We start from the raw sequence: 126,619 nt of genomic DNA on the forward strand, positions 1-126,619 counted from the left end.
GCTGCACTGGGCGCGTGATTCCAGAGTAGAGAGCTGACACGGAAAGCAGAGACATTCTAAGGAAGTAAGTGTATTTGTGATCTACTTCTGCGCCTTTCAGCGAACATGAAATATATTAGTCACTGTGCAGCCGGCTAGCACAGATCTTGATCGCGAACGTACAGTACTCACGGATTGAAATAGGACATTCGGAGCGCGTGGCCGTCGCTTCATGGAGCGCCGCCCGTAGACGCTCATGGAACCAAGGTGGTGCATTGTGGTATGGCGTGAGAGGGAGAACATCTACAAAGCAGAATTGTTCCTTCCAGTAGCCAATCAGCCGGCCTGTGGTTTACCACATGCCTGCGTGGCACTGCAAGGCTAGCGCTCCGAATGTCCTATTTCAATCCGTGAGTACTGTACATCGGTAACCGTAAGCTTAGCTTTTGTGGGCTGTAAAGCGGGCGTCCATGGATTATGGCCACAACACGGAAAGTTCGAATGTCCCGCCCCTAGGCCTTTAGTCCTCTGTGCGGTGGTGACTGAAATCAGTCCATTAAGCTCATGTTCTACGGTTCAAAAAAAATATTTAGATCACTGGACTCTTCACTTGAACGCGACACAAAAATATATCGATTGAAACATGGATTGAAATCATAACTGAGCGTTGAGCTATCCTTAGTTATCCTGGCTGTTTAGGAGACTTCCGGCATAGCTACAGTGCTCTAGAATATGGGTAGTGGGTTCAGGAGTCGGCGCGCTCCATGCGATGCGGTGAGGCGGCGAGTGTCGACAGGTCCCGGATGTAAGCGGTGGCGTTGTTGTAGCGTGGGCTGTAGGCTCGGCGCGCCCGCGCGCGCGGCTAGCAGTCCCGCCAAGCTGCCTGCAGCTTTAGTTGCTTTTTGTGCGGTGCATTTTTCCTCTTTGTGAGTTCGCGGCGTTAAGACTACGGTCATGCCGAATCGTCGGCGTCAACGGCATTGTTTTGCTCCCGGGTGCAAAACGGGATACCAGTGGACGAAAGGCGATCAGCCGTCGCTCTTCGCTGTGCCAAAGGATGAGAACCGACGGAAGCAGTGGGAACGCAACCTTCATCGAAAAGATAAGGTTTTGGACGAAACCTGCTGTGTGTGTGGGCTACATTTCGAGCCATCATACATTGTGATGGACTTTATACACATCATTGACGGCAAAGAAGTCCGCATCCCGCGTGGAAAGCCGGAACTTTTACCCGATGCGGTGCCAACTTTGCTGCCGAACGCGCCGAGCTATCTGTCAAAGAAAACACCGCTACAGAGACCACCTAGAAAGAGGAAAAGCACAAGTACATATCCTAATGAAGCGAAAAGACCACAAAGTAATGCTTCCGACGTTAACAGGAATCGAGGTGTCCGGGCATTGACACTGAGAGTAGCGTGTTGGCGAACGACCAAGACCCTTGTGAAGTTGACGAAGCATCTGTGCCGGACGATTTTTCTAAGCTGGATGTTGCGTCAGAATACTGGAGCTGCCATCGCATACCTGATTACAGTGGTACTGTGTACTGCAAGCTAAGGATGGGCGAAAATCAATGCGTGGAGTCAGAGAGGGTGGTGATGCTTTCACGCGATGATGGGCCCGGCGCCGCATATAGTGCACTCCTTTGCAGCCACTTAGTAGAAACGGGGCGCATTGCCAGCCGTGAGGAAGGAAACAGACTGCTTCGGAGTGTCGACCTATACCGCCTATGTAAAGGAGCACTCTGCGTTAGCAGCATGCCGAAAAACAGCCTTACCAAAGGACTTCAAGCGCAGTTGACCCTACACGACGGCACATACTTCAGTAAACGATGCGCCGGAAAGGAGCCATCTGAAGGTGTGCAGATTTCTTTCAAATTAATTATTTCAATTTTGCTTCGAACTTCACAATGTACATTAATGCATGTACGATTAGAGCCGACGTTGTGGTCAGTTATTTTTCCTCTGTTTTGTTCTACTTCGCAGGACAGGCATGCGTATCCTGCCGCTACCTCAGAAAGGCCTTACTGACGCGGTGTTCAAGGGTAAAGCGGTCAATTAGAAAGACTGCGTTCAGTGCGACAAAAGAACCGGAGGCTATCATCACGAATGAGTGACCTGAAAGATGAGCTCTGCAAGATGCAAGAGAAAAATGCTTCTAAGCCTATGGAAGTGACCGAAGCAATCAATCAATGAGTCGCGAGAAGCTCGCAGGAAAAAGAAGCTTCATGGGCAAGTGCTCATAGTCGCGCGGCTAAATGTACTGTGCAAACAAGAAAACACGGCATTCCTTTGAGAAATTCAAGAATATGTCTCACACTGTGCATAGTTGGAGCGCTGCAATAAAGGAGTGCTTTGTTTTATAAAAGTTATTTTATCTTGTCTTGCATTCATCAGCGTTTATACATCGGCGGCTTGACCCTTCGTTTTGATGAAAAAAATGCATGCATCAAAACAACAATTAAAACAGGGGCATGAAATCTAAAGTTCGACGAAAACTCGTCCGGTCAGGTAGAAGATTCATGTAAAAAGGAAAGGAACGCCGACCAAAGGTTGTTAGAAAAAAAGACGTTTCGGCTTCACTACGGAAGCCTTGATCAGAGTTATCAAGGCTTCCATAGGGAAGCCAGAACGTCTTCTTTTTTAACAACAACCTTTGGTCGGCGTTTCTTTCCTTTTTACAAAACAGAGGCATGCATACCACACTTAAAATTATCGCATTCACATATAGTACGCTGTACACACAACGGTCTCTAAGTGAAGCGTTTTTTTTATTCCAATTTCTTGTTGCCCCGCCCCTCTACTAAAACACTTCCGATGGCTCAAGCTGGAGTACACTCGGCCACGTTTGCCGACAGCTTCGAGTTGGCCGCTGGATAACCCCGATGATCGATAGAATGTTTGCTCCTCTCCCTGTACTCAGCCTTTCCTATGGGCGGCGATAATACTAGTATGCACTAACGTTGAAATATGGGAGCCGTACCTGCAAAAGAGCACGATCAGCGTTGCGAAGCATTAACGGGGCCGCTCGTCCGCACCACCGCGCTATCGGCTGTTGGCTACTACTACATCTAATTTTCTTGATTCGCCGACAATATCTGTGTACAGCTTCACCTATTTGTAGGACCTGTTTTAAAAGACAGAGCCTTGCTTATTTCTCCGACGATTCTATGCACAGCGCGCATCCACGGCGCGGCGCGCCGCATTTCATACAGCCCATGCTCTGGTGGCGCCATCTGGTATCGTCGACACAAGTCGCCTCACCGCTGGCCGCTCCCTGAACCCACTACTCATATTCTAGAGCACTGTAGCATAGCTAAGAAGCCATTTCAAGTCACGTTTTGAGCCAAAACTGGCTTGTGTTTTCTGTGCGCTGAGAGCAAGTGCCCGTCATCGGCTCGCCCATCCACAACCTCGCAGCGTTGGAACAAGGCGCTGTAGCTCATTGACTACAGCTCCAAGGTGGAAGTGTTGTGCGGTGTGCACCCTTTGTTGAACTTTAAAGGAAGGCAAACGCTCCGGAGCTTCTCATCACCGAAGAAATGTCCTCGGCCATGGAAAGTATCCTCTCTATCGCAGGCTTACGTCATTCGTTTGCAATCCTTAGCTTTCGGATCTCGCGTCGCGATTTCTGCATCACGTCAGAAGCTGCGTTTACTACTTCGTAGTTGTTACTAACACTCTTGCTGAGCCGTCGCTGAAATAAAGCCGTGGTACGTTTCGCGTATTTCTCGTTACGGACGGTTTTAGGAATGCTTCCTTTCGCCGCTGTGTACCTTTTACGCATAAGCGATTACCTTATGGGGCGGATTATCGAGGTTCTGTCTGATTATACTAGTGTACACTGACCTCTGCTTCTTGCACGTTGTGAGCGTGCTGATAATTAGGCTGTCAGCTGTCAGTTTGCCAATGTTACTCATTTTGACACGCCTGCACTGAAACTATCCAGTCCGTGTTCACGTCGTTATCTTTGATAGTGATGCGGGCGATGTGAGTGCCGTACAAAAAAAAAATTAACGTGCATACATCTGTCCACAGCATAAGACTTGCCAGAGGAGAATTTTGTAATGGTCTTGGACTGGCGGATTACAGTGGTAGCACCGACACAGTAAATTGGCCCCGTGACGTCTGTCTCAATGACGATCACTATCGTGCTCCATCGCTCCGAGAAGGTTGGTATAAAAACAATTCGGTGAAGAGAATCAGGTAAATTAAATCGGACCAAGCTAATGCCGGTGACACTTTAAAGATGTTCGAGATAAGAAAAGGAAATTATGTGAGCAAACAAGCAGAGCCGGCTACTGCAACAATTAAATACAGAAAGTCACATAATGGAACACTTGGGAATGGTAATGTCCCCATACTGTTTAGAAGTCCTTTGAAGTTCCTTGTCAACAGAAACTTCTTGGAGCACCCTAGTATAGCAGTGTTTTTGTAGTTTTTTTTTATGCATGAATACCCTTTAACCCTTCTTCACAGTTTTAACGAGTATGCGTGCTCCTTGACACTAGCTCTGTATGCGAAGGTATGCGCTAAAAGCAGCACAAGAAGACAACACACACACGACACAAGCGCAAACTAACAACTGTTTATTCCTTACGGAAGATGCGTTTATATACGCAACGTCAGTTTTTGAAAATGCAACCTTCCCATCATCAAACACGTGACCGTCACCACGACACAGCATCTGAACTTATCATGTCAATTTCGGTTTTTGTAAGTGTAATAGAAGGAGTGCTTACACACGTTCCATTTTCCGCCTTTTTGTTTAAAAACGCTTCGACTGTCTCTCTTGCGTGGTGATGGCCACGTGTTTGATGATGGGAAGGTTGCATTTTCAAGAACTGACGTTGCGTATATAAACGCATCTTCCGTAAGGAATGAACAGTTGTTAGTTTGCACTTGTGTAGTGTGTGTGTGTGTGTGTGTGTGGTCTTCTTGTGCCGCTTTTAGCGCATTCCTTCGCATAATGATCAACCAACTGGCCCCGGTAATAGCTTTGCTTTACACTAGCTTTGCTCATATTACTGTGGTGCGTTGTGTGTGGCTATTTGGTTAAAAAGTTATGGCATGCATCTACTGCCCCGCCCCATGCGTGAGTGTGCATATCCTTGACGAGCTGAACCCCAGAGCACCTGTTCAACCTCAAGTTTGCGGCCAAGGAGCTGGAGAGGAATGCCAAAAAGTGTGAGAAGGAAGAGAAGGTGGAGAAATCCAAGCTGAAAAAGGCAAGTCAATAATGCCATTTTTTTTTCTTCCTGAACTTCTTGCTTGCTTGAACTTGACAGTTCTGGCGGAAGTGGTTATCGAATGGCATAAGTGCAGATATGCTCAGTTTTGCATCTTGGATCGAATGGAGACAATGCAAACTAAGGCTAAGGACATAAAAGTAATCTTTTTTTGCCTTTTTTTAGGGCATTCATTTCATTTAACGTGAGCATGAGGCCTTTCACGGACTGCACTGATGCACTGACTTAATCAAGCCTTGTCAGTGGCTGTGTACAACAGGCAATCAAATGGGTCACCAACAGCATTGTAAGCTGTAAATGACAATTTGTTGATAACCTCTTCCTTAACTGGATAAAAGTGTAAATTGTACCTGACATAGTAATTCACTGTTGTCTGGAATACAGCATTGAAATTTGTCTCCAGGACATAGCAAGCCCTTGGGAAGAGGACCGTCTACTTTTCATGCCCTGCTCAGGTATTATTGAGTGTTACCTTAATATCTTGCGTCTTCACGGCCAAGATGCCGTGGTAAGGCAGAGATAGGGCCCAATGCTTATCCTCTAGAAAAGAAGATGAAATGCAAGCACTGTGACAGTTTGTTGTGAAAAAATGTTTTTTAAATTTGGTGTCCTTTTCAAACCAGTAAAAAGCCCTTCTTCGGGTGGTTCACCTAAACAGTTGAAATGCAAATGTCATCAACCTGTGAAGTGCAGGGAGAGAGATGCAGTGAGACGAAGTGAAATTTTGACTCTCCCTTCTGAGCTTTCTAGAGTGGGACAACTTTGTCACCCAGTTTGCCACCATTTTGCTCTCTGCTTAGATCGAAGTCTTATTTCCCTTTAACTTTTCACAACACTTGGCGATAGCCAAGTTGTTGGACATTATCAAGTAAATAAAAGGATTAACAACAGCAACAAAATACCGCAAGTGCATTTTGCAAAGAACAGGCACCAGTCACTGACCGGCTGCTATGTGTTGGTAATACTCAAGTTGCCAAGCTTGAACATAAAATGGCACTTTTCATTGCCTTTGTTTGCTTTATGCTGGATTAGAGGTGTCTCTAACACGCATGACTAACTTTACCAAGTTTTCTGTGGTGTGTGATCCACCTGTAGGAAAGTCACGCTTTGCTCGAAGTTATGGTGTTGCCATAGTCTCAGTCGTTTTATGCCTCCGCAGGCGATCCAGAAGAACAACCTGGAGGGTGCACGGATCCATGCTGAAAACTCGATCCGGCAGAAGAACCAGGCGCTGAACTACCTCCGCATGGCGTCACGCGTGGATGCAGTAGCCAGCCGTGTCCAGACAGCCGTCACCACCAAGAAGGTCACGACCTCCATGGCCGGCGTGGTCAAGTCGATGGATGCCGCCATGAAGAGCATGAATCTCGAAAAGGTGGGGTGCAGCAACACTTGCTGTGTACATTGTGGAGCTGCAGTGCTGGGGCTTAGAGCTTTAGCTTTTAGTTTTAGAAGGCCTGCGTGCCATAGGTCAAAGCAGCAGAAATAAGGATGCTCAGGTGGCTGTGCAAGGTGACATGAAAGGACCGACTCCAGAACAACTGCACATGAGGGACAGTCTAAGTCACTGATGCTGAAATAAAAATTAAAGAAGCAGGCCTACGGCAGCCTGGTGGTGCAATGTGAAAGGATGATGAATACATTGGAAGTAAAGTGATGATGCTTGTGGGAAATTGGCGGGATGATGAACTTGGTGGGAAAGGGCCTAGAGGACAACTTGGGAAGAGGTGGCTAGACAATGTTGAGGATCATGTAAAAGTGAAGAAGCTCAAGAGGGAATCAGTTAACCATAGAGTGAAGTGGAGGGGGCTCATTAGAAACAACAATTCGTGGTAATAAATGGGACTAAGTTGCAAAAAAAGGAAAAGAAGTGTCCATGTTTCTGCACCTGCATTCCCTTGAGCACAGCCTGTCTTTTTCTAGCTAGGCACTTTTTCTGGCTGTGAGCAGGAGACACATGTGACTGAGGGAAAGGGAAGGAAAGAGCTTCCATTGTAAGGTGACTGTGCATAACTGGCAGACTAATGAAGCTGCTCATCGCTTGTTTAAAGTAATACTCTTGATGACACCAGTTCAGGCAGCAGAATTGGTATGCATAATGGAAAGGACATCAGCATCTTCAGCTTCTGTGCTTGAAACCCCCGACGCATTTCTTTCATAGGTAGACTACAGTCCTGATGAGCCACAAAACTCCCCTTGAGGGACATTCTCGTGCATCCACTGAGTTGTATACAAGGCAGGCTCATATTGCACTTCCCGCGCGGCGTAAAATCGCTGAACATAGCAGCTCATTGTTTTTATTACGCTTTAAGCAATAAATTTCATGACACGTCATCTGTTCATTAGTGGTCTCTTCGATTTGCCAAGCTCAGAACTGTCCCCGGGGAACTCGGGGCTCTGTCCGGACCGGAAGCAGAATCACGTGTGGCACACGCAGGCAGCTCCAGGCTGCCCAGGGGAGTCCCATATTCAACATGCTTGGTACAGGGTCGTCCACTTTTTGTTAAAATGTCGCTCCGTGCTGCCGGCGCTCCGCGGGGCACCATAGAAACTATTGCACAGGAGCAGTGAGAGCCACAGGCGGGGCTTCGCGCGTCGTCTGCTACAGTGTGCTCTGTATTGCAGTGAAGTGGGCTTCAATTTTGCACTGTGTCTGCATAACGCCGATCGGAGAAACGTTTCTGACTAAACAAAAGACTGCTAAGAAGTCTGTCAGCTGCTTTTATCCCGATGCAAAAGCAGTGCCAATGTCTTCCGCTTGCCTGTCAAATTTGAAACCTACAAATAAGGACACTAAGGAGAAAAACGTGCGCCACGTAATATTCAAAGCTTTGCTACTCTTGCTGCAACGAGATAAAAATGGCTGATAGGCTTTTCGGCAGTCTTTTGCTTAGTCTAAAACGCTTCTGCGCGTTATGCGTTATGCGGACAAAGTGCAAAATTGAAGCCCACTTCACCGCAATACAGAAGCACACTGTAGCAGACGACGTGCAATCCCCTGCCTACGGCTCTCACTGCTCCTGCGCAATAGTTTGTACGGCGCCCGCCAGAGGCGCCACGCGGAGCGCCGGCAGTATGAAGCGACATTGTTACTAAGAGTGGACGACCGTCTACATCGAGGAGGCACTCTCCAAATGATCATTGTATGTGCAGTAAAAATTGCCACTCACTAGGCTTTATGCAAACCCTTTGTGATACACAGGTATGCTCCTAGGTAGTAAACCTGCTTTCTCTTGTGAAGGACACGTGCCTCTTTGTCATCGATGGGCAGGAAACTCATTGCAGACCGTTCTTCACTCGACACTGCACCAAAGCATATGACAACCATTGAGCTCAAATCTAGCTAGGTACCTGCAGCGATGCCATGTGCACGAAAAGCAATGTTCAACAATGTAAATGTTTCTTTATTAAGTCTCCATTACAGTCAGTCCTTATTTGGAAAACAGTTTGAGCAACGAGGAGTATTTTTAGCATTTAAGCCATTACACTTTCAATATGGCCGCAGGCAGCGCACAACAAATCGTTGTCTGCTCCTTGTCTGATCCTGTCCAACAAAAAATGGGGGAAGCTGAGGAGAGTGCCCAGACTGCCCTGAAACTATCCTGTGGTCAAAAAGAATGTTTCAGAACAGTCGCACTAGTGGGCAGTGCTTTCCTAACAGGTTGAATGGGAGACAGGGGCTCCAGGCAGTTCCAAGCAGTCTGGGACGACAAATCAGAGACCATAGATGAATTGAAAAAGATTCAAGTTAGTACTGTATTTACTTGCGTAATGAACCCACTTTTCTTTCAGAAACATTTACATCAGTTTGGGGGGAAGGTACAACCTTTGCCCTGCCCTTTCTTCCCCTTCGAAGTGCAGTTGACCTCTACGGTCCCTTACCGTTAACTCCATCGGGCAACCATTGGATCATCACCACTATCAACCGCTTAACCAGATACGCTTAAACAGCCCCGCATTCCTTCCGGCGCTGCTTTAGAGATTGCCCATTTCTTCCTCAACGCCATACTTCTGCGCCATGGAGCCTCTCGTGTCCTTATTTTACGGAAATGTCCATAAAACCACTTCAGCCTATCACCCCCCCCCCCAGACCACTGTACTCACGGAATGCCTTCATCGCACCCTGTCAGATGTGCTGCCCACATACGTATATCCAACCCTACCACACCAACTGGGACACCATGCTCGCCTTCGTTACATTAGCTTACAATACTGCAGCGAAAAGAACAACCAGCTTCTCCTCATTTTTCCTTGCGTATGGCTGCCGACCTACCTTCGCTCTCGAAGCATCTTTGTTCTCTGACCCCACAACCTCTTCAGCACTCTCCCACGAAGAATTTAGGTCCTGTCTTGCCTACTGCCTTACCATTGCCCACCTGAATACTAATGCCTGCCAAAAAAGCGCCTCTGACTTCAGCTGTTGTGCAGTGTCTTTCTTCCCTGGCGATGATTTGTTGCTCTGGAATCTAGTGCGTAGCCCTGGCTTGTGCAAAAAAAATTCCTCAGCCGCTATATTTGTCGATCCTATGTACTCGAACAAACGTCCCCTGTGTACTATCGTGTAGCCCCTGCCCATTCTCTGAATGACCATTGTTTCTGTGTTGCAGAGATAGTCCATGTTTCACACTTAAAGCCCTTTGCCCATCACTCTGCTTCACTGTTACCTGCGCCCAGTCCGGTCGATTTTGTAAGGGGGGAAGAAAGTTTAAGCACGGTGTGCGACCTTCATCTTCGTGTGTAAATATTCATCATTGCTCATCTTCGGCTTCGGAGAAGTGGCCGCCATACTTATGAGTAGCAGTAAAGCTCGTCGCTTCGTCCTGAGTCTCACAATATTAATTCTTCATTGCCTTTATAGTTGACTTGTACAATATATCGCTTTTTGTGGCTTTGCACGTGTTTTAATCCCAAAGTTGCTAAAGGAAGCGTGCATTCAACTCACTGCATTTGTTGACTGCAGTACTGCCTTGGGTGGCTACAGTGCTAATGAGTGGTGTGAAGTGTTCTTCACAGTGCGTAGCAAGATGCAAAACCTATTGGCCAGCAAATGCTACTTCTCATTAAGTTGGTTTCACCAAAGAAGGGGAGTATAGATGTCTCATGTCTCATTCATTTTGGCAGGTAATTTACAACAGCCCGTCTTACACATAGCACTCCTATGTCGCACGGCTTACGGGAACAGAAGCACAGTTGTGTGTTTGGTGAACAGCCACACTTCAAGCCTGGCCTGTGTACATGCGAATGAAGAATAAGAAAGCTGTAAGCAAAATTGTCTCATGTCCAGTTCAGCCTCAGGCAGCGCCGCAATGAATTTAGTGTATACGTACATATACACATGCTGTAAGTATGAGTGATTCTCAATATAATTTGAACTCTCGCCAAAAATTAGTTTGAAAGAATTAATTTTGTTCTAATTGTGTACTGTTTGAATTAAGTGGACACTGTTTGAATTAAGGGGACCCTAGACATGATGTTGATGGAAGCAAAGCTTCAGTTTGAGTAAACTGGCAGCTTGAACAAAGTGAGTTTGAATTAACATGAGTTTAGTGTATTTAGCTCATTCAGCTGTAGCCATGCATGCCTGTTATGTCCAATTTTTCAGTGTGTCACGGATCTCTCCGGAGACCACTCAGACCGAAAGAATGGACTAGGCAACGGGTGTACCCACACAAACGCACATTTAATACACCCTACATGACGCACACACTAGAACACAAAACACAAAGACTATAAATACACACAACCCGGGTACACTGCTACCAGCGTCTATTACTAGCGTTCTACTATTCATGGTCGGCGTTCGTGCTCACAGTTGGTTCGGTGCGGCTGCGGCGTTGTATGGATCCAGTATCCGGCGTCGAGGCGGCGTTCGGCGTGCTTGGGCTGGCGTTGCTGGCGGCGTCGCTGGCTGCGTCATATAAACTCCCGGTCCAAGCGCCCGTGGAGGTGATGCCGGTGTTGTTGGCGTTGGGGGCACCACCCGGATGGGTGGCAACCGCGCTGAAAACACCCCTGGCCGTAGCAGGTGGTAGCGTCCTCCGCTGACTCCCCGGAACGGGCTCAGGCACGGCAGGAAGTCCACGATGCGGAGTCGTAGAACGCGAGCTCACCGGAGCAGTAGCCGGCATCGCTCTCTTCCAGCAGATGTGTCCCTGAACCGCCGGAGCCTCCGCTTGTCTGCTGTTCCCCCCCGGGCCTCGCTCTCACTCGCCCTTTTATAGCCTCGTGTTAGTCCATGTGGTCATCTTCTCTTCTCCACCAATCATCTCTCTCCACCTCGCCGAATGCTTCTCCACCAATCATCTCTCTCCACCTCACCGAATGCTTCTTCTTCTTCTTTATTCTTCGGTTAATCTGGTTAATCCACTTCGTCTTCTTCACACCTCTTTCCTTTAAAATTTAATTTAGGCTCCTTAATATATGTGACACAGTGCAACGTTAAAGACTTCTACAGTGGGTTTTATTGCAGGAAGTAGGTGCCCACAGAAAGGAGTATCACACATGCGTAGATGCTGTCACTCCTTTGTCTTTCTGTAGGCCAGCGCTGCCGGGTTCCTACCATTTGCACCCTCTCACCGATATGTTGCCCTTCGCTTGCATGTCCCTCCTGCAGATCTCCGGCTTGATGGACAAGTTTGAGAAGCAGTTTGAGGACCTGGACGTGCAGGCATCGTGCATGGAGGACACCATGAGTTCCACCACCACAGTGACGGCGCCCCAGCACGAGGTGGAGGGGCTCATGCAACAGGTGGCCGACGAAGCCGGGTAAGTGGCAGTGGCTGCGGTGGCAACCCCTTCTATCATTGTGTTTGCTTTCAACGGGCCTGTAAGTAGATATTGTCCTTCAAACAAAAAGGTATGGGGCTCGTGATCATCTCGACTAAGTTTTAGCTTTAGCACTGTGCATTGTTGAAGCATGGAAGCAGTCCCACAGATTCCCACAACAGGCCACATGAGCTCTCTGGCAACATTGCCAGCCTCTTTCCTCGCCACCAGGATTCCGGGTTTGCCATGACTTGGTAGGTACATGAGGGCACTGGTCACAAGAAACTCTGTGCCATTGCTGACAACAGACAGGCACTCCGCCAAATGTTCGCAGCTGCAAATAAATAGTTACAGCACTGCAAAACGAACAGCAAAAAGCAAGGCTGTCACTGTGGCTTAGAATTTTTCATGTAGGATGTCTGTGCATGTTTTGCACCTCGATATTAGCAAATGTTACTGATGACTTGGTGCTGCCATCCTTGCCAGTTAAAGCATGCCTTATTTACTCGCATAATTTGGTAACTTTTTTTCTTCAAATTCAGGCTTCAAAAAGGTTGTGCACAAATTATGTGGAGATTTTGCGAACACATCTTTAAAAAAAGTACAAAGGCCGCAACACGCAATATATACAATACATTGCTTGCCTATACGTGAACCCCAACTCGCACCTCTCGCTGGCCAGAAAGAAGTCGACTCCCATGCACCCACGTGCATGATGGTGGTCTAGCACAGCAGGGAGCGTAAAATGTGCAAGTAAAAGTTCTTAAAAAAAAAGTCCCGGGTAGTAAACTAGAGGTGCGCAAATAACACCAGGGCACAAATTACGCGAGTAAATACAGTACTTCACCATGAATGAGCTGCCCCCACCCCCTCTCATTGTAGCTTTAATCGTACAACGATCGTTCCTTGAATAGGCACTATGTCAGATGGAGCCACCAATATCACCTATGTGAAAGATGCTTGTTTTGATTGCTGATGCCGCAGACGACGCAGATTTCTAATGAATTATGATCGAGTCAGCCAATTATATCATCAAAACGTGGAACTGAAACAGAAAGACTGTCGTGTGCTGTCTCTTCATTAGATGTCAGCTTGAATAAGCGAGTGGTTTAACCGAGAAAAGCATTTTATGATGCGCATCTATGGTGTTGCAAGTCAGTTGACCGTACCGGAGGTTCACACAGTCACATCCCATGTAATGACTTTCTGGGGCAGAATATCAAACCAATGAAAATACTAGAGCACATTTGCAATGTGAAGGGGAGCACCTACTAGAGGAAATGGGCGACATGTGGCATTACCCTGATTCAAAAGCAACCAGTTCAAATGGTAAATGAATACATATGCAATCATTCACTGCAGAAGTAGAAATGAGAAAAGATACATGGGATCTGTGCAACATTAATTAAGTACTGTTGGTGGGACTTTCCTATCACCTATGCTTTGTTTTACGATAACGTTGTAATTTACAGATGGAACAAAAGTGCACCACACTGACAGTAGTACACTTGTAATGTCGAGATTATTGTACCTTCTTAGAGCTAGGCATGTCATTCTTGTGGTACTAAGTGCTATGAACAGTCAAACTCTCTTTTTAGCTGAAATATGCAACAAGACGTGGCTGTGGTAACACTCCTCGTTACCGACAGACTTGGTGGAACCCCGTGACGTTTGGAATGTGGTATTTTTATTTTGTAGCGATAGCTACATTACGGTAGCATTTTGAGCCTTCAGCGTGGTGCGGAGCAGCCGCCAAATGAAAAAAAGAAAAAGCAGCTCATTTGCCCATACGTGTCAGATGTGCATTCCACTGAGCTCTTCAGTAGGGTAGTTAGACGCATGCATTAGAACCGCTTCGTGTTCACAGGGTGGGGTTGGCCATTGCTCTGGCTGTTGTTCCCATTCCCTCCTTTGTTTTTGCATTTCTGTATGGGTAATGACGTCCCTGTGCTTTGCACTCTGCCTGTGCAGCCTGGAGCTGAACATGGAGCTGCCACAGGGTGTGAACAGCACCATCGGCCAGTCAGCGGGAGCCTCCACAGAACAGGTGGGTGAAAGCGTGGGAGGGGGTCCTGAAGCAGTTCTGGTGCTCCTTTATGTTGTCTTTCATTTGTCAGTACTGATGTAAATCAAGCCTCCAAATGTTGAATTGATAATTTAGTGATCAAGTGCGGCTGCATATATCATGGAACCATATTTATTTTCACATGCTTTCACATTGAACTTTGTTAAAGGATGGGTCTGTAAGCAATGGCACTAAAGGCATGGCTCATACCATATTTATTCGAATCTAGGCTGGCCTCGATCTAGGCCGACCCCTGAAATTCATAGTCGGAAAATAAAAAAAAGTTTGCTGGAATGTAAGCCGAATGAAAAAAGGCATTGACTAGGACTAAAACATGCATTTTATGAAGTTTGCGATACTCGTCGTGGCACGTCGAATGCTCACTCATCGTCTTTGTCAACATCGCTGTCCTTTTTGTCACTGGCTTCCTCCCACAGCACAGTGTCTTCGCTTCCATCCAGCACATTCGAGACGCTGCCCTTATGGAAGGCCCGCACAATCAGTTCGGAAGGAATTTCCTCCCATGCCGCGGCAACCCAGTTCATCACTTGGCTATGCGAAGCACGCTTGATGCGCCCGGCCGGTGTGGGCTGGTGGTCCTGAAGCATCAGCCAGTCGTAGTAGTGCTTCCGTAGTCTATCCTGAAAGGGCTTGTTGATTGCAACGTCAAGCAGTTGTAGCTGGCTCGTCATTCCTGTGGGTATCGCCGTAATGTCTGTACCTGCTTTTGAAAGCACTGACTTTACACCATCTGTCAACGGGCCACGGTAGGAGTCGAGAACTAGGAGTGACTGTTTGAACAACAAGGCCCCGGCACGACATTGCCAAACGGTCTTCACCCAATCTTCGACAAGGGCACCACTCATCCATCCATTCTCTTGTGCGCGCACAACAACGTTTTTAAAGAAAACCTCTCCGGATGGAAGCGTTTTCCGCTCAAAATTGAGGAAGGGCGGCAGTTTTTGCCCATCGGCCATGCAACATAACATCATGGTAAGACATTGCTTCTCATACCCAGCAGTTCTTACTTTCGCCTGTTTTGCGCCCTTCTTATTGACTGTGTATGCCACAGGCATGTCGAAATACACTGGGGTCTGATCGCCGTTACCGATTTGGCCCAGACTGTACTGCTTCTCCAACCGCTTCTTGATCACAAAGCCCTGAAATGCCACCACCTTCTCCTCAAAATTAGGTGGTTTTGGCATACGGAAGTCCGCCGTCGGAGGCTGAACCCGAAACGCTTCATGAAACATGTGACCCAGCCCCTGCTGGTGTTAAGTTGGGTCCGTGGGACGCTTCTAACGTTAGCGACCTCCCTCGCCTTTGCCTGTATTACCTCCGTCGTCACGGGCATTGCACCTTCCCTTTGCTTCCTGATAAAGTTGGCGACATCCTTCTCCACCCCGTGGTGTCTCCAGCTCTTGGGTCCAGTGAAAGCCATTCGCTTTGCAGCGCAGTTGAAGAGCTCGTCCCGCTGCTTCCGCCACTGGCGCATGTTCTTCTCGGCCACGCTGAAGTCATGCTGGGCTTCTAGGTTTGAAGTGCTTTCCGCTTAAAAGCCACGGTGTAATGGCATTGCTTGGTGGGCCTGAAGACACAAAAGAACAGCACACAACAAAACAGCATGCGTCAAAGCAGCACAGGGGAAAAAGCGGCGCAGCAACAAAACAGCACAGGGAAGAAACAGCATGGCGAGAAAACAGCATAGCGAAAATACAGCACGCGTCAAAACAGCACGCCGGACAAAATAGCACAGTGTCAAAACAGCACAACGACAGAAGAGTGCAGAGAAAAGCAATACGACGAAAAAACAGCATAGCAGAGTACGGTGCAGCGCTGCTGGTGGGGTGAACTATCACAGCCATAACCGCAAACGGTAAATCACAACAACTGCGGTAGCTACATTTAGAGTTAGCGAGTGCTCGTTTCACGGGTTCATTAAGAAACAGGTCTAGCTCATTGATTCAGGAACAGCGTTGCTTGATCGGTGCATACGGCAGAACTAGTGGTTATGTATAGTCATTGCTTGCTTGAAATTTTCTGCATTCATTCTACAACTGTGCTTCAGTTTACTCCCACCTGTGTTTGTTAGGTTAGGTGTTTCTTGTGGTTCCTGAGCAAAAGTGTCAGATTTGTCGAAAATTGATGTTTTAAAGGAATTGGCTTCTAAGCGAAAAATGTAGCTTTGGTCAAATGTCACGAAAATTGATGTTTTGAGATAGTGAAAAAAAACAGCTTCAATATAAAATTGCATTCAACAAATGCAGGCTGGTGCATGAATTTTCAGGTCAGTTGGGTAGCCCGTTTCGCAAAGTTCAATAACTGCCAGTCATCCTCAGACAACCACTGTGCAGCGTCATGGTTAAACCCCAAACAACCTGAAAATCTCGGATCGGGCAATTCTGCCATCGCTAAAAGTGAGCATCACATACTGGATATATTCAGTGTATGAAGGTCCTGTAGCTAGCTCCAAACAATATTGTTGAGCAGAGCATTCAAATGCCGACAGTGACAGTTTTGAAGAATAAGGACTTTTTGTACATCCAGAGCCCTAGATCGGGCGTATTTGTCCGAATTCAGCGTTATGATTGTAAACCCGCAGAATCGATGCTTCCAGAACAACTTCTTCAGCGTTATTCATTCCATTACCCGCCAGTGCCAGAAAAGTGCATATTTGAGATCACGAGTATTACCCTACCCTGTTTCTTACTTATTTTGTGAAACGAGCACTCGCTAACTTCAAAGGTCGCTGCCGTATGTGTTGGGATTTACCGTTCGCTATGGCTATGATTGTGCACCCCTCCAAAAGCGCTGCACCGCACTCCGGTGTGCCGTTTTTGTAGTCGTGCTGTTTTGTCCCTGTGCTCTTCTTTCGTTCTGCTGTTTTTTCACTGTGCTGTTCTGTCGCTGTGCTGTTTTGTCTAGCGTGCTGTTTTGACGCTTGCTCTTTTTTCCGTGTTGTTTTGTCGCTGTGTCATTTTTTTCCTGTGCTGTTTTGCCGCTCCGCTGTTTTTTGTGTGCTGTTTTGATGCATGCTGTTTTGTTGTGTGCTGTTCTTTCATGGCGCCGGTGGGCCCCATTGCGCCGCAAACATGGGTGTTTCTCGAAGTCACGTGGTGACGAACACAAGCAAGTATGAGACGACGAGACCTTTGTTCACAACGTTCGAACTAGCCAGCACCAGCAAGCAAAATGGAGCCTGCAAGCTGCAAGCTGTGGCTGCGAGATGGCATTACGTGTCTAGCAGTTGCGGGCAAACCGCATCTTCGAATCTAAGCCGACCCTCGACTTCTGTAAACGATTTTTAAGAAAAGTACCGGCCTAGATTCGAGTAAATGCGGTATTAGAAAGTTCACTGGTCATTACATACCCTGTGCTTTCAAGAGCACACTGACTGTGTTGTTGTAAGCACAAATAGGTGATAACACTGTCATGAAGTATGTCAGGTGCTAAAACAGGCACAACAAAGCATAACTTACTGCCACTAAAAAAGAAAAAGAAATCTTTTACACAGTTGTGCCTTGTTAATATGGATTTTGTTATTAAGGACAAACCAGTTCATGGACAATATTTACAAGGACCAAACTTATTCAACATAGGTAGGTATTTAGGTCTCATTGATATGAAAATTTGCTACCTAAGATACCAAAGCTAAGAGCTGTGTATATCTTCTTCACATTACTGTGGACTCCAATGTGGTGTGCAGGAATTTCATCTTCATAGCAGCACATGAGTAAAGAGTTCTTCTCCGTTTCCCCCTAAGCTTGCCTTAGGCTGAAGTGGTTTGTTTCAGAACTTGTATACCAGAGTTACCCCTGGCAAGGATGGATCTCTCTCTAGGCAAAGGGGTCTTGGAGGTGAACGAAAGTTGAACACAACTCAAAAAGCAAAAGGTCACAAGTCACTTGGTTGTCTTAACCAGCATTCCTCTCGCCCCATTCCCGTTCTTGGCTGTAACTTGTTCTGTAGCTTCTCGAAAAACAAAGGAGAAAATGAACACCTTATTGTCTGAAGCTGGCAGGAAACACCAGCTGTGCCTTCGCACTCTCTACCACACGCAGTCCTCAAAAAAAGTCCTCATGCAGTCCTCAAAGCTTTCAGTGACTTGTCAAGGAACGGTACTGCTTCTTTGCGTGTATAAGTGCCACTGCCCTGTGATCACTGCACAACAAAGGGATGTCAGGCAAGAATGCACGGGAGCGAGTATTCAAAGGTGGCAAGCTGTTATACATTGTTTGGAGCTGTTTCCTCACCATCAAAAGCAGCAAACAACGCATTCCGGAGGTGGGTGGACCCAGGCGGAAGATTTACTGGACACAACCATCCTGAGCTGATGGGCTCGGTTTGGTCTTCCGAGATGACCTGTGGCACATTTATGTCAGGGAGACGACGCGAATGTATGCGTGCAGATGCTTTCGCAGCTACGCAAACCCAGCATCTGCTGGTGTGCCCAGCCTCAGTCGTCTGGAGATTGGGTGCGGGAACGGGGGGGACACCAGAAACAAGTATGGTAAGAACGCTCCATCGGATGGACACATGCACCACTGAAGCGTTTAAACAACCTGTGGCACACCTCTGCACAACTGACACACTTCAGTGGAGGTAGTGCACAAGCCACCACTCTTTCCAAACTGCAGAGCACCTTACACTCAACCAAGCAGGCTGTTCATGAATGTGCAGAAAATCTTTTGCAAGCTGTCTAGTATTGTGACTGCAATATGCATTGGTATGAAGCTCCTTGACAGTCTTGAAATCATCAGCTTGAAGTGCAAAAGAATGCAATCAAATGCTGGTGTGAAGCACCAGATCTGCAAGTACAAGCGGCAGTGGCCATCTGAATCCATTTGAGCACTGTAAGGTTGGACTGGAAGTAATCCTGGCCTTGCCAAGTGAACTGTTGCGTTGATTCTAAAGGACTGAAAGAAATGGCTCAACATTGCCACTGCACAGTTTACACAGCCATATCTCGCACATGTTCAACAAAGATGGAAGCAGCCCTCATTCCGCAGTTTGAAAACACCTGCACGAAAAGAGTTGCCATTGGCGATTAGCTGCTACAGGTGGAAGCCCAGTGTCTTAGCAGCAGTTTAGGTGAGCCCTCTCCCTTCAGCTCTCTTCTTTTTGATATCTGATTACAATAATGGAGTATGGGTCTTGCATATTTGTGTTCATTTAATTATAGGTGTGACCAACTTCACTTACTCCCGAGGATGGCTCTTAAGGTGTAAATGTCGGCATGATGCTGCAAGTTACCCCACGGGAGAGGTGCGAGCGTTGATATCTCTGCCATAACCTCCTCTCAACGGCAGCCGACGCTGAAGGCTACACTCATCGTTGAAAAATGTTGCACAAGCTCGGCTGTTCTTCAGCGTTTGATTCTGGACCTGCTGCAGGAACAAAGCGTAGTAAACAGAGTTACCATGAGTTACCATTGGGTTCTTGTACAATGCAAGTGGGATCAACTAACAAAAGCAAGCCCATTGTAATAAGAAAGTCAGTGCGGCCTAGGAGCTTCAGGAAGACATTTAACCCAAACATTTATCACACTTGCAAAGAAAACAAGGAGGCTTGGATGACACCTAGGGTTTCTCATGAAATTCGAAGGCTCATTGAAAGCCAGTTGAAAGTCCGCCTAGTGGGCAGTGCTGGCTGCCCCTCTTTCTTGGTGGAAGAGCGTTCCAACATCCCTCTCTTCTGCCTGCCACCGAACAGGACAACTGACGCTCAACCTCTTGATGCTGGAAGGCTGCTGAAGCCAACTACCGAGCTGCTTTGCTGCGACATTACCAGGAGTGTCTGGGACAGAGCCAGCCACAAACAGTAGACCTTAGGTGGCTTGTGCTGAGAATGGCATGGTATGCAGTGAGTGAAGCCATCATAGAGACCTTCTGGTGCCATGCTGGGTTTTCGCCCTAGAATGCTTGAGAGAAGCCGGAGCAACAGACCCTTATTACAGCCGCTGAGCAGCTGTTGCACGTTGGCAAGGAAGGTGAGATTGAAGAAGAGCTTAGTGATGAAGCTACTGTGGACACAACCGATGTCGCAAAATCACATGGCAGTGATTCTGACAGTTCAAGCACCACCGGTAAAGATTTTACCATCAAGCTTGCTGTCAGTGCTGTCATGGCTAGTGAGGTGCTGCATATAGCTCTTCAGTTTTTTTTGGAACAGAGGCTACCTACAGAACACACTTCATTTAACTCAGCTTTTGTTTGCATTGAGTATTAATGTTGCTCGGTATACACAGAAGCGAACTCTCATCACCAGCTTCTTTTACGGCGTTACATTAGGAGGGCCATAAAGGCGAAAACTTTTTGGGGGTGACAACGATGTCTGCTTCTTTGTGGAGCCTCCACCAGCCAACCATGGCAGGGGCTGTTTAGCTCGATTTCTCCCTCTCCACCTGCCACCTTCCAGCCGTCCCCGTCTCCACCCCTCTCCACTTGTAGGAAAGAGGAAAGAGATGCCAGACAATGATTTGGCAAATATAAAAATGACTAAGAAGAAGACTCGGACAGCAGCAGGCCTACATGCAAAATAGAAAGCCTCCTGAAGGACCATCTGTGCAGAAATGAGGCTTGCAGGAGGCAATTCTTCTCGCATTGCTCGGAAAGAGCAATTCGAGTTTCACAAGCTCTACCGATGGCTGTGTTTGAAACAGCCATTTGATGGTTCAGTGGCACCCCACTGAACCGCTGCGCCACTCTGCTGGTAGTGGTATGAGGACTCACCGTGACCTATCAGTGTGACACATTTTGCATAGTTGGAATGGGGATAGAATCAGAATTGGAATAGATTGAGGAGTGAAAGGCAATGGACTCTGAATTGGAATAGAATCACAACTGGAATAAATTCACGAGTGAAAGAGGAATGCTATCACACTTCCTCAGCATCAGTCCACTAAATTTTTGCTACAAATTTTTCGTGTTTTTCTCGGATATTCGTTTCTATGGATGATGCACTTTATGCGCAGTTTTTATCAGGAACAAATGGGTCCATATTAATGGGGCGCGACTGTACTTGGCAGAGTAGAAGGGAATGACAGTTCCTCTCATCAGTGCAATTGCTTTTTCACCTGGAGTTCGACTAGCAGGTGTCAGTGTGCGAGCTTTTCCTAGTGAGGATGTCTGAAGTAATCCGTAGTTCACCACTTCTTCCCATTGATTAAAATCATTCCTCAATAGAGCTGCCCCTGAATATGCAGGAGCTTTCCATTCTCTAGCAAAAACTGTTATGCATGGATGGCCCATGGTGTCGTTTTCTTTTCTATGTCTGTCTCCTGTCCTGTCTTGATTCGTGCAGCCCTACCTTTTATTGTTCTAGGTCTAGTTCACTTGTCAGCAAGTGGTGAGACATTTCCTTAGGATATCCTGAGAATACTACGTCCTGCTTTTAGTGCGTTGTAGCTTGTAGTTGAGTTGTTTCAGTAGCAGTACAGATGTAAATTCCTGCCTTGTCACCTTTTGTGTTTCTGGTTTGGGTGCAGTAGACCTGAAAGGTGGGCACTGGAACGCAGCAGGGCCTGCCTCCTTGACATCCTCCTGAATAGGCAATTTTGGCTGAACGCAATTCACTAACACTCCTGCAAATTCATTCATATCCCACCAGTTAGCTGTTGTGAGAAGGTTCTTAGTGAACAGTGTCACCACTGAAGGGTTTCCTCGAGGGGGGCGGGGGGAAAGGGGGGGGAGGGGGGGGAACAAAGCCAAAGCAGCCAGACAACAAATAAGAAAGCTAATTTCTTTTTTCACACTGACAAGAAAAAGGTGGAGTGAGAGAATTTGAGACATAGGCCATGCATAGACAGATGGAAATGCGATGATGATGATCATATTGGTGAGCACACTGACTGCCATGCCATCTGGGGTACTAGTGCGGGTGAGACTGGCGAACAGGGTGTCGAGGGAATCCATCAAGAAGTATCAGTGTTTTCCCAAAATCGGCATTGAATGCAGTGTGTTGCCTCTGCGTTTATCGACTCCTGAAGCTCAGTGAAAGGACCGAAACAGCCAGGCTCGTCGGGGCATCTCGCTTCCCACTGAAATAATGTATGCCTGCACTTGCAGTGTGAAAAATGAAATGAGGAGCAGGATGAGCCAGATTTGATTTCATTGTGTGTTCACTGAAGGATGCTTAAGCTGGCCTGACTCATTGCCACTGGCCTTTCTTTATTTCCCTGTCCATGAGGCAGGGAAATGTGTTACTTGTGATATGAGCTCATATCACAAGTAAGACACAGTGAAATCTGTATAGGCTCTATGCACTGCTGCTTCAGAGCGAGTACGTTCCACAATGTGCCTTAGAAACTTGTGTGAAGCGGACAATCCCAGTGCGTGGCCTTGTAAAGTTCGTACCATACTTGGCATTGATAAATGCAGTGTGTGCCTGAAAAGCAAGCCAATTTCTACTCTGACGTGTGCACTTATGTCGCGACTTTTGCAAGAATGCGGTCAGGAATGTGTCAGGCTGCAAAATAAATTCTTATCGACTGTGTGGCACGAACAGCCTGCGTCACCCTTGTGTAGAGCGCTTGAGCAGCGCGTACTGGGCAACAAAAGCAAAAATTGGACGGTAGTTCCTTATTTCTGGGCGATGTGCTTATGGGCGATGTACCTTGCTTGCAGGTCTATCTGACACTATTCCTGCACAAGTGTTGTCTATGGAACCTAGCAGCTGCGATGAGTTCTGGCCTTATTTGCAGGGACGTGTGCCGTCTGAGCACTCTACAGGGTGTTCCGTATTTATCTGTCTGGGTTGTAAAAAACTCTTTTTCACAAACTAGTGGCCTATTCGGGCTCAAGCACTGAACACAAGGTAGCTTATTATAGTCTGCGTTTTTTGATAAATAATTTAGTATCAGAACTTGTCTGGAATGCCCGGAATAGGCAAAAAAGTGCAGTCGTCTACGCGCAGAATTTTCGGCGACACGAGCAGAATAGCTGATTTGAAAGGCTGTGCCATCTGGCAAACTGCGAGGCAACCATTGTCCCTGCTCACAGCTGGGGTAGGTCTCGCAGTTCCCTAGATGGTGCAGCATGTCAAATCTGCTGCTCCGCTCACCTCGACAAACATTCTGCGCGCAGACGACTGCAGTTATTCGCCGATTCCAGACATTCCAGGCAGGTTCCAGTGTTAAATTACTTATCAAAAGATACTGACTATCATGAGCTACCTTGTGGTCGGTGGTTGAGCCCAAATAGGCCAGTAGTTTGCACACGAGAATTTTTTTCAACGTGGACAGATAAATAAGGAACACGTTGTACCCAAGTGTGATGCTGGCTGTGCATTGCACATGGTGCTCATTTTCTAATTATGCCTTTGATTTTTTTATTGGCCCATAAAATAATCTGGGACTTGTAATGTGCACAGAATTAGCTAATTTAGCTCTGCATGGTTGCTTTCCCTCTGCTTACCAATGCAGATCTCAGTTACATTGCCGATTTTTAGAGTGCAGCTCTTAGGTCGCGCATTCCTCGCTTGCGTGTCATTGTTGTAACTGGCAGAACTATGGCACAGTGAAGATCACGGCGAAGGATGAAAGTAAGCAATAACGTGGGAGGCTGATAATGGAAAGGTGGAGGAGGGAGTAGCTGTGGAAGAGAGAGAGGTGGAAGCATAAGGTGGAAAGTGAAGGAGGAGGGTAGGACGGGCCCATGAAACAGAGGTCATGCTCAGTTTGAGCTGGCTGTTGCGTAATAACTTCCTAAACGCATTTACTGATATTTGTCATGTTTAGAACATGCACCGCAACCACCTGCGCAAAAGCGACTGAGATGGATGCGGTAGCAGGCAGATACCCCAGCAACCAACCTGTTTCAGGTGACACACATTGGAAGGTTTGTGAAAAATGACCTACAGCCTTGCCCAACTGAGCCGATTCCTTGCACAAATTGGGCCCCTTAAGGGGGGAAGTGGGTCTTAAGAATTTGTTTTTATTCTTGGTCCGATCTGAATGAAACTTCACAGCCTTGATCAGTTTTTCGCACTGATTTCAAATCTGTAATCAGATTTTTGATAACTGCACCGGTTGGAATCAGCGTAAGATCTACCGCAAAACTGCTAGCCGCAACTTGAGTCAGCCATGAATTGGCAGTCAAGTTGTCAACCAGGATATACATGGGCGTCTATGGGGCCATTTGTGGAGTCCACGCCATCGTTTACCATGGGAACGGGCACACGCTACTCTGAATGTGCAGGTCACATGTCTTGTGGCCCGCTCCAAACGAAGGCACGTCCTTTGCGGCTTCAGCATTCCTTCTTGAAGCAATGAGACCAGCACGTTGCAATGCATTCTCGGAGGGAGTAGCAAACATGGGAGAGGACGGCGCAAGCGGGCAAGGGTTGCACCCCATCGCTCTACACCACTGAGGAGTGTTCGTTCAGTGCCACAGTGTAGAGGCCTTGTGCAACAAAGCGGCAATGCTTCCTATTGTACTCTTAAGAGTAGTTTAAGCGTCGTCCAAGTTGTCTGCCTCAATATATCGCAAAATCAAGCAAATTTCGCTTTAGGGTGGACTGTAATCGTCAATGAATTTTCTTTTCAAGACAGTCTTCAAGAGTCTTCAGAATAGAGCAAACAAACTCGTCAGACCTCGTTGGAAAAATCACTATATATAAATTTAAATCGTAGCCTTCTGGAGCTATCGCTTGTTTGAGATTTTTGTTTCCTGTTTACATCCTTTTGGTGGCCAAAATTACAGCTGCCCTTATTTGGATCGCTCGAGGGATGCACTTCCCTGCCTAGAAATCTACGCCTTATCGCATCTTCTAACATTTAGAGGCAATGCTTGAGCGGAAGTGGAGACATATAGACCTGCAAGCAAGATGGGCACAAGCACCTTGTCTGAAAACCTTGGGCTGCTTTCCAACTTCAGTTTTTATTGCACGGTGCACATTGCTCGAGTGCTCTACACAAGGGTGACGCAGCCTGTAATTCCCTACACCGCATGCCTAAAACCTTTGGCATGGTTATAAAGAGTACTTAAAACGGTACAAATACCATGTCAAAAAGTGCTATTGTTGTATTGTGCACATTAAAGTACTTTGCTCTAATGGGACTGGTAACGCTCTAAAAAAAATCCCGGCAGACTGTTTACTTCTTTAAGTGAAGATGGATATACAGTAGACAAGAGGCTTATTAGGGTATATACAAAATAAGCCAACAGTATTTGAATGCAGCAAAAGCATTGGGAATTTTTAATTGTTGCATTATGCAAGAAAATATTTAATTGTATAATTTGATGGAAAGCAGAAAAGGCAATACACCACCCACGATCTTCACATGTCATTTGCTCAGCTCTCCTGAATTTGCTGTATAGTGGCAGCTCTAGTTTCGAAGGAGGTAGTAAATAAGGGAGTAATTACTCATTTAAGTCCACCCAAGCATAACCATACGTTTAACTAATAAATACTTCCAAAAAGGACTAATAGTCCACCGGAGAATTCTAAAAGCAGTCCTCCTGCACCCACGAAGAGCTGGGGACGTGTTCAGATGAATTAAGCAAAGGAAAACAGCCACACAGCAATGTATGCACAAACATAAAAATCACCACAAACTTATTGCCAATGAAGTGTCAGCTGTGAGAGGGAGGTGATGGCCTGAGCAAGAGTGCAGTCCTCATGCGCTCCTAGTCCAATTGTGCCGGTCTAGAAGCGGTGCCATGTGCCCGTAGCTGCTGTTCCACTTGAATGTTGTAAGGCATAATGTAGAACTGAGTAGAGCAGATAAATGACTAAGGAAGCCACTGCACAGAGCATGATCGCAACGCAGTGGAAACTCTTGCAGTGCCAGCAGATTAGAAAGCATTTGGAGTGAGAAAAGCATGTAGATGAACCCAGCTACCAATGAGGCCAAATAGCCCTGAGCCAATGGATATTTCGTGTGTATTAGGTGTGATTCAACTAGTATGTTGTCCGGTGCCCGGTGGAGGAAAAACTGCTTTTTAAAGTGTTCATTGCTGTCTTCCATTCCCCTGAGGGCGCGAAGCAGTAGGAGCTGTTCACTTCGCCGTGCTCTTATACTCAATGTGTGGAGGCACCAGTAAAACGCTCAAGTGAGCCAGAGGGTGGCCCAGGTGTTACGAAGTGCTGGTGCCCCCATACCAGCACACGGAGCCCATGAGCATAAGAACAATGCGTAACACCGTTGTCGGTAGCGAAGGATTCATAGAAGTAGCGGACCAATTTCACTGCAAATGAAGGCTTTTAACATGAGTGGCCCACAACACATTGTTGAGGATAATTTTTGCATGCTAGGAGGTGAATTTCGTTGTAGCGAAATTTTGTGTAACAAAGTGAAGTGCAGATTTTACCGTCATCATTTGAGGCTTAACTATCAGACTAGTATGTCCATTTCTTCGACTTATTCCAAAGTGTATTTCTCATCTGCTGAACCGAGTCTGTTTATGCTGCAGTCTGAAATGAGAAGCTCACAGTGACTGCCTCTTTGAAATCTAAAAGGCGAGATCAGATTAGATATTGGCTGCTTTATATGCTCTCCACATATTGCACCAGACAGAGCACTTCCCTCCCAGTCTTCACTTCACTCCTCTGCACCAGTGAACTGTGCTTGCAGGAGCCCAAATTGTGTCTTTCGTTGTTGCAGAGAAGATCAGTGACCATTGTTGTTTAAAATCTTGCTTTACTTATAGCAGGTAGGAAAGTTTGCAAAGAGTGCTTGTTTGGTAATTTGCTGATCCTGTTTGAAGAGGTTGGCAGTCGCAGTTTAATGGCTCAACAGACAAGTACAGCAGTTAAAGTCATCGCCTAGGAAGGCTTATTGCAATTACTTATTCAAATGTTCTTGCCACACTGGCTGAGTCGGCAGCATTTTGCATATGTTCTGAAATCATATGAAAATAATGTAGACACATATCCACAAGTGTGCACTGACTCAAACGCATGAAGTGGCATCAGAAAAACTCTGGCAAAACATTGAGACCAAACGTGTATCTACCGAGTTGCATTGGCTCTGCAGTGCTCAGCTGTGACATAAATAAAACTTAAACCATGTGTAGAAATTGCAGTTTATTAAAAGATGGTATAAAATGGGTGCTTCATATTAAAATAACGGGCCACATGTGACATGATCACATGATCGAGAGGTTGACCTGAGCTCCACAGGAAGTGTTTTGTAAACACACTCAGTTATTAGAGTTTGTTTCATGTACGTACAGAGTTCACGTGCGCAAGCATGAGAAGTCTGCGTATCATGCGCACATGTCTTTTCAAACTGTTTTAGTTGCACGTATGCGACAGACGCCACATGTTCTTCCTAGTGTCATCTACTGACAGATGAAGACACTGCTGTAGCCACTCTAAAACAAGACGAGTCAAAGCCAAGCCAGTCGAACTGCGTTGGAGCGCTGCTCCGTTAGGCTTAATGGCTGCGAAATCATCTTTATATCTGAAACAAAAGCTATTTGTCGCTTGAAACTTTATGCAAGGGTAAGAATGGGCAAATCGAAGACAAATGCAACAGTTTAGAACATGATATCGCGTCGAGGGATTAGCGACGAAGCTGTTATCGCTGTGAAGCGGCGGGCAGAGCGCCGCCATGTTTGTCAATGCTACGTACGCAAGCAACGCAAAGACCACAACGTAAAAATCTGAATCTCACGTACGTACGTGAGACTCGCGCATACCTTTTGCGTTCTGCGCATGCGCACTGGCCACCCGTAAGAGCTCTACGTACGTGAAGCCTCTACGTACATGAAACTAAAATTCTCTATTTATTCAGTACAACACCGTTTGGAAATGTGAATTTTTAGTTCAACTGAGCAGCAGTTAAAACAGGCTATGTAACGCGGATATTAGTTTATCTGCTCCTTGGTGATGTTCTTTCCATGCCAGTTCAAAGCACTCTTTTGAAGGGTTAATTGCTTTATTAATTAGCTGCATTGTTGATCAGTTCACGTATATTTTCATTTTTTTTTTTTGCCTCGCAGGACGAGCTGACACAACGCCTTGCCAAGCTTCGACAGCTGTGACACACCAGTGTGCCTTGAGTTCACACCACCTGGGGCCCTGCTGGGGAACAACCCTGTTCATTTGCTGCACAGTTTTTTTTTTTATATATACGTATATAGCTCGTGTCAAAGGCAACACAAGCTCGACTTCCCCACACCAGGAGATGCATCCTCTGTAGCGCCAGTGAACAGGGACCTTTGAAAGCAACCCAGTTAGGCCCCTGCTTTGTGTAGTGTTGCGATTTTTGGTTTTATTTTTTTACCATGTACATAGAAAATTCTCAGAGCTTTGCGCCTGAATACACTCCGTCAAGAATGCACATTTTAGCTTGAAATCACTCGTCTCCTGTGCAGATGTGGTGCACTTTCAGTTCCTCCGTCAGATTGATTTGCGAGAGCTGCCACCTACCATTTGCAGCATGATGTACCTTTTCCGTATGGCATCCAGAAAGCTTCATGATTCTCAGGCCTGAACGTTGAGCTCACATGTTTGGTTGTTTTGACCACAAAGGGCAGATTGTTGCCTTGTGGTCTGATCTGGTCAGTTCAGTTTTCTTTGGTGCATATAGAAGATGCACTGATGGTAGTGAGAGGTGCTGCTGCATCGACCATCTTCACTGAATAAAAGAGCTTTTGCAGGTTGTACTGTGTGGTGCCCTAGTGTCTCTTTTTTTTTCGTAACTCTTAAATCGATAGACTTGCCATAAGCCGCCGCGGTGGCTTAGTGGTTATGGCGTTCGACTACTGGCCCGAAAGACGCGGGTTCGATCCCGGCTGCTGCGGTCGCATTTTGATGGAGGCGAAATGCCCGTGTACTATGTAATTTCAGTGGTCGAAATTATCCCGAGCCCTCCACTACGGCGTCCTTCATGGCCTGAGTTACTTTGGGAGGTTAATCCCCATAAACTAAACTAAACTTGCCATGAGCTTTGGATTCCACTTAGAATGCTCACATGATGCCATCAAGGAATTGCCTAAGTACAATAGCCTGGTGATTGCTTGGAAAAATTGTTTTACAAATCTGCTGTGCAATTTTCATCATTTCCTATTATTTGTGTTTAATTTATGACGAGACAAGATAGAAAAACGCCTAGTATGTTGTGCCGCTTTTCCCAAGACAAAAGTGGTAAAAGTTTGCTTATAACACGGACAATTGAGCGAGTTGGTTTTTCATTTTAAAACTTTTGAAAGCGCTGCTACGGGGGACACCAAGAGAAAGAAAACGATGGACAAGCGCTACTATCAACTGAAGTTTATTGGAAAAAACACATAAGGTTAAGTAGCTCACACAAGGCGGCAGCCAGCAGCGCATGCGCCTACCCTCAGAATGACAAAACGAATCACTGTGTTCAATTAAGATACCGAATTTCACAATCATGGATGACAACAGATGGTGTGCTGATGCACATGTCGGAGTTTTTGTGAATATGAAATGCCTCAGATAATTAATTCCCTTGTTAGCTGATTGGAATGCCTATACAGAATTTTTGTACTATTGAACAGAGGTACACATGCATTTTTTTCAACGGGTTAGAACGGTTATGTTCGCAGTCTCTGTAATGCAGGGCCATATTAGAGGAAGGAGCCACCTTTAAAGACTAATTATGTTGGCGTAGCCATGTGTTTATACATTTACCAGTTTGGCCTATATAACTCTTTACGCATCTGAAGGGTACTTCATATACCACTCCCTCGGCACAAGGTGCAAACAGCAACTCATGTTTTATATTGCACTGTTTTTTACTTTCTTTTGACTTTTTTTCTAATCTGGCTCTCCTATCGACCATAGCGCAAATTTTTCCAAGTTTTTGGGGAGCTGGCAACAGTACCCTTACCCCTTATCTAGTGCCTACGAGTTTTAATCGGTGGGATAATATGTGAATATACGGAATTACTGCACACTTTCTTTACTCGTTACTGGGAGGCTCTGGTGAATCGGGTTTACCGAATGACTTAAGCTTTTTCAGGAGTTTATTGCAGGCTAGTGTGGAAACCTGCTGACTTCAGCCTCTGGACCTGTTGCTTGAAACTGTTATCCATAGCGTGAACACAGGACTTTGCAATTGCTGATCCTAAGCACGACACTGCTATGCCACACTTTACCAGCTTGGAATGCCCTGAGTGGAAACTAAGCAAAGGCTTCTCCGAACGCTGCAGAAAAGACCAACAAACGTGATCCAGTTTTAGTTCCAGTCTGATATCCAAGAACTGTAGTTGATTGTTGTCCGGGGTTTCAAAGGTAAATTTTAAACCATAACTATTGCCGACAAAAGTTTTCAAGATTTCTTCTACTTGTCTCTCAACGCTTTCAACAAAAACCAAATAATCATCGACATACCGGAAGACCTGTTTAACAGTGTCACCGAAAATAACCTTTATAGCTCTGTCACCATTGGATAAAAAGACACTACTTAGCACAGGAACCACCTTTGAGCTAATGCACACCCCAGTTCTTTGAATGAACAGTTTTCCTTCCCAAGCAATAAAGGTGGATTTTAAATAAAAAGACAGAAGCTCCAGAAAAGACCCAACAGATACCCCACACTTAGAAATGAATGCTTGTTCATCATTATTTTCTAATATACATCTATTAACATACTGGAGGAGCTTGTCATGAGGTAATGAGTAAAATAGGTCCTGTACATCAATGCTAAACATACCGCCCAAGCCTGTGTTATTGTGCTTAAAATATTCGACAACAGCCAAAGAATTAGACACAAGAAATGGGTCTTCAATTGAAAGAACATAAGCTACTCTGCAAAAAGTTTGAAACAGCATATTGCCAAGTGGCACGTTCACTAACAATACATCGAAAAGGAATACCGGTTTTATGGGTTTTTGCTGAAAAATATACTTCCAAAAAATTTCCCTCCGCTTTCAAGACAGACTGACACAGGCTTTCCAAATTCATTTCACCCAACAACCGTAACGCTTCTCGTTTCTGCTTCGAGGCACTGGTGTGCATAGGTTTAAAGTTTTTTGTAACGGCATGTCTAGCCTTTTCCTGAAAAAGTTTTTCCGGCAATGTAACAAAATGCCCTACTTTATCCGATACAACCACACGAAGTTTTTCCGATGTTAGGAAGTTGACCAAAGGAGCAAAGCTCCACTTATTACCCGACCCCCGCTCTGTCCCTTTCAAGGTATCCACACAATGCACCTTGGTTGCTCTTCTTTTCCTGCTTGATGCTTGACGCGAGATGGATCGTCCCAGCGTCAACTTCTCTTCTTTTTGGAGGGTTGGTCGGAAACAAAATTTCGGACCTAGTTTGAGGATCTTCTGAAACTTTTCAGGTACTTCCTGGTTGCCCAAGACCAAAAGCTTGCCTTCGGAGTTCGTCGACATCTCTTTTCCAGGTAGCCATGGGCGAGCAGAATACCACAAGAACTCTGTGTGCTTCTTTGCCTGCTCGCACCATTGGCGGAAGCACCACACACATTGCCGTTCTCTGCCACAGGCCACCCAAAGGCAATCCTTGTAGAACCGATGCTGTCGCCACCACTCCGAAGACAATATCCGGCAAATCCTGCGACTGTGGCCTTTTGACGGAAGCACGCCACCGCACATCAGCTGTACTTCACCTGGACACGGTGGACGTCTGGCATGCCAGGATGCCATCCTTGCTTTGAACGCTGAAACCGCTATAAGGGAGGCCAAAGCTGCCTGGTTGTCAAGAGGAGCTGGATTAGTACACAGAACAGGGCTCATTGTACTAGAAATAAATTGGAGTAACACGGACAATTGAGCGAGTTGGTACATCATTTTAAAACTTTCGAAAGCGCTGCTACTGGGGACACCAAAAGAAAAAACGAAGGACAAGCGCTACTATCAACTGAAGATTATTGGAAAAAACACAGAAGGTTAAATAGCTCACACAAGGCAGCCAGCAGCGCATGCGCCTACCCCCAGAATGACAAAACGAATCACTGTGTTGAATTAAGATACCGAATTTCACAATCATGGATGACAACAGATGGTGTGCTGACGCACATGTCGGAGTTTTTGTGAATATGAAATGCCTCAGATAATTCCCTTGTTAGCTTATTGGAATGCCTATACAGAATGTTTGTGCTATTGAACAGAGGTACACATGCATTTTTTTCCAACGGGTTAGAATGGTTAAGTTTGCAGTCTCTTGCTTATGCGCTGGCTCTGTTAAGTGCCCTTGCTTTCTGTCTGCAAACTAAGTACCTATATCAAACTTCAGCTTACATCTGCCACCACAGTTTCTTTCTGTTTTAAATGGAGCAAATTTGATAGTTGTGGCAGTGCTAGTGACTTGCAGTTGTGGCAGTGCAAGTGATAAAAAGGAAGCAATGAAAAATGGCTGCCAACCACTGAAACTGCCTCATGTTCATCCCTGCTCTGTGGCCAAAGGAAATGAAACTAATAGGGTAGAAAGATCGGTGAGAGGTAAAAAAAAAGGAAGGATTTGAGAGGAGAGCAAGAACCTTGGTGGGGGGTGGGGGAGAGAAACCATTTACAACCTATGTATTCAATCATGCTTGCACCAAACTGGTCTTTTCTTTAAATATCCTTATGATGGAACTCAGCTAAGGTTTTCTTTGAAGGCTAAAAATTCGAGAGTGATCAAATCCTGGCAAGAATAGTTTCTTTTATTGTATACATTTGTTAATTTTATCGTTTTCTGTGAACTAGTTCTCCTCTTCTATGTTTCAGAAGCTTGTTGGTATACAAAAGATGGCAGTGACCCACTGATACATGCTGTCCAACTTGTATTTAACTGTTTCCTTCCGGCGTCAATTCAGCATCGGCTAACTGCTGGCCCACACACATTGTGTGCTTTTTCAAACTCACCAATGCACTTTCAGGCTTGTTATGATATCAGTTGTATAGTCCAAGGAGCCGGTTTTCAGTTCTGGAATACTTTGTTATGAAGCACTGAATTTTTGTGCAGGACTGAAGAGTGCAGTTCACGATCTTTGTTAGAGATCACGACAGATTTTCTGGTAGCATGACCCTCTTTGAACGACCTCGGTGTCGTGATTTTTTTGGGGCCTCAAAAAAATGTTTGAATGCTAGTAGTAGCATTGAGCCTCGGGATGGCGTCAGGCAGTCTGGTTTTAGTTGGCACAATAAAGAAAACCACCTCAAAATTTCAACTACTGTCCTCTCGGGAGCATTGTTTTCTGCCTTCTGTCAGTTAAATTTACTGATTCTTTGTGCCACTTAAATTGTAATAGGAATGTTTGTGGTATTATGGCCGTTCCCGTGAACCGGGTTCTACGTGATGTGGCCAAAATTTTGTCCGGCTGTTGCTAAAGAGAGCCGATTACCTGAGAAAAGAACCTGTCGCTCCTCTTCTCACATGGTGCTGTGCAGTGAAGCCAAACAAATGATGGGAGAAAGTGACTTTTTCAGGCTGCTTTCCTCTATAGAGGCAATGTGATAAGTAAGTCTGAATGCTCATCTTGAGCAAGCAATCTTGAGCTAAAGCCGATAACCAACAAAGAAGGGCACAAATGCAGAGGAGTGTTCGATGCCATTTACAAGAATATCATTGAGCTCCTACCACTGAATCTTTACTGGTTTGATGTCAGCTTGTTTTCTGGTCTTTTTCCCGAGTTAATGTGGCCAGTACAAGGCATTTTACTGCTCATTTGTGTATGTTGGATGCCTGTGTCTTTCAATTAACATTAAAAAGGCCCTGAAAGACCTTTTCAAGCACAGTATATCACTCCATTGCTAGAATATTGCATTATCATGAACATTCGAGAGTCCGAATAGCTTCCCAGGTGAAATTTGCTGGTTTCCTACTGGAATCGTGGAATTGTACTGGTTCTAGTAGTACTGGTTTATTAGAATATTCCCAGCAGCTGATGGAACCAGTAGCTGCACCATTGGCTTCCATTCTAGCACCAAAACACATTTATTTCTGTTTGGACAAACCATTCGTACAATGTCCTTATATTTTTTTAACCTTTCTGAAACGTTAAAAACGCATGTTAAAGTAGCTTCCTAAACGTTAAGCACACACAAAAAATAGCAAAAAACGCATCCATAGGCGTACATAGAATGGGGCAGTGGCCCTCCCAAATGGCATGAGGGGTACGCAAGTTTTGTCCCCTATTGTTCCCTGCTACCCAGGAGTAGAGTTCATTCCACCAGAAGACTTGAAGAGGCACTACCATGAACGTCGCCATGAAGCATGAAGCACCCTGCTGACTACAACCAGCAGAAAACGAAACTAGTACAAACCAGTAGATTCCCATTAACAAATTTTTCACCCGTTTCAGTTTTCAGTTGTTTTAGCAAGAAACATTCAGAACAAACAGCATGCATAAAGCATGCGAAGCTTTCATTTTGCTCACACTGCGTAGAAGCAGTGGAAGTGCGAACTGCGTTAAACATATGCAACGTTTTCAGAGTTCAAAACTGCCTGGCGCCAATTCTAGAAGTAATGGAGGCACTACTAGAGGTAGGGTGACTAGAGGCGCTAGATGTCGTAATTAAATTGTTCTAGCTGGGAAACCGAAAACTTCGTTTCAAAAAGCAATACATTCGAGTTCTGTTCGCGTGCTTACGGATAGGAGCGCCATCTAGAAAAACTCTCGCCATTTACCGCCTTTGTCTTTTGAAACTCGTTCTTTTCTTGCTTTATTTTGTATTTGAGTATTGGACTGTTATATAATGGATTTCTGCCTCTGCTTTTGTTTCACTAATTTGCTGCAAGTCGGTTTAGCGTATGTCAACAAGCTCAAAAGTTTCTCACGTGGGCAGGGTTTACATTACTGACCACGAGCGTCACTACAATCTGTAAACTCTCCGAATTTCGGACCGCTGTATAGTCAGACCGCCGTTTCTCATCTGGAAAGGTCAAAGAATAATAACGAATACCAACAAAAGAAGCACAACAGTGTAGCACAACGAAGCAGAAGAACAAAACCATCGTTCTCTGTTAACCGACAAGAAAAGAATTTATCGATGGTAGTGCCACCGTTTGCTCACGAGGTGTACTAATAACAAATCAAAGGTCGAAAAAGTTGGCTAAAAAAAGTCTCTGCGAACAATTAGTGTCGCAGTCATCAGAAAAGTAGAACATAGTAAATCCCCTAAAAAAGTTATTTTATCCATTAGGGCCTAACCGTTTTAGAAATAGATAAATTTAAGACACTTGTACAACTATTTTGATCCTGAAAACGCATCTGGGCAGGCACGCACGCAGCAAGCAGTTGCAAAAAAAAAAAAAGATGAGAAACCCTGCAAACGTTTTCACACTTTTCAGCGATATCTAATGTTAGGGGACGCTATGTGCGTAACTACTAAAGTTCTCATTTCTCTCGTCGTGTTTGACAACATGTTTGACGCACTATCCATACGTGGTCTTCCTCGAACGTGACATCATTTTTTTTTTCCCGTGACGTACTTAATCGATTGCACCAATCGTAGCAGCGCCTCTCAACGACGCACTGTAAGGACCTATGGCATCGCAGGCCGTCGGTGACGTAAGGTTTGTCGCGTTGCGATGGCTACGAGTATCAGCGCCGTCAATGGCCAGGTGACTGAAGCAACCGGTCCATTCGGATAGGCCTCGGTGAGTCCGGATTGCGGCAGTATTTTGCCATTTTTCTCCTCAAAAGCTACGTCCTGGTTATTCCAGGTAATTTTTGACAACAATGTAAGAACTTTGGGAGATGTCATGTGCTATTTCTGCGAGCGCTGACCCTTTCCTCGGGGCGAGAAAATTAAAAGTAGAACAGTGCGCCGGCTGGTCTTTCCGTGCGCTCAGTGGGCTATGGTCAGCTATGGTCGCCGACGCGAACCCCATTGAATGGGACTTTTGAAAGCTGGCCCAAATTTGATATCACTCCTTGATTTCACAGGAGCGACGGCCTAGACCGGCAAATATGTGAAAGTGCGGCCTTCTGGTCATGCTTCGTACCCGATGAAAGCGGTGTCAAGCGGCTAACGGTACCACTGTCGCGTGGTGACCTTTTCGTCTTGCGTTTCGGTGCGCGACGTCTGTTTATAGGTTTCTGTCGTCGTCGATTCTGTGGTGATTGATGTGTTAACCACCGCCTCGTTCGCCTGTGCTTCCGTCTCGTCTCGTCGTACATCTGTGTTCATCCGAGGAAAACCGGGCCGTCCGGAGCAACGCGTCACAGTATACGGCCTGCCCGGACATGCAGGATCCCGTTGGAGCGACCCGACCGCTCTTTGTGCAACAGTTTCCCGAGGATCGAGTTAAGCGGCGTGCTCATCTTTTGCTTGTGGTTGTCTGTTTTTGGCGCTCCCTTTGAAAATCGACCCTTCGGCGGCAACGGAAATACAATACAATCCTGTCGATTCGCCTTTCCGACGCGCTATACATATCGCACGTGAGACCTTGCGACGGCGACAGCTGCGCAGCTGCTGTTCGCTGGATAGACGTCAGCGGGGAATCATGCACAGAGGCGAAGCCGGTATGTGCAGGTCTGCAGCGCCAGAGATGTGCATGCGTTGCCCATTTAGGCCCTCTCAGAGATGTGCGTAATCTTCGCGGCGCTTTCAATATGTCGTTGAAGAAATACGCTTCGTTTTTGACGCACGAGCCGTGCAAACGGGCCTTGTTTTTAACATTCCTCAATAGCCCCTTCAGTATTCTCCCCGCGCTCAAAAGTGTGACGCGCGTTAAGCGTTTTTTGATGGCCCTTTTCGCCTAGTCGAGCTAGGTCTCATTCATTCATTCATTCGCGAGCGCCAGTGAGTGGCCGACATTACGTCTACTCGTGAGAAGAGAGGAGGAAACTGAGAGGGGAGAACGGCTTCTCTACGCGTTTGTATTCCAGGTTTGTCATTGTCTGTAGTTGTCTGTAGTCGTGAGACAAATGATGAACGGGATAGAGCGGATCAGTGGTTACGCTAGGGATGGCGCGTACTGCTGGACCAGGCCGCATCGACGGGCGCCGGGCGTTTTGCGCCTTGACCGCGGCGTGCGTCGCACGACTTGGTGTCAAGGAGGAAACTTGACGGTTCGCCGCGTCAATTTTCGCACTCGGTCCCCCCGCGTGTTGTGCCTTACTACGCATCGCTTAAAATAAAACGATCTCTACTCTGCGGAAGATGCAGTGAGCCGAGGCGCGCACGAGATGCGCGCGTTCTTGGCAGGCTTTTATCATTCGCTCCTGCGGCGCCGTTATTTGGACCCCCGTGCCGCGGCGGATTGCGACACTGGCTCGAAAGGCACGACGGCGAAGCGTGGTGACTGCGCGGTAGCCGCCAGCCCGCAACTCGCTTGCGTGGGCCCTTTTACTGCCGATTTCGCGACCCCATTTTTGAGACAGACGAAACGCGAAAGTGCGCTCCGGCCGCCTCGGTAGACGTTAACGATCCCCAGACGGCGAAAAATAATCCGCTGCTATCGTCGTGGCAGCGGCCGCAGCTGTTTCCGAATCTCGGGCCAAAGCACTAGGTTTTTCTTTCTGTTGTGTGCATCTTCGTTGCTTTACTGTCGTTATTTTGGCTGTGCTTTAGGGCCGCTTTCTGTTGCTCTGTTTTTAAGTCGGGTTCTTCCTTGTCGCAGTTGTCAAGATTTTTCAGCACTGGTTTCCAAGCAGTCGCAGGCTAAGGAGGAGTATCAAGAGGAAATAAATTGATATACACACTCGTTGCACATGCTCTAAAAGACAGACCTGTCAGCAGTGCTGTCGGGCTGTCTCGCATGATTTTTGTTTGTGGACGTGGGTTAGCAGTAATTTGTGATATTCCTTCCTGAATAGAAAAAAATTTAATATGAAAAATGGCTGCATTCATGTCTCGCATCTGCTTGCTTACTCACCTCTACCACTCCTGTTTCGCATTCTTCTACCTTTTCTGTTGGCACCACCTCTCACCACTTTTGCAAAATGGCGCATGTGGAAACTTCCTGATGTATATTGTCAGCGGCTCTTCATTTTGATTCGGAGCACTTGTGGCACTTCAGCTGTGTCTTGCTTGCACTGACTCTTGCTAGACCAAGTACAATCCTTTTTGGGAATTTGTTCCTGAAGAAAGTTGTCAATTGGAGTTCGAGAAGGGATGCAATTAGTGATGTCTGAGCGATTGTTTCATTCATATTCTAGCCACGCAGTTGGGTGCATATCTTCTGAGAGAGTCATGAGAACCTGTGCAGCCATCAGAGGTTTTTCACAGTGCACAACAAAGTGAGGCATGTTCCAGTGCAAACCAGATCTTGTCATCAGGTTTAAGCACGTCTTGTTGCTAGAACTTGCTCTACCAATGTCCATGTGTTGAAAACAAAGCTTTACTGCCATAATGGACAACTCTAGTGTGAAGAATGCCAAATATTCTGATGTCACGTGCATGCTTATTTCAACCTAGCTAGAGCAGCAGTTGCTCTGTGGAAGTTGGTGGATCACTTTGAAGCATCTCTGTCTTCCGTATTTCAAGAGCAGTGTAGTTTGCATGGTCAACGCCAGTTGATTACAGAGAATAGAAAGAAGAAATTGCATTATTATTGTGGCCTTGTATCCAGTGCCAACGCCCTCACTGCATCTCGGCATATTGCAGTATTGGCTGCAAACCCATTCAGTAACCTCTTTCTTGACTGCAACAAAACAGCTTGCCATCGTAGAGTGTGTAAGTGTTTGGAATTCACCGGAAATGGTTGCTGTTTGTCTTGTCGTAAAGATAACAGCTGCAGCGTTTTTTGCTCTCTCTGTGAACTGGCATGCAGAGATCAGCTTTTTATTGCCACATGGCCCACACTGGAAGATTCGCTCTTATCTGTACGGTGCAGCAACATGATGTCTTTTAAACTCATTTCTTGTGAGCACACTTGCCAGGCTGTCTTGGTAGTGGCACAAGAGCTCATTGTGTTGAGGCCTGGATGAGAAAAAGTAGCTGGTCCCACACTAGCCTAGTGACAACCTACAGCAGAACACGTGCTTGTGCTAGCACTTTGTGGCTCCGCGGTGCTTCGTCAAAGACCTTTTGTCACTGTCGTGCTCTTTGTCAGAGAGTAAAATGTTGCCTTTTGGCAATGAGTTATTTTTGCTGTAATGTAGGTGCACATATCTCGTAGCCTAGGGCAAGTGCTGTTCTCTTGTTTGTCAGGAGTTGGTTAACTAATAACGATAAAACAGAAGACAAGTTTATTTTTAGGCAGCAAGAATTAGCAGCTCCATGACAGGATACGTGTGCCAAGCATTGTTCTGGTGACGGTTGTGTCTAGGCCCTTCATGCCATCCGAAACCGTAGTCTCTGCTGACAGGTGACACTTGCATGCATTGATGAAAGGCTATGCCTGGAGTTGTGCATTGTTACTTTGTGACCTGATATCGTGCAGCTTGTCAGCCACTGCCTGCTTCTCTGGTTTTATCTGCCTCGCGCCTTCTGTTTCGAGATGCATCTGCATTGCAATCCTTGTTCGCCGGTGTACAGGTATTAATGATTGACATGATGCAGTGGCAGGTAGGGAGGGAGGGTATTGTTCGAGCCAAGACAACCTTATGATGCTAGCTGACGGGCAAGAGAAAAATGCAATAACTAAAAACTGCGGTTTGGACAGCCTTGTTCGATGTCATAGGCAAAGATTTTGTTTGTGTCGTCCCTTGAATTAAAGCTGTCGCATTTTTTTTTTTCTTATGCTAATTTCCGCCACTTTACGTATTCCATCTATGGATCTGTAGGACGCAGACTTCTCTTCTTGCAGACTTTGCGATTAGCACAAAATGAAATTGTGCAGAAGTGCATGTTCTGCCCTAAGGGTGGCAACTATAAGAAAAGCGTGTGCTCAGCGTACACATGCAGAATAAGGTAAAAGCAACTCAGATGAAAACTTTAATAGAATTATGAAACAAACTTTTTATTTGCACATTTGAGGTGTTGACCCATTAATGCATGCAGAGAGCTTACCCTCTTACGACATCGCTTTGTGATAAAGGTAAAGTAAAAAAGTGAGATCACTTTTAGTCAGGTGTGTAACAGATTGTCATCTTTTTCCTTTTCTAAAACTAGGAGGTGGGGCAAAGGCTGTGAAAACAGCTTGATGGATGCCTCTAGCCCTTTCTTTTCCTGCAGCATGACGGTACAATTCTATAAACTTATTCAAAAGTAGATTTTAAAAACACACAAACTAAAAGTGCAGTAAACACTCATTGTGTAGTACGAATGCAGCACTTAATGGTGATAGAACACAATGAACAAAAAGGTTTGAACGTTTATGCAGATGGCAGTAACAAGTGTTTATGCAATGCACATGAAATTACCTTCATATAAGAAGTGTTCACCGACGTCAGAGTGGCCACCATTTTGTGTCTGTGGAGCCTTGCGAAAGTCCAGTAGGCATGTCTAAAGGAATTATTGCCTGCTGGTCCAGCTTGTACTGCTGAAGCTACACACTGGCTGACAAAACAGCGCCCATGGTGTCACATGAATTGTTCGACGGGGGCAGAATTATTTAATAGATAATTTAATATTTGAATCAAACTGTTTGTCGTAGAGCAAATATTCCAAATGTCCTGGATTGTGACATACGTTTTGAGTGCAGGGTCAGGAGTATTTAAGGGGTAAAAATTTTATTTCAATGCCCTAGTTTCATAATGCGGGCATTGTATATACACTGGTGCTACAAAAACAGCTCAAACTGTTTGAAGAGCAAAGTTCAGAATGAAGCTGTTGTGGTGGTGACCAGAGTGGGCAGTGTGTGCAGATTTCAGGCAAACAGCGGGCTCCTGGGCACGCTTTCTGTAGTAGACAAAGCTTTAGTTCGCGAGCCGTCATTTGGTTTGGGTCGCATTCGTACTAGTCGTGGGAGCTGTTTCTTTCTTTGTGCTTGTCCCAGTACAGAAAATAAGAGGAAGGTGGGTAGCACGGCACTGTTGCTCAATATCTAAAATGTTGCCAAGGCTGTGCAAGTAGCCTCAGGCATGGGAGATGTTGCTCAGCGGAGTGTCAACTGCAGTTCGGTGCTGCATCAGCTAGACAGTGCTGAGGTATATCCAGCACTTAATTGAAAATACAACGCTTGCTAAATGAACGTGTGGCCAGTCAACTGTTCCTAGATTTTCCTGTTTATTCAGTGCTGTTCCTCTGTGTTCATTTTAGTGGCCTGTGCATTATGACCAGTGCATTAACTGCTCTAGAAGCAGGGCTTGGTTACAGTAAGCACTACTTGGATGTTCCCCCATGTTGTGCTCCCTAATGACGGGATGTCTCCTGTATGCCTGGGGAAGATAATTGTCTTCTTGCATAGTAATGAGGGTGAAATAGAGGGTGAAAGGTACCATGGGAAGATTAAACATTTTTTTTTACTAAAATAGTTTTTTCTTAAATGTCAAAAACCATCGGTATTAAGCAGCCTTAGCAGTTGTATAAACATTGCTCATAGAGCATTTGCTCATAGAGCATTTTTGTTGTTTGCTTCCATGGCTTGTTGCTTCTTAATGCACAATGACGTCAGCCTGAATTAACTTCATTTGCCAAATTATTGGCTGCAGGCTTTGTTTGCATTGTTTTGATGCACAACAGGAAACTAACAGCTGTTGAATGGGTGGAAAACTTTTGAGTCACATACTTCCTGTCAGCAACCAGCTAGGAATATCGTCATCATTTCGACTGAAAGCTGCTGCGCAACTGCTGTAGCTGTTGCTCAGGAAAACAGGTGGAGTTTTACGTGCGAGCGCAGTCCTTGTTCTGAAAGTAACACTTGCATTTGAGAGATGCAGTGTGACCTTTTTTTTTTCTGGCTTCTTTTTAAAAGCTGTGCAGTGAATATCAGGCTGTTGGCTGCTTTGTGATTCATGTGAAATTGCCTTGAATTCCAGACGGTTCCCGAGCTCCATAGAATGTACGTCAGTTTACTCACCAAAGGTATGTTGATGGCACTTGTCTCTACTAGTTTGCCATATACGCTAAGAGACCTCTTCGGTTTGCATCGTTTTCAGGGGCCCATTTGTTGAAAGGGACGATAGAGCAGTTTTTTTTTTTTTTGGCATGGTTAAACGTGGCATAAACAGAACGACAAGTCGTGGTGGACTGATCCAAACTTTGTTGGCCTGTGATTCAGTAATAAGCATTAAAGGTGCTCTGTAACATGTCTCGAGGTGGAAAATGAGCACATTCAATTGCTAGATCATATTGTTTCACCATCCGAACCAAATACCACACCTCCTATATGAAGTGGGGAGCATACTTCTGCGAAATTCGTGCCATTCTTTGGATAGCATAGCTTCTCATGTTGGCCAAAGTGTCTATCGGCCAATTTTTTAAAATATCATGCCCGTTCAGCAGTGTTGTAGGCGTTACCGAAAAAAAGTAACTAAATACATTACTCGTTACGTTAACAAAAAAGGAACGTGTTACCGCCCTACGTTACCTAGAGAAAAAGGTAACGCGTTATCGTTACCGAATAAAAGTACCGCACGTTACTTTGCCGTTACTTCATAGATATAAATTTTAAGTTTTCGTCACCTTAAGAACTTACGATAACAAATTTATAAAGCTCACATTTCACATTTAAGATCTAGCCCAAACAACGATTTTACGCAATATCCTGATTTAACGAGAATAGTTTGCACAAATGTGCAGGAGCTTAGCAATGTTATAGTGGCATAAAGTTGCCTGTAGAGTTGGAAGTGTTGGATTCTAACTCTGTTGCACATGGTGGAGCCATCTTCTGAATGTGGCATTAAACACAAAATGACACTCCATCATCAATCCTAACTTCACAAAGAAAACATTGCTGACCTCTCAACAAATTTAGAGAATTCTGAAAAATGCGATGTTCCAAAATGCTCGGCATGCTTCCACTATATAGAGTTGTGTGTGTGAGTGGTTTGGGAAGGGGAGGCAGGTGAAGGCAAGTGTGTGAATGCGTGTTCGTGCAGGTGTTTCATGCTTTATGGCTATTGTCTTTTTTTAGTTGTTTGCGTTGTCAAGGGCAGCTGTTTTCTGGCATGCATGCGAGCCCCAACAAGGGTTGTCGGGAGCAGCTGCACATTTTGTTTATTTACATCATTTTAGGCACTCTGCGCTTTGTTTTTTCTAAAAAAAGGGGGTGGAGTGGGTCACAACTGGAACAAAAAGTAACTAGTAACGTGACACCTCACGTTACCAAAAAATGTTAACGTAAGTATGTTACCCGTTACAGTTCCGAATTGGTAACGAGCACGTTACTAAGTTACCGAAAAAAGTAACGCGTTACCAGTAACGCCGTTACTTGTAACGCATTACCGACAACACTGCCGTTCAGGCATCGATTTATTGCCACCAGTTTATCTTCTCGATGAGCAGTGGAGAAAGCGCTCGGAGTATATTGGCTTACATGCTGCATGAGTGGAAAGAGAGAGGGAGAAATGTGTAGAGCTAACCATAAACCACCTTCACTGAAGTAAATGACAGTAAAAGAACACCTTTTCAAAATTAGGAGAAAACTAACAAGGTGCAGGGACCATAATATGAACAAATGATTATCTACTTTGAACTGCAAGGAATTAGCTCAGGTGGACTTGTATGCAGCCACATTCTCATTTCCTCAGCCACCTATGGGTCGCAATACTCTTTCAGTTAAGCATGATTTGGCCATGTGACTTTATGCCTTGAACAATGAGCCAGATTATGACTCATTGCCAAAAGGGGTACTAAAGGTGAATTCATACTTTATCCTCATGTCCAACAACTGGAGTTCTCATTTTTACTTCATGACAAAAGTGCCTCCACTGTGGCTATCTGCGCTTTCATGTTGCAATGCGACTCTTTACAGCAAGTGCGACTTGGGTATAGGATTCCTGGGTGGGAGTTGTTTGGTGTATTCATTGTAACAGGAGCTGTCCACTTGGCATGGCATGGTTACGTTGGCCTATCAAATGCCATGGGTTGCTAATTAAGCCAGCATGCTCAGCTTATGTGACTGCCATGACAGGTTCAGTGTTATATTTGATTACGTCGGTAAATGCAAGCTCCAGAATAGTTGCTGATAGTGTTGTGCACAAATGAGGGTTCTTGAACCCTCACATCCAGTCACGTTGGAAGTGTGCTTTTGTTTTCCTTATTGCACGTCTTTTCATGTTGCATTAACCTGCTTGAGTCAGTGTTTCAGTTGCTCTTAATTGTTCCATGGAAAATTGCATTTTATGTGAAGCTCCAACTCACTGTGCCTAACGTAGTCCCAGTAATGCAGCGGCCAATGCTGTGTTGTGATGTCCCTCTTCTTTCCGGCAACAGGGCTGTGTGAAAGCTACTTCCCTCCGACCTGTGTGGGTAGCCAGCTGCAGAGGCTGCCAGACAGCGGAACTGCCCACAATGGCAGCCGGCCAGCGAAGCACCACGACCCGTGAGGTCAGCCCGGCTAGGGAGCACCCCTTGGAAAGGTAAAGTTGCTGCGATTGCTGTAGAATGTTGTCCCAATTGTTGTGTGGGACTTTGCCAGGACCCAGCAGTTCTGCTACTACATCTGGTGACGGGGTGGGCGCAGGGTGACACCTGATGGATTGTCTCTGGGTGGCGGCGTGGCCAATGAGGGCTTCAGCCGAACCCCGTCGGAGGCCCTGTTTTCCGTGGTGCCGGCGGCCAACACCCCGGATGGCAGCCTCTACTCGGAGAGCGCCACCCTGCTCAATGGGCAGCTGCCCCGCCTCACCACCCTCGAGGGCAAGCCCCGCCCCGAGCTGCTGGACGAGGAGGACGCACCCTGCCCGCCGACCAAGGTAAACACTGCTCTACACTGGCACCACCACCCTCCTCCTCCTTTCTCATGGCAGTCCCTGCACCTGCTTGACCCCTTGCCCTGAGAGGGTCGTTCTAGTGTCTCTTGCGGTCAGTGTGATGTGGTGTGTTATTCAAACTAATCTCTGGGCCCATTGATCAAGCGGCATCCTTGTGAGAGGTTGTGGGTGTCAGCAGTGATCTGTCTTGGAGTTGCACCTTTGACGATCGAGCATCGTCTGTGCGTGAGTGAAATTGATGAGTGAGGTGTCGAAGTGCACTGCTTGCCTTTCATGCTTTGCAAGTTTTGTTAAACCTGATGTGAGCATGTGTCACTAGTCTTCTTATTAATTATAGGTGACATTTAAGGCACATGAAATGTATCATCGCATTGCTGTAACGACAGGCATCTGGTTGGGCAAAAGAGCATGCTCGCATCACCTCACGCCTTTCGCTGGCCCATGCTGATGTTTGCACTACCCCTGTGTGGAGCAGCGCAATGTGCAGCGTTGCGAGGTTAGTTAACTCAAGGACCCATCTTGGAAATTGTGGCTACTGGGTCTTCCTCCTGTGGGGAATTAACTTTATTGTTTGGGATGGCTTGAGACCGTATGGGCTTAAGGCAGGGTTTCTCAATCATTCCCCAATGGCTTTAAAAAAGTGCTGAGGAATCCCGCATGTCTTGGCTTCAGATCCCTTTTGCCTAACAAGCATGCAAATAAAGAGCGGGAAGATAGCGAATAGTGACCAGCTATACTGTGAAGCTTCCTGCTGTGCGCCAATTAACAGTATGATTAGTCCCAAAGTAAAGTGGGTAAATTAAGCGTGGGGCTCGAGAAATGCATACATCTGGGTGCTCAGGGAACTGAAAATTGACTTCAAGGAACCCCAGGGGCTCTGTGGAACCCAGTTTGAGAACCCCCTAGTTAAGGGATTGAGTTGGGGGTTAATGATGCTCATGCATGGTGCCTTCTATGGCATTTTTCAACCTCTGTGTAGTAGAAGATGTCCACCAGTGGTGTGAAGGGGCAATCACGCATATGCAGTGCAGTCATGTGACCATATGCTGCATGGCTGAGGTCAGAGAAATTGACCGGTCAATTTTGATGTGCGCGAAATTTCAGCCAGGGTTATGCACCGCCTCTGTGGGATATGCGTGACTTGGTGCCGCACTAAGTCTGGAAAATGAATCATGTCCTAAAAATGAGTGGCACACGAAGAATCGCTGGGTAAGGGCTTGAGACTGTGGCGTTTAGTGCACTTTGGCTATCTGCTGAGTGTACATTGCTGAATGCAAGTTGAAAAGCATTTAGTACTTCTGTTTTGCTTTATTTTGTTTCTTCATTTCACTTAATGAATTTGGGGAACCACATCTTTCGGCCCACTCTGTAGAGCTCTAATGGCCTGTCCCCTTCTCCATTAATACATTGGAGTCACAAACTACTGCTCGCTTTGATTTGAAATTATTCGAGCCAAATAATTATTGGCTATTCGCACTTGCCTGCATAAATTGTTTGTGACTTTGTGAAGAGGCCTGTTGTTGCTCCAGTGTTCAGAACACCGCGGTAGTTTTCAAGTTTGGACTGGTATTTGGAGCAAATTGCGAAAGGCTTCACATTGTATGTTTCTGCAACAGTGTGTTTGTAAAAGTGAATTTACAGTCTCGGGGACCTTTATTGTTGTGGTTACATTTTACCCAAGTTCAGTATCTCTTTTCTTCACCAGGTGGGACTTGGTGGAGGCGACCGGCCATTGTCTCCGAGTGCGGCCATCTGCCTGGACATTGCGGCCGACGTAGCCGCTGACGTTGCTGCCGAGGAAGAAACTGCCATCACCAAAGAACGACTGCGTGTCGTAGCAATTCAGGTGTGTTGGGCAGTGCGCAGTAAGCAGCCCAATAGCTTGGCCATCATGTGAAGCTGCAGGAAGCGTTTCAGCGTACACTAAAGGCTAGGAGGTGCATGAACTGCAGCTCTTAACAAAGCAGAGAGCTCGATTTTTCTTTTTGACACAGTTTTGCTATGCAATCTGTTGGACCTCATATGTAGATTGTTTGGCAAGAGTATACGTATTGGTTGGTGAAAAACACCAAATATGAAATTATGCCAGTTATTACAGGTAGGATCAGTACATTAATTTTTTCTAGTAGAATAACTTTTAGCTTCCAATCTTTGTTGTCTCTGATGAATTTTATTTTTCATTAGGCAAAAGAAATTTGTTTTGTGTGCACTGAATTTATTGGTGTGCCTTTTCTTTCTTCCCGAAAATTTGGAGAGGCATGTTTAGCCAGGTATTAATGTTTAGCAAAAATGTATATTTTGACAAAGAAAAGCGCATTCTTATGAAATTGCTAACACTAAATGCATGATTCACAGTGGAATCTCATTGATACATTAAAAAAGAAATTTGGAAAAAGTATAATCCAAAGTGTCGGAGATTTTTAAAAATCTAAAAGCTGAATCAGCTTCAAGAGCTTGTATTTCACAGCATAGAAATGTCGATTAGAATTTCTTGACGTAATGTTTGAACAGCGCCTTTTCTACTGCTGGCAGAATTCGGTCCCCATTTTCGTTGTTCTTAGCGCGAAAGATTCTTCGCAACACATCCTGCTTGTTGGCAGCAATCGTGAAAGTGTCCAGGATCTCTTTGGACATAACTGCAGTGAGGAGAAAAAAAAAAAAGACAAGCACAAGGGAAGAGGACACTCATCGTGCCAGTGTACTGCTCATTCTTTGTCATTTTTGGATGTTTCACCCCGTCTCTGTTAGGCACTGCAAAGAAGTCGCAGTGTTTCTCTTCAAGTCACATCCCCACGGGTACAGTTCGCTCGTACCTTGGTGCAGTGTTGACGTCTCTGGAGGCTTCGCCCCTTCACACCTAGGCGCCTCAGAGAAGTGGCCGCGGCGGGTGACAGCCGCAATATTTCAGTTTTTCGTGTTGCTGTTTAGTTGCTAGCCGTAATTGTATGATCAGAATCTGTTGAAATTTGAATGCAGTTGCCGGGAAATCATGTTATCCGGAGTTGTATTAACCACACAAGAAAATAGTGCAAAGTTACGGGGCTTTTTTATTACGACAATTTTGACTGTATGAAATGGGAATGTATCAGTGAAGTTCTGCTCTATATACCTGCTTTTCCCCGTGCAGGTAGTTTAGCCACATGTACCTTTTTCTGAACTTCAAGGTGCCAGTTACGCCAGTTAAAGGAACACCGAGGACAACCCTGTCTAATCCTTGTTCTTAGTAAAAAATGGATCCTGTGGGTCTTTCTGCGTTTGTTTCGCAGCAAAAAAAAAAAACACACATTTATTGTTGACAAAAATGCAATTAAAACTGGCAGTTTTCTTCCCACCATTCGATTTAGACTCGTGATGTTATGAACAGAAAGAGCTCCGTGACTGCTGTTTAAACTGAATGGAGGTGTCTCCTAGCCTCGGGGATCTGTGCAAAAAGTTACTTTGATGGTGACAGTGGCCAGTGGTGGTGGCACCCGTATTTCATTTCTTAGTGCGTTTTCTAGCTTTTGAAAGCTTCATCTTCCTGTGTCCCTTCAGTTTGATTTTTTGCTTGAACTTGGTGTGTCTTAATTGGCTACTTCTCCTGCTTTGCTAAGACTACAGTAAAACCTCGTTAATTCGAACTCTGTTTATTCGAAATCCCGCGTAATTCGAAGGTTTTCGGCGGTCCCAACAGTTTGTATGCAAATTTTGCCGGATAATTTGAACAGCCAGCGCGCCCTCATCCGGATAATACGTCAATTTAAGCCATGGCCTCCGTGATTTTTCCATAGTGCCAGTCTCTGAGCCTGTATAGTTGCCGGAGTGGAAGCCAGGCGGCACTTTAAATCAACTTCCTGTTTCCGGTGCTTTGTTGTGCCTCAGTATCTGCACCAGTTTTGGGGGCTAGCTTTAGTTGACAAAGCAACAAGCAGGTGCCACTAGGTCAAAATTTTTCTGGTTCCGTTTCCGTTTTTGTTGTTTGTCTCGCTTGTGGCAGGCACTGCTCGTTGTTCTTTATTGCTCGGTACCGCGACCAGGCGAGTACTGTGCTCTACTAGTTCTTGACCACGTGCGCGGTGTTGGTGTTAAGAAAATGCCGAAGTACAGAACTCTGACTCTCCGCCAGAAAGTGTGCCTAATTGAGGAGGCTGAAAAATGGACGAGCTCCAAAACGCAGTTGGCGGAAAAGCACAAGGTGCCTTTATCGACCCTTTCGACTATATTGAAAAATAAGACGAAGATCCTCGAGGCCTACGGGAAGACGCATTCGACGAAGCGGACAAGGATTCGTTTTCCTACGTATCCGGACGTTGAAGACGCCTTGATAAAGTGGCTTCAGCATGCAAATGCAGCACACCTGCCTGTGAACGGCACGCTGCTGCGCGAAAAGGCCGATGAGCTTGCACTGCGGCTGGGCCATGAAGCATTTAAGTGCAGCAACGGCTGGTTGTCCAGATTTAAAGACCGCAATAACCTCAAATTCGTGACAGTGTGCGGCGAAAGCGGGAGCGTCGACCCAAATGTTGTCGAGAATTGGAAAAGGCATACATTGGCTCCGCTGCTTCAGCAGTACGCGGAGGACGATGTTTACAACATGGACGAGGCCGCATTGTTTTACAAAATGCTGCCTACGAAGACGTTTGCCCCATAGGATGCGGTAGTCACGGGAAAAAAACAACCCAAGGACAGAATAACCATTCTGTTTGGTGCGAATATGTCCGGCAGTCACAAACTGCCGCTGCTGATCATAGGAAAAGTGAAGAAGCCTCGGTGCTTCAAGAACGCACGACTTCCTCCTAAAGATGACGTGCTGTACAGAAGCAACAAAAAGGCTTGGATGACGGCAGCGCTGTTCGAGGAGTACGTGAGGCACCTTGACCGTAAGTTTGCTGCCGCGGGACGAAAAGTTGTTTTTGTTGTTGACAACTGCCCAGCCCACGCCGACATCCAGAACTTGACAGCAGTTAGGCTTGTCTTCCTGCCGCCGAATGTTACAGCTCTGTCGCAGCCTATGGACCAAGGCGTTATTCTGCAAGCGAGGAAGATTTATCGCTGCCATTTACTTAAAAGGATCTTGTTGTGCTACGACAACAGTAAGCAATATTCCGTGGACCTACTGGGTGCCATTTGCCTAATCGTGTACGCCTGGAAGCAGGTGGAGGGAGATATGATCAGGCGTTGCTTTATGCACGCCGGTTTTTCCAAGCAACAAGATGTCAGTCCCGAGGATGCATCTGATGCCAGCTGCACACTGGATGATGAAGGAGAGTTATTGTGTGCGCGCATGACCGACTTCGACGAAGAAAGCGGCGACGGGAGCAACGGATTGACCTTTGCGGACTATTTGAGCGCCGAACTTGATGCCCAAACGTCGTATGCCGACTTGGAAGGAGAAATATGTGACAACGGGCCTTCCAGCGAAGTTGAAGGCGATGTTGAGCCCGCCCGAGCACCAGCTTTAGCTGCAGTCGTCGAGTCGCTGAACGTTGTGCACAGTTTTGTGGAGTGTAGCGGTGGTAACAGCGAATTGCTGCGCACTGTAAGCAGACTGGAGGACGCAGCCTACGGTGCGGCTAACTACCGCGCCAAGCAGTCGCGCATCGATGACTACTTCAAGTGACCGTTTTTCAGGCGAACTAAAGGCGCAGTATGGATACAGCCACGTTTTGTACGTTTATTTCTCGTTTTTCGTCCATTTTTGATAATTCGAAAACCCGGTTAATTCGTTGATTTTTCGCGGTCCGACGGACTTCGAATTAACGAGGTTCCACTGTACATGGCTAGTTGATAGTGACTGTAAAGCATCTCCTCTAGCCAGGCTGTAAACCATGGGTTTTTCTCTCCGTTCACATTGTCCAGGTGTTTGTTCCGTTCCTGACGGCTGGCTTTGGCACGGTGGGCGCTGGCCTGGTGCTGGATGCGGTGCAGCAGTGGCCCGCCTTTGCACGTGTCACCGAGCTGTTCATTCTGGTGCCGGCCCTCTTGGGCCTCAAGGGCAATCTGGAGATGACGCTGGCTGCCCGCCTCTCGACACAGGCCAACCTGGGCAATATGGACACAGCTGCCGAGTGCGCCACCATGGCTGCGGGCAACATGGCCCTCATTCAGGTGCATTCTTTTTCTTTCCTGCCACAAAATGTTCTCTGCATGTGGGCATGTCTTGTGAGAATATTCTTGGAGGCTAGTTGCTGCATAGTTTTGCAGGACTGTTTGCTAACAGTCCAGTTCTTCGTTTCTGCACTAATAGTCTGGCAAATGTTTAGTGACCTTGAAGTAAGTGAAAGGTTCAATGATGCGGAACTCATGAGCCCGATTTTGCATGGTTCCTTTTGCGCATTTTGTGTTACCCATGCCCTCTTCACATTCTTTGCAGAAATAATAGGGCCACTAGATTTTCATAGTTTAATCACATGAGAAAATCCAGTGGGTTTGTTCATGAATATGTGGCACTTGTGCAATCACTGTAACTGAGCGTTATGTCTGTGTAATTTGTTTTAGATGCCGTGACTGTCATATCACTTTCATATCCGTTAAGTGAGTGTTCATGATAAGTGAAGCTGCGATTATTTCTCTGTCGCTTTTTTTTTTTTTTTTGCAGAGAAAGTCCACAATTTTTGGTCGCTGCTGCAGATTAAGGCACTGCAAAATGAACTCGTGAAACTAACCTCGTGTAAGGGCCGTACCCGTGTATGGGCTGCACCCGCTATTTTGGACTATATAATTGAGAAAAAAAATAGTTATATGTTGTCTCTTTAATTCGTGTCATGGCCACACCTTCAAAATGAACACTCGATTTTCAAAAAAGTGCGGCTCTTACACGAGTTTATATGGTAGTCTGTGCTTTGGCCAAGTGGTCTTGTGCAATGGCTTGCATCTAGCCGTGATATGCTGCTTGGCTGATTGCAATAATTTACAGCACACTTGTGCTAGTGATCAAGACGTTTTAAAGCCCGCATTCGCAACCTGTATCAGTATGGATTCCGTGGTAATCTGTAAGTAAGTTGATATGGATTATAGCTGTAATCAATAAATTCTAAATCTACAAAACATTTAGAGGTACACTTGCATGGAAAGAAAGGAACAGCACAATAAACGAGGGGCTAGATGAAGAAAGAGACAGACATGCACTGTTGCAGGAAAGATTAGGAGCAAGTCAAAATACAGAGCAGTCCAAAAGGGTAGTTCATGTGGCTCTGTGCCCTGTACGCTGTGGTGCCGTAGTTGGCTTAGTTGGGTAGGGACTTGTTACAAGTGTGGTGTGTGTCGGGATATGTTTATGTGACCCCGAGTGCGGCTGCATCATGACGACTTTGTGTGCTCCCCCATGCAGTGCCAGGCAACGGTGGTGGCCTTCCTGGCGTCCCTGTTTGCCGTCCTGATGGGCTACCTGACCGAGAGCCACTTTGACTCGGCCCAGGCCGTCATGCTTTGCGCCAGCAGCTTGGTCACCGCCAGTGTGGCGAGCCTGCTGCTCGGTGGGTTGCTTCCCGCTCTTGACCTGCTGCTCAGCATTGCATGAATAACTAGGGCAGTGATCAGTTAGTTCTTCGGTGTGTGTGCTAATATAGCGAATCAGATGCACCGTATTTACCCCCTTTTTTTTTGTGGGGGAGGGGGGGTTAAGGTTCATTACGTGGCGAAGGAAAAAGTTTGTACAGCTTTTTGTTTTTTTGTTACAGTTGAAATTTCTTATCGTAGCCCATTCATCCGTCCATCCACCGTCGCCAAAAGCACGCGATCGATAAGTTGCATCCCCATGTTCCCTGCGTCGGTGTCGCTGGTGTTTAGCATTGTTTTCTTCAAAAACCGTTTGCTGTAACACGGCACTATCCGGCGGTTTTTTTGTATTAATCGACAGCACTGGCCAATTGTGGTTAGAGAAAGTGAAAGTGCTGAACACCGATTCTGAAGGTCAGGTGTGCATTTTTTTACGTGGGGGTAAAAAAAAAAAAGGTAAATTCTCGACAACAAAAGTGGCGGGGTGCGTTTATAACTCGAGTAAATGCAGTATCTTGCATGTGAAGGGACAAGCACCACAGCCGGGCATTGCGCCATAGCTTCAGTGGTATAGGTCGGAGCTGGGGGCGCTAAACAGACAATGCAAATTCAAAACTCTGGAAATTTATATATTCCTTGAGCAACTCTTGAATGACCCACAAATAGTTTTCAAATTGTGGACACGATGAAGCATGGATGTATCCTCTCACAGCTGTCTTAGAGGATATTGGTTACAGTGCATTTTAACCCTACTGCTAATCAGTTCTGAAGTGCTGTACTGCCAGTCTCAAGAGGACTGTTGGAATCTGAGCTGAAGAGGTCACATTTTGGCAGTTGCAGCATTTGATAAGTGTATTTGTCCATCCTTCAGTTTGATGAAGGACATGGGTCCACTCTGGGCATATCTTCATGTCCAAGGGTCGTAAGTACGCTGCTGTGACCTGTGACAGCAGGCTGTGCACTCGTTTGATATTCTTGCCGCTCTGAACCCACAGGGTCCCTGATGGTGGGCGTGGTAATTCTGGCACGCAAGTGGCACCTGAACCCTGACAACGTGGCCACACCCATCGCAGCCTCACTTGGTGATCTCACCACCCTAGCACTGTTGGCCGGTGTGAGCAGCCTGCTTTTCAACCAAATTGGTGAGTGAGTCCACTTTGCGCACATCAGAAGTGCATGGGTGACGCTGCACCATGCAATTCAGATTTCACAACGGCCATTTGACAGATCGCTTGCCAAGCTGGTCATACCGTATTTACGTGATCGTAAGTCGACTCCAATATGTAAGTTGACCCCCCATATCGCATGTCAGAAAAAAAAGAAAAACTTGGAGGTCACACAAGCTTTGCCTTTAATAGTAGATCGCAGTAGCATTATTCAGCCACCGCCGCTTATCGTCAGCTGCTATTGTCCGCCGTGCACGGGCGTGCCCGTGGGCACATTCCAAAATGAAAATGTATTACAGTCGAACCCGGATATATCGAACCTGCATATTTCGAATTATTGGCTATATCGAACACAAAGATTATACCCTTGACAATACTATGTAAAAGTGTAGGACAGTTGCGTAGTACATTGAACTCCAGTTTCGCTGGCCGTTCTATATTTCGAACGCCGCACCAGGCCCCTGGAAGGTGTGCTTTCCCCAAAGACACTCGCATCTCCGGTAGCACAACATGCGGCACGGAGGCGAGCGGCAACACTTGCAAGCCATGCCTCCGCGGGAAAGAGAGAAAACCGGTCAAACCGCTCATAAGTGAAGGCAGCGCCTCCTCACTGGTGAGGGAGACGAGAGAACTGGAGAGAGCCAGGCGGTGGTTGCACCCGCGGCGTCCCACGACTGGTACAAATAGCACCAATGGCACATTTCCGCTGAGTTTTCTCCCTCTCTCTCCTTCATTTTTCTTTGTGCCTTTGTCATTCCTTCGCTGACTCTACCGACTGCTCGACTCGACCGACGGCATTCGACTCTTGTCGGCCAGTGCGGAGCTGTCGCATTTTTCTTGTGCGTGTCTTTGTTTCAATGCGCTGATCGTAGTGTGTGTGACTGCTGTCATCTAGTGAACTATGGCACCTACAGACAAAGAGAAGGAATCTGGACTTCACAACAAAGCTTGAGGTGATCCGGCACGTCAAGAATGGCGGAAAAGAAGTCCGCCTTGGCACAAGCAGTCGGCATTCCGCGGAGCACTCCAAGAACGCTGTTAAAAAACAAGCAGGGCATCACGCTCAAAGCAGGTGAGCAAAGTCGCTCGGGAACATGTTGTGTGTACCCTGATGCTTTCGGCAAAGTTTAGAAGGCACTGTATGCGTAGTTTCTCGAAGTCTGAGCGAAAAACATCCCTGTGGATGGCCCCATGTTAATGGAGAAGGCCAAATGGTTTGCCACGGCTCTTGGTGAAGAGAACTCTTGCGGTGGCACTGGGTGACTGCAACGGTTTAAAAACCGCCACGGCATTGTGGGAAAAGCCATTTCAGGCGAAAGTGGGGCTGTCAGCAGCAAGGAGATGCAGCAGTGGCTTTCAGAGGAGTGGCCGAAGATTGCTGCAAAGTTTTCGCCTGCTGAAGTCTTCAGTGCAGACGAGACTGGTCTCTTTTGGCAAATGGTGCTGAATAAGACGCTCGATCTCCATAGGAGCTCGTGTCATGGCGGGAATATGAGCGAAGTGCGTGTGACGGTTCTGCTTGCGGCAAACATGGATGGTTCGTGCAAGCTCCGTCTATTTGTTGTCTGAAAGAATACGTCACAGCGCTGCTTCGCGAATTGCAAGCAGCTTCCCGTCTGCTACGGCTGTAATAGATGATACGCCAACTTTTTGTTGGATGGCTGCAGGCTTGGGACGCCGAGTTGGGCAGGTCGGGCCATCAAGTGTGCCTTCTGTTAGACAGCTGCTCGGCCCATCAGACGACTTGCAAGCTGCAGAACATTGAACTCAAGTTTCTCCTGCTGAACACCACGGGCGAGACTGCAGCCCATGGACCAGGGTATCTTAAAGGCTTTCAAGGTAGGCCACAGAAGGCGGCTTGTTCAGTGGCTCCTCATAAACCTCCGCACGGGAACTGATCTCAAGGGTGACCAGCCCGGCGCCATCCAGATGATTACCGGCGCTTGGAATGACGCAAAACAGGCCACGGTAGCCAACTGTTGGCAAGGCAGGCCTTGAAGTGGCTGGAGATGAATGTCCTGAAGCTTTGGATGACGACGATAAATGCTTGGAGGACGCATTTCGCGACTTGTCCCATTTTCCCGGCATCGTCTTACTGTTGAGGACTGCATCAACGCTGATGAGGACATTGTGGCCGGAATAGTTGGCACCCAAGGATGCGATTCCAGTGACGATGAGGACAACCGTGTTCCAGAAGAGATGCGCCCATGCACAGCCGCTGAACTGGCATCAGCGTTCAGCCTTATTCGGCATGGCGGCGAAATAGAAGGTAGGTACCAGGCTGTCGCACCTGGACAGTCTCAAGGAGATCGAGACTAGTGTTTTCAACTTCATCACTCATCAAAGCAAAAAGCAGTCAAAAATTAGCGATTTTTTTTTTCCATGAAATAAAGTGGTTTCAGGTTGCGTGCCCGGACTTTGCGGGTTCATGATCTCGAGTGTGGTTTAAGCCTCTATTCGTATATCGAATTTTCGCTATAGCGAACTATTTTTCTGATTTCCTTAGAATTCGATATACATATCCAGGTTTGCCTGTAGTCACTGTACTTGGTTACACTTGCACCATTGTCCTCAATAGCGCTGGCATCATGATTGCTTCTGCGGTTCCTCAGCACATCGTTCTAACATCATCGTACAGGGAAATCCTGCACTTTGCAAACAGCCGCACCATGACATCATGTGGAACAACTGAAAATTTTGCCTCGCTGCAGCTGCTACACCTGTATCACCCATTCTGAGACATTGAACTTGCAGCCCGGCGCGCAGTTGTTTATTTCTTCGGCGTTAAGAATGAGAGTCATCTTGAATGTAGCCGTGAACGAGCGCTGGACGCTTGCCGGACCTGGAGTTTAAGTGACGATTGACGGAGCATTGCATCCATCAAAAACGTCACAAGTCGCCAACAGCGTCAGAGCCAAAGAGAAACTACGCATGAGCGGTGTCGGCTCTTCAGTCAGCTACCGACACACCTTGGCACCACTGCTGTTCAAAGTGGCAGTGCCGCCGCGATTGGAACAGCGATTATTCATCAACTATTGCCACTCCCCTGAGCGCCAAGTTTGCAGCTGAGAGTAAAAAAAAAAAACTTGGAGGGTGCTTAAGCTTCGCCTTTAAAAGTAGGAAACGGTAGGGTTATCTGGCCGCCGCCGCTTATCAGCAGCCACAATCGGCATCCACACGCGGGCATGGGGTTGCAGGTTCGTCGCTTATTGACAGCAGCCATCGTCCACCGTAAGCGGGGAGGGGGTGTGGGTTCTGCATGTTGACAGAACAGCTGTTCAAGGCTAGCACCAAGTGCAATGCGACAGAGCCGCGGAGCAGAAATACAACCATGCTGTTGTATCCCTGATATCTCGTTTGGCTCTCCTTTATTTATGGTTGGTGCCATGCTTTGGTTTCGATTGCAAGTCGACCCGCCCTGCTTCGGATTTTCAAATTTAAAAAATAGGCCGACCTGCAATCGTGTAAATACGGTACCTCGACACGGCCTCTCTTTAGGAGTCTGTTTGAATTAGTGAGCATTTCACATCGTAGGCTTAAGTGAGCATTAGCCAGGACTGCACAAGCAGTCCAAATTACAGTAAAAGCTCGTTAATTCGATCTCCGTTAATTCGTGTGTCCGAACTGCCAGCTCGGTCTCGGCCACCACCCATGCAAGTCTATGGCGTCGGACGCTCGCTAATTCGGACACTGCGGTTCTCGCAACAGTTAATTCAAACAGGCCCCTGAAGGGAGGCTGCCATCTCTCCGAGAACAGTCCGGTCACTTGGTTTCAGTTTCGCTTTTCTTAGATTCATGCCAGCCCACAGCGTTGGCAGCTCGACTGGCCAGCATCAGACAGGCAACCTAATCCAGCTGAGCACAGTTTCAAACTCTGATTGGCATGTTGCTGGTTTCCCTCCCCCCATTTTATTCGACGCTTTGGAGCCACTTTCTTTGCTTGCTTTGCGCGAGGTATTGTTCTTCCAATGTGCTGAAACAGCACACTCTTCAAGTGCCGTTCGCTGCTCGTGCGGGGAAGCCCCCTCGCATGGGATGGTGCCGCTTATGATGGGCCGGACAACGTAGCGGTGGAGCTCCACCGTATTGGACCGTGAAGGATGCGGGAAGCCCTACGATTTTAGAGCAATGCTACTTTGGTGCTGCCAATAATATGCACACAATTAAGCATTGATGGAAATGTGAGAAATAGTAATTTGCGCACTGTTCTCACCTTAAAAAATAAGGCAAACATTGACAAGTCTTTCAAGAAATAAATTTACCGCGCTGCCAGATATTTGTGGCAGCTATTTCGGAGTCATTCGGTAATTTAAACATTTTTTTTCCAGTGCCGTGAAGTTCGAGTCTATGAGCTCTTACTATAGTGGATCTCTGAATTAACTGCATTCGAATTAACTAAATTTTACAGTATTGTAGTGCTTCAGACGGGAAACCTAATCGTCCAGAAGCAGGCTCCTGGCTCCCATCTGGGCGTCACCTCTAGCAGCCCGAGCTCTACCTCTATTATGTCTCTTGTGCGCAGATGTGGTGTGGCTGTCTCCACTGGTGGTGTGTGTGTTCCTGGCGGGCGTCCCCATCTGGGTGTACCTCTCCCGGCGCAATCCCTACACCAGGGAGGTGCTCTGCACCGGGTGGGTGCCAGTCATCTGTGCCATGGGAATCTCCAGGTGGGTTGCTGCCGCTCCTTCTGGCTTGGTCCAACTCTGGGCGCTCGGTTTCTTATAGTGAGGGGCGGTCCATGGAGTGAGTGCCTGTATAGCATTCCTTTTCCTTTGGTGCAGTCCTGATTGGAGAAGGACTGAATCAAAGTTATTCATTAATTCATTTATAAGGAGAAGGGCAAACAAATGCATAATGGAGAAACTCCTCACAGTTGTGTGGATTGGGCCAGCACCTGAGCTTTTTACGGCGATATAGCTGTGAATGTCAAGTACCCTCAGATCCATGACATTGGCGTAGACCTCTGCACAGTGTGTGTGTTGGGGTATAAAAGTAGATGTCTGAGAGAAGGAGGATGTAGGGGGAAGTGGGGAGGGTAAGGGGGCTGCTACGTGTGTGATGTTGCTTCCGTTTGCTGACGTTGTTTTCATTGCACATTGTGAATAACACAAGCACTACAAACACATGTAGCACAACACATGTAGCACAGCATGCTAGCTCTCGCTAGGCTCTCGCACTGCACGGCATAGCATAAATGTGGGTTACTGCTTTTTTTTGCATTCGCAGGCACAAAGATATTTTTACATAAACTGCAAGGCTTGCTCGAAATGAATGAAGGAAGGTTAGGAATGTAGTCCACTGAGTGCTCTGCTTTGGAACTCTTTTTTTTTTTCCCCCTTTTATTTCGTGACACTAACATGTCGTCCTAAAATGTTTGACGTTATGAGGAGGCAAGCCCATGAAAAAAAAATAAATGGAAATGATTTGTCACGTCTTCGGCTGTAGAAAAATGTACCTGCCACCAAGATATTGCATGCTGTTGTGTTGTTCCAGCCAGTTGTCATGCTTTTAAAACATTCGGCTCAAGGTGCTGTCCCACTTTTACAGTCTAGCCACGGTTGGATACTACAGCAAAATTTCTCTAACTGGAAGTCACTCAGGCCTGATAAAATATTTTAATTAACCAGGTTTTCGAATTCTCAGAGTTCGAAGCAAACAGAAAAAGGCAAGCTCCAAACATTCTACCATTTGCAGCACAGTGTGCTCAACAAACCTGTGCTCGACATTCAATAATTACAATTCTTCCTACAGCGAGAGCTCCTTTGCTCTCAAAGTCGCCACCTCACTCCAGGTTGCCTGAAATTTGGTTGCTCAGCATTCGCAGGATAAGGTTGCGCATCCCACCCAATGTTACTCGGTTATTGGCGAAGGTCATCGCCTTATGCTGGCGCTTCTGTACTTGACGCATGGGGGGGGGGCGGGTTGAGGTCGAATACGTAGGATTAGTGCCACAGCCCAGCTGTAGGGTGCATGCACAGAAGGGCAGCTGTCACTTGAATAGGGGCTACAAGAAGAGCACTTGTGTGGTCAGTGTGGCACTGTTTATTTTGTATTGATGAATTCATCGTGGCATGCATGAAATAAAAACTATGCTCTTTGCCAGCTCTGGTGCGGTCTAAGCGCGTCAGTACTGCCAAATGGCAGTCACACATACCAATGAACTCTAGAGGGCTGCTTTGACTGGCATGATGTCACAGTGCCGCGCGACAAGTCGGAGTGCTGACAATGCCATAGTGCGAGAAGCATCAAAGAGCTTAGTTAAATGGACTCTGAAATTTCGATGGGCATATTTTGGTGCACTAGATCTGTAGAGGTGGTCTCTGTGGATATTCAAGTCAAATATTAAAGCTCTGCGTAGAGCCTATAATTTAGAAATAATTTTAAAAAATAGCTGCTCGCAGTAGCTCGCTACCGATTAGGGCAACACACCTCACTGTGCGTCCCTTAACTCGATAACCTCAGCGGGCAGAAGGGCCAGCCTTCAAGCTCAGTCCGCACTTTCCATACTTTCAATGCATTATGTATTTGAAGGTTTCACGGGGACTGCGCTCATTTGTCATAAAAATATGTCGCAGCATAAAAAAGGGACGCGTAATAAGAGCGCTGCTATAATCGCGAAAATTTTACTGGAACATTCCGGTCCTGTGGAAGGGCCGGACGCCGTCAAAACTGCAGAATTAAAGTTTGGTCCTTACATGAGTACATACGCAAGCAGACAATTGAAGGGAATAGAGGTGCTCATTATGACATACATGACGAAAGCCAACAGTCACCGACAAACCAAGGAACATAGGGGATTTTTACTCCCCTCCGCAACTTCTTTGCCGTGCGCGTGAGTTTGACCTTGAACCTAGGAGAAACCACGTGACAGCCATGATGTCACTCAGCCACCGCCGCCGCGGAGCGCTCTGTTTCTATAGGTCGACAGTGTTTTTTTGTGTTCATTGGCGTCGACAATGTTCCAGACTGATGATTTTGAGGAAAGGAAGGGCGCATGACTGGCTCCCTGGGTCAATGGATGCTTCAATCGCGCTTTGAGGTATGTGCTGGTGGTTAGAGAGAGGCGTGGGCTGCATGTATTAGCGCTGACAAGGTTGTGGCAGGGGCACTGGAGCAATAGGCTGCAGCATTCACAGGGGGACCAACCTCTCCTGATCAACCATTAATTTAACTGCCACCTACCAGGGTGGCAGGGTGGGAGCGCTGCCTATCCAGTGTGTGGAACGCGGTCAATGTTACAGATGCCAAGCCACGTCTGCTTGCCCGATACACCACAGCTTTCACACTCTAACCAGGTTCAGGAGCAGTTAAACCGCAGCTATTTTTTATTATTGTTTTTATTCCTGATGTTCATCAATGGAAGAATAATACGGTAATTATTTTAAAGATAATTGACTAGAAAGCAGAGGGAAAAACAACCACATGCCACCGGTGGGATACGAACCCACGACCTCCGAATTTCGCGTCCAGTGCTGTACCAACGGTGCCTACGTAGTACGTACTATGTCCGCCGCAATGGATGAGGGCTGCGCAGGTGAACACTCTTAAGGTTCAGTTACACTGCTTATAAATAACCCCAGAAACACAAGATTGCATAGCCATCGCCGTAACGCAGTTAGTAGAGCACCGGACGCAAAATTCAGAGGTCATGGGTTCGTATCCCACCGGCGACTTGTGGTTGTTTTTTCTTCTGCTTTCTAGTCGATTATATTTAAAATAATTACCCTATTAATCTTCCATTGATGAACACCACAAATTTAAACAAACATCCCCTGTACTCCTTGGTTTCGATGACTGTTGAGTTCCGTCATGTATGAGTATATGCGGTGTGTTTCATTTCTGATAGAGCCCGCCTTGGTGGCTCAGTGGCTGTGTCATTCAGCTGCTGATCTCCAGGTCGTGGTGGTCGCATTTCAATGGAGATTAAGTGCAAAAACTTCTGTGCAGTGCTTGTTGTTGGTGCACATTAAAGAGCCCCAGATGGTCCATGACAATCTGGAGCCCTCCACTACGGCATCTCTCATAGCCTGTGTGTCTCTTCGGGATATTAAACCCTAAATATTTCACATACTGCAACATACCTGATAGCTACGGGTTTAGACAAATTCAGAACAATGGTGAAGCCTCAGTCTCTTGCAAATAGTTGTCTAATCGGGCGTGTTGTTGCAGTGTAAGCTGGCCTTGTCCAGTTTTGTTTCCAGTGAATGCTTTGTAATCTTCCAAGTGTATATGTGGCGCCTACAGCTATCAGAGGATTATAGAGTACCAAGTGACTGAATTCAAGTTGGCCAAGTGGTAGCTTCAGATTTGATGGCAGATTCGTCAGGTGTAATACTTGCTCATGGTGAGCATGCTGGTCTTTCACTTTCCTGTCTCAGTTGCTCACTCTGCAAGCACTGGTGTTTGCGCTCGGTGTCGTGACTTGTTCTTCCTGCCTTGTGGTTTTGCAGTGTTGGGGGTTGCATTCTGGATGCTGCTGTCACCAAATACCAAGGCCTTGCAGTCTTTCAGCCTGTGATAAATGGTGAGTACACCCAACTAGACAAAACTGGATTTCTAGCTGCCACTCTTTGACATACGTGATCACCCTTGAAGTTCTTGTACGATATAAATGTCACGTGAGTGTGTTTGTTTCATTTTGTTTCCTGTTTTGCTGCATGGTTGCTCCAGCAGTTTATATTGCACACCATTTCATCATGAGCATGAAAGATCATCTGTAGTTCATAATGTAAGAGACATGGGTCTTGCCTATGCTGTTCATCATAAAAACTGTAATGGCATTTAAGCACATTGTGTGTGAAACCCACTCTGTGTGTGTCTGCAGAAGAGTTTGTTTAGCACAAAATAATATTGCATCAAGAAAGCAACAGCAAGAAAAGATGTAGTAGTTTTTTTTTCCCCTTTTCATTTCGTCTGGGTGCCCTTCTGTGCCGAGCTGCAGCTGTGGATGGAAGCGAGAATGCTACACAGGATGTGCTTTTTTTTTTTTTTGCCTTCCAAGTAAAAAGGGTGTGTTGCTAGAGTTGACCGGTGGCGACCTGTACAGGGGTGGGCGGCAACCTGGTGGCCATCCAGTCATGCAAGCTGACCACCCTGCTCGCCCAGCGCTCCAAACTGGGCAGCCACCCAAGCTCGGATGCTAAGAGCTGCATCGACCCCTGCTCTGCCTTCTGCGGCAAGAGTGAGTAGTCTAATGAGTGCTGTCTTTGGGAAAACGCTCTGACATTTTTTAACCTCTCTGTGCGAGAAACCCCGAGAGGACCTATTGGTAGCTTAGCTGCATTGTGCTTCAGCTACCCTATTGGATGGCTGGCAAACATGGATAGCAGCTTTCCTAACCTGTGTTATGCTTCTTTTGTTGGCGAAAACAGAGATGGCTTGCGAAGATGCTAAACAGAGTCGGCATTAGTGCAGGGTTTACACTCCAAAGTAAACATAGCACCACAATCGTGTTCAGAATGCACAGCTGAAGGCTAATTGCTGTTTGTTTTCGTTTCAAATAGCAAAGTACTAACCAAAGCCTTCTGATAAGCCATAAACATTGCTTCTTTCACCAACCCTAGCAGTTATGAAATTGAGACATTGTTGCAATAAAAGCTCGTTTTTATAAAAAAGTTCAGATATGTAGGGATTGCAAGAAACCCTCGAATTCTCCTAATGCCCGATGACGAAAGAACCAACAAAAGAGGCACCAAAATGAACCACTACGGTGTGTCCCTGTGCAAGGTGCAATGCATCTGTTTTCAGTGAGCACTTATGACTGGCAGTAGCTTTGTGTACGCTCTTCTTAAATCACAGCCCATGGAAACCGAAAGCAAAACCTTTTGCAAAAAACAATGCTGAGATATATTACGTTCAGAGCACACTGTGACTTATCTTCTGTGGTTCTGTCACGTTAAGGCCCTGCACAAAAACCGTTACTACTGGCAAAAAGAGCAGACCCTGTAAAATTTGCACCCTTGCTTGCTCCCCAGACTCGCATGCCCGCACGGCGCGCCTGCTGATGCTGATGGTGCTGCCGGGACACCTCATCTTTGTGTACACCATCAGACTGCTGACCTCCGGCCACACTGTGATCACACCCCTCTTCCTGGCCTGCTATCTGACGGCCGCCCTCCTCCAGGTCAGTGCTGTTATACTTGCAAAGCATAGCCCCAGCATAGCTGAGGCTATGCTGGGACTACAGGGCATACCATAGTGGAGTGAGATGTGGCAAGTAAGCAGGCCAAATTCTTTGAATAATTTGGTTCAGTTTTTCATGGTTCAGGATAGCTATGGGCACTGCAGCAAAGAAGCCCAGTGTGCGCAAAATGGGAAAGTTTGCCATATATTGCTGCATATAAGTTGACTTCAAATGCAGCAAAACTTTGTTGATACAAATTTTTTTTTTAAATAAGCTGGAAAAAAAGTATTATCTGGGAAAATGTATGATCCAAGCTGCCTCAATTTCAGAAAATAAACTGAAAAACTACCAAAAGAAGACAGCAAGCAGAATCAGACCAACAGCCGGATTGCCGTGGACGATAGCAGTTCCGAAACTGCGACTGCGTTGGCTATCGAATCCAGATCCAAATCCACAACGCAAGTGACTGAAATCTTCTTTGTTTAGGTGCCCTTGATTGATTAGTTCATTCGGCCAGTTCACGTAGTGGTATCATTCTACCGCAGTTTGCACTCTGCTGCCCACCTGAATTGCACGTGCACACATGTACAGCGAGGATGTCGGCAATAAATGCGGAAGGTCTCTCCTGTGAGACTATTACTCGAGGCTGTCGCCGTCATCAGAGCGATGTAAGTTGTGCGAACGTGTTCTTCAAACACTGACCGGAACGACTACGATGCTTCAAAACCATCTTAAGCAGCATCCATAATTAATGCATGACTACAAGAGAAATGCCGTGAAAGTGATTTCGAAGAGTTGACCAACGCTGCGTGATTTAGTTCGCACGCAGCATCCCCTGACTGAAAGGAAAACAAACGCGCTTCATCGAAAAGTCACAGAGATAATTGCTTTGGATCTTCAGCCATACAGTATCGTCGAAGACCGCGGCTTCAGAGCACTTGTGAAAGATGCGGTGCCGGGCTATACTCTGCCATCTCACTCAAAACTAGCGCGCATGCTTGTTCCGTGTCTGTACGACGATACAAGAGCAAAGGTGAAATCCGAGCTTCATAAAGTTCTTGCACATGGCACACGCGCCTTCGCCTTCACCAGTGACCTTTGGAGTTCCCGTGCTAATGATAGCTGTTTAAGCCTAACCTGTCACTTCCTCAGTCCGCGGTTCGAGTTGACACGGTTCACCTTGAACACACGCCATATGCCTGAAGTTTACTCATCTGTTAACATTGCTACTTTATTGGTGCAGCTATGCTGCGAGTGGGAGATACCCAACGACTGTGTCAAGTACATTGTAACAGACAATGGCCGTAACATTCGAGCAGCTGCCAAAGTGTTGCCATGGTTGGAGCGGGCATGCTTTGCGCATACGCTTCAGCTAGCCATCAATGACGCCAGGTCGTGTACAGCAGCCATGAGTAGGCTGTGCAAGAAAGCAAGGGCAATCGTCGGACACTATAAGCGTAGTCCTGCAGCACAGAAAAGACTCGAGGACTGGCAGAAGCAGCTGAACATGGAAGTGCTTCATGTTGTTCAGGACGTGGAAACAAGGTGGAATAGTCAGTACCTCATGCTTTCACAGTTGCTGGAGCTCAAAGAAGCCATCACACTCGAGCTTGCTTTGTCCGACACTGCTGTTGATAGTTTGGACTCTTCAGAGTGGAGAAATGCAACCGAGTTTGTGGAGGCCCTAAAGCCATTACATGAGGCAACTGTAATTGCAAGTACTGAAAAGTATTCTTCACTTTCCTGCCAGATTCCAGTTATCTTTGGCATACTGCATGGCCTTGAAACTACTGATGGCAACCATAGCTTTGCCAAAAACTTTGCGAAGTCTGTCAAGGTTTGCTTTGCCGAGTATCTCATTGATGAAGCTGCCAGTATGGCTATGTTCTTGGATCCATGATTCAAAGGAACAGTTCATGATGTATCTGGCCATTTGACGTGGCTCAAGGATCTTGTGGCAAGGGAAGGTCAGGCAGTTGAAGTGATACCCAATGAAGACTCAGTCAAGGCGCCATCAACGTCGTGCCCTTTGGTGGCATCCTGTGTGTGGAGTGCTTTCGATTCTGTGGTTATGAGCAAGGAACAAATGCAGGCAGAAGCTGACCCTAACAAAGAAGTAGCAGCTTATGCAGAGGAGGCTCTGCTGGAAAGGGGCAAAGACCCTTGTGGATGGTGGTGGTCCACTGGCTGCTTTGAGCAAACTGTGCATGCGGTACCTGGCCGTACCTGCTACTTCTGTGCCAAGCGAAAGGGCGTTTTCAGCTGCAGGGGGAGTTGTGCCTGCATGTAGGAAACGTTTACTTGCCGAACATGTTGAGCAGCTGATCCTTCTGCATGACAATTTGCATTAGTTTTATTGCCCAAAAGTTTCATGTTGGGTTAAACAAATTTTGCCTAATCTGTTTAACCTTGCTGCCAGATGCGCAGAGTTGTTGTGCACATCATTTATTTGGTTGTCCTGCAGCAGTCCTGCGTCAACTTGGTTCACATATCTGGATGGACACCAAGGGAACTGTAAGGGAGGGAAGAGATAAAACTGGGGTTATGAGGTTATGGGGGGCTTTGACCACCTGGGAACCTTTAATGTGCACTAACATCGCATGCGCGCACGCACACGCACGCGCGCGCGCACACGCACACACACACACACACAGAGAGAGAGAGAGAGACAAACAGACAGACAGAGCTCAAACTCCAGTACTCCAGCTCAATAGCAGAGCGCCCTCACCCCTTCTTGGCTCATTTATATGTCTGCACACGTGCAGTTGGTCACTAAACATATCATATGACTAGAATTTGTACAAATTTTAAACGTAGTAGCCAGGAACCGGGAGAAAAATAGTGTAACTCAGTGGGGACATTTTAAGTGGCTGTTATTTTGAACGTATGAACTGGGAAATCGTATGAACCGGGAATATATCAATGAGGTTTTACTGTAGATACTAGTTCGTGTAGCAAGTCTCTTATATCAAGGTCAAGCATTGCAACATCTTCATTACATGGAGTTCACAAATACACGTCTCAATGGGGCCAGGCTTAGGGAACTGAGGAACTTCGTGATATCATGGAATTTGCTGCATGGAGGTTCGTTACATCTAGGTTTAACTGTATTAATGCCCTGTATCCTATTCCAAAGAGGAAAATACGAAACCAAACCAAGATTTGGATACCGTATTTTCCGTTTTATAAGACACATCCTCTATATACAGTAAAATCTCGTTACTACGAACATCAGATTAACGAAATTTTCAGATTTACGAATTTTCTTTAAATCCCCACCAAAATGCCTATGTTTTCAATGTAAAAAACTTTCAGTACTATGAATTTCAAATTACCGAATATTTCAGAATAACGTATGCAATTTAATCTCGCAATCGTCGCAAGACGCTTCGTTATTACGAAGTTTCGTCAAAGTTTCCTACCAAATGCTTGAAGATGATGCCTATCATCATCATCCGAAGCAGCAGCTATGCGCTGGGGAACCCGTTGCAACGGATACAGCCCCAGCGGCATCGGCATCAACACGAGTGTCGCGTTGAATGAATATAGGCTAGGCGGCGCAAGCTGCTGCCCGATACAAAAGGTAAGGTCATTATCATCCATCCATCATCCAGCGTGTGGTCGCATACTGCGCCGTAGTCGTAAGCCTATTGAACGCAGTCGTTGACAGCGAACGGTAGGATCTGCAAAGTTATTGGCACTTTGATTGTGTTGTGCATTAGCTTTGCTGACAATGAGTTCTCCTGGCCCCCGCGTTAAAAAGAAGCGACGCCAGTTTTCGCTTAAAGAAAAAGTGGACATTCTGTCGCAGCTGAATGCTGGAAAAAAAGCAAGTGGACTTGTGCAGGGAGCTTGACATCACGCCGTCAACAATGACAACCATGCTCAAAGATCGGGACAAGATCATAAAACTACATCGAGAGTCGCAGCTGGCTCCCTCAAGAAAAAGTCTGCGGCTGGGCAACTACCGTGGACAGCGACTTTCGAATTATGTGGCCAGCGACAGCGCGGCGGCTACATCCGCGGAGCTCACCACCGAAGACATCGTGACTCAAGTGCGTGAGCAAGAAGAATGTAGTAGCGACGAAGACGATGCCGACACTGGATCAGCGCACGAAGAGGAAGAGATTGTTTCCGGCTCGGATGTCCAAGTCTTTCTAGAGAAGACCCGATCATTCCTCGGGCGCTGCAAAGATGTCCCCGATTACGTGCACAGGAAGGTCGAGGATGTGGAGGCGTTCGTCCTGCAGCGCTTGTCGTCTACTTGCCGGAAGATAACAGACTTCTTCAAGCAATAAATTGTAGTTAAACTGTGCCAAGCGTTATCGTTTAATATTTACTTATCAACACGTAAATCTGCTGCAAAGGTACGTAATTTTAGTTCTTGTGATGCATTACTGACATGAAAATAATGGTTTTTCAGTACTACGATATTTCAAAATAACGAATTCAATTCGGCGGTCCCGTGAAGTTCGTTGTAACGAGATTCTACTGTATGCAGGCTTTCAACAAAAATGTTCATATATAAGACGCACCTCAATTTACCTTGTTGGAGCAATAAGACTTGACTATACATGAACTATACATGCTTGTGCGAGCATTGTGAAATGCTTTTTGCCTGTGAGAACGCTCCTTACGCGGCACAAAGTGATTGAAAAAAAGAGGCAACACTCATGCCCCAAATAAACTCTCGCATAGGCACTGCAGCAACAGTTTATTTTTACTCAAAGGCTTCAGCTTAGGACGCGCTGTCAAAAAGGTAGCCGATTTCTGGTGGGAGCACTACTGAGACATCCTCTTTGCACTCAGAATTGTTGCTCTGATCGTCATGCTCGGGCACCAATGAAGCTGGCAGGCCAGCCTTGCGGAAACCTGCAGTTAACTGCACTCCACGCCTCAAGGACCCACTTTGCAATTTCGCTAAAAAAAGCTTACCACACTTGCCCAGTTGCGGTGTAGCCGTGATTACCTTCAGTCATCCACGCCTCCCAAATGTGCCGAAAAAAGCTTTAAAGCTGCAGTTAAACCGTGTAAACCGTGTTACAAGTGCGTGATCGATAGTAACCTTTTTTTTTTTCCTATTACGTGTGACTCATTTTATCATGGCTATAGTGCAGTACTTGCAGCTGCCCATTTCTAAATGGTGAAACAAGCCTGAACGTCAACCCAAACTATTTCTGCACTCACGAAAAAAATGCATATAAGAAGCACCGTTGTATAGGATGCAGTAGCAAAATTTTTGAAAAAAATCCATGTCTTATACCTTGGTAAGTATGGCATGTATACCTCCTTTAAGTGGTGACTTTTGAGTCACGTTGGACAACATTTGATGCTTACGCCTGCAAGGATAGCAAATGACCGAAATGTAACAGTGTGTTGTGGCAGTATCGTACACCATTTGTTTGCCTAAATGCGGCAACTTTTACTGCTGTAAAGGTTCTAACTTGTGTATATTTCTAAGTGGGCACAGAGGTTGGAGCTCTGACGAAGCTTGACAACGCATGCTCGACGTTGCACTGAGTCGAGTCATCACATATGCAGGTGGCGCTTCTGCTGTACACGGCACGCTGCATGGTGTACTGGATGTGGGGCCGGCGGGTGGACCCGGACAACGCTGCCATACCATACCTGACGGCTCTTGGCGATCTCCTTGGTATCGCACTCCTCGCAGTCTCCTTCTGTCTGCTTGACTCACTCGGAGACGCAGCATCAGCTCAGCCAATCACCACAACCACCACCACTGCTCTGCCCGAACTCACCACCCTGCCATTTACATCTGCCGAGTAGAGTCGGATGGGACCCGCTGAAAGGGGGAAAAACGACGACAGTGGCTTCCGCAGTCCCAAAACAACGGTGGCGACAGCACTGCAAGATCACATATCTACCATTGGCAACACACAGGTTGAGACCTGGATGAGTCAGATGTTATGCCTAGCTGACCCTGCAGTCGATGCACCAGTCCACAGGTCGAACATAATGATGTTAGGATCAGTGATGTGTTTCGTGCAGTTTTAGTTGGCCTGACATAATACCATGTCTCTTATGTGCTGCATGCTGTATGTGGGCCTTCTTGAGGGCTAGTGGAACAGTTTCCTCCGGGAAGGAAAAAAGAGGAAAATTGGGCCCCAGTAACATTAACGTTCCAGCACTATTTGCGTCATCGTATAGCCCAGGCAGTTCGAATCCCATTGGTGTCACCGCCCAGCTAGATTTTGTGGTAGGAAGTCCCAGCAGCAAATCCCAGAGTTCTGTGGTGATGCAAAAGTTACAGGTTGCCGCCCTTATTTAGGCTTCTGTGCTTGTCGCATAGGTCTGCGTCTCCTGCTTTGATCGTTTTCTCATCAGTTCTTCGCTGTTAATAGAGAACCTGCCGCTGCTGTTGGGGAAATGTGTGCAGCATCACTAAAGACAGAAGACCCCATTGAGTGAAAGGGCATGCGCAGAAGAAACGTTGCCATAGGGTGAAGAGTGAAGTGCATGGCAAACAATGCTGATGGTACTATCTGGTCATTCACTCAAGTTTTGTTGCAACACTAGGGTTTCTAGCAATGACTCGTATGACTGCATAGACGAGCATGTCCTGTTGAATGCGCTTGTGGGGCTTCGCACGCAAACCAGTAGAAACCGGTGACCCCTGCTTGATCAGTGTGTGATTGGTGGCAGAGGGCACTACTGCCTGAAACAGAAGCATTTATTTGTGGTTTATCTCATGCTTGGTCGTAATATTGAGCATTTTTCAACCCTGCTACTCGCATTTTGTTGGACTCATAAATGTAGCTAGACAGGACCTGCTGCACTTCCACCGTTTAAGTGCATGAGACACTCCTTGCAGAGCACTAGCACATTTTTGGTCAGTTGGATTGCTGGAAAAGGAATTGTGTGGCCTATCTATTCCTTGCCGCTTTGTTCTTGCTGGCCAACACTATGAAGCCATGAAACGTGTGGACCTTTTGAAATCTTGCAAAATGCTTGAAGTGAGCTGCAGGACGTCTGATATCCAGGACAGCCATCTAGACGCCATATAGATTCGAAGATTGCGTTTATTAATGGCAGTGCAGGAGAATCTAAGCAGGATGTGTGCGTTGGGCCGCATTTATTTTAATGGATGTCAAATAGGAGCTCGTGAGCAGGGTCTCACCCTCTCATTGATTTGTCAACACTTGCATGGAATACATCTACCTCGTTTATGTCTCACCTTAGAGCTATATTTACTAGTTCTTCTGAAAGCTTGTTTTTTTTTTTTTTTCGGTTGCTAACCAGCATTTTTTTATTTGCTAATCAATCGCACAAAATAATCTACGGCTTGTTCAAACATCCTTGTGCAGTCAAGGAAAGTGTTATTGAAGCATCTGTATTGCTTCTCAAAGCTTGATGTTAGAGCTTAAGGAGACTGGTTTTTAACCAATTGTTGACTAACAGTCTTAAGTTTTTAAGGGGTTATTTGGCCTTCATTTCATGGCTTTGATTGTTTTCTCTTCATCGCTTTTGTACAAAGTGGGAGAGAGTTGTGCATTTAACATAAGCATGGTCATTCTGAATGTTGCTTGCAACACTCTGTTCTCCAGATGTCTGGTCAGAGAAGGCTTGCGTCTTTTGCCTTGACGCCAGTTGACGGATGAGCGCTCCACTTCAATATAATCTTCTCTGCTGCTGTTCACTGTCTCGAAAAACTCCAGCTTGTGAACCTATGTTGCCCGTTGCTGCAACGTTCTGGGACAGTGGGGGTGTATGAAGGTGCGGTGCTTGGCCACTTGTTCTTGTTCAGCTTGCGACCTAATGTGCTACTTGGGAGCGGAGCCAGGCAGATTTTCAGCTTCGATTTAGCGGTAACATTGTGGTTGGACGTTTACCCTTTTTACTTCACACGGTCGCTGCGCTCCTGGTGGTGGGATGTGCAAGCTTTTTTTTTAACTGAGCTGCGCAACATAGATTGTTGACAAGAGGTGATGATGATTTATTACTGCAAATACCAGGCCATTTTTCTCATACTGTGTGGCTATGGTAGGCGGTTGAACCATCACAATTGTTGAACTGTGGAAGCAGCAACAACTTGAGCGCACAAGAAAGTGAACCTCATGGGGAGCGGGTGACACGGGGTGTATTTTTCTTTTGTGTTATTTTTTAGGTTTTTTAATGCTGCACTGTAAATGGGAATTATTTCTTATTTTACTTTTTGGATGTCTCGATCCTTTCTCACTCGCAGACACTTGCGTCTTGCTCGTGTGTGTTTCTCCTGGAGCTTCTTTTTAGTCTCCTGTTGGGAATAGCTTGTTGCATGTATAGCGGTACTTAGATCTTGTGGCCCGAGGATGCTCCAGGTAATTTTATCTTGGTTTGCACCCCGCACGTTAATTTTTAGTGGTAGAAGTTTCAGATGTCCAGAAAGGTGGAGATTAAAAAAAATGCGGCAGTCTTTGAGGGACACTCACATGGCTCTCCACATGCAAAGCCAATGCTAATCAGCTTTGCGGCTGGGAGAGATTTGATCAGAAGAAACAGCGGTACCAGTACTTTGAAAGTATTACTATTTTAGACAAGGGCAGCACAGCTGCTTGCATTAGTCGTATGTATGTTGTTATAATTAAAGTGATAACCTAGACACATATTTATTTAGACACACAGTTTGAGAATTTACATTTTCGCTAACCGGAAACAGCCAGATTGCTTTTACTTTGTGTTGCGCGTTATAGTTTTTGTTACTGTCGCATTTATTTGTGGCTTCTGTGCAAGCGTATCTCTGCAGCTTCTGGACAAGGAAGCGCACTTGTTCTCTCACTTGCAATTGCCACGCCACTCACTGAACAGGTGGCTGTCTTTTGTCGCTTTTGTCAAGTCGGTATAAGTGAAGTGCATTTCGTGCAAATATTCCTTGTTTGTAAATATTGCAAATATCTTAAGAACGGTTTTTATGGCACGTTGTTGGTCGCAACTAGTTCTTCAGCAAGTGTCATAACCGCCGACTGTTGGATCAACTGCAGTTGTCTTTTTTTTTTTTGCGAACAAGTAAATTGCGCCAGAAAAGGCAAATTCACAGGTGCCTTTAATTAATCTGTGCAATTTGTATTTTGCCGTAGGTGAAAAAAAAATTGAAAGGCTCTCGAGTGCAGTGATCCTTGTCTCAGAAATACAGAGGGTTTTGAAGTTTAAATGCGAAGTCCAGATAGTTTCAGCTCTTTTTAGGGCCACTGCTGCCAGCCACGCGATATGTCTGGTTCACAACGGAGCATTTATGCCTTCTGGTACACATTGCGTTTAGGAATAAAAGTCACCCACTAGAGCTCCCTGCAGAAGCGTAGACAGTCGGGAAGAAGCTTCACATGACTGCAGTCTTGCCTGAAAGTTTATCACCTAACTAAATTAGTGTTCGGTCAGCAACAGATCTTTCATACCCTAGATTTCTGTATTTTAGCGACCCACTGCTTACAGTGTAATCTCATTACAACAGACCTCGTTAGTGTCCAAGATATCAGTCCATCGTAAGAGAAGTCTGCAGAATCGGAATACTGTTACAACAGACATTTATTATAACCATAATGAGTCTGTTATAACCAGGGTGACCTTCAAGCTGTGCATAGCTGCACGCAAGACGATGTTTTTCAGTCTTAGCACCTCTAAAGGAAGGTAGCTGTATGGCTATTAGGTTTTGATATTATATTTGAGCATCCCTTATCAGGGTGATAAGAGCCAAGCTAGGCATTGAAAATGAACATACTGAATTGGGGGAGGGGGAAGTGATCCGCGTTCGGCAGCGACGACTTATTTAATGCTGTATTTGCGGGGCCAAAGGGAGTTTCAGCCTATCTGTGGGTAAGAGCAGGCCCCTTGTGCTCATGAGTTTGTGCATAGCTTCACTCATGTAACAGCTTTTGCGTTCGGCACGTGAGCCCAACGTCACTGGGTTGAATCCTGGGCATGGAAACTATATACTGAGTGGGCACAGTAGACTCGCTGGGCCACTGTACCGGGTTCCTGTGTGTGTGTACCGGGTTCCGCCACTGATATTTCGAACTGTGTGCCATAGCTGTCTCTGTAGCGCGTGAACGCCGACAGTCGTTTGTCCGAAAGAGTAATAGGTGGCCCCAGCGAAAACTTCCGCAGTTTGGGAACGTGCATCGTGCCAGAATCCAAAACTACAGCAACGGCAACCACAGTACCTTTGGTGGCGGGTGGAGGTTCGGACGGTTCACTCTGCCTCTCAGTGACTTGATCAGTTGAATCATCGAAGCACATGAGGCTTGGAAGGTCCGCTGCTTTGTTGGGTTCAATCTCCGTTAGCACCTAGTAGTTGCCATTGTGATTACATTGTCGCTTACTTTAGCGCTGTTTTGCGATGTCCTAAGCCACGTGCGTGCTGCAATACCAGTGTCCTACGGGAAGTAAAGCACTCAGAAAAGTTTGCGACTGCGCTGAAGGTTGATGGATGAATGGGCATGATTTCGCGAAGAACTACATGCCAAGGAGCGTGATGTAGACATGTACATCTTTCCTTGACAAGCTAGGGCTAAATGATGTGAGGGGAGCCTGTCTCCTGCAGCCCTATCTTGCCAACTCTCAAGTCGATACAAGCGTATTGAATTATGTTGCCTGAGTTTTTTTTATTGAGAAACATCTGCGAGTTCAGCAGCGGTCGACATTTATTTAGAGTCCCATCAAAGGTGGAAATTTGTGGCAGTAACAAAATGGCTGCCACCATCATCGCTACTGCCGGTGACGCATGTGTCACCAGGACATACCAAAAACTATTTTAGCATTCTTTTCCAAAAAGCCTGTTGTAATGAAGCCTGAACTAATGGTAACTTACGTACGAATGTACGTTGTAATCGCAGTAAACGAAGTTCTGTCAATGGCGGTGATAGGAAGATCAACCCAACACAGCAGATTAGTATATTATATCCAAATATCCATTGAAACCAGGTTCGTTGTAACGAGATTGTACTATTTTTAAAAGGGGTGTCAACTGTGATGTTATGACCCGGCCATTCTTTCAGTGCATATTTTCTTGGCCAGGGTAATGGGCTCTTGTGTAGTTTGATGTCGCTGGAAGCAGCAGTGCCCATGAGAAGACTGGACACTGTTGATAAGCCAAGCCTGCATTTCTGCAGTTTTGTCCACATCGAGTTAGCCTCTTTTGTAGGCAACCAAAATGCTGAGGGAGCATTTGCAATTTATGGAGCAGGCTACGATTAATGTGAAGCGGCTGCCGTACCACACTCACGGAAGAGGTACACCTATAATATAAATGCGGCCCTAACGGTGGCACGTATTGACCTGTAAGTAAACCACCAGTTACGGTGAGCGAGTACAGCGGAGGAGTTTGGAATTGCATCTGTGTAAAGAGAACGTTCACTGCTGAAGATCACGTGCCATGCTCATGAGCCGTCACAGAGCAAGGACTTTGAAACTGCTGTACAGCATAGGAGAACAGGCCAAGTGATATCTCCAACCACTCAATTTGTGTCATGCCCCTGGGTGCTGTTTGGACAGCGACACTCGGTGGTGTCAGAAAAGCCGCAGCAGTCCTTGGCAGTCAGCACAGCTGTTGTGATGTGCAGAACGGTGTTTGACTACTGTTGTTACAACTGTGTGTTTGATAGCTATCTTATTTAGGCACCTGCTTCAATGTCCTTGCGTGGAGCAGAGTTAGGAAAGAATGGTGCAGGAGAGAGCTGGGGGTGGAGAGTGAGGCGAGGAGAGCCTTGTGCATGGAACTGAAGTCTTTCAATAGTGGATGCTGCGCGTCCATGTATGTTGTTCAGTGCCTCGTCTGCCCGTGTAGCAGTCGTTGTGATGTGCGACGGGGTGCGGACGTACCCATGCTGTCCACTTCTGGTGTGAAAGAGGTAGACAATCTGAGTCAGTGTTGCTGCCGCGACTGCTTTGTCGGGGCTGCAAGAGCTGGGCTTGGGCTGCTCGCCTATTTGTGATGCTGTGCTATGAGGTAAATTATTCGAGGCCCTTGACGTCACAAATTAACCCGGTGTCTCGATGTGCGGATTCGGCTCTGTTGTTGAGGAGCCGGGCATTCCTCCATCCTTGGTGGCACTGATTTGGCTGCCGGTGTGGGTGGTCTCTTGAGAAAGCTTACAAAATGATTTCACTGGTCGATTTGGAGTGACTTTTTCTTACTCTAATCCCTCCATGGGTGTAAACACGGCAGTTTGATTTGATGCAAGATTCCATGCTTTGCTGGCGAATTTTAAGCAATTCTGCCTGGATTAGGCAATAGAAGGCGCTGTTTTTACCCATATTTTAAAGATATTCATAAGTTCTTATCTGTAGAAATGAGAGAGAGACGTCGTAGCCACTGGAGTTAGCCATGTTTCTGAGCTAAGTATCCCCTAACAATATAACAAATTCTGGGAAGCTTCTGTTTAGCCTTTTGGCAGCCATCTTGCCATGTCGGAAGTGCATCTGTGCTTTGTTTCTGATGCATTAGCAGGTGCATGTGTGTTAGGTTCTCATGCTCATGTGTTAGTTTGTGTGGAATGTGAACAAACTTCTCCCCCTTCGCCTTTAAGTGGTCCTGCAAGACATGCACTTTTCCTACACATTCTTGACAATTCACTGAGAAAATCACGCCTCGAAGTACAAGAGTTGGCAGTGATGTCATGAAAGTGGCAGGTTTATTTTTACAGCTGGTGGCACGGGGAACGTTGGGCACTTTTCAGAGAGGGTCATACAATTACCTTTATGTGTGCAGGAGTATCTGTAAGTTGAAAAGTAAATGCAGGGCATGTGCTTGCTTACATTCTTGCATACCGCGAGTGTGGGAAGGTGTTCCGCAGCCGTCTTCTGGAAGCCTTGTGCAGAGAATAGTGTGACGTGTAATTAATTCTAGTTTGAGGCTGCCTTGCGGTGTCACGTGATGTTAGCATATGCTTGCCTCTAGCTCAGAATCAAGCAGTGATGCTTTTGTTTTGTAAAGCGTAGTTTTTCCGGTGAGTTCTTTTCAGCAGTGCTGCTTCGTCCGTCCCCGTTGTATGAAGTGTTCGCTTTTTGTGGCATAGCTTTAAGCATGTGACCTGCACATGCTGGTAACCTAACTAACGGGAGAGTAGATAGGATGTGTACCTGCATCTGTCAGGCTATTCAAGACCCTACGGCTTTACTCTTTCCGACCAGGAATGCCCTACACTCACGAAGCTATGTTTTGCATTGGTTTAAGCAGAAGTGGCCTGCATGTCAAGTCTGGTTAAAGACGTTAAGCCTGTTGTTGGTGGAAGTGGCTGCTTGTGCAGGCAATACGTTATGTGTGCTTTGGACAGTTTGTTTGTAGGAGAATTCAGGGTGCCTCGGTATGGTAGGATGCTCAAGTTCAGCATTGTGTAACTGTTAATGTTGCAAAACTCTTAGATGTGCGTTCATTGGGCAAGGTTTATGTAAAAGAGTAGAAGGTGAATTTCTTAAGCTCCTTTGACTCTCCTCAAGTGAACTCAACTTTGCCGTTTGAGATGCTCATGCATTTCAAGATGTTGAAGGCATTGCCACGGGAACACATCTGCTTAGTGAGTGGTGGCATTGTGGCGTGCATACCTTTTTTGTTGCTATTAGGTAATATTGAAGTGGGAGAAGGCCAATGTACTTCTGTACGCATAACTCTTTTGTGTTCTAACTGAGGTCAAACGCACATTCTTTCCTCTGAACCCAGTGTAATGGTGTATTTGTGATGGTGGGCCCTTGTTGCCTTGATCTAGAAAATATTTTGACAAAACTCTGCGAAATTAAAAGTGGTGAATTTGTGTATAGCATTTCTTTTGTTGTGTGTTGTTTGATTCAGCCTGTCTCGAGTGAGATGCAATGCTTGGTCTCAAATCTAGTGGTGAATGGCATGAACAGCTGTCATTTTAAGTTCAATGTGTTGGTTATAGTATTTATTGCCTTGCAACCAGCACCTTTCTTTGTTATTGTTGATGATACATTGGTGCCTACTTGACCTTCTGACATCTTGTTCAGTTTTAGGTGGCGCTACCTGTTGCTCTTTTTCTTCAGAAACATGATATTTACTCGGAAAGCTTCTTAATCTTTCTTTTTGTGGCTTTTTGCACATATTTTTTAACCTTGGCTGTTGCATGTGTGTACCGGTGTTTTATCCATCCTTTGAAGCTGTTTTATCTACATGTATGCTTCTTGTTGAGACTGTTGCTGCAGTGATTATGTTGCTGTATAATCCCAAAGTACTTTTGTCTCTCTGCTGCAGTGCAATGTGAATGACTCTGCATCTAATAGATCTTGGTTGAGCATTGTTTCTCGGTGCATAGCTACCATACAGAACCACGTTTGTCCCTTGCATTTGTTTACTTTCGTGCAGCACTGTACTTGTTTCCAGCACAGCGTATCAACCTGTTGCTCAGCTCTGTTTTTACTGTTATAAATTCAAAACCATCCTACTGTGTTTGTCTTTGAGAATGGGCACTGCAAAGAGTTGGTTATAATGGCTTCAGTGCTGTGATTTGCCGTGACGACACTGAAGGTTCATGACATGCTTTGCAGAAGCAGTTATATTGCCATTTCTAGTTTTTCCTTTCATTTGCATGTTGCGCTTCTTGTGACATCGCTCACCTGGGAGCAGCCACATACAAAAGTCACTTGCGAAGGGAGAATAATTACACGGGACATGAATCTGGGTTTAGCTATGCGTTTGCGAGGGCAAGTTGTACAGTCCCTTCGTGGGCCACTTGGTTGGACTCAGAGGTCTATGTCAGTTGTTTGAAGCCTACACTGCCTTGCAGTGACGTTAAAAATGCGTTATTTGCTTCTACATCAGTAGTTTCTTTTCCGTTGCTGTGAACATGATGGTAGGGGAGGGTTTTGAGATACTGCACTACAGAGCGGAAAAGGGACGAAATGTCGCCGCTAGCATCCCATCTTATGGGAAAGCACAAGCATCGTAGAATTTCTTGGCGAGTTATGGCTGTTTGTTGTGGAGGGAGAGAGGTCGAGGTGGGGACACTGCCAATTCTTAGCAAGCTAACTCACGCTGACTGTGTTCACTGTGTTGTTTCTCTTGGCCCAAGGCAGCTGGTTCGCCGAACGTCACTCAGACTCCCCGCATGGTCCCTGTGAATGAGATTTAAATGAACGCGCGGTTATTCTAATTTCTCAGTACTGTGCGCGACAAGAATTCACGCGAAAGTTTTCAAAACTGTCACGTGACGCTCCCTCTTGGCTTTCCTTTCCCTGCATTGTACCTGTGGCTTCCAGCGGAAATGCATCTCAGTCTGCATGCACCAATGGCAGGGACCTGCAACTTGTTTGTGATCACAAAAACGCATGCTACAGTTGCCAAGCACGGTCATGCAAGTTTGCAGGACGAGCAAGCGGCGTGGTTATCTGGATTGGTGCCCGGTGGGCGTGTCTCTCATTACTCTCTAGCCTGCCATGTGTAGCCAGCTACTACCTGAACTGGAACCTCCCACGGCACCGAGCAGTGTGAGCATACTCGGGAGGCATGTGAACGCAAACCCGGACGGCGCTTTTTCTCACTGTGTGCATCCGACCACTTGTTTTCTTCATCAATCGCATGTCTGTGTGTGTGTCCTCTTAATCGCGTGCGGCACCTTTACGCGACTATGTCGTGCGTCGGTTCATTTGCAGGACGAGCTTGTGGGCGAAGGGAAACAGATGGCATAGGTGCGTATGCCAAAAGAAAATGCAGTCTTTCAACTGTACAGCCTGAGTAGTTTTCTGCTTTACTCTGCCCCATATGCTGGTCTCTGTGGTCTTACACAAGCGTCTGTGTTTACCTTCGTGTGTGCGAGTGTGTTTGTAGCGTACATGTCTAGAGTTTCGACGTCGGTGTCGGGTGACAGTCTGAGTGTCTCGTCGCCCACCTGAAGTCTGCCTTGTGGAAGTCGCATGACTGCCCAGTCAGTGCGAAGAATGACAGTCTCTGAGCAAAAATAAAATTTCCGCAACTGTGTATCCGCGCCCTTCCTTCATGCGCGTGGTCTGCTGCGCACGTCCTGGTGAAAATGTCCAAATCAGATTTTTTATGGTCTCATTCATATGGTTTATTGGCCCATTCCCTGTAGCTGTTGGGACCAGAGGCTGTTGGAACCAGTAGCTGCCCTGGTAGCATGAACATATCTTTGAATAAATCATTTGTGTAATGTCTTTCCTTCTCTAATTACACTTCTGAAAAGTTACAAAAAGTTTTAAAGTGTTTCTGAATGATAAGTGCAATCCTAAAATGAAGGAAGGTAGAAGCAACCTACGCTAAAATGTGTTACCCTGCAGTACCACGCAGGTCTGCCTATAGTGAACACAGCTTAACCAACAAGAGCAACAAAACACTGTGTAGAGGATAAATTAACGGAGCGCGACGCGGACGAAGCGAGGCTGGGAACTCCGCACCCTACATCCCCCACCACGGCGGAGTCATACTGGGAGACTCCTGGCCAGGTCCGCTGCTGCTGACCAGCGCCGGATAATTACCGACGCCCTGAAGCGGATAGCCCTCCAAGGGCAGTCCCCTAAGGGTTGCCTCGTGCCATGTTAGGGGGTTTGCCCCCCTCGGTATTTGGCAATAAATGTTTCCACCGCCAGGTATCAACTCTGTTCTACTCCGCACGTAGCGAGCGCATGTCACGAGCCGAGGCGGCGCATTACTGCTGATGGTGATAGTGCCGCTACAGGGCTCCCTCCCCGCAGACTGGAAGGAGAATGGCAGTCAACAGCGCGGCACCCATGAGACATTCCTGCTGACGGCGCGGACCGAGTCGGTGGAAGAAGGGCTTGAGATTTCGTGCTGGCGGGGTGAAAGAGAAACGTACGTGCGCGATGTAGGCGGGTTTCGTCCATCGACGGACAGCTTCAGAGTTTTCTCACCCCACTGCAGTGCGGGATAAGGGCCATCGTAGGGAGGGGTGAGCGAAGGCTTGATGACGTCTCGACGCACAAAGACATGGGTGGACGTGGCGAAGTCTTCGCTCACGAAGACTTGGTGGGTCGATGGACGTGTGGGAACCGGTTGCAGGTGCCTGAAGGGCAGGCGTTGTTCAACGTAGGCAGGTGGAGAGATGTCCTCGTTGCGGGCCGAAACGAAGAACTCGCCTGGCAAACGGACGGTTGTCCCGTAGACCATTTCGGCCGCCGTGCACGGAAAATCTTCTAAAAGCTGATCGAAGGCCGAGGAGCACTAAAGGAAGGGAATCGGGCCAAGATGTGCGAGCTTCGCGTGCTTCAAGAGCCTTCAGCTGTCGGTGCAAGCGTTCAACCATGCCGTTCGCGGAGGGATGATACGCGGTTGTGTGAACATGGCGCACGCCAAGCATAGAGGTCAGGGCGCGAAACAAGGCGCACTCAAACTAGCGGCCACGATCCGTCGTCACTACCGTGGGGCAGCCGAAACGGGAAATCCATCCACTGACAAAAGTGGACGCCACTGTAGACGCCGTGATATCTGGCAGCGGAAAGGCTTCCGTCTACCGTGTGTAGCGGTCAACATGCGAAAGTATGTATTGGAAACCTCGTGATGGAGGAAGAGGGCCAACAATGCCAACGTGGACGTACATGGTCGAGACGACAGCCGGGGGGCCGGAAAGGGTGAGGCGATCGTGTGTGGCGCGTTGTTCTTGCACGCTGACATGTGCTTGCAAGCACTCACGAGCCAGGGACGCACATCTCGGTTGACGTTTGGCCAGACGAACCTAGACGTCACGAGCCGCTGCGTAGCACGAATGCCGGGATGGCTTGTGTTGTGCAGCTGTTCTAAGACTTGGCGGCGGAACGCGGTGGGTACAAAAGGCCGTGGAGAACCACTGGAAACGTCGCACACGATGGTGTCTGAGCAGAACGGCAGGGGCATTTGCGACAAGGTCAGAGAGCCAGGGTTGGCCTGGAGAGCTTGAAGCTCACTGTCTAACGCCTGTGCGGCAGCCAGTGCTGCGAAGTCAAGCGTGCCTGATGCAAGAGCAGCGACACGGGAGAGCGCATATCGGCTGCACTGTTCACGGGGCTTCGATATGTTTCCGATATCACCGTAAATTCAGAAATAAAACTCAGGTGCCGTATCTCTCGTGCAGTGTATGAGCTTTGATTTACACGAAAAGCAAAAGTTAAGGGCCTGTGGTCCGTGATCACAAAAAACGGCTCCCTCCAAGATGTGACAGAACTGTCGGATGGCGAGAGACAGCTAGCAACTCACGGCCGAAAGTACTGTAGCGCGTTTCTGCGCGCGCTCGAGCTTCTGGGAGAAGAAACCCAGCGGGCACCAGCAGTCCTGAAGCTAGTTGCAGGACGGCGCCCACAGCTGCACCAGAGGCGTCGGTGATGAGACGGAACGGGGCATCAGCCAGCGGGTGCATCAGCAGAGTAGCGTCGGCAAGGATGTTCTTGACGACTTGGAAGGCGGTTTCGACAGCTGACGTCCACTCGAGAGGAGTGTGAGGACCATGTGGTGACTTCAAGAGATCGGTGAGGGGCAGGGTAATGCGGGGCGGAAATGCCGGGCAAGAAACGTTCAGGAGGCCCGAGGAACTCGCGAAGCGATTTGGGGCGAGGAAAGTCGCGGATGGCGAGCACCTTGCTCTCGAACGGCGAATTCCCTGCGCTGTGACGTGATGGCCAAGGAACTCGATGGAGTTGACTCCAAAAACGCACTTGGCCGGATTGATGGCAAGACGCGTGCATGCTCTTCGAGGCGTGAAAAGAGCAGGCGCAGGTGTTCAGCGTGTTCTTCTGACGAACTGGCAACCAGCAGATCATTGAGATATGCAAATACACAAAACGCAGGCCACGAATACGCGTAGCCACGAGTGACCTCGTTGATGAAGCGTTGGAGTGTCTGAGCAGCGTTTCGCAGACCAAAGGACATACGGACCTACTCGAAGAGGCCAAACGGTGTTACAATAGCAGTCTTAAGGGTGGCTGCAGGCTCCACCGGGATCTGATAGTAGGCCTTCACCAGGTCAATCTTGGAAAATATGGTTATGGCATGCAGGTCGGCCGCAAAGTCGTGAATATGAGGGAGGGGATATCGATCCGGGACAGTGTGGGTGTTGAGGGCATGATAATCGCCGCAGGGGCGCCAACCGCCGGGGTCACGTTTCGGAAAAATATGCAGCGCCGAAGACCAACTGTTGGACGACGACCGAATGATGCCTAATTGAAGCCTATGGTCGAATTCCCGGCGGGCAATGACGAGGCGGTGCGGTCGGCATAACACTGATGGTCCCGTAGTGACTATATGGTAGGTGGCGGTGTGGCGAACGGGAAGCTCAAGGTTGCTGGACCGCGTAATGGCAGCAAAAACCGGCCAGAACCGCAGCAACTGCGGACGACGACTGGAGCTGCGGAGTGGCTTGGAGGATGGGGTTGGCCACCGGGGCGAGGACGCCGTTCACAGACAAGCGAGTTGTGTGGTTCACAAGTCGAAGAGATCGAAGGCCGATAGGCAAGCCAAAAGTGGCGAGGAAGTCCACTCCGAGGATGGTAGACCGCACGTTCGCGATAATGAAAATCCATCGCAATGTGCGGCGTAAGCCCAAATCGTGGCTGACTGAGCGCTGTCCGTAGGCAGCGATCTGAGAGGTGTTGACCGCCTGCAAAGACGCTCTTAGCACAGCGCGTTGCTGATCGAGGCAGGAAGCAAGCACTACGCTAACCTGTGCACCGGTGTCCACAAAGAAACGGCATCCCGAGATCCTGTCAGTGGCGTATAGTAGGCGGCTGGATGTAGAGCCAGAGTCACCGGCCGTCATCAGTGACTCGCCGCTGCGTTTCCCGACCATAGGCAAGGCTGCCGGCACTGGCGGGCAGCGGCGCCGAACTTCCGGTGATACCATGGAGCAGAACCCGTCGCGGGCTGGGCTCGATCGATGACTGGAACTGGAACGATGGCCCAACCGTTGGTGAGAGGAACGCTGGTAGCGACGTGGTATCGACGCTCGCAGTGCGGCAACGGTGCTCGTGAGGTGGTCGATTTTAGCCTCAAGGCTGGACTGCCGGTCGACGAGAGTGGACTACGCGGCGGGAGGAATTGGAGCCACAGACCGCGAGCCAGAGCAGTTCGAGACACGGTCAGCCAACTCCGCGAGCTTAGCTAATATCACCTGGTGCAGCCAGGACGACCACGAGGTTCTGAGCCAGGCGCTGAAGGAAGAGCTCGCGGAGTAGCGGGCTGTTGACGTCCTGTGGGCGGTCCCCGAGCAGCTGTCGCAGCGATGGAGGAGGTGAGATGTTCGACGGTCGCCAAGGTCCTCAGTGTTGGGCAACTGCTGCAGGCGGCTGCGCTCCGAGATGGTTTTCCGAGCCAGGACCGTAGCCTTGCAGTGATCATACGGGGAGGAAAGGTCGGGCGTCTTCAAAACGTCGTCAAACTCGTCCATTACCTCGGGGGAGAGAGTCGACACGACGTGGAGATACTTCACGCGTTGTGAAGTGATGCGCCGATCGAAGGTCGAACACAGCCTCCACTTGTGCGAACCATATATGGCAGGATTCCGAGGCCAAAATTACGGCAGCGGAACGTGGACGCTGGCGATGCCCTCCACAGCCGGTGTATGAGCCGGGACCTGGGGCCTGGGCGCCGCAACCATGGCGGCGTTATCAGAGTCCATCACGTCCGGATCCACCAAACTGTAGGCACAGACTTAGTCCCCTACAAATTAACGGAGCGCGACGCGGACGAAGCGAACAGGCTGGGTACCAGGTATCAACTGTCTTTATTCTGCTCGCACGTGGCCCCACATAGTCAGCGCGAGCGCATGTCACGAGCCGAGGCGGCACAGCACTGCTGATGGTAATAGTGCCGCTACACACGGCCGTAAGCACAACTTATATGAGAAGCTTAACACTCACATCCGAACTGCTAATTACTATGAGCTGACCTGTGTATACCCAAATGGAACTGGACTATTAGCCCGCCACCATGCCAATACACAACGCATTCATTCGTGCATCCACGTGGCGTTACTGTCGATGTTCTTCTCCACAACTCCTTTGAAAAGCTAGTTTAGCAAAACCATTCGAAATTTACCCCCGCGTCTCGCGTTGTTGTGTCATTCGCGCAAGCGCCGCTGGGCCACGCGGACGGGTTCGCTCTCCCTTTGCTTACCAGCGTAGAAAACTGCGCAAACATTCGTAGTTTCTTTGGAAAGGAAAGGACGAGAATTGGAACGCACCCTGTCGGCCGCACATCGCCCGCTTCGCAACTCTTCATACACACTATTGCGAAAAGTCTGTGCCTGCCATATATTGATCAGCGCATGCCCAGTGACCGATGTCTAAAAATAAGGCACACGTCCGCGACAGGACTCGAACCTGCAATCTTCTTATCCTAAGACCTCTGAGGAGAACGGATGTCTCCAGCTTCTCCTACAGCGAAGTATTCGCGCCTCCTGACGTTACCGTCACGCTCAAGCCCTCGCCGCGCCAGGCCCATCTTCCTGCCTGCCGTCTGGACGAGCTCGTGGACCCCCTCGCGCGTCCAGCGCCGTCCGGCGCCCTTGCGCTCCTACTAAGCTTCCCCACCGGCCGTCGGCCGCTTAGGCGGAAAAATTGAAAATTGGTTTTTGGGGAAAGGAAATGGCGCAGTATCTGTCTCACATATCGGCGCATACCTGAACAGCGCCGTAAGAGAAGGGATAAAGGAGGGAGTGAACGAAGAAAGGAAGAAAGAGGTGCCGTAGTGGTGGGCTCCGGAATAATTTAGACCACCTGGATATTTAACGTGCACCGATATCGCACAGCACACGGGTGCCTTTAGCGTTTCGCCTCCATCGAAACGCAGCCGCAGCGGTCGGGTTCGAACCCGGGAACTCCGAATCAGTAGCCGAGAGCCCTAACCACTGAGCCACCGCGGCGGGTCCGCTTAGGCGGCCGCGTTCCTACTTCAAGTAGGCCTTTCTACCCGTCAGCCTCTATAACGCTTAGGCGGCAGGGCCGGATTAAGGAAAATGGGGGCCCTGGGCTAATGCACATGCAGGCCCCCTTTTCCCTATACCCTGACCCCCCCCTGTCACCTGCTACGCTACTGGAAATATGCCATGTTTCATTTTAATTCCACCAAATTAAAAAGAACGAAGTGCGATCTACGGGATTAATATTATTGTTATTATTATAAAAAACAACAAAACTTGCCTGAAACGCGCGCTGTTGTTAACACCAACACATATGTTCACTTTGTGATTAATCTGCATTCTGTTTTCAGCAAAAGCTAGGCTTTAAGGAAAAGTTTAGTGTACTCAAGACGAACAAGAACGTAGAAAAGACAACACAGCTCAGATGTCGATCCTTCTGAAGCAGGCTTTGTTTGCATCACTAAGTTTAATCCCGTGAGGAGACTGGTTGTATCCACAACATTCTTTATTAAAATTCAAGCATCAGACTGCAGTAATCGTTATACACGTTACTCTATAAATATGCAATAGATATATACAATACTTAATGCAATACAAACCCCATAAAAATGCACTAAATACAGATGAAAATTGACAACAAAACATTATTTGAAAATATTTTCATTAAAGGTAAGACCAGCAAAGACGACAACAAATAAACGTGCCACTGTCAAAAACAACAAAAATACAGTTTTTTATAAGCACGCTAAATGTCACAAGAAGAACAAACAAGAGACGAACAACGAAGATTTGCATGTCTTGAATTACACTGCTGAGCGTTTCATTGGCAACATGGAGGCTGGGAGGCGACACAACGAACTTATTGGAACTATTAATGTATAGCGCACAGTCCTCTTTTAAAATGGCATCTTTCGCGCCTTCGCTTTGGCGAAATCAGATATAGTCCGTTCGAAGGATAGATCGCGGAGGTCACTTTCAATGGACATGATAGCAAGCGAGTTCACCTTGTCGTCAAGGTGGCTCGAACGAAGGCGATTTTTTATCAGCGACAACTTGGAAAACGATCGTTCGGTCTCACAGTTTGCCACGGGTATGCTTAAGTACATTCGCAAAGCAATAGAAAGGTTCGGAAACATATCAGTAAGCTTTCTTTCGTGCAGCAACTTCATTATTCCCAGGGGACTCGTGTCCTGGCACACAGAGTTGTGCACAAAGTTCGTAAACAGCGATTTCAGCGGAAAATGCTGGCTCCAAATCATTTTTGTAGGTTTTCACCAACTTCTCAGCCTGCTGTGCCAGAGAGGCCTGGCTCCCACCTTCTGTCAGCAATTTTAAGAATCCAAACCTTTCGCAGAGTTCAGTGTAGGCAGCCTTTCGCACTCGCAAAGCAGAGCCTAGACTATCAAGTACAACACTGTAGGTCTCTACGATAAACTTTTTTCTACCATGTAGCGCACTATCGCTTTTTCCGTCCGGGTGCATACTCAAAACGATGCGTTTTCCCTCATCTTGATAACATTGATTGGTACTTGAAGTGCGTGCTCTCTCTTCGAAGGTATCAAAGAGAGGTCGGAAAGAATTTTACAAAGCCTTCTAGAGAGCTTAGCAGGCCTGCAGCAGTTGAAATGTCTAGGCCTGGTTTCTGAACTGCTACACTCGTTTTGTCACAGCGCTCCAAGATTTCACTCCAGAAAATCGCCATGAATGCAGTCTCTAGTTTTGTCATTTTCTAGGAGAGAGTGCGCTTCGTTCCTAGCCTCACCGTTTTCTTTCTCGTTCTTTGATATAGCTTCAAGGCAACACAAGACTGCGTAGAAATTTTTCAGAATGGCCTTACATGATTCAGCGTGTCTTGAGCACCTTGTTTCAGAGAGACTTTTCAAAACAAGCTGCTGGCCAGTTCCGCCCATGCTGTCCAAAAAATACCTCCATCGCTTAGGTGATCGAGGCAGCAAAGAACACATACAGTCTCTGAATTACGGTGAAAAATTTGACTGCCTCAAGGCAACTGTCAACGCTACACACGACAACTAAGTGCAGTGAATGACCAGCACACGAGACGTAGACTGCCAATTCGTTCAGGTGTTTGATTTGAGCTTGCAGTTTTTGTATTTTCCTGACATATTACTCGCACTATCATAAGCTTGGCCTCTACTATCATCAATTGAGATGCCATTGGTCTTCAAGAGGGACATCACGGTATCGAAAAGATACAAGCCGGTGTGCGATTCGATTGAAACAAATCCAAGAAACCGTTCGTACACTTTCCCATTTAAATGCTATCGTAGAACAACTGACAACTGATCAACGTGAGTAAGGCCTCGAGTCGAATCAACAATCAAAGAGAAGTATTTTGCGCGTTTCACTTCGTCAACGAGGCGTCCCTTGACAGCCTTTGCCATATGCTCGATAAATTCATCACAAATGGGTTTTGACAGATACGATGTGTGACCCTTTCCTTTGTTCCCGAAGCGTTCGATGTGCTCCTCTAGAAAGGGATCAAACTTGGCAATGGCCTCAAGCACTACCATATAATTGCAATTTCTCGGTGAAACAAAAATCTCCTCACTGCCCCTAAACGCTAGGTTGCGCTCAGCTAGAAGCTTAACCACAACGACTACGTGCTTCAACACCTCTGTCCAGTAAGCGTTCTCAGTGACAAGATGCCTAACCAGCTCCTTGTCAATTGGGCTGCTCGAGTTGGAGCGGGCGAGCCATGCTGCCACGCAGTTCCGGTGTTAGACGCTATTTTCATGTGCGCAAGCCTTTTCTTCTGCTCTTTTCCAGTCAGAAAAGCCGTGCGTGGTGAAAGCACTGGGGTTGCTTGAAATCGAAATTAGTTTGCGCATGAAACAGTAAACGGAACCTTTGCACTCCGGGTACATTAACCAGTGTCGCTCGTACGTCTCACAAGTTACAACCTTTCGCACGAAAAGATGAGGTGACATATAACGTTTCTGAGTTTTGTATTGCCTTTCGTAAGACGGAAAATTTTCTGCCCGATTTTGAAAATACAATGACCCTTTCTCAAGGCATACACTCCGAAAGCTGTCAGTAGTAACGTCCGGGTGCACTTAGCAGGGTCACTTCGGAGAATCTCGCAACGTACCTCTTTCTGCGGGGCTGTTTGTACTTCTGTGTTGCCGCAACGAGAAGCCGTATCATTGGTCCTCTCGAGGCACACTTTGTGGTTGGGAAGATGATTATTTGAAGCCAAACTAACAGGAAACAAGCGGACACCGATGGCGGCGGCCCGCCCGCAACCTCAATGCCTGCTGTGCTGATCGCGGATGCGACAGCGGCCTTCCTGCTGCCCTCAAGCATCAAGTCCGTGACAGGACTGGAACCTGGAACCTTCTGATCCGAAGTCAGACGCCTTATCCATTAGGCCACGCGGACGGATTCTTCCTCCACTCACTTCCCAACGCATAAAAGCCGCGCTATTGTGTACACTCCATTGGAAAGGGAAACAGGGCAAGGAATGTGTGTTCTGTTCATTCCACGCGGCCTTTTTCACAGCTCTTCTCAACCTTAGCGATCCCTGTATGCACTGTAGGGGAGAGTGTGTACCCACTACTGTCATCAGCGCTTGGTCAGTGAGCGATGTTTAAAAATAGAAAGGAACACGTCCGCGACAGGACTCGAACCTGCAATCTTCTGATCCGAAGTCAGACGCCTTATCCATTAGGCCACGCGGACGGATTCTTCCTCCGCTCACTTCCCAACGCATAAAAGCCGCGCTATTGTGTACACTCCATTGGAAAGGGAAACAGGGCAAGGAATGTGTGTTCTGTTCATTCCACGCGGCCTTTTTCACAGCTCTTCTCAACCTTAGCGATCCCTGTATGCACTGTAGGAGAGAGTGTGTACCCGCTACTGTCATCAGCGCTTGGTCAGTGAGCGATGTTTAAAAATAAAAAGGAACACGTCCGTGACAGGACTGGAACCTGGAACCTTCTGATCCGAAGTCAGACGCCTTATCCATTAGGCCACGCGAACGGATTCTTCCTCCACTCACTTCCCAACGCATAAAAGCCGCGCTATTGTGTACACTCCATTGGAAAGGGAAACAGGGCAAGGAATGTGTGTTCTGTTCATTCCACGCGGCCTTTTTCACAGCTCTTCTCAACCTTAGCGATCCCTGTATGCACTGTAGGGGAGAGTGTGTACCCACTACTGTCATCAGCGCTTGGTCAGTGAGCGATGTTTAAAAATAAAAAGGAACACGTCCGCGACAGGACTCGAACCTGCAATCTTCTGATCCGAAGTCAGACGCCTTATCCATTAGGCCACGCGGACGGATTCTTCCTCCGCTCACTTCCCAACGCATAAAAGCCGCGCTATTGTGTACACTCCATTGGAAAGGGAAACAGGGCAAGGAATGTGTGTTCTGTTCATTCCACGCGGCCTTTTTCACAGCTCTTCTCAACCTTAGCGATCCCTGTATGCACTGTAGGAGAGAGTGTGTACCCGCTACTGTCATCAGCGCTTGGTCAGTGAGCGATGTTTAAAAATAAAAAGGAACACGTCCGTGACAGGACTGGAACCTGGAACCTTCTGATCCGAAGTCAGACGCCTTATCCATTAGGCCACGCGAACGGATTCTTCCTCCACTCACTTCCCAACGCATAAAAGCCGCGCTATTGTGTACACTCCATTGGAAAGGGAAACAGGGCAAGGAATGTGTGTTCTGTTCATTCCACGCGGCCTTTTTCACAGCTCTTCTCAACCTTAGCGATCCCTGTATGCACTGTAGGGGAGAGTGTGTACCCACTACTGTCATCAGCGCTTGGTCAGTGAGCGATGTTTAAAAATAAAAAGGAACACGTCCGCGACAGGACTCGAACCTGCAATCTTCTGATCCGAAGTCAGACGCCTTATCCATTAGGCCACGCGGACGGATTCTTCCTCCGCTCACTTCCCAACGCATAAAAGCCGCGCTATTGTGTACACTCCATTGGAAAGGGAAACAGGGCAAGGAATGTGTGTTCTGTTCATTCCACGCGGCCTTTTTCACAGCTCTTCTCAACCTTAGCGATCCCTGTATGCACTGTAGGGGAGAGTGTGTGCCCACTACTGTCATCAGCGCTTGGTCAGTGAGTGATGTTTAAAAATAAAAAGGAACACGTCCGCGACAGGACTAGAACGTGCAATCTTCTGATCCGAAGTCAGACGCCTTATCCATTAGGCCATGTGGACGGATTCTTTTTTTTTTCTTTATTGCCTGGCTTTGGCTCATAACATTTAACCAAAAAACACTCAACAAAAGCCACTCAAAACACTATGTACATAAGACACTGTCGTGGTCAGCCAGCATGTGTCTGGCTTCGTCATTCTAGAATTCACGAAGCATACAGAGCGGCTCTAGCCTCGAGAGCCACTCGGGAGGCTCCGCAGCTGCTTTCTGGATGGCCAGAAAGCAGTCCATTGTTTCCCTAAAATAAATTCGGGCAGGTCGTGCGTCTTTGTCACAATAATAGCCTGCCATTCTGGAGCGCCATATACAGTGGAGGCACAAGAGCATCATGAGATCAAATGGTACCCCATCCTCATTGTCTGTGCTTAAATAACGAATTCCCTGCGCGTCAAGTGGTAGCTCTTTCTTTATTGTCCTTTGTAACACATCCCAAAAATAAACCCCTTCCCAGCAATGCAAAAAAACATGGTCTATTGTTACGGGCTGTTTACAAATTAAGCAGTTCGATCCCCACACATTAAAAAGAAATCCTTTCCCTCCAAAAACTTTTTAACTGGTAGTGTCCCGGTGTGTAACTTAAAAAAGGTCTTTACTCCTGGTGGCACCTGCATTTTCTTCACCCTTTTTAAAACGTCAGCTCCCGGACCTCCACTGCACATGGCTCTGTACATTGGCTCTGGGAAAACAATATCACAAAGATCATGGTACAACTTTTTTCTTTTAGTTTTATACAAATAATCGCTGGAAAAACGCGCTGAAAGAAACCTAACACTTGCTACACTCTCTTTGTAGTGACCAAAAATTCCACCCGAGACCTTTTCTGTGGGAACAACAAACTCGGGAAATAATCGCCGCAGCCTCACCTGGCACACGGTGCGCAAGAACGGGTCTGAGACGTCGGGAAAAAACAAAAAAACGGTTCACCAGCTGCCTTAAAAAGAGGTGCCCTAGCCCCAACCCACCGTCTTTTACCCGCCGGAACAGGTTCGTTCGGCTGCAACGTTCCCATTCGGAAGCCCATATAAAGACGGCAAAAATCCGGTGTATCTTCTGAATGTGGACCCGAGAGCAATGCAAAACCTGCATCACATACCAGAGCTTGCTGATAAAAAACAGGTTGCAGACTGTAGCTCTGGCGAAAATGGAGAGATTGGTGCCTTTCCATTTTCCAGCTCTGTCACGTGCTTCTTTCGTTTGCTGTTTAAAATACTCCTCGCTTTCGCGATAAGCATCGAGCGGAACGCCCAAATACTTGCCCGGGGTCGTCGCCCACGGTACGTTGGCGAAATGATCATGGTGGGATGGCCACCATCCATGCCAGAGTCCGAGGCATTTGGCCCAATTAACCCCGCTACCGGTGACTTCGCTGAACTCGCGTACACACCCGACAGCTTCGCTTATGCTCCCCTGATCAACCGTGAATGCAGCAACGTCGTCAGCATACGCCAGCAGCTTAACTTCAGCAGTTTGCAACCTAAAGCCATTAATACTATTGTCTTCTAATATTTTCCTACACAGTGTTTCGATGTAAACACAAAATAAGAGAGGGCTGAGGGGGCAGCCCTGACGCACCGAACTTTGCACGCTAATGGGGGCCCCCAGACACTTGTTAACAATCAATCTTGTCGTGTAGTTCCAATACGCCAGGGCTACACCCTCGCGGATAACTGAACCGACATTCACATGGTCTAAAACGGAAAACAAGATTTCATGAGAAACACAATCAAAAGCTTTTTCGAGATTAATCCGAAGCATGGCCACCCGCCCATTAATTTCATCGCATGTTTCAAGTACACTGCGTGCTTTGTGAAAGTTGGAAAAAATCGGTCGTCCTTTTATTCCACATGTCTGGTGGGGTCCAACAATATCCGTTATCACTGTCTGTAGTCTTCGCGTCAATACCTTCATAAAAATTTTGTAGTCCACATAAGTGAGTGCTATCGGTCGATATGCGGTAACAGATTGTAATTTCTCTATATCATCAGTTTTCGGTATGAGTACCGTATGGGAAGTCCCAAAAGACGGAGGCAAAAAGTTTATTTCATAGGCTTCGTTAAACATTGTACACATCTCCAGGGCAATTTCATGCTTAAATTCTTTATAAAATGCCGCACTGAATCTATCTGGTCCTGGTGATTTTCCTAGGTTTAATTCATCTATCGCGGCCCTACTTCGTTTTCAGTTATTGCTAGTTCCATTTTCTTTTTCCTTTCTTCGTCCAGCCGTGGCATTGCACCAAGAAACTGATGCTTAAACGCAACTGCGTCTGCCGGATGCCACGAAAAAAGCCTCTGGTAGAATTCTGTAAAGGCTGCTTCGATGTCGTCAGTGTTTGCCGATAAGATACCCCCCCCCCCCCCCCCCCAATTCTATTTTATCGATGTGATTACTTTCAGCGTGGGTTTTTTCTAAACCGACAGCACGTTTTGATGGCGCTTCGCCAGCAGCTGTGTCTTCCGCCCTCGCCCTCACGAGTGCTCCGCGATAACGCCGTTCTTCCATAAGTTCTATCTTTTGCTTGGTTTTCCAGACATCTACTATCCATTTCCCAGGCGCCTTGCATTCCTGCTTCAGCAACGTTTGCAGTAGTGCCCTTAACTCAGCTTCGTCTTGTTTTTCCTTATACCGGATACAAGTGGCCCTTTCTATTGCTTTGATTTTTAAAGATTCTTTGCTTAGCTCCCATTGTTGCCGTATCTTCAGGTTCTTGCACGGGTTTATTTTTTCTATTTCATCCTTTACTGCTCGGTAGTAGACATCACGCGGACGGATTCTTCCTCCACTCACTTCCCAGCGCATAAAAGCCGCGCTATTGTGTACACTCTATTGGAAAGGAAAACAGGGCCAGAAACGTGTGTCCGTTTCATTCCACGCGCCCCGCTTCACAGCTCTTCTCAACCTTAGCGATCCCTGCATGCACTGTAGAGGAGAGTGTGTACCCACTATTTTCATCAGCGCTTGGTCAGTGAGCGATGTTTAAAAATAAAAAGGAACACGTCCGCGACAGGACTCGAACCTGCAATCTCCTGATCCGAAGTCAGACGCCTTATCCATTAGGCCATGCGGACGGATTTTTCATTTTTTTTCTTTATTGCCGACTAGGCAGGAAAAACAAATACAACACATTAAAAGGTGCTATCTGAACAAAGACAGCACTCGTAGGTTAAAACCGTTTCAGGGCAACAAGGTCATTCAACAGAGTGTACCATTCCTGTTTACCAACTTTTTCCTTATACACATCTTTTAGGTAAGCAATACTCTCAACAAAGTACTCTCTAGCGGGTCCCACATTTTGATCTGCATGATGGACACCCATTCGTGTCTTCCATACACCATGCAGTACCAACAGCATGAACAAATCAAACGGTGCACCGTCTTCGTTATCAACTGGCAAAAAACGGATGCCATACGGTGTTATTGGAAGGTCTTTCTTTAGCGTCCTTTGCAGGATGTCCCAAAGAAAGACTGCATCCCAACCGTCCAAGAATATATGTTCTACAGTTTCTGGCTTGCGGCATATTAAATAGTTTGTGCCCCATGGGACATATATCTCCTTCTCTTCCAACCATGGCTTCACGGGCAGTGTGCCACTATGTAAGTGGAAAAAGAAAGTTTTCACCGATGGCCGCACGGCCATCTTCTTCACTCTTTTAAGAACATCATCACCCTGACCATCACCATTCAGTATGCGATAAATTGGCACTGGTAACATCAAATCTGACAGGTCCGTATAGAACCACCTACGTTTTACGCCACTAAGGTACTGCATCGAGAATTGCACTTTCAATATTTGAAAGGCTCCAACCACTTCACGCAAATACCCCTGCACACCTCGACGATGAAACCCTTGCGTACAAACCAGAAATTCGGGTAAAAAGGTTTGCAGCCGCACTTGCATCACTGTCCTCCATAAGGGATCCTTTTGGTCTCGCAGGAAAATGAATCTCGAGACAACCTGTCTTAAAAACAAATGTACAAGACCCAAACCACCATTCGGCGCTGAGCGAAACAAGTTTGTCCGGCTCGTGCGCTCCCATGTTGATCCCCACACATACACAGCTAACACTCTGTGCAGCTTCTGAACACACATTCTTGTCATGAACATCGTCTGCAGCACGTACCATACTTTCGCGACAAGGAAAAGGTTACACACTATTGCGCGAGCAAGAATGGAAAAATCCCTGCCACCCCATTTAGTTGTTTTTGAACGCATATGCTCAGTTTCATCTCGCCAATACTGTTTCGTGTCCTTGTAGTGCTGAATTGGTACGCCTTGATACTTTGTAGCCACGTCTGACCACTGAACATTTTGAAATAAGGAAGGAGAGTCTTCCCACTCCCCCTGCCAGAAACCGAGGCATTTGTTCCAGTTTATAACACTGCCGGTACATCTGCAGTATGCTGTGGCATCGTTCAGGGCCTCCTTGACACTTTCTTTGTCCTTGCAAACAATAGCAATATCATCAGCATACGAAAGCACCTTCACTTCTGTTGACATTAACTGGAAGCCTCTAACCCTTTCATTGTACAGTACTTTCAAGCAAAACGGCTCCAGATAGATGGCAAATAGCAAGGGGGATAAGGGGCACCCTTGCCTGACAGAGGAATGGATTTCGATACTATCGGTGAGTTATTTGTTGACTACAATATTGGCGAAACACCCCTTGTATGCCATTCTCACACCATCCGAAATCACTGAGCCCAAGTTTACATATTCCAATAGGCTGAAAAGTGTGTCGTGATGGACGCGATCGAAAGCTTTTTCAAGATCAACCTGTAACACAGCTGCGCGCATTGAGAAAACGTCACAACACTCTAAAATGCTCCTCATAATGTGAATGTTAGTGGTTATTGACCTTCCTTTGATGCCACAAGTCTGGTGTGGTCCCACAACATCTTTGATGACAGTTTGCAATCTCCTTGCTAGCACCGTCTATATAGATTTTATAATCCACGTTCGTTAACGTTATAGGTCTGAAAGACGAAACCAAGTTCTGCTTCTCGCGATCATTACTCTTAGGAATTAGTACTATATGCACTCGCCGGAAAGACGGTGACAGCTCTTTCTTTTCGTACGCCTCCATTAAAACAGCGCGTAATGCCTCTGCCACTTCTCGAAACCGCTTATAGAAAGCCGCGCTTAAACCGTCTGGACCACGCGTTTCGCCCGGACTAAGATCATCTATGGCTTTTTCAATTTCTTGGATTGTAACTGGAACTTCTAGAAATGATTTCCTTTCTTCGTTGAGTTTTGGCATGAGCGACAAAAACGTGCTTTCAAAACCCTCTGCAAGTTTGTTTCTGCACCTAAATAATTCGCTGTAGTGTTCGACAAAGGCTCTTTTAATCATTTCCTTGTCTCGGGTGACTGCATTTTCGAGCCTTATCTCTTGGATATCATTTTTCGCTGCGTAGCTCTTTTCATCCGCAAGTGCCCGCTTCGTTGGCATTTCACTAACCCAAAGCTTTTCTGCCCGTGGCCGTATAACTGCTCCCTTGTACTTATCATTGTCTAGCACTTCCAGCTGGCCTACTAACATCTCTGATTTCTGTACTGCGCAGTCCCGACTGCGCACATTCTTGACTGAGTAACAAATCCAGCTGGCATTGTAATTGCTTCTCAGCCTGTTTTCTTTTGTGTTGTTTCGCAGTACTGTGTTCGATTGCGCTCATCTTAACGTTTTCTTTGAAACACTACCACGCGCAAATAAAACTATTAGCCCCACTTGTCAGTACTTCTCGTATACTATCTTGGGTCTTGCTAACGAAGGTCTCGTCTTCGAGAAGTTTGTTATTCATCTTCCAAACATGCCAGTTAAAGCGCGAATTCCTTTGTTTGGTACCTAATGTAAACATAACCAGGCTATGGTCACTGAATGATACATGTTTCACCATGTAATGGGTACACAGTGGCACGAGGGTGACGGATATGTAAGCTCTATCAAGTCTAGCTTGAGAATCGCGCTGAAAATGAGTGTACTGTGGCAGACTAGAATTAGATAGCAGCAAACCTACATCTTCGAACTTTTGCTCTGTGACCAACGTGTTCAAGTAAAGAGCGCTGCGGTCGCGCAAAGTGTGCCTCCTTGCCCTATCTTCAGGCATACAAACACAATTAAAGTCACCGAGTAAAACAAAATTTCGCTCTGCACCGACATGGGGCACAAGTTCCTCAAAGAAAACTCTGCGCTCTTGTTGCTTGTTCGGGGCATATATACAGATCACTCGCCATTTCATCTGAGCAAAGAAAAAATCGCAAACAATAAGACTACCACTTGCGTCTACTTTTACACAATCTACAACAATACCAATTGAGTTTCGCATCAAAAGCAAAAACACCCCCAGAAGTGCCAACGGCATGACTCACACAGATGTAATAGCGGGATCGAAAAGGTAACAACATGAGGTCAATTTGCTCTTCAGATTCTACTTTTGTCTCTTGTATAGCCGCAATGTCGATGTCATTTTCTAGTAGAAGGCGATTTAATTGATACTGCCGCCGCTTTGCGGCTAGCCCTCTCGTGCACGTTAAGCGTTGCTATACGTAATGCTGCATCTTTTTTCCCTTCCATCTTTTCTTTTTAAAGCAAATTGTACCGCCTATCGTTTACATTGTGAACAAGGAGGCTACGTGCAGCAACGTCGCTGAACTCACAATAGTCCATGGTTGCGCTGACTAGGAAACTTGAAAGGCGACGCTGCCTGTTGTCCGTCGATGCTGCCGCTGCACGCGAAGGCACCCAGGTGCACGCGGTCGACCTAACTACGGAGGCGGCTTGGCCGCCTGCCGCGGGTCGGGTGTAACGTTAGGCCGCGGCTTGAAAGACGGACGCCTCACTCCAGGAGCTTTCGCCGGGGGTTCTTCAGCGCCTTCTTCAGGAGTATGCGGCGCATCGGAATTCTTTTCTCGTGGTCGCTTTCCAGCCTGACTGCTGCTTGCAGCCAGGGAGACCACCATTTCCTCCTGCTGACTTTCAGCGTTCTCCGAAGCTTCGTTAGGACGGGCGGCGGCGTCTTCCAACACAGCAGCCTTCTCATCAGGCAAACCGTTTTGCGGGACACTGGATGCAGGCTCAAGCCTCCCGCTCCCCTCTGCGACACTGGTTGAAAGGGGCACCAGTGTGTCCAAAACGTTGCCTCCCTTTCCCGTCGCTGCTTCTTCGGCGTCATGCTCATCCATCATCAGCTCGGACGCTCCTTCGTTAGAAAAGTGGCCGGTCACGCTCTCATACGTTCGCACACACTCACTCTCCTCATGCCCGAACCGGCGGCACGCACCACACCGCGGAATTTTGCAATCACGCCGAACATGACCCTTGCCACGCAGCGCAAGCAGAGGGGGGCCCTGCCCGGTACCACAACCAGGGCCAATTCACCAGCGATGCTCACCTGATGCGGCAAATCGTCCAGCTTGACTCCCGCTTTCAGCGAAAGAGACACCAGGCGCGTTGTCGACCCTTTATCGGTGACGCCTTGTACCCGCCAACGCTCAGCCTTGACATCAGTTACTTTTCCGTACGGCACAAAGGCCGCCCGCACGTCTTCATCTGGCACTCCGGGAAGCAACCAGTGAATCTTCATTCGAACATCTTGGTTTGCTGGGTCAATTAACAAACAGCGACGTTCCTTGACTTGAATTTCACCAGCGGCGAGCATCTTCTTGACAGCGTGAGCACTGTCGAAAGTCACCGCCCAGACGTGACTCATCCGATACGCCCCCAAGGCGGTTACGTCAGGGAGCAACTTGAGGTGAACCAACGCGTCACGGAAATCTTCGACGCGGTACGGTCGTGCACGGACGTCAGCGTGAAGAAAAACTGTATTAAAAACTATACGACATGTAGGCAGACTTGGTAGGATGACCTCGTACTCGTTAGTTTCAAAAAACCTGTTTCCGCGGCCAGACATGGCCGCTGTAGCCGCTCCTACGGAGCCCGTCATCACACGTCCGTACGCTGCGGCGGCCGGAAGTGGAATCCGGACGGATTCTTCCTCCACTCACTTCCCAACGCATAAAAGCCGCGCTATTGTGTACACTCCATTGGAAAGGAAAACAGGGCAAGGAATGTGTGTTCTGTTCATTCCACGCGGCCTTTTTCACAGCTCTTCTCAACCTTAGCGATCCCTGCATGCACTGTAGGAGAGAGTGTGTACCCACTATTGTCATCAGCGCTTGGTCAATGAGCGATGTTTAAAAATAAAATGGAACACGTCCGCGATAGACTCGAACCTGCAATCTTCTGATCCGAAGTCAGACGCCTTATCCATTAGGACACGCGGACGGAATCTTCCTCCACTCACTTCCCAAAGCATGAAAGCCGCGCTATTGTGTACACTCCATTGGAAAGGGAAACGGCAAGGAATGTGTGTTCTGTTCATTCCACGCGGCCTTTTTCACAGCTCTTCTCAACCTTAGCGACCCCTGTATGCACTGTAGGGGAGAGTGTCTACCCACTATTGTCAGCAGCGTTTGGTCAGTGAGCGATGTTTAAAAATAAAAAGGAATACGTCCGCGACAGGACTCGAACCTGCAATCTTCTGATCCGAAGTCAGACGCCTTATCCATTAGGCCACGCGGACGGATTCTTCCTCCTACGGGTGTGGCGAGGAAAACAGAGCCGAACAGTCCCTACCAGTAAAGAGCTTCGACTAAAAGTCTACCTCGAAGGAGAACCAATACCAGAGAAGGCACTCATACGAGTCCTACGGATGTGCACGGATACAGTCAAATCAACGCTGTACTCACACCCTTGCGCTATTAAAGGCATCTACACTCCAAGTGGCCCGCGTGATTACACGCGTCTCACACAGACGTCATGGCATGCGCGAAGAAGACACACTCAAGCTGGTCAGGAGCCTAGTGGTCAGCCGGGCGACGTACAGTCTCCCGTACTACAACCATATCAAGAGTGAAATACAACAGGCGGACGCCATTTTACGCTAAGCGTATAAAATCGCGATTCGACTACCCCATAACACGTCAACTGAAAAGCTCTTAGCCTTCCGACTGCACAACACGTTCGGAGAACTACGGGAAGAGCAGCACGTCGCCCAAATGCGCAGACTGCAGCAGACCCCCACCGGCAGAGTTCTCTTAAATAAACTGTGCTACAAATATTGCGAGCCGAAACGGTCCCCGATGAGTGCCGCAGCCCGCTCAGGTTGGCACCTATACCAAGAAGTATGGACCTCAACCTCCACAAAGACCGCAAAGAGGTAAGGGTCGACCGCTTACATAAAACACACGCATCCCTGGGTACAATATTGCACGTGGACGCTGCCACATACGCCATGACCAGGAGACAAGACACCAACAACGCAGTGTCAACTGTAGTCAACTCGGAATTACACGAGATTACTAGCGCCTCATTGCAAAACTGCACGATAGCCGAGGCTGAAGAGGCGGCCGTCGCTCTAGCGGCAGCGAGGGCTATCGGATTGGGCAGTCACTGACAATTCTTACTCACTCACAAGCAGCCTGCCGCATCTGTCTTTGCGGCAGAGTCGGTCACAGAGCGCTCCGCATACTCTGCTCTGTAGACTGCAAGACACGACAGATGCAGAACCGATCAATCATAAGATCATCTGGGTACCGGGGCACAAGGGGGTGGCAGAAAACCAAGAGGCGGATAGGATAGCTCGAGGATATACTAACTACCGATCATCCAACGTCAACGACCTTGTGGAATCCCTGCCAGTACTTCAGGAATACTCTGCCATACTAAAAAACTACAGAGGCAGCCGGATGCGGTAACCACCACAGCACAAATCCTTAAACAAAAAAGAGGCTGTCACATGGAGAGAGCTACAAAGGGGTCATATCCAAACCTAACCCCACTAAGTAAAATCTACCCCACTCTTTACGAAAACAAGTGTCCGTGGTTCCATGAAAAATCTACACTACATAACATGGGCACGTCAAAAAGTCGACGCCGTTCCAATTATACCAAACCCAAGTGCGGGGCAATGGGAGGGTATGCTCTCCAGCGAGTGCCGCGATGACCAGATCGGTCTAGTACGGCGACCTAAGCTGACGGCAGCATCCAGCAGAGCCCTGGAATAGGGGCAAGCGACCGTTGCGGAGATGGACTAATCTGAACCGCATAAAAGCACTTGCGCTAGAACTCCATAAAGCAATCCTATCCTATACCCCACGCGCTTCCCAACGCATAAAAGCTGCCCAATTGTGTGCTGTACATTAGAAAGGGAAGCAGAGGGAAAAGGAAGCAAGGAACGCGCCCTGTTCACCCCACGCGGCCCGTTTCACAGCTCTTCTCATCCTTAGCGATCCCTGTATGCACTGTAGGGGATGGAGTGTACCAACTATCGTTATCAGCGCGTGGTCAGTGATCGATGTCTAAAAATAAAAAAACGCGTCCGCGACAGGACTCGAACCTGCAATCTCCTGATCCGAAGTCAGAAGCCTTGTCCAGGCCACGCGGACGTATTGTTTCTCCACTCGCTTTTTTAATTTCGAGATTGTCATGACAAAATTAGTCACTTATAATAACATAACACTTCAGCTACACTTGGGCTGACATGAGTGGAGTTAAAATTTCTTGAATTTGAATAGATCATCTAGCAGTCTTACTCACTGGGGTGAGACAGGCTGCGCCTGGCAACATTCCCGTAAATAAACAGCTCTTTCAACATAGTCTTCACGTACACTGCGAGAGTTAATATCCGCATGCCTTACTTGAATTCGTGTTTTTCTCAAGCTGTGGAGGCCAAGAAGCATTAATATGTCATAGGATACATCTGCGTGATTAACTGGAAAAAATCTGATACCATATGGCGCAGTGGGAGTTCTTTCTTGATAGTTCTCTCTAGGACATCCCAGAAAATATATTGCGTCCTGCAGCAATCTGAGAAAACATGTTCAATTGCACTCGTAGTCAGCGCTCGGTTCTGTCACTTCGTTTCTTCCTGTGTTTTGTCTGTCTGCACTGTAAACTCCTTTAAAGGGTCCGTGAAAGGGATCTGAACAAAGATGCGATGTGCCTAGGATGCTAACGACGCCGCTTCACAAATATCCCCCAGCAAGAATTTTTTGGATGCGTTTTGTGGAAGCTGAGTTACCTACAGACAAAATTTGAATTTCCGCGTCTTCGCACCTTTTCCTCTCTTCTCGTCACATTTTGCACGCTGATACGTCGGCGGTCCTCCGCCGGCCCCTCGCACTCGCCCTCTCCGCCGGCTGCGGACGCGCGCGAGCCAATGCTAGCAGTCCGCTGCTGACGTAACGAGCGCTACATGACGTAACGAGGGCGGATGCTGACGTAACAAGCGCGAATTAGGGCGAAAGCCCAGCACCACAGGTCGCCGGTAGGCGTGGAAGCCGGAGTTTTGCAAATTGTATTGTAAATTATCAGCCCGCTTTTGAGGTCTTGTACGCGGCATGAACGCTCATTGGCCTGTACTTTACATAATGCGGGCATTTTATAGACAACCTCAAACACCCTTTTGAAGGACCCTTTAAGACCTTTATGCATGTTCCACTCGCTGGGCGACATTATTTTGCTTTCTTTTTTCTCTGCCCACACTAATATATGTCTCGGCAGGCAATTTGTTGTCCATGGGACAAAGATTCCTTTTTCATGAAGCCAGGTTTTTACGGGCAGTGTATTAGAATGCAACTTGAAAAAGAATGTTTTGACTGTCGGCTGAACTGGCAACTTTTTCACCCGTTTTAGTATATCCTGCGCTGGGCCTTCACGGTAAGGTGCGCGATACAATTGGTGGCGACAGCATAATTTCAACCAGATCCTTATACAACTTCTTTTTGGGAGCATTGCACAAGTATTCCAGTGAAAAACGCACTTCCAACAACTTGAAGGAAAGAACAACCTCGCGCAAATATCTCTTTGCAGCACCACACGTTTTCGCATGACCTCACCATGATTCCGGGGAGCAGCCTTTGCAACCGCATTTGCATAACAGTTCTCAAAAATATGTCATTTTGGTCACGAAGGAAAATAAAGCAGAGTACCACTTGACGCAAAAACAGATGAACCAGTCCAACGCCACCGCTTTTGACTGAAATAAACAAGTTTGTTCGCGTCGTTTTCTCCCGGGTCGACGCCCAAGAAAAACGCTAAACATACTCTGGATTTTTTAAATGTTACATGCGCGATGCACAGAACACAGTCATGACGTTCCATATCTTAGAAATCAGGAAAACATTGCACACAAAGGCATATGAAAAGCTCCACAGCTGCTTTCCTGCCTTCAATTTTAGGGGCACCCCAAGGTACCGCGCCAGCAAGTCAGTTCATTGCAGTCGAGAAAAAAATTCCGGTGAAACATCCCATTCCCCTCGTCAAAATCTGGAGCTTTTTTCCCAGTTTATCAGACATCCAGACTGGCCTCAGAACTTTTCGATAACATTCGTAGCTTCACGAATGCTGTCTCTATGTGCAAAATACTGCCATGTCATCAGCGTATGGAAGAATTTTCACTTCGGCTGACTGCAGCTTGAAACCAGGAAGGCAGTCACCGTTAAGAATGACCAAACATAACGGCTCGAGATACACTGCAAAACGCAGGAGAGAAAGCGGGCATGCTTGCCTCACCGACGAGCGCACTATGAGGCTGTCACTAAGTAAGGCATGATGCTGGGCTAGTTGGTTCTTGGAATCTGTCATAATAAAGCAGCGCGAAGAAGACAGGACAATAAGAAGAGGCACGAACCAGAACACACAAAGCGCAGTCAGTGTTGCTGCGCTATGGGTGTTCCTGTTCGTTCCTCTTCTTGTTGCCCTGTCTTCTTCGCGCTATTTTATGATGACTGTCAGTAAGGTCGCCGTTAACAATAATACGCGTCGTACAATTTGCGTACGCCATTTTCACCCCTTCTACTGTTGGGCTACCCAGCTTGGCATTCTCTAGGATGGAGAAAAGAATGTTAGGAGAAACGCGGTCGAAGCTGTATCATAGCTACCTGACTGCCAAGCGCGTCAACGCCTTCTAATACGGTTCGTGCAATATGTATTTTTGCGGCAATACTGCGACCTTTGAAGCCACAGGTTTGGTGCGGCCCAGCTAATTTGGTGGTTACACTTTGCAATCTTCTGGCTAGTTGAGAATGGCGACAGCAAGTCTAGTTATTATCAACGGCGACAGCAAGTCTCGCCTGTTGGGAGCCAGTTTCTACTCGGTGGCTCCGAGCAACCCGGTGATGATCGCTCCCAGGCCTGCCTTCAAGGACCACACGGAGAGGACCCAGGTGTCAGCTGCATGGTTCCAATTACCGAGCTTTGCCCGTCGCAGTGTGGGGCCCGATAGAGCGGAGGACTGAAGTTTGAACACAACCGGACCCCTTTCCGAAGTCTCCGACGCCGTCTTCCACAATAGCAGTGACTCTGTCGGTGGACAAAAAGGCCTAGTTTCCGGGGGCTCTTCGGCGTTGTCAGCACCGCGGCGGGCTGGCACTCGTCGTCCGCAACCATCGCTAAGGGCAAAGGACCCCTTTCGGCCTCTCTCCTCGACCTTGCGTTTCGGCCTTGCGCGTCGGTTGTCATCTGATGAAGAACAGGCGTCGGCAGCACATGGGAACATTCGGCTGGTCAGACGACATCACCTACCGCAGTCGACGTTAACTCGACGGCATCCCCCCCTCTCTCGGGCTCAACGTATGACGGGGGCGTGTCCCTATGCGCGGTGGTGGGAGCTTGTGCGAACAAGTGCAAGTTTCAGGCCACTCCCACCCCGGTGAGTGCGTCCTCGACCTGGGTAATTTAGAGAAGAAGAACGCGATAAACCTCGACAGCGAGTGCAGTTGAAAAAATCCCAGATTTGATCTTTACGCTTGTAAAATGTAAATAAACCCACTCGGCAGTCCTCTCCTGGCGGTGGAAACGGGCGTTGTCTTGACCGTGCTTCCGTCAGAGCGCGACTCCGATCCCCACCTCCAACAGGCTAAAATCTTCATGTACACCTTGTGATCCACGGTAATGAGGCTGATCGGTCCATTGGACCTCACCAACATTCATTTCTCCGTGTTCAGTCTTGGGAATTAAAACAATGTGGGAGGTAGTAAAAGACAATGGAACTTGTTTATTTTCGTAAGCTTCTGTTATTATTTTGAGCATAAACTGAGCGAGAGAATATTTTGACGTTTTAAAGAATATAGTGCCGCGAATATTTGCAGTGTTCGTTTTTAAAATCTGCCGCCACACCACTTTATCGCTTTGTTTGCGACGCAAGACGCGACTAGATTTATCTCGATTGATCGCAGCCAGGCAGAGCTGATTCTACGTTGTTCCGGAATGTTCTAGTAACTTTGCGCTCTTTATCTCGCAAGTTCGCTGTCAGCTTTAAATTGAGCACGGCCGACAGCGGCGGGCATTCTGTTCGACGACCGCCGAGCAAGCTTGTCGCTTCGCCGCCGCCGAGTGATTCAGTCCATTTTGGGTGCAAGTCAGCCCAATAAACACTTGTCTTTTAGAAGACCCTTTCGTCCGTCTTCATCGCTGCTTCGACTGCCGTCACCATGGACTGCGTGACATCTGGTGGAGGTGCGGGGTATACCCTTCCATGTTCCGGACGCCCCCTTCAAGTCGTGAAGCCAGCCCTCAGCGCTCTGCACCCGAGGATAAGCCAGCAGCTCAGCGAGCCAGCCGACGTCTCCAGGGAGAAGTGCATGAGTTCGGGAAACTGCCGGACCGCACCAGACAGCGAAAAGACGCTGCTACGAGCACCGCAATCTCGCCGAAGATGTCGACATCGATCATACTACAGCAGCCGCGGGTGCCGCCAACTTTTAATGGATCTCTAGGCGAAGACCCTGAAGAATGGTTGGAACAATTTGAGCGCGTGGCGTCATTCAACAAGTGGGATGATGTGGCAAAAATTGGACACGTGTTCTTCTCATTGGATGGCTCCGCACGCACGTGGTACGAAAACTATGAGTCGTCCCTTACGACATGGGAGCTATTCAAGAGAGAACTATTGAAGGTATTCACCAGGTTCGTGAGGAAAGAAAGAGCCGAACGACTCCTCGAGTCCAGGATCCAGCTTCCGAATAAGCCCGTCAGCGGTTACGTCGAGGAGATGAAGCGCCTATTTCGCCGCGCCGACCCCGGGACGACCGAGGAAAAGAAAGTTCAGTTTTTAATGCGCGGTGTAAAAGAACAACTCTTTGGCAGCCTCGTCCGCCAGCCGCCAAAAACAGTCGAGGAATTCATGCAAGAAGCCTGCACGATTGAGAAGACCCTCGACGTCCGAGCTCGGCAGTACAACCGCCCTTCCTCTGCCTGTGCAATCCGTTCAGACACGCCGGCCACCACCAGCGACAGCTTGCGGGAAGTTATCCGCGAAATCGTCCGAGAGGAGCTACGCCGATTACTGCCATCCTCCCCACAGCCACAAGCAGCGACTCTGATGGACGTGGTACGGGAAGAAGTGCAACAGGCTCTTGGCACCCCGACGGCCACAGAACCCCAGGCCATGACCTACACCGCTGCAGTAAGGACTGCTCAGCCCCAACGACAACCCCCACGTCCTCCCCTAGATTAGCCACTTGTTCCACAACGCCGCCTCCCAGCCCCCGCCCGCCCAGCCTATGACCGACGCTCAAGCCCCAGGAAAGCTCCGATGGGTTACAACTCCCGGAGTTTATTTGGGAGCCCCGCTGGACAAATATGGGAAGAATACCAGTTACTGGAATGAAAAAGTAGAAGAAATGTGGGGCAGGACGAAAGGGTGGATGGGCCGTAACCTTTCCATTTTCGCGCGTGCTACTGTATGTAACACCTTTCTTGTAGCAAGGATCATGTATTCACTCCAAGTATTATATTGTGCACGAAGCAATATCGAAAGGTTCCGTCGGGTTTTTGCTGTTTTTATTTGGGCGTCCAATTTTGAACGAATGGCTATGGCTATGTGATTATTTTCTCGAACATATGTATAAATTAAGAGAAGTCCTGAAGCAGCAGGACAATGCGGATGATGTATTGAGTCTGATGGACCAACTTGTTGTAATGAAAGCCCATTAGACACGGTTGTCTGCCAAGGGGAATGACAACTACGATATTTTATTGATATGTATATTCATGCAATAAAGAAAAAAAAGTCCCCGTGGCCTAATGGATACGGCGTCTGACTTCGGATCAGAAGATTGCAGGTTTGAGTCCTGTCGCGGACGTGTTCCTTTTTATTTTTAAACATCGCTCACTGACCAAGCGCTGATGACAATGCTGGGTACACACTCTCCCCTACAGTGCATGCACGGATCGCTAAGGTTGAGAACAGCTTGTAATGAATGGCCTGTTAAGTCGGCGGAAGAGCTGAAAAGTACGACATATGGTGACAGCAAGAACACCAGTGCATTTCCACGGAAGCCAGCGGATCGCAACCAAGGCCTGGAAAACAACGCGCCTCAACGGCTGCCGCGCTTTGGAATGTGTGGACGGGACGCCAGTTTGCGTCGTTTCCCGAACCCGTAAGCGGCGGACGCTACCGCGGGTGACCCGACGGACCCCGGTGCGGCGGGTAAAGAGTGATGGACAGCATCGCCGGCTTCGCTTGGAGGTCGGTTTACTGTTACGTCCTTTCAGCGGAGCCGACACGCCGCAGAGGAGGCGGACTCAAGAACGGCGGTGAAACGGACCGACATGCCAGGAAGACCGTGGTTGCCTGCGGACTGCTGGTTGTGTTTGTTTTACGCGGTGATATACGTGCTCGCATCTGGGAGACGGGTCTCCGTGGCGCCGAGTGGATATGTGCTCGTTGATTGGTCCGCGCCAATTCCCTTACTAGGGACCTGGGGAAATAGAGAGGGGTTAAAAAAAGCCATGGTTCAGGACCAGAGAGCATTCTTCGGAATCTCGCTAAGATTGCAACATGTAAGACGAAAATAAATTTGTTCTGTTAAAAGAGCTCCTCTTCTCCGTGGTCTTTCAACGCCGAGCCGGTCTTCACTACCTTCGGCTCCGGCCCTACATCCGGAGTCGCGACAACTGGTGGCAGCGCGGTGGGATCGAGCCTGGCTGACCGACGGAGGACAGCACGCCGAGATCGCAGACTGGCAGTTGCGGACGGGTGAGTGTTGGCATTGCTTTTAGGGTACCAGGCTGATAAGATAGAGGTGTAATCTTTTCCCTGGCAAGGCCAGCCGCAGAAGCGTGATTTAAAGTACTTCTGGGTGGAGGCCACTGCATTGTCACACTGCTTGCTGTCAGTCATGGATTTGAAGCGGCTGCTCAAGACTCAGCTCGTGAGTCTGAGTGAGGAGTTAGGAGTGAAGATTAGCCCTGAGATGACAAAAGCAGAGATCATCGTGGCTATAGAATCTTCTGATGCCGAGAGTGGGCAAGTAGAGGAAGCATGGAATGAGATTCAGAGATGCCAAGCGGTTGAGCGAAAGCAACTAGAGCTGGAAGTGGAGAAACTTCGCCTAGAGGTTGAGCTCAAAAAGACGAGTGGTGTTCGGGGAGTAGAGGAAGTGGCACGAAAAGATCTTTACGATCTATCGAAACTATTGCAGCCCTTCACGATTGGGCAGGATATAGGCCTCTATCTCGTTAACTTCGAAAGAGCTTGCGAAAAAGCACAGTTCAGTCGCAGCTCTTGGCCGCGACGTTTGTTGGGCTTGCTGCCCTGCGAGGCGGCGGATGTCATCGCCAGACTCTCTGCAGAGGACTCTGACGATTACGATAAAGTGAAAGAAAGCCTTCTCAAGAGATTTCGTCTATCGGCAGAGGCTTTCAGGCAAAGGTTTCGGAGCCTTACAAGAAAGCAAGGTGCCAGTTACGCAGAGTTTGCCTATGAGTTGAAGGCAAATCTGGTGGAATGGATGAAAGGCGCCAAAGCTAATGATGAGTTCAGTAAGGCTCTAGAAATAATCGCTATGGAGCAGTTTCTGTCCAAAGTGCCTGAGTCGATGAAAATTTGGATTCAGGACAGGGCGACAGTCAGCTCGGTGCAGGCAGCGGCCGAACTGGCGGACGAGTATGTCTCTCGCCGAGGAGTACGAGAGGAAGTTTTTTCCGCCAGGTCGGTTGAGAGAGGAAAGAGCTGGACAGAGCGCCAGTGGAAAGGGGTACCTAAACCCAAGAGTGGGACATCGGAGGCTAATTTAAAGCGTACAAAGGTTGACAGGTCTGAAAGTGAAACGGAAAGAAAGGAGGTTGATGACCGCTCAAAGAGAAAAATTTTTGAAGCGCGCAAGCCGCCCACTTGCTATAACTGTCAGGAAACTGGGCATATCGCTGCAGGATGTCGCAAACCTAAAGTAGCATTTGCTTACGCATGCGATTCAGCGACTAACGACCAGCTTCTGAGACCATATTTATTGGATCTCATTGTGAACGACAAGAAATGTCGGGTGCTCAGGGACAGTGGAGCAACGATTGACCTGGTGCATCCGGACTACATTGATCAAACCCAATACAACGGCAAATGTGCATGGATCAAGCCTATACTGGAGGAAGCAAGCGTTTGCCTTCCAGTTGCTGACGTGATCATAAGCGGGCCGTTCGGTGAGGTTCACACGGAGGCAGCAGTTTCCAACAAGCTACCACCCCAGTATCCTTACTTGCTCTCAAACCGAACTGATCGACTTCTAAAGGATGAAGGGAAAACCTTGACAGGAGTTGTTCAAGCTCTCACAAGAGCTAAGGCGCGTGCTCTAGCGGCTAAGTTAGAGACGGCAGAGCCGAACTCAGGGGAGGGGCTGCGCACACGTGACACGGGTACACAGCCTCAGACAGCGCAGAAGCGCGGACAGAAAGAGATAGAAGATGAGGAATCAAACAGAGATAATACCGAAATGTCAGAGCAACCGTTCGCTACGAACTCGGATGAAGAGGGGACTGAAATGGAAGGAGCTAATCAAGGCAAGCCAGGGCAATCAGGGAGGGAAGGATTGGATTGTGAAGGGCTGTTCGCTCTTCCATCATCAGATTCACTAGACCGAATTCTAGGAAAGGTGACCAGAGACGCTCTGATTAAGGAGCAAGAAGAAGATCAGACTCTCAAGCATGTGTGGGATACGGCTAAGGAAGGAATCGCTCGTAAGAATGTGAGATTTTCTGTGAAAAATGGAATATTGTATCGCCACTACAGATGTGCAAAAGGGCGCGTCCTTGATCAGCTGGTAGTGCCGGCCAAGTATCGAACTGACATTTTGTCGCTTTGTCACGGAGCAGGTTGGTCGGGACATTTAGGGGTCCGTAGGACGAAAAACCGCCTGCTATCTGAATTTTATTGGCCGGGTTGCTTCAAGGACGTCGAAAACTACATCAGGGCATGCGACACCTGCCAGAGAGTGGGGAAACCACACGAGAAGTCCAAGGCACCGCTAAAACTGGTACCGCTAATATCGGAGCCCTTTCGCCGGCTGGTGATAGACATCGTGGGACCGCTCCCAATAACAAAAGCAGGGCACCGATACTTGCTGACTGCGGTTTGTCCCGCCACGAAGTTCCCGGAGGCTATTCCCATCAAAGAACAGAGCTCAGTGGAAGTAGTCAACGCACTCCTATCCATCTTCGCAAGAGTAGGATTTCCGCAGGAAATTCAGTGCGACCAGGGCACCATGTTCACGAGTGTTCTAACTTGCGGCTTTCTGGAGAAGTGCGGGGTGAAACTAATTCATAGCTCTGTATATCACCCGCAGTCGAACAGCGTTGAACGGTGCCACTCCGTAATGAAGCGCATACTGAGAGCGCTGATTTTTGAAAAGAAACGCCAGTGGGATGAATGTGTCCCTGCTATGCTATTTGCTTTGCGGACAGTCACTCATGAGGCGACCGGATTCAGTCCGGCAGAGCTCGTGTACGGGCGGGCCTTACGCTCCCCTTTACGCTTGCTAAGGGAATCTTGGGAGTCAAAAGACACAGACCCGACTGTAGTCGAATATATATTGGACTTGTTAGGCAGGCTGGGCCGATGCCGGGAAATCGCAGAAGCTAACATGAAGGAGGCTCAGACTAGGGCTAAAAGTTATTACGACCGGAATGCGAAGTTGCGGTCGTATCAGGAAGGAGATCAGGTCCTTGTTCTGAGGCCATCCCGTAAGAATAAGCTCGAGGTTCAATTGGAAGGACCATTCAGAGTTGTAAAGAAACTTTCGGACACTAATTACGCCATTAAACGGAAAGGAAAGCGCCGAGATATCATGATATATCACCACAACCTCATGAAACGCTATGTGGACGAGGTTCAGACAGTCAATATGGCTCTTAACGCCAGTGAGGAACTAACGACGGACATTCCTCAGCTGGATGGTCCTGCCCAAAGCATTGACGCTGATGCCGTTATGGAAGTGGCAGCTCCTGCTGAGGGACTGACCGAAACGCAATGGGCTGACTTGCACAGTTTAATCTCGGAGTACGACGGCCTTTTTTCGGCGACACCTGGGAGGACAGCTCTCATTGCTCATGACATAGAGCTAACGTCCGACGTTCCAGTTAAGTTGCGGCCTTACAGAATGGCTCCGCGTCAGCAGGAAATGCTAAAGAAGGGGGTGGAGCGTATGCTTGAACTGGGAGTTATCGAACCGTGCGAAAGCGCCTACGCGTCTCCTATGATACTTGTGGAAGTTCCGGGAAGGGATCCTCGTCCTTGCATAGATTATCGGAAGCTTAATGCCATAACGAAAGATCAGACGTACCCGATCCCAAACGTAGAAGAGCGGGTGGAGAGAGTTAGTACTGCGAACTATGTATCCACTTTGGACTTAGTTCGGGGGTACTGGCAAGTACCTATGACCGAACGGGCTAGCCAGTATGCCGCATTTACCACACCTGCGGACACCTTTAGACCCCTTGCGTTAAGTTTCGGCCTAAAGAATGCACCATTTTGCTTCTCAAGGCTCATGGACCGAGTTCTAAAAGGCGCAGAGAGTTACGCTCTCCCCTGCTTGGATGCTATAGCTATATTTTCAGCTACATGGGACGAGCATCTTTCTCACCTGAAAGACATTTTCGACCGCTTGAAGAGGGCAGGGCTAACGGTGAAACCCGCGAAGTGCCAACTCGCACGAGCCGAAGTGAGATATTTGGGACACGTAGTGGGGCAAGGAAAGAGGAGACCAGATGACTTGAAAGTCGAGGCAGTAGCTGAATTTGCTCAGCCGCAAAACAAGTCCGGAATAAGAGCATTCCTGGGGCTTACGGGATATTATCAAAGATACATACCCCGCTACTCTGAACTCGCCGCTCCCTTGACAGACGCGCTGCGAAAAAACGCGCCAGAGAGAGTGAGTTGGAGCCAGGAAATGGACAGGGCTTTTCGGGCGCCCAAGGAAGCGCTGTCCAGCACCCCTGTACAGCGTGCTCCGAGATATGACCGACCCTTTATCGTTCAATGCGACGCAAGCAACCGAGGGTTAGGAGTGATTCTTTGTCAGGAAGACGAAAACGGCGATGAACATCCGGTGCTCTTCGCGAGTAGGAAGCTCACGGCGAGAGAAGAGGCCTATAGCGCATGCGAAAAAGAGTGTGCATGCCTGGTTTGGGCATCCCAAAAGCTTGTCTGCTACCTCTACGGAACCCCATTCGTCTTTGTGACAGACCACTGCCCGCTCACATGGCTATCTCAAATGTCAGGCAAAAACCCTCGACTGCTAAGATGGAGCCTTGCACTTCAAGATTTGTGCTTTAATGTGAGGTATAGAAAAGGAAAGGCAAACGCGAACGCCGATGGCTTGAGCCGTGCCTACTGATTCCTAATCTGCCTACGCTGAATATGGGAAAATTCTTTATATCTCATAATTGTTAGTGTTATGTGTTGTTGCACTTAAGTTTTGAGGAGCCTACGTGTCTGAGTGAATATTGCCACGCTGCTGACTTTCTGCCGGCGCCACCTGGAGGTCGAACTGTGTTCCCGAGCGCGTGGCCGAACGTCTTCTTTGTCCAGAACGAGCGCGGCGGTGTTGGCAAACCTCGCCCGAGTGAACAGCTTTGTTCTCTGTATTTTTGCCGGTGACATTTTTGGTGGAGCCGTGCTGGGTATCATCCCATGTACGCTGACCGGGACGATAGCCCTGACGCTTCTCCCCGACGAGCAGACGCCACACCTGTCCACAAAGCGAGCCGTCGCCTGCGAGGCCTGCAACCCGAATTTGAGCCACTCACGATTCCTGCTCGGGCCATGACTTCCGCCACTGGCAGCCAGACAGGTCAGTCCTTCGGCAGTGCCCCGCCGTTCGTCTTTCTTGCACCTCGGTCGCCACCATCCTTCCACGGCGACCGGTTCGAGGATGTAGAAGATTGGTTGGCCGGTTTTGACCGTGTGGCCGCGTTCAACCAATGGGACGATGAGCGAAAGCTGCTGAACGTGTACTTCGCACTGCAAGACTCGGCGAAAACGTGGTTCGAGAACCACGAGGCGTCCTTCTCTAACTGGGCAGCTTTTCGCCGCGAGGTGCTCGCCACGTTCAGTTCGAGCGAGCGAAAGGAGAATGCCGAACTTGCCCTTCGCTCCAGGTCACAACAGTCCAACGAGAGCGTGGCCATGTTTATTGAGGACATGACCCGCCTCTTCAATCGGGCCGACCCAGCCATGCCCGAAGCTACAAAGGTGAGGCACCTTATGCGTGGGGTAAAGGAGCAGCTGTTCGCTGGCCTCATGCGCGACCCTCCGAGAACTGTCGCCGCCTTTGCCAAGGAAGCGACGACCATAGAACGTTCCTTGCAGGAACGGAGTGCCCAATACGGCCGTCAGGCAAATGCAGCGGCCGCTCAGTACTGCACGTCCTTGCCAGGCCCCGGGGATGAGGCGCTGCGAGCGCTTGTGCGGAGCATTGTCCGCGAAGAACTGCGACACCTCCACTTGAGTGCTCCGTCAGAAAGCGTACCTTCGACAGGCGATGTTCTCCGTGACGAAATCCGGCGAGCGGTGCAGCCACCCCCAGCACCCCTTTCGGAGCCGCACGTAATGTCCTACAGCGATGCCCTGCGCCGACCTGCCTCGGCGCCGCAAGCGTTTCGCCCCGTTGCCGAACAACCACCACCCCATCGTTACGTGCGTCCCATCGAGCAGCAGCAGGACCCGTGCCCTCCATTTCGCAAAGCGTACGTGTGGCGAACGTCCAACGATCGTCCGCTCTGCTACCACTGCGGGGAGCCCGGCCATGTTCTGCGGAATTGCCCGTACCGGCGGATGGGCCTGAGAGGATTCCCACCGGACGCGCCTCGCCCGCGCTATGGTGAAAGACCGCGGGACATAGAGGAGTACCTGAACTCTCAAGTGCCGCCCCCGACCTCACAGCGGCGACAGTCGCGATCGCCATCCCCGAGGCACTTTGCTACGCCCAGTCGGCCCTCAACCTCCGGTCAGTTCGGAGGCACGTCCCCTCGGCGGGAAAACTGAAGACGGCGTCCTCCGGGGGTAGGGCCGCCGCCGCTGCACGAAGTCAACAGCCTCCACCCGACGATTGGACGCGACGGCCCGAGCGTCAACGACCCGATCCGACGACCTCACCGACGTGCTGCGAACGATTAGTTTCCGCTGAAATTTTAGTAACCGTCGACAGTTACGAACTGACCGCACTCGTCGATACCGGCGCTGATTTTTCTGTGATGAGCAGGGAGCTAGCCATGACACTCCGTAAGGTTCTGACGCCTTGGTGTGGACTCGTGATCCGCACTGCCGGTGGCCATGTCGTGACACCAATCGGCGTCTGCACTTGCCGCATCCAAATCCGTGGTCTTACTTTCACCGGCTCCTTTGCCGTGTTAGCTGACTGTTCAAAGGACCTCATACTGGGCATGGATTTCCTTCACGAGTATGGTGCGATCATAAACCTTCAGGAACTCATGGTATCTTTTTCTGCCCAGCGAGCCATTAACACAACCACCGAGCCCTGTAAAGTAATGTTGCGCATATGTGACGACCACATAACAATCCCTCCGCGAGCCAGCAAGTTCGTCACAGTCGAGTGTACTGACAGCACCGGCGCTCTTGGCATTGCTGAAGCGAACATGTCCCTGCTACTCGCTCGGCAAGTTTGTGTCGCCCGGGGCCAAGTAGACCTTGCCAATGGTCGTACCGAAATCTTAGTCACGAACTTTACTCGTGAACCGCAACATTTGACGAAGTCAGAAGTCGTCGCTTATTTTGACGAGCTTGGAGAGTGTACGAGGCAGTGCTCTTTATCCACCACGTCAGACCTCGCCGACGCGACGGCTACAGCCATTCCGACTGACGTGAACCCGCACCTCTCGGCCAGTCAGAAAAACTGCGTGCAAAGCCTAATCTATTCCTTCCGCGACTGTTTTGCGGAAACTTCCAAGGTCCGACAGACGCCGCTTACCAAGCATCGAATTGTCGTTGCTGACGACCAAAGACCAATTTGCCAGCGCCCTTATCGCGTGTCTTCCAAAGAACGCGATGCCATCCGCCGCCAAGTTACACAGATGCTCCAGGACGACGTCATCCAACCTTCCACGAGCCCCTAGGCATCGCCTGTTGTTCTCGTCACGAAGAAAGATGGCACCCTCAGGTTCTGCGTCGATTACAGGCGCCTGAATACCGTCACGAAAAAAGATGTGTACCCTCTGCCCCGCATTGATGATTCCCTAGACCGCCTGCGCCATGCCACCTTCTTTTCATCCCTTGACCTCCGCAGTGGGTATTGGCAAATAGAGGTCGACGAACGCGACCGAGAGAAGACCGCCTTTATTACGCCAGACGGTTTATACGAGTTTAAGGTACTCCCTTTTGGCTTGTGCTCGGCCCCTGCCACGTTCCAACGAATGATGGACACCGTGCTGTCCGGTCTGAAGTGGCAGACATGCCTCGTATATCTGGACGATGTCGTGATCTTCTCTGACACGTTTGATGAGCACCTGAAACGCTTGCGTGCTGTTTTCGAGGCCATACGTTCCGCTGGTCTCTCTATCAAGCCAGAGAAATGTCACTTTGCATTTCAAGAGCTGAAGTTTCTTGGTCACATTGTCAGCGCACGAGGTGTTAGTCCAGATCCCGAAAAGACGGCCGCCGTAGCTGCCTTCCCTAAGCCAACAGACAAACGGAGCCTGCGTCGTTTCTTGGGCCTCTGCGCGTACATTCGCCGGTTTGTTCCCAATTTCTCCCGGCTAGCAGAGCCTTTGACCCGCCTGACGAAGGATTCTGAACCCTTCATCTGGGGCCAAGACCAGGACAGCGCCTTCACAGAACTCAAGTCCCGTCTGCAGTGTACGCCTGTGCTTGGCCACTTCGACGAAGAGGCCGACACTGAACTGCACACTGATGCTAGTAACGTTGGCCTCGGCGCGGTCCTTGTTCAGCGGCAGGATGGTCTAGAACGCGTGATTGCTTACGCCAGTCGCACTTTGTCCCGTTCAGAAGTCAATTATTCCACAACGGAAAAGGAATGTCTAGCTGTGCTGTGGGCCGTTACGAAATTTCGTCCGTACTTGTATGGCCGCCCGTTTCGGGTCGTGAGCGACCACCATTCACTCTGTTGGTTGGCGAACCTGAAGGATCCCTCGGGGCGGCTTGCTCGATGGAGTCTTCGGTTACAAGAATTTGATGTCACCATCGTGCACAAGTCTGGCCAGAAACACAGCGATGCTGACTGTCTATCCCGCGCCCCAATCCTGTGCCCCACTGACGAGTCCGACGACGATTCCGCTTTTCTTGGTGCTCTCACCACGTCCACCCTTGCCCAACAACAAAGGGCCGATTCTGACCTGCTGCCCCTCATAGAATACCTTGAAGGAATCGCCCCATCTCCACCTCGGCTCTTCAAGCGCGGACTGTCATCGTTTTGCTTGCGCGATGGGGTACTCTACAAAAAGAACTACGGCCCAACGGACACTGTCTATCTGCTTGCAGTGCCAGCTGCGCTTCGTGACGAAGTTCTGCGCGCGTGCCACGACGACCTTTCTTCGGGCCATCTCGGGTTTTCCCGCACGTTGGCGCGCATACGCACCAAATACTACTGGCCCAAGCTTGCTGCGGTTGTCCGCCGTTACGTCCGAACCTGCCGAGAATGTCACCGCCGGAAGACGCCACCGACTAAACCAGCCGGGCTCCTGCAGCCTATCCATCCCCCGCGCCTCCCATTTCAACAGGTCGGCATGGACTTACTCGGTCCGTTTCCGGCGTCTTCCATGGGTAACCGGTACATTGCTGTTGCCACTGACTATCTCAGCCGCTACTGTGAGACCAAGGCTCTGCCCCGTGGTACCGCTGCCGAAGTCGCAAGTTTTTTCATTCATAACATTGTGCTTCGTCACGGAGCTCCAACGGTCGTATTAACTGACAGGGGAACCCCGTTTACGTCGGCACTTACGAACGAGGTACTTCGACTCAGTGGCACCAGTCATCGAAAGACAACCGCTTACCATCCGCAAACCAACGGACTAACTGAGCGGCTTAACAAAACAATTGCCGATATGCTTTCTATGTATGTCGACGATGACCACGCGAACTGGGACCGGATACTTCCTTACATAACGTTCGCGTACAACACTGCGCTTCACGAAACGACGCGCTTCACTCCTTTCCATTTGGTGCACGGTCGCGAAGCCTTGACCATGCTGGACGCCATGCTTCTTCCGGATCCTACTCCCTCTTCTGTCGTGGATGCCGACCAATTTGTCCGTGACGCCGAAGTTGCTCGCCAAGTTGCTCGACAGCGAATCCGGTGCCAACAACAACGCGACGCCGAGCGTTACAACCTCCGCCGCAGGGAGGTGATTTACACACCCGGTGACCAAGTCTGGGTGTGGAGCCCAATCCGTTTGCGAGGGCGCTCCGAGAAGCTTCTTCGCCGTTACTTTGGTCCGTACCAGGTGTTACGCCGCCTCAGCGCGGTGACCTACGAGGTGCTCCCTCAAGGAACTGCCCGGTCCTCTCGACACCCGACGTCCGAGGTCGTCCACGTGGCGCGAATGAAGCCGTTTTATTCCCGTTAGCCCCGGACCCAACCCCGCCATTACCTTTCGCCTTATTTTTTTTTCTTCCCCTCGCGTGCGGCATCGAGTCGATGCCTCTTAGATGGGAGGGGCAATGCCACGCTGCTGACTTCCTGCCGGCGCCACCTGGAGGTCGAACTGTGTTCCCGAGCGCGTGGCCGAACGTCTTCTTTGTCCAGAACGAGCGCGGCGGTGTTGGCGTGGCCATATTTTCTTTTTGTAGCGATAAGACAGCAGTAGTGTGACAATGATCGAGAATACAATATCGGGCACGAACTTTCTTATCATGCAACAACAGCCTGGTTGCCTGAAAGGTTTTGCTGGCGCTTGCTTGTTCTGTGGCGCCCGCTTTTGCAATTTATGAGCGGCCACCACTTGAAGGAGGATACAGATCTCTTACGTCGAGCAGCTGACACTCCTCGCCGTCCGAGATCTTCCCGTCGGCGGAGGAGCTGTAATGAATGGCCTGTTAAGTCGGCGGAAGAGCTGAAAAGTACGACATATGGTGACAGCAAGAACACCAGTGCATTTCCACGGAAGCCAGCGGATCGCAACCAAGGCCTGGAAAACAACACGCCTCAACGGCTGCCGCGCTTTGGAATGTGTGGACGGGACGCCAGTTTGCGTCGTTTCCCGAACCCGTAAGCGGCGGACGCTACCGCGGGTGACCCAACGGACCCCGGTGCGGCGGGTAAAGAGTGATGGACAGCATCGCCGGCTTCGCTTGGAGGTCGGTTTACTGTTACGTCCTTTCAGCGGAGCCGACACGCCGCAGAGGAGGCGCACTCAAGAACGGCGGTGAAACGGACCGACATGCCAGGAAGACCGTGGTTGCCTGCGGACTGCTGGTTGTGTTTGTTTTACGCGGTGATATACGTGCTCGCATCTGGGAGGCGGGTCTCCGTGGCGCCGAGTGGATGTGTGCTCGTTGATTGGTCCGCGCCAATTCCCTTACTAGGGACCTGGGGAAATAGAGAGGGGTTAAAAAAAGCCATGGTTCAGGACCAGAGAGCTTTCTTCGGAATCTCGCTAAGATTGCAACATGTAAGACGAAAATAAATTCGTTCTGTTAAAAGAGCTCCTCTTCTCCGTGGTCTTTCAACGCCGAGCCGGTCTTCACTACCTTCGGCTCCGGCCCTACATCCGGAGTCGCGACAAGCTGTGAAACGGGCCGCGTGGAATGAACAGGACACACATTTCTGGCCCTGTTTTCCTTTCCAATGGAGTGCACCTACACAATAGCGCGGCTTTTATGCGTTGGGAAGTGAGTGCAGGAAGAATCCGTCCGCGTGGCCTAATGGATAAGGCGTCTGACTTCGGATCATGAGATTGCAGGATCCAGTCCTGTCGCGGACGTGTTCCTTTTTATTTTTAAACATCGCTCGCTGACCAGGCGCTGATGACAATGCTGGGTACACACTCTCCCCTACAGTGCATGCAGGGATCGCTAAGGTTCAGAAGAGCTGTGAAGCAGGCCGCGTGGAATAAACAGGACACACGTTTCTGGTCCTGTTTTCCTTTCCAATGAAGTGTAAACAATTGCGTAGCTTTTATGCGTTGGGAAGTGAGCGGAGAAGGAATCCGTCCGTCCATTCATCTTCCGGCAACCGTTCGGTGCAGACGCAGAATTATGAGCTCCGGCGGAGCGGCGATAGCGGCCCTTGCTGGCCGCGGAAACAGGTTTGCTGCCGACGCAGATAACGAGTACGAGATTGTTCTGCCTACTCTGGCAACCGGACGTGTTGTGCTAAACACGGTGTTTCTGCACGGTTACGTGCGAGCGAGGCCCTACAGGGTGGAAGATTTTCGGGACGCCCTCGCCAACGCTGGTGCGCTACCCGACGTCGTGGCGTTGGGGGCGTACCAGATTAATCATGCGTGGGCGGTGACGTTCGGCATGCTGAAGCCACGGAAAAACTTGCTGCGTTCAAGGAGCTACAAGTGAAAGGACGCCGGTGCATCATTTTCGACCCGGAGGATCAGCAAGTAAAGCTACGCCTGCATTGGATGCTGCACGGCGTGGCTGCGATGACATCCGGACTGCTTTCGCGGCGTTCGGAAACGTGACGGAGGTGACGCGGAAGCGTTGGCGCGTCCAAGGGATGAAGGAGAAAGGCTCGACCATCAGGACCGTGTTACTCAAGTTGAAGCCGGGAATGAAGGTGGATGATTTGCCACACCAGGTGCGAGTAGCCGGTGAGCTAGCCATCGTGGTTGTGCCCGGGCGACCGATGCTGTGCCTGCGTTGTCACGGCACGGGTGACGTTCGCCGCGACTGCAAGGTGTCCAGGTGTTCCCAGTGCAGGCGCTTTGGACACGCGGACGCGGACGGCGCCCGTACCTACGCGTCGGCTACCGGTCTCGGAAAGGCGAACGACACCGCGGAACTCATTGACGTCGCCGAGGCGGAGGAAGCAGCGACTGGTACGGACGAGGCGGACAAGTCGGCTTCAACGCTTGCCACGTGTGAGAGTTCCAGGGATAGCACGAAAGCGGCCGACGAACCAGAGAGCCAACCACCGACGGCAGACTCACGGCGTCGCTAACGAGACATCGGGGAACGGGACTTTTTCAACAGAGCCCGAGGACGTTGAGGCAAAAGAGCCGAGCGAGGACAACTACGAGAAGCGCGGCGCCCGCACAACTAGCGTCACGCCCCCCGTCACCGCCCCGGCGAAGCGTCTCCACGACCAGACCAGCCCCCAATGGGACAAGGTGGTAGCGCCCGGCGTCGAGGAACCCTCGGCAAATACTTCTCAAGCCAGACGTCCGAAGTTCCGGCCGCGCCCAAACCTTTCGGATGACAAGCGGGCCGGCGACAAGGTACTTCTCGAGCAGGCCGATGTTCTTCCGCCGGATGGTATACAGGCGACAACAGTGGCGTCTAGCCGCGCGCTAGACGTGGGAGGTAAGCACCGTGCTGTTGGATCCTTCCTCTTGTGTAAAAATGGCTCCCGCTTCCGCCTTTAAAATCGCTACGCTGTCAGGAGCCTGGCGACCAGGAAAAAACAAGGTCAGGTGTACCGACTTATTACGGAGCGCGAGATATATTGATGTATTGGCCGTGCAAGAGACGAAAGTGGACGGCAACGAAGGAGCCGACAGTATGGTGCGACGCTTCACGACTAGATTTTTTGCAGTCGTCAGTCATGCAGTGGGGACATCGGCTGGTTGCGTGCTCTTTGTAAAGAAGATGCCGGGGCTAGAGGTGCAAGCTTATTTTTCGTGTGTATCTGGGCAGTGTATTGTATTTGATTTTTCACTGAACAGCATTGAGTGGCGCATTGTTGTCGTGTATGCGCCGAATGTGGTTGAGGAAAGAGTTGCTTTTTTCCAAAGCCTCCAAGAGCGCGTTTGCACGGAGAGGCAGCTCATTGTCTTAGGCGACTACAATTGTCGCCTAAGACAATAAGTTAAGCTCGATAAGTCAAGCATCCGGGGGTTTCGAGACAGGAGCACTGAAGTGTTGATCAGAATAATTGAGAACGGAAACCTCGAGGATGTGGCTGAATGTCTTGAGGGTGCGCGGGCAGTGAAGTTCACCCATTTTCAGGGATCAAGCCATGCACGGCTGGACCGAATTTATACATCAGTTGACCTTGCCCCTGAACGCGGCCAGTACGAAGTTGTGGGAGTTTCCTTCTCAGACCACTGCTTAGATGAGTGCTGCCTGGGAAGCGTGAAGCGAAGCAAGGCATTTTCATGGGAAATGTGGAAGCTAAACAACACGCTTCTTCGCGACGAGGTCTACTACCGAGCAGTAAATGATGAAATGGGAAAAATAAACCCGTGCAAGAACCTGAAGATTTGGCAGCAGTGGGAGCTAAGCAAAGAATCTTTAAAAATCAAAGCAATAGCTAGGGCCACGTGTATCCGGTATAAGGAAAAACTAGACGAAGCTGAGTTAAGGGCAATACTGCAAACGTTGCTGAAGCAGGAATGCAAAGCGCCTAGGAAATTGATAGAATATGTCAGGAAAACCAAGCAAAAAATAGAGCTCATGGAAGAACGGCGTTATCGCGGAGCACTGATGAAGGCAAGGGCGGAAGACACAGCTGCTGGCGAAGCGCCATCAAAACTTGCTCTCGGTTTAGAAAAAGCCCACGCTGAAAGAATCACATCAATAAAATAGAATGGGGGTATCATATCGGCAGACACTGAGCACATCGAAGCAGCCCTTAAAGAATTCTACGAGAGGCTTTTTTAATGGCATCCGGTAGACGCAGTCGCATTTAAGCATCAGTTTCTTCGTGCAATGCTACGGCTGGACGATGAAAAGAAAATGGAACTATCACTAACTAAAAACGAAGTAGAGCACGCGATAGATGAATTAAACCTCGGAAAATCACCTGGACCAGATGGATTCAGTGCGGCATTTTATAAAGAATTTAAGCATGAAATTGCCCCGGTGCTGTGTACAATGTTTAATGAAGCCTACAGAATAAACTTTTTGCCACCGTCTTTTGAGACTTCCCATGCCGTACTCATACCGAAAATTGATGATATAGCAAAATTACAATCTGTTCCCGCATATCGACCAATAGGACTCTCTAATGTCGACTACAAAATCTTTATGAAGGTATTGACGCGAAGACTGCAGACAGTGATATCGGATATTGTTGGACCTCACCAGACATGTGGAATAAAAGGGCGATCGATTTTTTCCAACATTCACAAAGCGCGCAGTGTACTTGAAAGCTGCGATGACATTAATGGGCGAGTGGCCATGCTTCAGATTGATCTCGAAAAAGCTTTTGATTGTGTTTCTCATGAAATCTTGTTTTCCGTTTTAGACCATGTGAATGTCGGCTCAGTTATCCGCGAGGGTGTAGCGCTGGCGTATCGAAACTGCACGACAAGATTGATCGTTAACAAGTGTCTGGGGGCCCCAATTAGTGTGCCGCGTTCGCGGTGCGTCACGGCGGCCCCCTCAGCCCTCTCTTATTTTGTATTTACATCGAAACGCTGTGTAGGAAAATAATAGAAAACAGTAGCATTAATGGCTTTCGGTTACAAGCTGCTGAAGTTAAGCTGCTGGCGTATGCTGACGACGTTGCTGTATTCACGGTTGATCAGGGGAGCATTAGCGAAGCTGTCGGGTGTGTACGCGAGTTCAGCGAAGTCACCGGTAGCGGGGTTAATTGGTCCAAATGCCTCGGACTCTGGCATGGATGGTGGCCATCCCACCCGGACCATTTCGCCAACGTACCGTGGGCGACGACCCCGGGCAAGTATTTGGGCGTTCCGCTCGATACCTATCGCGAGAGCGAGGAGTATTGGAAACAGCAAACGAAAGAAGCACGTAACAGAGCTGAAAAATGGAAAGGCACCAATCTCTCAATTTTCGCCAGAGCTACAGTCTGCAACCCTTTTTTTATTAGCAAGCTCTGGTATGTCATGCAGGTTTCGCATTGCTCTCAGGTGAACATTCAAAAGCTACACCTGATTTTTGACGTCTTTATATGGGCTTCCGAATGGGAACGTTGCAGCCGACTGAACCTGTTCCGGCGGGTAAAAGACGGGGGCCTGGGGCTAGGGCACCTCTTTTTAAGGCAGCTGGTGAACCGTTTTTTTTTTGTTTTTTTTCGCGACGTCTCAGACCCGTTCTTGCGCACCGTGTGCCAGGGGAGGCTGCGGCGATTGTTGCCCGAGTTTGTTGTTTCCACAGAAAAGGTCTGGGGTGGAATTTTTGGTTACTACAAAGAGATTGTAGCAAGTGTGAGGTTTCTTTCAGCGCGTTTTTCCAGCGATTATTTGTATAAAACTAAAAGAAAAAAGTTGTACCATGATCTTTGTGATATTGTTTTCCCAGAGCCCATGTACAGGGCCTTGTACAGTGGAGGTCCGGGAGCTGACGTTTTAAAAAGGGTGAAGAAAATACAGGTGCCACCAGGAGTAAAGACATTCTTTTTTAAGTTACACACCGGGACACTACCAGTTAAAAAGTTTTTGGAGGGAAAGGATTTCTTTTTGCCGTGTGGGATCGAACTGCTTAATTTGTAAACAGCCCGTAACAATAGACCATGTTTTTTTTTTGCATTGCTGGGAAAGGGTTTATTTATGGGATGTGTTACAAAGAACAATAAAGAAAGAGCTGGCACTTGACACTCAGGGAATTCGTTATTTAAGCACTGACAATGAGGATGGGGTACCATTTGATGTCATAATGCTCTTGGGCCTCCACTGTATATGGCGCTCCAGAATGGCAGGCTATTATTGTGACAAAGACGCACGACCTGCCCGAATTTATTTTCGGGAAAGAAATGACTGCTTTCTGGCCATCCAGAAAGCCGCTGCGGAGCCTCCTGTTACGTTTCGAAATATCCCGAGCCTCGGGACAGTGGGTTTCGGACGGACACCAGCTGGTCTGGCCAAACTGCTCCAAGCTGCTTCCTCGGGTTCCCGGCGCGCATATGTTTTCAATTGTGTGCATCGGGAGAGCGGCGCCGAGAGGGTCGTGCGCTAAGTGGCAAAGCCCATTACAACCAGTTGCCGGAGGCGGCGAGAGTGTGTCTGGGTGCCCTGTTGGGTGGCCCGTGCCCGGCGACGGACGCGGCTGCTGTTGTTTACAGCGAGCCCCACCACCTGTGTACCAGCCGTTCTGAAGACGCCTCCTCTTCCATTGTGCGGAACTCTGTTCGCAAGTGCTGCTTCGACTTGTGCCTTGTTTTCGCTCCTTCCACCTGGGTCGCCTTTCGTGTTTGTCATCGCTGCTGCAGGAAGTGGCGAGGGTGTGTCGGGGACGTCTCGGTGGGTGGTTCCCGAAGAAAGTGCACGTGACCCAAAAGGGTAGTGATTGGACGCTTTTGATTAAACCAAGTTCCCCAACTAGGGACCTGGGGACACGGGACCCTTTAAAACGAGCCGTAGTGCTCATTGTGGGACCCGAAATCACTTCGATCACCATGTAAATAAATCTCTGTTAGTTTTCTCTATTGCTCGACTCGTCTCTGCATCGTCGTCAAACGCGATGCCCGAGTGCCTGCTGCCCGACTTCTGACGATCGGCTCTTCGCTACCCGTTGGGTCCGCTAACGAAGCAGACACAACGCAACAACTGGTTGGCAGCGTCGGGATCGACTCCGCTGGGATCATGGTTGCACAGTTCGGTGAGTGCTGGGATTTTCTTCACTGAGGTTTCACCAGGCTTTGTACTTAGTTAGCTTACAAAGGTTTTGTATATTGTGGCTATCTTTGACATGTTGTTTCAAAGTAAGTTGAAATATTTCCTGGTAAAGTGAAAATCTTGCAGCTCTAGAGGCAGCCATGGATCTGAAAGCATTAAAAAAGCCGCTTTTGCTGGAGTTGGCCAAAAATTTGGGTTTGGATGTCCGGGACCAAACAAGAAAGCCAGCCATCATCGCGGCTATCGAGGCACTTCAGGCAGACGACGATGAGCTCTCAGAATGTCTGGAGCTAATTGCGGAAAGAGAGAAATCAGAGCGGGAAGCAGAACAGAGAAATGATAAACGCTTAGAGAAAACGCTTGAGCTTAAGCGTCTTGAACTGGAGGTGCTAAAGGCTCGAAACGAAAGCGGTGAGAGCATAGCACCTAGCGTAGGAGAGCAAAAGTCGGTCAGAATGAAAGACCTCATGCAACCTTATAGGAAAGGAGAGGACATAGGTCTGTTTCTGGTAAACTTCGAGCGCACGTGCGAGAAGGCAGGGTTTACCAGGGCAACGTGGCCACAGTGCTTGCTGACTCTATTGTCAGGTGAGGCTGCCAATGTGATTGCCCGCTTGTGTAAGGAAGATTCAGACAACTACGACAAAGTGAAGTCTAGTCTGCTGAAAAAGTACAGAATGTCAGCTGAGGCATTCCGTCAAAAATTTCGCAACGCCGAGAAGCAGAGGGATAAGTCATACCCAGACTTCGCGTACAAGCTGATGGCTAACCTGGGAGAATGGCTAAAAGAAGCTAAGGCGTATGACGAAAGCGAGAAAATGATGCAATGCTTCGGCCTCGAGCAGTTCTACCGTCGGTTGCCTGAAGACATAAGGCACTGGGTGCAAGACAGGCAAGACGTTACGACTGTCTCGAAGGCAGCTGACCTGGCAGAAGAGTTCGTCTCACGCCGTGCACTCGACAGAAAGGGAAGCCCTAAGAAAGAATACCAGAACAGGAAAGCATCTGGAGAGAGGGGGCAACTTTTCAAAGTGAAGGAGCAGGCACGGAGTGTAGAATCTTCAGAAAAGGGCGCGGGGATAAAAGAGGAAGCACCTGAAGCAGAAGAGCGCCAAAAGAAAGCATTTGAAAAGAGACGGGCGCCGGTGTGCTATAACTGCCAAAAGCCGGGACATATGGCGGCGGTGTGCAAAAACCCAAAAGTTGTTTGCTTGTCAGTGGACAGCAACGAGGAAAATTTGAAGCTTCTAGAGCCCTACATCCGAGATCTTGTAGTGAATGGAAAGCCGTGTCGCGTGCTGCGAGATTCGGCAGCTACAATGGACGTAGTCCACTCATCGTACGTAGAGCCAGGGCAATTCACCGGGGAGTGTGCCTGGATTAAACAGGCGGTGGAAGCCAATAGCGTGTGCCTTCCTATTGCTAACATAAGCATTGAAGGCCCCTTTGGAGTACTTCATACGGAGGCTGCCTTGTCAGCCAGCCTGCCGATGCAGTACCCCTATCTGTTTTCAAACAGATCAGATCAACTGCTGCGGCAGAAGGACCTCGTGTTCGGGGAGGGGACTGTCTACGCGCTAACTCGCTCGAAAGAACGAAAAATTGCCGCTGAGGCCATGCCGCTGGAAGCGCCAAGTAGCGTTGGTACAATGGAAAGTGAGCCTCCTGACGCGTCAGGAGAGGTCCCCGCAACGGCGACTGAAGAAGTAAACATTCTGGGCAGGCCTGAAAGTAGCAAAAATTGTATGGAGCTTAAAGAGGCCTATGGTGAGCTTCTGATAACACCGGCATTTGATAGCCTGCAAAGATTGCTAGGGGTTGACCGATCGTCCTTGATAGCTGAACAAAGGGCAGACTCCACACTGCAGAGTCTTGGGTGCCGGGAGGAAGAAGGTGTTGCAAAGAAAAATGTGCTATTTCAAGAAAGGTCCGGGATACTCTATCGTAGGTATCAGGTGGTTGCAGAGTATGTCCCCTAAAAACGGCCGACTGCTCCGCTGGAGCCTCGCACTGCAGCAATACTCTTTTGACGTTCGGTACAAAAGAGGTAAATTGAACAGCAATGCCGATGGCTTAAGTCGCTGCTTGTAGTGTAACTGATAGCCTCGGAGATTCTGGCTTGTGTGCATTTTTTTCCCTGACTTATGCGTACTATCACTTTCTTTTTATCGGGCAT

The 126,619-nt window shown here is 48.2% G+C and overlaps 3 protein-coding genes, 5 non-coding genes and 1 pseudogene across 10 annotated transcripts; 2 read left to right on the forward strand and 7 right to left on the reverse strand.

The window, feature by feature from the left end:
* Positions 1-3,331: 3,331 nt before the first annotated feature.
* Chmp1 (charged multivesicular body protein 1) lies at positions 3,332-28,667 on the forward strand. Its single transcript, XM_077632764.1, has 6 exons — positions 3,332-3,536; positions 5,106-5,203; positions 6,384-6,599; positions 11,838-11,989; positions 13,961-14,036; positions 28,001-28,667. The coding sequence occupies exons 1-6, from the start codon at positions 3,518-3,520 to the stop codon at positions 28,040-28,042; spliced, it is 603 nt and encodes a 200-aa protein (XP_077488890.1). The 5' UTR covers positions 3,332-3,517; the 3' UTR covers positions 28,043-28,667.
* Positions 28,668-35,473: 6,806 nt separating this feature from the next.
* Positions 35,474-79,372, forward strand: LOC144099456 (solute carrier family 41 member 1-like). Of its 3 annotated transcripts, none has more exons than XM_077632765.1 (13): positions 35,474-35,577; positions 41,789-41,834; positions 44,187-44,332; positions 44,437-44,668; positions 46,392-46,532; positions 50,525-50,773; positions 51,996-52,140; positions 53,158-53,304; positions 57,851-57,995; positions 61,779-61,852; positions 62,375-62,509; positions 63,303-63,451; positions 68,993-79,372. In XM_077632765.1, exons 3-13 carry the CDS (start codon positions 44,265-44,267, stop codon positions 69,236-69,238), a joined length of 1,731 nt encoding a protein of 576 aa, XP_077488891.1. In that variant the 5' UTR covers positions 35,474-35,577; positions 41,789-41,834; positions 44,187-44,264; the 3' UTR covers positions 69,239-79,372. The 3 variants fall into 3 exon arrangements, with proteins under 3 accessions (XP_077488891.1, XP_077488892.1, XP_077488893.1); XM_077632766.1 differs by having other exon boundaries at positions 35,574-35,643; positions 68,993-77,835; XM_077632767.1 differs by lacking the exon at positions 35,474-35,577 and adding an exon at positions 38,502-38,600.
* Positions 79,373-88,877: 9,505 nt separating this feature from the next.
* Positions 88,878-88,950, reverse strand: TRNAR-UCG (transfer RNA arginine (anticodon UCG)). The gene has a single exon. It is a non-coding gene; the product is annotated as a tRNA-Arg (tRNA).
* A 527-nt stretch (positions 88,951-89,477) lies between these two features.
* On the reverse strand, positions 89,478-89,550 carry TRNAR-UCG (transfer RNA arginine (anticodon UCG)). The gene has a single exon. It is a non-coding gene; the product is annotated as a tRNA-Arg (tRNA).
* Positions 89,551-90,077: 527 nt separating this feature from the next.
* TRNAR-UCG (transfer RNA arginine (anticodon UCG)) lies at positions 90,078-90,150 on the reverse strand. The gene has a single exon. It is a non-coding gene; the product is annotated as a tRNA-Arg (tRNA).
* Positions 90,151-93,443: 3,293 nt separating this feature from the next.
* TRNAR-UCG (transfer RNA arginine (anticodon UCG)) lies at positions 93,444-93,516 on the reverse strand. The gene has a single exon. It is a non-coding gene; the product is annotated as a tRNA-Arg (tRNA).
* Positions 93,517-93,611: 95 nt separating this feature from the next.
* On the reverse strand, positions 93,612-95,196 carry LOC144097373 (uncharacterized). Its single transcript, XM_077630108.1, has one exon. It carries the CDS (start codon positions 94,944-94,946, stop codon positions 93,612-93,614), a length of 1,335 nt encoding a protein of 444 aa, XP_077486234.1. The 5' UTR covers positions 94,947-95,196.
* A 2,015-nt stretch (positions 95,197-97,211) lies between these two features.
* Positions 97,212-98,389, reverse strand: LOC144097984 (uncharacterized; annotated as a pseudogene).
* A 566-nt stretch (positions 98,390-98,955) lies between these two features.
* TRNAR-UCG (transfer RNA arginine (anticodon UCG)) lies at positions 98,956-99,028 on the reverse strand. The gene has a single exon. It is a non-coding gene; the product is annotated as a tRNA-Arg (tRNA).
* Between the last annotated feature and the right edge of the window lie 27,591 nt (positions 99,029-126,619).

This window comes from Amblyomma americanum, chromosome 7 (assembly GCF_052857255.1).
Source record: "Amblyomma americanum isolate KBUSLIRL-KWMA chromosome 7, ASM5285725v1, whole genome shotgun sequence".
In the NCBI taxonomy this organism is placed as follows: domain Eukaryota; kingdom Metazoa; phylum Arthropoda; class Arachnida; order Ixodida; family Ixodidae; genus Amblyomma; species Amblyomma americanum.

What these genes read in the sequence shown, in the direction of transcription:
- Chmp1 (XM_077632764.1), top strand. An exon ending in AGAAATCCAAGCTGAAAAAG is followed by an intron (nt 5,204 to 6,383) that starts GCAAGTCAATAA and finishes ATGCCTCCGCAG; the next exon opens with GCGATCCAGAAGAACAACCT. An exon ending in CAGGTGGCCGACGAAGCCGG is followed by an intron (nt 11,990 to 13,960) that starts GTAAGTGGCAGT and finishes CTGCCTGTGCAG; the next exon opens with CCTGGAGCTGAACATGGAGC.
- LOC144099456 (XM_077632765.1), top strand. Translation starts at nt 44,265, where the DNA reads ATGGCAGCCGGCCAGCGAAGCACCACGACCCGTGAGGTCAGCCCGGCT. An exon ending in TGCGTGTCGTAGCAATTCAG is followed by an intron (nt 46,533 to 50,524) that starts GTGTGTTGGGCA and finishes CACATTGTCCAG; the next exon opens with GTGTTTGTTCCGTTCCTGAC. An exon ending in GCAACATGGCCCTCATTCAG is followed by an intron (nt 50,774 to 51,995) that starts GTGCATTCTTTT and finishes TCCCCCATGCAG; the next exon opens with TGCCAGGCAACGGTGGTGGC.
- LOC144097373 (XM_077630108.1), bottom strand. Translation starts at nt 94,946, where the DNA reads ATGTCAACAGAAGTGAAGGTGCTTTCGTATGCTGATGATATTGCTATT.